The following is a 144,179-nucleotide window of genomic DNA, read 5'->3' as shown; positions in this document are numbered from 1 at the left end:
CAGTTCTCGAGATATGGCTGCTTAAATATCTAGAAATTTGCACTTTTTTCGGCCAATATCTGGGGAACGGTGGTCAGTTAGCCAGCAAACAGTTAATCAGTGGCCACCGGTTACTATTTGGTCCCAAAATATTCACAATCCTCTTAGGTATTGATCAACACCAATATGATCTCTCTATGACTTACGGTTCCCGAGATATGGCTCCTTAAATCTCTCGAAGTCGGCAATTTTTGGTCAATATCTCGGGAACGGTAAGACTGCCGCAAAAAAACTATCACTTTCTCTGATAGTTTTCGATGCATGTCGAATGCAGGGTTCAAAACTGAAAAAAATCGCAAAAAACAGACAGACGAACGGACAGACACACACACACACACACACAGACATAGAGAATTCAGTAACGAACTTTTTAAGTTTGTTGAACATGTGTATATCTGCTTCTTTAGAATTTTTCTGATTTGAATAAGTACAATGATTTTCATTCGTAGAAATATTGTCCATGATTGTTGTTTAATTTCTTCATTCAAATTTGATAAAATACCCAAGGAATTCTCAAGTTTCTTTGGGTGTAGCCCTTGCACCTTCTATATATCACTTCCAACTGTGTATTAATGGGATCTACTACTAAAAATAATAGACATTCCTTTTTACCTGACTTCGATCCGACATTTCGCTCTCTAGTTATGACTTTTTTTTTTTTTTTTTTTTTTTGCGTTTTACAGTAGCTTTTCGACTAGCCTAGCGCCGAAAGGAAACATTTCTACACACTGGTTAGTGTATACTTCTTGTCTTATCTTGGTGTCCGGAATCACCTCCCAAACGTTGTCAGTGTTGTTTTGAAACATCCTGTATAATCTTGCTTTAGTCCAGTCAAAATATGGTTTGACTTGGAACAAATTGTAACAGAAACTCTGTTTTAATTATATGGTAAAGAAAAGCAATCTAAACAACATATCAAACGTGTAGGCAAAATTTGAAGTGTATTTTCCCGCCATTTTGAGCCACCATATTGGAATTGGATCTGAACACCTTACTTTGAAACAGCAGGTACATCTTCTCACAGAATTAAGATAGGAACTTCCTTCTTCTGTCACAATGATGGCAATAGATCATAGAAGTGAGGAAAGCTGTTAAAGTTCTGCAATAATACAGTCATATTAAAATATGGTGTTTTTTCTCCCCAAAATTACGTTACATTCAGTTTGTTATTTATATTAATTGGCACATTAACTATGAAACCGTTATAGATACCAAAAGCTCACCCATAATAAAAGTTGTAGGGTAGAATCTGCTCTTTTCATTGATATTAAAATTGTTTTGTTGTCTTAGAAACTAAGCGAGCTAGATGATGTTATGTAGCGAGAGTGTCATTGTAATAAAAGATAGCGATAAATGTAGTAAAAATCGTAATGATTATATTTTTCACAGCATTACTCTGTACAACGTCTCAAATTAAATCAACAAATTAAGAATTTCACTAACTACACGCACGCACACACACACACACACACACACACACACACACACACACACACATATATATATATATATATATATATATATTATTTAATATGTCCTCATCCTTACTAGAAATCATCGTTAATTTGATCTTTATCTTCGAACTCATGCGGTATGTCGTACTCATGTGGTCTGTTCGAGCACGCTGAACCCCGACATTCTGCACATGCAGGTGAACAGTCCAGATTATGGATTTGGCAAGAGCGACCTGATTGACAACTTATCTGACAGTTACAGCGGACCATTTCCAACACATCCTTAGGCGCAGGAGATAAATCTGTTAGTATTGGGAGTAGTTTTTCCATCGTCATTAGACCATCCCAATTCTGTTGGTGGCAAACGATCATTTTCTCTCCACACTTGATTTTGATAGTAAGCTCTCATACTGTGGAACTTGGCTGCTGCTGACATTCGTGAAAGGGACTACGGCTTAATTGAAAAGGGATTCCTTACAACTTTTTCGCTGAATCGTTTAGATCTTAGCACATCAAGAGTGTCTGGTTCTGAACCGTTGTATATTGCAACTGTTGCTTTCTCACCTGCTGCTACAACATCTTTGGTAATTGCTAATGGAACATTAAAAACGTCTGCACATTTGCATAAAGCTGTCCCTTTCATTAGCAAGCTACTAGACTGCCAAGCTGCTTTGGATTGCTTGAACATGCCACTAATGTGGACTGCGCATTTCGTTTCTTATTCTGGGATGAAAAAAAAACTTACAGGCAGCATGTGTGTGGTGACAAAGAAGAATCAGTACGTCTGTATCATCAGCAACAACAATAACATCCTTCTCGCAAGCAACTTCCACCGCGGTCTGTGCAATTAATAAATCCACATCTCCTTTTGCATGTACACACTGACATCCAATTCCTTCAGGGTGAGAACTGAGCATATAAATGAGCAGTGGCAAAGGGTCGTAAGAGGCTCTGAGGCCCGGCCTACCCATTTACTTTCAGAAATTATAATTTATAATTAATTTATTCTCCTTACACAAAATGTATGATAGTGTTATAAATTGAACAAAAAATATTCTTCGATAAAGAAATCGTGGTTAGCACTACTGCTGGGAGGCTCACCGAGCAGTGTCTCAGGTGGTAGTAGAACTGCCGCCAAGCTACTCAGAAAATCCCGCCGGAGAACGTGTTGGTAATAACCTGCGAAATAGACCGGCCTCAGCGCTTATCGACTTCCGTTTCTACATAAAGCGTTTCTCTCGAGACCTACGATTTCGATTCGATGTGTTGAACAAATAAAGAACAAGATAACGTGAGGCCCCATTCTGTACCAACTTTGTTTAATTTTGCGGACTCTAACGCAACGCAAAAGCTGGAACAAGCAATTCTAAAGGTGAGTTCATTAGAATTGAGTAGATAGTGTGTGTTTTTGAGATACTGAGAGTGACGTTTTTTTTTTTTTTTTTTTTTTTTTTACATTTGCAAAAATGAATGAGAGAAAATTCCAGTAAGTGGAGATTATGAACATAATATAATTCCTATTAAAGAATCCTTTATGTCAGTGATCTTTTGAAAATTAATGTATTATTAAGGAACGAAGACCAACACCTGTGTTGAAAATAGAACAAACAGAGGTGTTGATGCAAAGAGCAGCGTATGAAAAAAATATATAAGTCTGATTCTGTTTTAAAGGAGAATTAAGTAAAATACAAAATGACTTTGAATGCTTGTTGTGTTTTGAACAATATAATTAAAGACTAAATTTTACAAACAGAATTTGTTTCAGTACAAGTAGACGAAACAGCATATATTTCTTGTGAAGCACAGATAATGCGATAGTCCATCGTTCCCACCCGATCACGCCCAATTGAAACAATTAATTGCATTACGGTGAATTAGATCAGCTCGGATTGAATAAGTGCTGTCGATGGTCTACAATTATGTGAAATTCATGAGAATTTGTCTTCTTGTGTTTCTGTAGTAAAATATTTATGTCCAGTAGCGTATTTACGATTTCATTTCGGGGGAGTCTTGGCTAACTTGGTACCTGGAAATGTGAAAATTTTGCAAGATATTTCATTTACTTTAATATATTAAATGCAATTTCGGGGGGTCTTAAGCCCAGAATCCCCCTTAAATACGCCACTGTTTATGTCTATCGATAATTTGCTTATTATTATTATTATTATTATTATTATTATTATTATTATTATTATTATTATTATTATTATTATTATTATTATTATTTTATATTTGGCCCACACTCTTAAAGTATCACCCTTCGCCACTGTGGACGAGCTGTTGTTTGTTCACTTTGTTTGCTAAGAAGTCTTTCTTTCTTTTTCTTTTTTTTTCTTTTTTTACGATGAGGTTACTGTTAAGAGATATTAAGACGTCATGGCTGGTATTATTTCCATATCTTCTGGTGTGGATTGCATCGTTTACAGATGGACCATTAGAATATCCATTGAAAACAATTATTGCAATGCCAAAATGATGTTGAATGTGCGCTGCATAATTCCTGAAGATGTCCAAAAACGTCATGCTCTAAGTCCATGGTACATGATGTAACAGAGCACTTTCATCCAGAATGTAAACGCTGCTGACAGGTTTGGTTTCCTGTACTTCTTTAGCAGTAGTCGACAAGGCACCCGCAAGAACTGATTTATTAGCCTGTCGTGGAAAATGTGTCGAATTAAAGAGTGCTGCTGGATAACTGCACAGTTTGTGCTTTAAGAGCTCTTCTGTTGGTATTTGTTTTACTAGTTACAACTACGGTCAGTTGTTGAAAAGAGAGACAGAGATCGATTTGCACAACTTCTTTATTAAGTATTACGAGCTTTTCCATTGTGATTGTCACGGAATATTTACTTCGTTTAAAGGTGTAAGATTGCATGTTTTTACCAACCATAGAACGAAATATGCTTTCTCCCATTTCTTCGGCTAGATCAACATTTACATTCTCAGATGCACAAACACATGATTTTATGCTGCGCAACGAGGAATCCGCTTGGAACGGGTTTCTGTCAGTTAGATATTCCAAGAACTTGTCTGTGTCTTCAACATCCCTTCAACTTCGGGCCTGAGAAGATTTACTGTGTTGCTCGCTAGTATTATACTTTACCGCAGTAAACTATTACATGGCACAGTTAACTTCAACATATGGTGTCATTGAATGCACCCATAGATTTACTTGAGAGTTTGTCATTCCCTTTCCTCTTGTCAGACCTCCGCTGGATTTTATGGTTCTTATCAGGATTTGTTTGATGAGAAGATCTAGTGGTAGTCCTGGCCAGTATTTTTCAGAACGTCGAACAACGTAAAATCCTTTCTGATGCGTGGAGTGTACATAGGGATTTGTGCTATGCAAGTTTTCCATATTTTGCACATGAATGCGGTTGGTCTTTGCATAAAAGTTATGTCCTGCGGCAGCCACGAATAGAAACATCTCTCTCAGGGATCTAATGCACAGATCCCAGTCACCTGTTCTTTCAGCAGTTATGAACTGTTTCATAATACTAACAATTTGCATGTACAGCATCTACAGTCTAGACCAGCGTTTCCCAACCTTTTTCAACTTGCGGCACACTTCAGGGTAACTTGAATTCTCGCGGCACATATATTATTATTATTATTATTATTATTATTTGAAAATATAAAATACTGTAGTATTTTTTTTTCTGATTACTGACATCCTTCTCCCAGAGAAGAAAGCTAGACCACTGTTTTTTCCCCGTGGTAAATCATTATGCTTATTTTTCATTTTAATTTAAAAATAGAAAACAATTACAATCAGATATAGGGCTCAAGTTGTTAAAAATACACTTTTTTTTCGAAAACTGTATCCAACCTTTCATTAAGAAGGAGGATCACTAAATAACGAACGAACAAACGAATCTCTTTTACTTTTAAAACACAAATATAGGTAATTCGTATGCATGTTTACTTTGCCGGAAGGATTGAATAATATTTTAAAATTTCAAGTTACGAAATAGTCTGCAACAATAAAGAAGCAATAATGGTCATAACAATGATAACAAATACTTTTTTTTCAAAATTAGAAATGTACAGAAAAATGTTCTACAGAAAAGTAACACAGTATGAAACTTTAAATTTTAGATTCATAGTAGTAATTTGAAATACAAATGTACCTTTTTCTGTATGTCTTGCAACTTGATTGCTATAGAATAATAATTTTGTTCCGATTTCCTCGCGGCACACCAGCGACCCATTCGCGGCACACCACTGTGCCGCGGCACACCGGTTGGGAAACGCTGGTCTAGACGTACTGCTTCATGAAGTTTTTTGTTTTCTGTCATGTTTCCGTCATCTTCCTTACCCGCAAAAAATTCTTCATTGGCATCAACTGTAGTCATGTCAACCTTATCCTGTTGGTCCACTGTCACGTTATTCTGCAGTATAATTTCTTATGTTACTCATACCTTGAATACTATGAATTAGATATCTTACTTGATAAGCAATCATATTGCAGTTTATTCAACCATTTAATTGCTTTTGAATTTCAGTGCCCGACAAACGCTTCTATATATCGTCATCTATAGGGTCCATATGAGGAAGTGACTCACAAACCATAGTTACAAGCATCAGCACAGGGACTACGCAAATAAAATACAATACAAGAGCACGTTTCATGCGGAATCGATGACTGTCACAAATTTAGGTAAACTTCTGCAATATGGATAAGGACTATTTGATCTACTGTAAAATGCAAACTCAGTCTTATTCGCTAGTGTTGCATTCCAGCGAATGTTTAATTTATTTTTTAATAAAGCTAACAACATTCTCACAAGGGATGTGATCAGTGGCGAAGGGTGATAGTTTTAAGAGGGTAGGCCCAATATAATAATAATAATAATAATAATAATAATAATAATAATAATAATAATAATAATAATAATAATAATAATAATAATAATAATAATAATAATAATAAGCAAATTATCGACAGACATAAAACAGTGGCGTATTTAAGGGGAATTCTGGGCTTAACACCTCCCGAAATTGTATTTAATATATTAAAGTAAATGAAATATCTTGCAAAAATTTCACATTTCCTGGTATCAAGTTAGCCAAGACTCCCCCGAAACAAAATCGTAAACACACTACTGAACATAAATATTTTACTACAGAAACACAAGAAGACAAATTCACATGAATTTTACGTAATTGTAGACCATCGACAGCACTTATTCAATCCGTGCTGATCTAATTCGCCGCAATGCAATTAATTGTTTCAATTGGGCGTGATCGGGTAGGAACGATGGACTATCGCATTATCTGTGCTTCACAAGAAATATATGCTGTTTCGTCTACTTGTACTGAAACAAACTGTTTGTAAAATTTAGTCTTTAATTATATTGTTCAAAACACAACAAGCATTCAAAGTCATTTTGTATTTTACCTAATTTTCCATTAAAACAGAATCAGACTTAAATATTTTTTCATACGCTGCTCTTTACGTCAAAACCTCTGTTTGTTCTACTTTCAACACAGGTGTTGGTCTTCGTTCCTTAATAATACATTAATTTTCAAAAGATCACTGACATAAAGGATTCTTTAATAGGAATTATATTATGTTCATAATCTCCACTTACTGGAATTTTCTCTCATTCATTTTTGCAAATGTAAGAAAAAAAGCCACTCGCAGTATCTCAAAAACACACAGGATCAGAGTCGTTTTGAAATCTGATTAATGACATACTACGAGTTTGACTAAAGGATGGTTTTCAAAATTGTATTCAGTGTCTCTGATTAGGACGTAGTATTTGACGAAGTTAATCACATGTGACTAGTTAATCTACAGCAGAAGCTAATCTTTTACCCATGGTTTAGCTTGCGACACAACATTTCGTATTTCGTAATTCATGTGTTTTCCTTTTTACAGACTACGCATGCGCTCATCTATTTTTCCGTAGTTGCCACATTTATTTTACTTACCGATGCATTGGGGTTCTATAAGTTAATCATACCCAAATCATCATTTTAGTTGTAGTCAAAGTAGACTCTGAGTACCAAAAAGTTAGTATGCTTACTAGCTAGTCTTTGACTAACTTTCGATTAACGAATTCTCTCTGAATACCGCTCACACTCTCTACTCAATTCTAATGAACTCAACAAGTCTGATTTCGTACAGGTTTGCCTCAACGTAACGGAATAAAGGGGCATTAGTTTGCGATAATAGGCGTAGCACCTTTAGAATTGCTTGTTCCAGCTTTTGCCTTGCGTTAGAGTCCGCAAAATTAAGCAAAGTTGGTACGGAATGGGGCCTCATGTTGGCCTGCTCTTTATTTGTTTAACATATCGAATCGAAATCGAAGGTCTCGAGAGAAACGCTTTATGTAGAAACGAAAGTCGATAAGCGCTGAGGCCGGTCTCTTTCGCAGGTTATTACCAACGCTTTCTCCCGCGGGATTTTCTGAGTAGCTTGGCGGCAGTTCTACTGCCACCTGAGACACTGCTCGGTGAGCCTCCCAGCAGTGGTGCTAACCACGATTTCTTTATCGAAAAATATTTTTGTTCAACTTATAACACTATCATACATTTTGTGTAAGGAGAATAAATTAATTATAAATTATAATTTCTGAAATTAAATGAGTAGGCAGGGCCTCAGAGCCTCATACGACCCTCCGCCACTGGATGTGTTCCAGTGATATACTTTACTAGTATTATTATTACTTTTCACTTGTAAGAATGGCATTATTGCAGGATATTACCAGCTTTCCTCACTTCTATGATCTATTGCCATCAATGTGACACAAGAACGAAGTCCCTATCTTAATTTTGTGAGAAAATGTACACTCATGTCCAAAATTGTCGCATGTCTATAAATATGTTGTTGTAGGAATATAATTTGATAACGAATTCGCCCGGTATTTCTTATGATGTTAGTATCTGTATAGTAGGCAAAGACATGGATGTGGCAAATTTCATGTCAAAAGAGCAGTAAATAAGAACAATAAAACGAAAATAAAACTCTCTTGTCCATTTAGCAATATTTTGTTTTACTCATTCTAATTTTCGTATTTATAATTCTTTTACTATGAAAGTTATTACAAATATGGATTTCTCGATTGTACACATAGCATCAGTATTAAAACTACCCTGTAAAATCATTATCAAATTATATTCTTACGAGAAAACAGTTATATAAATGCGACAATCATTTTGGACATAGGTGTACCTGCTGTTTCAAAGTCCAGTATAGCCGTTCCAATATCCAGTATAGCAGCTGAAAATGGTGGGGAAAAGCACGTCAAATTTTGTTACGCTTTTAATATGCTATGTAGATTGCTTTTCTTTACCATAAAATGGAAACAGAGTTTCTGTTACAATTTGTTCCGGGCAAGGTGCCTTTTTTCATTACTTTGACTGGTCTACTTACATCTCTTTCTCTGTTGGGAAACATTTTATTCTGAGCCTCAGAATGTTTAGTTTTCAAAATTAAAGCTATAGTATTATTTCAAGAATGATGTTAGTTTAACATCATAATTAAAAAAGAAATCTTTTTTTACTGTTATAACGTGTCATATACGTGGGCTAATCAATGAAGAATGATCATAAATGAATAAAACATAGTTATCTGTAGTAATATTCCAAATGTTGATTTTTTTAAAAAAATAGTTCCCATTACATGCCCAAAGATTTTGCCCAACGATGTTGCCAATTACCAAAGACATGCTGGAAATCTTTTTTGGAAATGTATTTTAAAATTGCCTCCGCAGCTTTCACCATTGTCTCTGAAGATACGAAACTCCGTGAACGGAGGTATTTCTTCATAGTTGTAAAAAGAAAGATATCTCAATGGGCTAAATCAGGGCTATATGGAGGATGGGGTATACACGGAACGTTGATCTTTGCAAGATAGTCAACAGAATTTCTGTACTGTTCTCCGCGTGTCACTTTCATGTTGTCTTATGCGAAAGAGAAACTACGTGTGCTTGAACGGATGCCAAGGTCACATTCCTGACGTCATGGCCTTCAAACTTGCTCCAGCTATTCGTCACTTCTCCCAATACACAGAAGTGTTTGGTCGTCTGCGCCTTGCTGTTGTATTCACCTCATAAACATTGATGAGTAGTCTTTATTGTTCAGCCTACGTATATCGTTATAATAAAATGTTAGTTTATCTATAAATAACTAACTGGTTCATATTAGCTTTGCTATCCTAAACCATTTAAACTAGAAATACAATTCACTGAGCAAACCAACGTTTACTTTTTTTTTTAAATAATAGCTGTGTGTCACATCGCCAACTAACTGAACATATTGGCTTCATAAGACACTGTAACAAACTAGAGGATGTTGCATCTAAATAAAACAAGATCCGAGAAACTGGTTCTGAACGCTGATTAGTTGGTGCACGATCCAGTGAACCACTCAATCTCTCAGCCGCGATGTTTGATTTATCGATTTGTTTTCTTGAAAATCTAACACATACGCAAGACGTCTTCTATAAAGCAGTATCTTTGACAAACTGGGAACTGTATGCAATCCGTAGATCATATGACTGACTTTTTTTGACACCATAGACATATTTTCATTTTCTCCGACACATTAAAGAAACAGCTTGTGTAAATAAAGAATTTATTATACTTTTTTGTACATGAGTTTTACAATTAGGATGTTTCAAGATTGTAGTGAGGCAAGTGTGATTGAAAAAAAAAAACAACAACAACTATTTAACTTAGTTTTCCATTATCTGTTAATTACTATGTTTACATATATTTACATATTGATTATACCACAGTAAAACAGTCGTTGTTTTTATGGTTCGTTCTCACATTCAAGATACAAGTTATAAAAAGTACCAGCACTTTCGATTGAGCTTCTACCGTGCTCACCCTTACTTGTACTTGTTTCCTTCAATCGAGTATTTGCAAGTTTACTACAATTTTAAACACATGACAAGTTAGATAAATTTGTACAATTCGTGAACTCCCATCTAGTCTCTCAGACAATCAAAACATTTTTTCCAATAGTTGGAGAAAATTTGTTTTGTAATAGATTTCAATAGTTCATGCCAATATTTTACTGACTGCATTTAGCAGCAGAAGCTTTACTAATGAGAAAAAACAAGAGATACAGTGTGGAAGTTCAACTATAGTCTGTCCGTATAATGGTTTACTTCAACAATTGTAATAATTCCGCTCTGACGATGACATGAATCAAGTATCCATAGAACAACTAGGCGACCAATCAGATTGTCTGTGCATACCGCGATATAAAATGATTTCTCTAACGTACAGAATGATCACAAAGTTCCGTTACACGCTATGTATCACACAGATTGTAATGAACTATTGCTTCTTATTGTTTCAGGTGCTGACCAACAATTTAATGATGGAAGAAAAAGGATTTTTGTAACTTATTGCGTAATACACAAGCCCCGCTCAGGATGACTGTCAACACCACTGGAAAAGTGTTTGAAGGCTACAGCGTCTGTCTAACATTCGCCAGAAAAGTCCATTCGTAAGCGGTCACAGGAATTGGGTGTTTCATGCATTACAAAAACATACGAAGAAGAATTTGCAGTTAAAGGAATTAAAATCTTCGTTTGTAAGCGAAATGAGTGATAGTAACATGCACAAACGTCAGCTACCTTGTGGGCGAATGCTTGATATATTTACAACTCTTCCATCAAGAGCAAGTGTCTTTCTCGGACAAATGTGCAATATATCGCAGTGAAAAATCCAGAAAGGTTTATTTCTGGAGTAAAGAAAACCCAGAACATGAACACAATCCCGCACATGTCATGATCTGGGCTGCAATGTCTGCAATCCACTTGGTAGGTTCATATTTCTTTGACAGTGCTGTGAATCACATTGAGAATCTAACCATGTTACGTGATGGGTTTATTCCATATCTGCAACATCGGGGACTGCTGGGTAGTGTATGATTCCAGGAGGATTGAGTATCAGCATATTATGCTCTTGCCGTTCAAGAAAATCTCAATGAGATATTTCCTGAAAAACGGACGTGGTTCTGTCCGTTTCCCTGCACATTTGGATTGGCCACTCCGAAGTCCTGATCTCTCAACTTGTGACAATGTATTATGGGGGTTTATAAAACAAAAGGTTGCTGCCACACGTTACGATACAGTAGACAAACTTAAAAATGCTGCTCGACGTGCATTTGCTGCCACCACGCCAGAATGTTGAGGATAATTTCATATGGTACATGGAGGAGAATCATATTCTGTTATGAAAACGACGACACTCTGGAATAAATGGTAAAGAATAGTCACACTACCACCAAGTTGTCCTTTGCCACCATTCCACATTAACATAATGCGACTATCTATGAACATGTGGACACGCAATAAGGGGTAACACGACTTTGTGATCACTCTGTAGTACTTTGAGGTCAACGCTTTGTAACCAAGTATCCAGAGAACAGGTGGGCAACCAATTAGGTTGCTCGTGCATGCTGTAGTAAGGAATGTTTGTCTCTGACATACATTGTTTGAGGTCAGTGCTTTTTTAAGCTAAGCGTCTAGTTAACAGATAGGCTACCAATCAGATTGCCTGTTCATGGCCCGCTAGGAACTATTTATTTCTCTCGCATGGAGAGTGAGGTGAACGTTCGTTAAGCCAAGTGTTCTGGGAACAGTTATCAATCAAAATCGCCGTGCATGCTAGGCTGGAGGAATCACAGGAATGTTCATCTCTGACTTGAGAAGTTAGAGATCAAGCTCCATTAAATAAGTGTCCAAGGAACAGGTAGGCGACCAATCATATTGTCTGTGCATGTTGTGGTAGAGGAAATGCTTATATCTGACATACAGTTTCAGATTAATGATCATTGAATCAAACGCGTTGTCCGTTTGTGCAGGAAGAAATTTGCCACAACTTCCATTACAAAGTGAGCTTGTAGCTAATGTTAAGAACTAACAGACTATAATTGATCTTCTATATTTGAATTAATAGTTTTGAAGCCACTTCACTTACTAGAAAATAGCAGAGTACATTCTTGTAAATATATTACCCATTATTGAAGTTATTTGCGGACATAAACAATTATTTCGAAGTATGGTATAAATGACCTATTGTATTTCTCAGTCACGGACTTGTCACCTGTAACAGTTCTGCCTGGATCACTCTATAATCGAGTCAGGTTTGGACTTTCTGTTATGAAAAGCAATTTTGAGATGGAAATAATGTTCAATAATGACTGAAGTGGGATACTAGTCAGAATAAATGTGACAAGGTCAAACAGTGATGTAATGCTATAGGGTGTCTAGTAAATAACTCCTTGTATTTAAATCATTGTAACTTCTTTATTTATGAACGGGTTTTTATTAATCTAGAATAATTAGAAAGAAGAGATTTTGCGATTTTTGATTGGTAACTCTCCTTTTCAGTTTTATTTCAAATACAATTTGTATCTAGCGTGAAAGGGCAGACCAGAATAGCAGCTTGATGTGAGGGGATCTGTTGTGCGGGTGCAAAGGTGGTGTAGGGAATAATAATAATATAAAAATGCAACATTGGATACATAAATAATTTTAATATTACCACCGAAAGTTAATAACAATATACGATGTTTCTGATGCAAGGAGATCGGGAAGACCATTAACTTCTATAACACAAGAGAACATTGTCAGAGTTAATGAAAGTTCGTGAAGATCCTAAAGAAATTAGGGCTTCAAGAAGCTCGTGAATATTGGTTTATATGATATGCATTTGACACCACTCGGAAGAAAGATGGAGCTCCCTCATCGTTAAGTGGTTAGCGTACGAGCCTTTGGCGTGCGACCGAGTTCGATTTCCGGCGGGAACTCATGTGGTTCAGATTCCACGTTAAATTCCACGTTCGGATTCCAAAATCCTATCGTATGTTGAGGAAAACACATAGCGGAACAATATCTTATGACTGTGACAGATAGATACAGTATGTAGTAATCTTTTGGGGTTGGTATGGTGACTGATTCAAACTGTTTAACATTATGTGGAGTGATGACACAGTGTTTTATGTAAGGGGATTTATGAAAAGACAACATTCATTTCTGAGTGCGTGATAATTCGAACTTGTGTATTAAAGAGCAAGGGGCTGCCCGAAGGTTACAGTATGGTGTGGTTTGACATCATCTGCAGTTGTTGGTCCTTTCTTCATGCAAAGTACAATGAAGGGCAAAATCTACTTGGATATGCTCATAACTTGTGTATTTCCCGTAATTTCGCAGTGGAACAAAGCAGATCTGTGAATTGCTACATGGTAAGTTCTCAGGTCGTTAAATTGGGGGCGAGTTGTGAATGTTAATGATTGGCCTGCAGCTCAAAACGTCCTGTGGTTTTTCTAGAAGTGGACTAAGGGGGAGATTTACAAAATAATGTCACGCACTTTTTTTTATGAACATGTAGCTACAGTAGCCGATGTGATCAACTAGAATAATTTTTGCGATCAGCAGTGGTAACTTTACCAGTTTGTTCAGGAAATGTGTTAAGAATGCTGGTGCTCATATGGAGTTGTAACAAGGTATCAAACAAAACATCAAATGTTATTCAGTCTACATATATAATAGTTTCATAAATCGTGCTAACAAAGAAAGAAGTTGCAATGATCTCAAAATAGAGGGGATTATCAGAGACCCTGTAAATCGTGCACGTAAGATAATGTATCTGGAGAGAATGTGGTAAACAGCATTGTATGTATCCTTGGATATTTTCGTTTCAACAATATTTTGACCATCGCTAACTTACAATTGTAACTCCGTTTCCTTTAGCCAGGAAGTCAACCTAAAGATTTTATTCTATTTTCAGAAGATTGATATGATATTGCCGTACAAAGGTCTATAAACTATTTTTCTTAAAAGGACATAACATTGAATTGCCTTGTTATTTTCTTTCAATCTTCAACTGTTACAAGAAAATGGTTTTACTTCCTTGTATAGATAATAATAATATTCTACTACTGATTAAGATTAACCAGATTGTTTTATTTAAAATTTCTTTATCGGATTTCCAAAATACTGGCTCCAAGATTAAAATCAATTACAACCTTACTCAATAACTTGTCCCTCAGTTTATCCTCAATCTTGCATCTTTGAGATCTCAAATCATGTTGATCCCCATACTACAAGCTGTGACCAAAAAGTACGACGAATATAGTTGTACACTGCCATCTATTGGTGTTTTATACATTTCAACTAGTAAGCCTGATAGCTTAAAGCTTTATACAGTCACGTTGAACAAGCTGTGACGTGTTAGTTGGCTTCCAGAGGCAAAAAATTGTGAGAACGTGTTAAGAGTGTCTGTTACGCCCCAACATTAAGTTTTGTTCTAAGCTGCAAAAAGTGCCAAAGAAGGTCACGAAATGTCAAAATCAGTGTATGGCGATAAAGCGGTGGCATTGAAGACTGTTCACAAGTGGTGTGAGCCATTAAAAGGTGGCAAGGAGTAGGTTGAAAGCGAGCAAATATCGAGGCGTTCTTCGACGTCAAAAACATGAAAACGTGCAATAAATGGTACAAAATGAATTAAACAAACAGGCGAATGACTATTTGGGAGTTTTGCAGAGAACTAAACATCTCGTATGGATCCATGGAAACCATTTTAACCACCTATTAAATGGGCAAATTGTTTTCTTCTTCACCACAAAAACGTGTTGTGCCACACTTTGCTTTTAATCCGGAAGATTTTGGCAGAAAAAATATTCCTGTCTGTCCACATTCGCTATGCTCTCCAGATATAGCACCATGCTACTTCTGGTTTTTCCCAAAAGTAAAACCGTGCTTAAAGAAAAAACGTTTTGACATCATTCCTAACATCGAGAGGGTCACGACAGGGGAGCTGTAGCTGGGTGATCTATACCAAAACGGACTAACTACATCTGTGATGAAATTGAGACAGAGTGACATTTTCTGAACTGAGAGTTTTATCATGCCAGAATAAACCAAGTTTGTAACTCTTTTAGTTTGCCAAGGGATGGTGTAAATTGTGATGAGTGGATTCTACGAAAGTGATGAACTTTTCAGTTCTCAACACGAATGTCAATTTCATCAAAAATGTAGTTAGTCTGTTTTATCATGGGACCACCCAACTGCTTTCTAAAAGAAGTCTTACAGAAATGATTCCAGTCATGGATTCAACGTTGGGATAAGTGAATTACTAGCCAAGGATAGTATTTTGAAGATTAAATCAAATTCCATGTAAGCTTATAACTTTGTTTCTAATGAAATTTTTCGCCATATTTTTGATCACTCCCACTGGGTGAGATAAGTTACTGCCAGTTTGTACACCAATAAAACCTAATTACCAGAAAAAAAGAAGGGCTGGAACTTGGAGAGGAAGATTTCTAACTGTTAGAAGATTCTGACACAACAACTTAAGTAACAAGGTATATGACATTTTCGTGCGATCTGTCCACAGTATATATGTGTACATTGATGTTTGTGAAAATAGCAACACGAAAAGAGAATGGTAGGAATATATAGAAACTCGCACCATTTCTATGGCAAGGTGAAACGTATGAAACGTTACAATTGCAAGAGAATGATGCATGCGTGGATCAGCAGTGTCCTTGTTTTCGGCTATGGAGTAGTAATTCGAGAGGGCAGTTTAAACAGCATCCAGATAGAGAAGCGTAAACAAGCACAGAGAAATAATGAGACAAAGGTCACTATGCCTTATCGATGCCAAAGGGCGGAACTCAAACGGAAAGGTGACTTATCGTACTGTAAAATTGGTGAGTGTATAAGATATTCCCCCACGACAGGGCTGAGTAAGTAGAACCATTGTAAAGAAAATAACTGTACACATGAACAAACCAACAAGAGACCACTCAATGTGACCATAGCTTGTGATGGGAGACTGCATGACTGTGACGGACTGTACAGTGCCATCTACAGTATTAAGTTGACTTTGGGGCATGATAGTTCTGAGGTCTTGTCTGCATCGACGATTTTATGGCGTCTTCTGTATGCTAGGCTGGGGACGCATATCATTATTTTGGTTTCCGTTGATACAAAAACCACAAATGACTTATTCTACAACAGGCTCGTAAACACAGTCAGTGGCACGCTGAACGGCAAGTGGTTTCGTTTCGGATAAGGACCGTGTCAACTTATACTACATTATTGACTGTATGCGCTTTGGAGTACAATCTACCAGCCTATTGTCGATGGACATACCGGCCAAACTGGAGGTATGGTAGTATGGGGCACCAATGGGTACAACAGAATTCTCCACTGCTGCTCATTGAGCAAACTTTCACCAGTGAACCTTACACCAGGGAAATTGTAGAGGTCAACGTCATGAATCACATGCCGGATCACATGAGTCCTGGAATGTGCAAGCCTTCTTCGAGGACAAACAGGTACCACTGTTTCTCAGGCCAGCCAGTACATCGAAAATGTGTGCAATTTGGCTGTCGGTGCCGTGTTCGTCACGGTACTTCAGTAGTTGATTTCGATGTCTTGTAGATTCTCATACAAACAACGTGACATGTGATTCTTCAGAAACACACACAACGCTTCTTTGATTAATATGTCAGATGTATAGAAGCTTTGATTACAGCAAGTGGAAGCTTTATGAATATTGATTTATCAACTTGAAAGTATTGTATAGCTCTGAAATTGAAACTATTCCTGTATATTTAGTAAGGAATCTGCTGTATAAACTTCATTCCACTTCCAGGTGTCTTTACAAACAACAGTATATTTGAGCGGCTCGGGCGAACACAATGATATAATTCATTTTTTAACTTTCGAGTCAACTGGAAAAAGAATTTTACCATTTCCATGCAGTTCAATACAATGACATACCAAACAATATTTCCTTACCATCTGCAAGTACATTTCCGAAATTAAACTACCTACATACTTTTACGTGGTTCGATCACAACCCATTCCATATAACTTAATTTCACCGTAAGTGGCGTTAAGCGTTATGTTCACCCTAGCCGGTCATATATGCACAAAGCTATACATAGATACAGTATATGGCATAAGTAAATAGACATCTTGCAATACAATGAATTGTAATGGTTTGAAGGTTATTAACGGTCGTAATTTGTTTTCTGTTCCAGGTATAGAGAGTGTGACAATTTCCCAAGAGAAACAACGATGCTGCGACCCAAAGTAGCCAAACAGTTGATTGATTTCGAACATGGTCAAATAGTGGGATAATACGACCTTGGAGCAAGCTAACCTTAACATTACATTGCTACCATCAATCTGGTTCTTACGCAGTTTAAAAGGCATCAAATGAAATGTGTGAATCCATGTTCTGTCCAATCAGGTCCTTCGCAACGCCGATTTAGGCCTAGATGCAGCACTGAATTCTCGAATTTTCAATAATAATAATAATAATAATAATAATAATAATAATAATAATAATAATAATAATAATAATAATAATAATAATAATAATAATAATAATAATAATAATATAAACAATAATAATAATAATAATAATAATAATAATAATAATAATAATAATAATAATAATAATAATAATAATAATAATGATAATGGTACGAGGCACATTCAAAAGGATAATTCTTTACGTGTAACTGGCAACACTGAAGAGGCTTTGCATGCAAGGAATCATGCTCTAGTATGCTGTGCCTGCACAAGAGATATAATTATCAGTGTGGACTTGCGTACCTGCTAGTGACTATATGTTGAAACGACTGCCATCATAGAAAATCCTGTCAAATGAGAAGCGAAGTCTGTGATCTGATATTTCAACACAAAAGAAGGGAACGAACCTGATATCAGAACAGTTATGTATTGGCAAATAGTATTTTGGCTGCGACGTGCCATCCAGAACTAACAAAGATGAATGTTACGGTCTGAAATTCTTCAGATTTATGACAACACCTGTCCATGCTCTTGAGCCAAAAATTGCGATGGGAATTTCTTAATCACTCCTGACATAGTCCCAGCTTTGTCCCTAACAGTTTCTTTTTGTTCTTTCAGCTGAAAACGTAGCTGGCTTCGCAATGTTTCAATAGCATAAAAATCTCAATCTATCAATTTCTGACTGGCTGAAGTCTCTAGCAATATAATTCTTCACAGATCAACGAAAGCTTGTGTAACTACCAAAAACGCTTGGAGCTTCATGGTGACTATTTACAAAAAAGTGCTTGCATATAATCAATTATCATGGAAGAGCTACAAGACTAACCCCTTGCTTACCACAGCCAATATTGCTGAGTAAAAAGAGTGGACAATGAATATGGTGCGTGCCAGGTATCTTTTTTTCTGATGAGTCTATGTTACCCTAATTTTCGTCCAGCTAGCGTATATAAGTCTCAAGAGAACCTCCCCTAAGAATTACACTTTGACTTCTTACAACCAACGTCAAACTTGAAGGCCTTTCATTGACGGTATTTGGAGCTCTAGACGTTTCGAGCTGCTAGAGTGTGTTGGCACGCTCAGAAGTGCTGGATACATTGGCAGGGGTTTGCTTCCGATATTTTCTGCTAGTTACTTCCAAAACCAACTCTGTTTATAGAAAACACATTGCCAAATATTCCCAAACATGACGTCCAGAACCTCCTATGGGTCAGTGGGTCTACAGATATGAACCCAACTGAACACTTCTGGGCTATTGTAGTACGTATCATCAAACAGTGTTCTGAAAAATCAGGTTTTCGTTGATAATTTCTCCAATATTTGCGTGAAGAATGGACGAAAAGCCCCCAGGAAAATCATGGAACTCATTAATTTCGTGCTTTAACTGGTTAATACTTCAAGCTAAAGATAGATAAACAATATGTTAATCTGCATCCTTTGGTTATCATTTGGGTCAGTGCAATAAATGGAAAAGTTTCTAATAGAAGTGTCTATTTACTTATGATATGTCTTTGTATAGACCCTTCACTTAATTTCACAATGCTTACTATTACTAGTAGTTCTACTTAATTCCTTTCCTGTATATTTACTGAAGCATGTATGTTTGTTTGTGTTTCAAGTTTTTCTGTTTTCCATCAACAGCAAAGTTATGAAAGGTGGGTCTTGGTATTAAGGTTGAATTTGAATCCTAATAATGTCTTTAATCCGTTGTAGTTGAAGGATGCACTGACCACTATGCAAGATAGTGGTCTGCATTAGTACGCAAGATAGTGGTCTGTGTTAGTATGCAAGATAGTGGTCTGTGTTAGTATGCAAAATAGTGGTCTGTGTTAGTATGCAAGATAGTGATCTGTGTTAGTATGCAAGATAGTGATCTGTGTTAGTATGCAAGATAGTGGTTTGTGTTAGTATGCAAGATAGTGGTTTGTGTTAGTATGCAAGATAATGCTAGGTCAACTTTAAAATATGCGATTGAGAACGAGGAAGGCTTTCTAAAACCAAAGTTGGATCTAAGCAGTGACTTCCTCCTATCTGATTTCTTCTTCAACACTAATGAATAAAGATCTGCTGATTGATTCAAAACAACGCCATGCGTTGAACAAAATGCTCACAGATTGAGAAAGAAATTAAGTTATATGACGTACCGGAGCTCGTTCGTAGCTGTCTGGATAGCGTACGTGCTTTTAGAGTGGCAGACCCGGGTTCGATTCCCATTGGGAGCTCATGTTTTCCCATGTTAAGTTGTAGATCCACGTCTATATAGCCTCGCTGCTGGAAGGCACGCTAAAATGAAATCTAACTAACTAACTTTCACTTACCAATGTGAAATACTGACAGACCGTAACAACGTGGAAGGTGTCCAGACGACAGCACCTCGCAGTTTCGGGAATCTGCCAATGTCGCACTTGGGATAAATAAATATATGTGTGCACAAAAGAATTGGAGTTTTCTCGTACTTTTTGTGTTTCGAAAATCCTATTCTATTGTTGACATCTTTTTATTTACATGATTTGACCGTTTTTTGTTTTCCATTTCAATGTACGGCAGGAATTGCTTTTAATTATTTTTTATATGACTATTTCCGCATGTTGCGTATAAGGAGACAAATAAATTCAGAAATACTGGAAACCAAAGCAAATGCTTTGTTTTGGGAGTATTAGCATCTGATAAATTCCTGTATGGTGGCAACAATCTTAGTTGAGTATTTGGAGGAATAGTAACATAATTCTGAAATGAATGAAAAGTGTTATTCAGAAAGAAACAAACACTGATAAGAAACTTCTTTCTTAAAGTACGCACGTAAGAAACTTTAGTGCTTTGACTTAGTAGAAGGATCTTCATTAATTAATCACACAAAATTTCTATCTATGGATAAGGACAGAGGGAGTTTCATAGAATAGGGGTTTACCTGACATTTTTTGAACAAAATTGTATATAACATGCAATTTACATTTTTTAAAAATGCATATTTACAGAGTAGAACGGAACATACTGTATTACTACATACTAATAGCATGGTTATGTGAAGAATGTCTGATTAGGTCACCGATTCATTTTTGAATTTTAGTGAAAAAGACAAAGAAGAACATCGACAGTTTAGAAACTGAAGCAAAGAGTGTCTGCAAAACGTTATTATATGAACCGAAATTTGTTTTGTAACTAGACACAAGATTTTTATGCAAATACATATTTTGTTTGCTTATATGCATGTATATATTAAAATGCTAGGTTTATATGTTTGTATTTAAAGAAAAGTTTATATGTTTGTCTCCAATCCTTTAGACAATTAGATATCGAAAACCACAAGTGCTAGAAACGTGCAGTTTTTGCTGGTTAACTCCAAATTTAGTGTATATTGTCCAGTTATAATCGAATATTTAAAAACATGGCCATTATTTCTTTATTACATCTTTTTAGGGGTACACTGGAAGTGTTGAAATTTTAAACAGTAAATCGTCAAATCCTATGAGTTATGTAATTCCACTCCACATAGTTGTATACAGGGGTTATACATCTCTTAGACGTTTGTTTCATGACCAAATGATGATGAAAAAGGAAGGATAACCATTTCTCCAGGCTAAGATGAATCTTTATTGTTTGGAGTGTTTCGCCCAATGAACACCATATATCACTGACATTATAATTAATTGTGTATGCAATATATTTGCTTATTGCATACTGCATGCAAGAAGAAAGAAAACATTGATCATATATAAATTAGGAACTCGAACCGGAAGTAGGCTCAATCTTCCAAACGATGCAAGATATTGAAAGAAATAATGGAAAAAAATCTTCCCTTTATGGTACCCCTTGCCGATTTTTATCAAGACGTCTTTCACTCGTGTCTGCAAAGGGATATGCATAGATGTTATGAGGAATGACAAGGAGATTCATGCTCATATGTGAATGATGCGCTGTGCAGAGTGTACAGGTTCAGCTAGTCTCTGTTAAACTTGGTAGGGGTTTCTACCAACAACAATTCAGTTCCAATGTGAAGTTTTATAGTGCACACACGTACATGCATATCTCAAAAGTTAATGCATAATTTTATGCTTAAGAGTATATTCAACATTTAAGATCCATGCTTATAGAATGCAGTAAATAAAGCTTTAGTTTGTATTTTCATTGCATTTAAATGTCTATGCAACATAATGAATTTTTGCATGGGAGGACAGAAGAATGTTTATTTTATGGATGCTAGCAATCGATCAGCACAGCAAGGATACTTTCAATTGCCCAGACGTTAAGTGAAATCTGATAATGATAAAGACTTATTGTAATATTGTGTCAAAGTCAGTTCAGAAACAAGAGACTCGAGGAATGATGCTCAGTATATGCTTATAGGTAGGTAATGAAGTTCAGCAGAGCTTCAGTGAGTTTTTGATAATGTCGGATGCGCTGTGGAAAAGAAATTGACGGATATTATTGCCAGAAACTCCGCCTAGAAAACAATTGAAGGTGTGGGAAAACGTTTTCAAGAGTTAGATTTTAGCTTGTCAGAAAATATAAATTCCAAACTTTCCCCTCTTTATGCATACTGTCCAATATACACGGTGTAAGTTGTTGATGTTTTGAGGTCATTTTTTTTTTTTTTTACTTCAAATGTCATAAACTGGCATCAAAAAATTTAGAAAAGCATTTCTTAATATACTGTAAAGGTAATTACGGGAAGGAGTAAACCCTTAAAAGCGAAAACTTTTTTGTGTGTATGTGTGTATAGTAGAAACATGTAGAAAACTGAGGCTTCTATTATTCCGTATAAGGCAAAATGTACTCTAAACTACAAATATGAAGAAAATCTAGAGGTCGTGTTTTCATATCTCTGTGTTTACTTTAATCTCGTAATTTGTGTCTTTTAAAAAGCTAGGAATATATATATAAACTGTTACTATCATAAAAATAGATTCTGAAGAGAATTCCCTGAAAGGTGACAGTTAAAGTACACTTTCGAATTTGTTTCACCTATCAAACTTTGTCACAACTTTGCTGCATGTTTGAAAATGTTCTCTTTTATTGCATTCTTAGTGCATATTAAATACACATTTGAAAACCCATTTAGCAGCACAGTTGCAGGCATATTTCATACATTTTAAGTGCATAAAAATCCTATGTCTGTTCATAACCGTACAGTGTACAGAAATTTGAGTGCGAAACAATTTTAACGTTATAAATTGCACGTCCGGGCTATAAGGGAACGATTGGAAACCAATATTATTTTAATTTACACAATAACGTTTTCGAGGCTTGTTTTCTAAACTTCTGATGTTCTTCTGTAAGTTACAGTATTCATTAAAATGAAAAAAAAAGTAGGAGTGAGTACAGCAAAGTACTTGAACAATATCATATTAACTTATAATATTGGAAGAATATGTATGTACATAGAAAAGCTTCTAAATTAAACACCTGTCTCAATTTAGATGTGAACGTGGATTAACTCTAATATATTTCATTGAGTTATTGTGAGTTTTTACATCAGAGAAATCTCCAAAATTAGAAATGAATTATTTACAAAGTATACAAACACACCTGTGTGGCGATACATTTTTGTTTACAAGTACGCATGGGTCTTATTGTAAAATAAGACACTAGAATATATTGCAGAAGAAAATTCTATTTAAGTACTATTTTTATGCCAGTTGAAAGTAAAAGAACTGACATTACATCTCACATCTATAGCAACTGACAAATCAAAGAAGTGTCGGACACCCATAGAAATGTGACGCTCATGAATGTTAATTTGCAAACTGGCCATTACTTATGTGGTTTAAGGTGATTGTTTACAAAGAACAAAGGTGTTTAACATTCTTTAACATTTTTGGTCAAATGGATCAATTTTCTTACATCTAATGCATTAAAATAAGCAAAATCGAACTCTTTATGTTTTAATCACATAGTGTAAGTTGCTTAAAAATTATCCTGAATTCTATTGAAGTATGCAAAATTTTCACATAGGTTTTGGAAAAAAGAACATATTCGTGAATCTTACGAAAATAGAATTTAAGAATTATTCATTAATTATGGTTCAAGTACGGACAGGTTTTCTGGCAGGATTCACGTTAGAGGTTTTATTAAGTCCTAGCATTCGTTTAAAAGCTCTTTTAAAATTGGCATTGCACAAAGGGTACAGAATAGGGTTTAGGGTAGAGTTCATGTATCCTAGCCAGATCGTAGCTGTATGGATTTTGGGATCAACACAGTTTCCGCAAAAGGCAATCACCATGAAAAGAATAAAATAGGGCAACCAACACAGTACAAATGCTCCCATGATGACACCTAGTTGCCTTGCGGCTTTTTTCTCTTTTTGTAATGCAACGGATTCCGAGCCACGTTTTCGTGTTGTTCCAACACTTCGACGTAGAAAGGGTTGTAAAACTCCTTTTTTAGTTTTATCTTTGGCAAAGGTAAATGAAAGGTTACGGCGTAGTCCAGCAGATGTCGATTGTCGTTCTAAAGTCTTGCGGTTACTTTGAAAACAATGAATATGCTTCGAATGTCCGGATGAGGTTTTCTCCTCACCTCTTGTTTTCGTACGTAGTGAATCATTACTAGAAGAGGCAGAGGGTTTAAGACAAAGTTCAGGGGGATCGGGTGGAACAACATATTCAACATTGACTGTGACTCCTTCGAAATGAGAAAGATTCTTTCCATCTCTCTGGAGGTCGTCTTTCGTACCCTTTGGACTAATTTCAGGTTCTACAGTATCTACAAGCCCTTCTTCACGATACGATAACACTGTAAGGTTCTTGAACTGATGAAGCTGTCTCATTTCACCGTTCACTGTTGTACTTTCTTGACGCCATTCATTGAGTAAAGAGGCGGGTGATTTGACACTCACACGCGTGGACGTCATTTCAAAATGTGGCGGAGACAAAGTCTGTTGCACAGCTTGGTGATGACGATCATCACCAATTGAGTCGTCATTTTCGCCACTACCCTGACCACCATGATTACAATGTCCTATTTCAAACTGGCTTCTTTTTTTAATTTCAAAAAATATTCGTCCATACAAATACACCATTAAGACAGTCGGGAAGTAAAAATTAATTATCGCAGCTGTTACTTTGAAAACTACATTTCCTGCGAATTCAGTTTCACAAACTGTCGGTGGATAAAGTCTTTTGCCACCATTTTCAATGTGATGCCAACTGATGATGGGAACTATCCAAAGCGCTGAAACAGCCCAAACTAAACCGATCATAATCAGAGCGCGTCGTTTTGTCCGTTTCCTTAGATATCTTAATGGCGATGTAACTGACCAATATCTGTCGACACTGAGAATAAACAAATTGAAGATGGAAGCGGTGCTAGCAGTGTAGTCCGCTGATAACCAAAACTGACACACGACAATTCCAAGCACCCATTGACCTGAAAAGACAAAGAAGTTATTTTAAAAACTGAACAAATATATGAGAACATTCAAAATGCACAATACAATTGATATATTGTTTTAATCGCGAGCTTTTCGCTCCAAAATTCAAATATTTCGTTCATGGGTGTGACCGATTGGCAGTGAATCATGGAAAGGCATGAAACTTAAAACTCTCACATCAGCAGGAAGCTAAATCATTCATGTTTTATTGACACTACGTAATTTCTTCATGTACTTCTGCAACTGTGTACTGTCTGCGAAGAATATAAATGTACCCTGTTTGTGAGCCTGGCATTCCTGCACCGACTAGAGTGAAGAACATGATAATTAAATTTGCCGAAACTATAGTTTGATGGGGAGAGGCATTGCAAGTCTCAAGCACAGTTAAAAGGAACAGAATAATAATATAAATGACTGACAACATAAAAGAAATACGAAAAAATAATGAAACAAAGAAAGTCGGCATAGAAGATTAGGGGAGGTAGCACAAAATAGAATTGCCAGTAAAAATATCAGTGACAAGACAGACATTCAGAGCGGAATGGTCGTGGCCTAATGGTTATGGCAACAAATTACCAATCAAAAGAGCAGCACTTCGAGTTCACGAAAATAACTTTCCGATTTTATAATTTTTGCTGCGCTTGATACGCAATACTAAACATTGCAATAATTTATATTAAAGTAAGGTAAAGATCCTATTGTTTTTGACGGTAGAACTATGAGGATGAAAGTGAAGTTTGTATGTTTAATTTAGTATCTTCTCTCATAAAACTCTCGTAACATTTCGAATTGATGGCTCGAAACTTCGGCATAGTTGGACTTTCTAAGTTTCTTTTTCGACACAGAAGCTATGTAAGGACTACACCTACAGTTTAATATGAGTTCCACACTACGGGGCTCCAGCGGATATCAAACTCGGTATCATGCGTACCAATTATGTCATGGTAACGAGTTACAATATTGAATTTTCTCAAATTTCAAGGAACAATTTGTATAAACAATTTGATAGATCGAAAAGTGTTTTACAACACTTGAAAGCTCACAAGAAATTGTGATAACTCCCCGAATTTCATTTCAAAAGTTTCCTAAATATCTGTTAGGCTTTGTATTTCACAGAGACTTATACAGTTAAATTAAAGTGAATTTCAAATTACCTGCAGACACGAGGCAAATATATGATAGAATATTATCTATTGTTCGTTGATTCATGCGTGTAGAGATTTCCAGTTTTTCTGTGTAATTTTCTTTTAAGAAATACACGTAATAAGATGTCTATGAGGCTATTTGAGAATGAAAACAGAGCAGTTACAATTTTGATTCAAGTCGAAGAAATTAGCGGTTACGGTTTCAAACTGACACACACTCATATTCAACGTCTTGCGAATAAAATCAGAAAAATAAACACACTGCTGAACAAGACTGCATTTATTTAATATAAAAACACATTTACAGGTGACGTTTCGATCTTCTAGCCAAGATCCTTATCAGACGTACACTCCTATATAATAGTCCTAAGTGAGTGTACGTCTGATGAGGATCTTGGCTAGAAGATCGAAACGTCACAAGTAAATGTGTTTTTATATTAAATAAGTGCAGTCTTGTTCAGCAGTGTGTTTATTTTTCTGGTTACGGTTTCATTCATTTTTTTTTTTTTTACCAAAATTCAGAATGTCGTTATCTTGGAATATTTTCAAAAAAGTGGCTCTGATGTGGCCAAACAGTTAGTGATTTGTGGTTATGCCCATTGAGACTTTTTCTCAGGAGCATCGTATGTACAACATCACGGTTTTAAGCAATTAAAACGAAATCCAATTTCCGTAAGGATTGTGCAGGGTCCTTTGTCATTTCGAGGGAGGCATTACCCCTGCAACCATTTTCTAGCGAAAACGACAAAACTTGTATTTCCTACTTTGAAGTCATCCTTGCATCTGCCGAGTTTCGTTTCTTTATAGTGGCCCTTTTAAACAAGGGACCCTTTTTTTTGAGAAGGGGCCCTTTACCCCTTAACCTATTTTCCGAAAGAAAAAAAATACGTGTCGATTTACCTTTAGTCTAGTATGTAGGTGCAAAGTTTGAAGAAAATCGGATGACGAGAAACCTTTGTGAAGCTGTTTGCTTTACACTTTAACTTTTTGGACTTCACGAGTTTTTGTCCCAAAGTCTTCATTTCTTTGTAGACAGAAGTAGTAGTCCCCCCCGTATGGCCGAATGACTCATCCTCACTCTCTTTTACGACCGGGATTTTTGAACTTCGTTCCCTTTTACGGCTAAGATGAGTGCTTTGGTACCTCGATTCTGATTGGCTGAGAGAAGTCACGTGACGTTAGGCCCCGCCCACGCGGGAAATTCAAACTTTCAGGTCACGTGGTATGACGTCATGAGTCACCCTGCGGGGAAATCCCTCATTCTCTTTTATGACCGGGATTTTTGAAATTTGTTCCCTTTTACGGGTAAGATGTGTGTTTTGATTGGTTGACAAATGTCACGTGATCTTAGACCCTGCGATATTTGAAATTCGTTCCCTTTTACGGGTAAGATGTGTGTTTTGATTGGTTGATAGCTGTCACGTGATTTTAGACCCTGCGATATTTGAAATTCGTTCCCTTTTACGGGTAAGATGAATTCTTTGGTACCACGATGCTAGAGGTCACGTGATCTTAAGCCCTGGGATTTTTAAAATTCGTTCCCTTTTTATGGGTAAGATGAGTCCTTTGGTACCTCGATGCTGATTGGCCGACAGAGGTCACATGATCTTAGACCCGCCACACGGTGAACAGAATACGTGGGAAAACCCCTCACTCATTTGTTTCCTTTTATGGGTAAGATCAATGTTTTGGTACATCAATTTTGATTGGTTGATAGAAGTCACATGATCTTAGCACCCCCACACCCCATGAGTGAAATATAGAGCGATATGTCGGTGATCCTGGATTTTAGAATTTTGTTCCCTTTTATGGTTATCCTTAAAGTTCCCATGGAGGGTTCAACCTCCTCCTTAAATAACCCTTTTTTTTTTTTGGTATCATGATATTGTACTGAAGTTTACCTTAAATATTATCGTTCTCTTTGACAGATAAGATGATTACCAGCTTTCTTACCTTGATGGAGATCCTGTCCTTGAATTAGTAGTCTATGTCTCTGGAAGTAACAATGGTGAAAGAGAGGTGTCGCTTGTAGATTTCTTATAACACATTGTTGTGAGTTTAAGCGATTTATTGCTCAGTAAGCGCTTCATTAATGGAAACAGCGTTGCCAGATTTTTCTTACCTAAACTGCTCCGATTCTTTTCGAAACGGTTCCGCAGAGTACAAGAAATTTTAAACTAAAAAATTTTTCGAACTAAAAAAATTTTGTAACTAAAAAAAATTTTAAACAAAAAATTTTCAAACAAAAAATTTGAAACAAAAATTTCAAAAAAATTCGAACTAAAAAATTTAAACTAAAAACTTTCGAACTAAATTTTCAAATCAAAAAATTTTCGAACTAAAAATTTTCGAACCCAAAAAAATCGAACTAAAAAAATTAAAAATTTTTCGAAAAATATTTTAAACTGAAAACTTTCGAACTAAATTTTAAAATCAAAATTTTTCGAACTAAAAATTTTAAAAAAATTTCGAACCAATTTTAAAAACAAGTTTCGAACTAAAGATGTAAACCACATTTGAAAATTTTCAAATTAAAAATTTTTCGAACTAAATTAAAAATCAAATTTTGGACACTAAAAAAATTCTTTAATTATTTTTTCGAACAAAATCGTGTAAACCAAATCTTGAATATATTTTCCACCTTAAATTTTCAAGATTACCATGATTTGAAAACAAGTGTTCAGGGTTTCAAGAAATAATAAAACATATTTTTTTTCAACTTGTTGTATTTTAACGAAAGGTATGTGGTCTTCCTATACATGTTTATTAACATAATAAATACAGGATCTAGTTTAATGAATATATTGGACGTATCATCATCTTCGAATGTTGTAGCCGTGTCCTGTAAAGAAAAAAGAAGAAACGACGGATTACTTTAAGAATTTCTTTTTTTCTGAAACAATAAAAATGAGTCAATATTGATAAGAGAGAAATAAAACTTACTCGTAAATGATGGATCTGCTTAGGCTCATCTTCCTCCTCGGGTACAGGATCACTGCATTTTTTTTCACCGATGGATGTTTATGAACTCTTCTGGGTACTGCATTTTTCTTGGTGTTGCTCCTTTATGGTCAAGGTTCCTCCTTCGGTACGAGATGACTACATTTCTTCCACTGATGGTTGTGTTGATGGTTTATGAACTCTTGTGGGTACTTCATTTTCTTCTTGGTGTTGCTGCTTTGTGGTTAAGGAAGGGAAAGAAGAAAAGGAAAAGGAAAAAGAAATGGCGGCCTTATTGGGTATTTACAGTTTTTTCTTCTTCATCTTCTTTTTCCAGTTCCATCTTCTGTTTTTTAACGTACCCGTACGGAACCGTATCATAAGAATTGAATTCTTTAAATCGACGTTTTGTGTATTGGATACTGTACATTTTTTCTTCCTTTCGTGTGACGATGGTATGGTCTTTAGTCCTGCATATCTTATGGGGGATAGTGATGGTGACTTGTCCACGGCATTGATTTGTAATCATTTCTTTTAGCGTGTTGAAATTTAATTGTTGTCCTGCATTGTAATTTAATGTAAATCCTCTAATTTTGCATATGTAACTGGTGACGTTGGTATCCGGATTGTATATTTCTAGGCTGTAATTTTTTGGTCCTCCACTGACAAATGTCTTGATGTATGCTCGTGGTCCATAAGACTCCATCTCGTCCGATAAGCATCCCAAGTACGTTGAAGGTTCAATGGTTGGCTCCCCGGGCTTCTCCGTAAATATTACAGAATCCGTGTCGAAATATAAAACACGTTCCTGCAACATTTCCAGGTACTTGTACAGTTCCAGACGTGCCTGACATGTTGTAAATGCACCTAACACGACATTGGTGTTTCGGTTTTGAACAGGCACATGTTCATTGTACTCCCAGAACGCATACAACATCGTATCATTGATGGGTACAATTTGATGGAGTTTAATGTCGGGGGAAGTGAGTTTTTCATAAAATTCTTCCGGCCGATCAATAATTGTGGTCTGGCTAAAGTTTGATCTTTGCGAAAGTTTTCCCCAAAGAGCATTAAGACAAAGCTTAGATAAACTTCTTCGTGTAGGATTATTTTCAATTTTGGACGGATCCAATGCAATACCTTCACGCTCCAGGACGGTTTGTATGAATTTTGATTTGTCTTCTTCGGTCACACAGGAACTGGGCCAGCCAGATGCTTCCATTTTTGATTTTAAAAATGTATTGATATATTCCGTGAACAAGCCACCTGTTTTCGTGATGGGATCATATTGTTCAATGTCATAATCCCAAATTTCAAAAATTTCCACTGGTTGATATCCCAATTCTATTGCTTTCTGGATTTCATATGATACCCATGTTCCAGTGAGGCATCGCTCCTGATCGTTGTGCGTACACGTTGCTGTAGGGTCTGGGTTCATTTCTTCGGCACACGCAGCACACAGTGGAAAGAGTAGTTTCTTGTTACATCGGTAAGGCAGGAGACCATGATAAAGATGGCGACTTGGTAATATCGTCATTTTGATTAGACCATTGACTTTATTTATTGGTGGTATATTTTCATCACCCTGTAGATAAATTCTAGGATGGCCTACCGGGTATTTAGCACACTTATTTACATAAGGATAAAGCGAGACAATATCGTAATATTTTATTACTTCCCCCGCTTTTTCATCGACTTGGTGGTACAATTTCACGCAATTGGTCCTTCCTCCAAAAAAGCTATCTCTTGGATTTAATGGTCTGCGGTTCATGTACGGGTGATTCTTCAGATACGTCGCCATTGCAGGATTTTGTTTTAAGAACTGATTAAATTCGCACTCCCACATTTCATGTACAATGTACCCCAATTCACGCAGTCTTGCATTTTTTCTTTGCGTTCGTTCATAACGGAATTCCATGGTGTCTTCTGGATTGCTGTAGATGGGCTGATTACGGCCTGTAGTAAAACATACTTTACACCCGTGGTAAAAGCAACCGGCATGCTCGTAGACGTGCTCCTCTAACGTCTCAGGATCTTGGTAGTAACCATCAACATGGAATCCCGCAATAAATACTTCTTTTTGTCGGGCCGCATGTAAGATTTGTTTTTCTTCGGTTTTTTCAATGTAGGCCAGCCATTGCATTGCAGCGATCGATTGGGTACTTCTCCATCGATAGCCATGTGCTGGTAGAATTCCAATGGTGTTGGGTTTAAGGAAATTCCGGCGGAATACTAAATTAGAAGCACTGGCAATCGTGATCGTCTCCAAGAAGGGATTCACTTTGGTTTCTGTTTCAAATGACGTCATAAACGAAACACATGCTTGTCGCAGTACATTGACATCTTGAATACAATACTTGAGAATTTCTTTCTGGAAATCAAACGTATCATTACGATGATCGTTGTACCACTGCATGAACTTGTTCCTGTCTTCGACGGCCATTTCATCTGCACCATAATACTTCGTTTCTGGAAGTGGTCCAATATACGATTGATTCTCCTTGGTGTTGAAGAAATGCGGGAAGTAGCCTTTGGTTGCGGGTAAATTGAACGCTTTTGACAATTTACTTAATGCCATAGGTAGGAAGTTCAACGAGTCAATGAACGTCAGATTATTCAACGTTAAACTCAGTATCTTGGTCCCATTTAATATGACGTCAGGTCTCCATTGGCATTGTTCTACCATAGCCTTTAGGATGAAATGTCCATCGTATCCCTTCGAGTTGTGCGCGACACAGAAAATCCTATTTATATTGGGACGCCGTTCCCGCAAGTACTGGAGAAAATCATAAACTGGATCCTCTCCTTGGAAAATATGCTGGCGCTGACCACACGTACTGCAAGACTGCTGGATATTATTGTTTTCAACACATGCATAACATACTTGTTCTGCAACCAATAAATTTGGAATGTGTACATACGTATTATCGCCAATATTCGTGTCCTGCATAGATTCTATATCATAGAATATCAACAAGGCTTTCTTTGCGTGCATGAGTGAAGGAACACCAGGTTTCAAGCATTGTCGATCAGGAAGCATAAAACATTGATGCGATCCCGGAACAATCTTCTTACAAACATTGCAAAAGATCTCATTACAATCATGAAGTCGTTGTCCTGTATGCACAAAGGAATATACTCTGTAACATCTAGTACATTGCTTCACCATTTTGCATATAGGTTCCCCTTGATGATATACAATATTACGATGATTATTAAAACATTGTTCGCCATAAAATTGCCGATTGCAGTCTTTGCATAATATTGGCGTTTGGTTCTTGTCGCATAGAGGTCTCTGTAAACATTTGGAGCATGTTACAGGACAATTTTTTACATGTTCATTGCGTTTACTATACTTTTTATGGCACGCCTCACAGTAGAACTTGGTTGCAAAACAAGCAGTTAAGGATTGGATGATGTCAAAATGACCAGCCAAACAAATCAAATTTATGGGAGTGCGATTTTCGTCGTTGGGCCCCTCGTACATGATATCACGGCCTGTGAAACTGGTATACACAGTAATTTTATATTCTTTAAGGTATGCCTGGAATTGTCGTATTTCATTTACACTGGCACCATGATCCAAATTGACTCTTGCATTTGCACATAACGCATCGACTTCTTGATCCACAACATATTTCGATTGACGCTTATACTGCTTATAACGTTGCACATCTACATTCTTGTATGCCTTCAGACCAATAGCAATAACAATGGCGTACGCCAGACACCTTGAGTCTTGATTTTGTACACGTACAATCCCTCGTTTGCAACGTAACAATTCTTCATTTTGAAGTACTCCTTGCCGCAAACCACCATAGCCACGTGGAATATCGACACGATGAAAATGCACGGTGAATGGCTCGTGCAGGAGAAATGCATTGTTACTTTGTAACACTCTTTCAAAGGAGGCCCACATCGTTTCCAGTGTCAAGTTTCGGGCTTGGCGAAAACTCACCCAAAATGGTTTATTCGTGTTGCGTGGCGATATTACTGATAAACCAACCATCGCCTCATCGTCGACATTGGCTAACAAATGGTCCAGCATTGCTTGGAAACTGTTATGTACATACTGTATGATATCGGTTCCTACGGGCGGTGCGTTGAATTGAACTTCGAGCATTCTGCCCTCGATGTTAAATCGTCTATAATGACGAGTGATTTCATTGCGAACAGTAAAACCCGATTCGGCCATGGTTAATGAAAGGAGAAAACAAACAAACAGGTACAATTACGGTAAAACAAATATGTAATGGGAAAAAGGAATTGAGCAGCGTGAATTTACTACAAAAGAAAAGAAGAAAGAAAATTCTTAATCACCTGATAAACAGGAAATCATAACGTTTATGATAAATTCTTAACTAAACAATTCATGTAAAGGTCCTGAGTTTGATTCCTGGCGGTGACGTTCAGAATCTCATTATGAAAGCATATGTACTAGAAATCAAAGTTTTTTTAAAAAATAATTATGTTACTGAAATGAGTGTTTTATTGCTGTCAAACTCGAGAGCACTACATCGGCATTTAACTGACCTACCATTCTATAGTGATAAAAAGAATGCATGAAATGAATGAATGTTTCATCAGTGCTGAGATGTGACAAAGCACGCGTCAGCATTTTTTTTTTTTCACTCACAACGACCTTTAAATGATGCGTTTGCAAGTTGAAGAGATTCATCGAGCATTAACGATACACATACGTAATTGTCGAAACAAAATCTGTATAGCGTATTTTTTTATTATTATTGTGACTAAGCGGTTAGCGTACATGGTTCGGACGTGGAAGGTCCTGGTTCAAGCCTCGGTGGGTTTGCTTTCCACGTCAGGGGCATGTCAAGCCTTTTCTGTAATTTAATATTCTCACGCGTTATCATACATTCTTTTCAAAACTAAGCTAAATGGTTGACGTACACCTCATAATACATAAACGTACATAAATCGTCTATAATGACGAGTGATTTCATTGCGAATAGTAAAACCCGATTGGCCCATGATTAAAAAATGAAAACAACAAACAGGTACGGTAAAACAAATATGTAATGGGAAAAAAGGAATTGAGCAGTGTGAATTTGAGTTGATTTTTTGATTTTTAGTTTAGCGTCCCTTTCAGCAGCGAGGCTATATGAGACGTGGACCTACTGATTAACGTGAAATCCGAACCACATGAGCTCCCGCCGGGAATCGAACCCTGGTCTCCCACGCCAAAGGTACGTATGCTAACCGCTTAGCCCAGGAAATCATAACATTCATGATAAATAATTAACTAAGCAATTCATGTAAAGGTCCTGAGTTTGATTCCCCTGGCGGTGACGTTCAGAATCTCATTATGAAAGCACATGTACTAGAAATCAAAGTTTTTTTAAAAATAATTATGTTACTGAAATGTGTGTTTTATTGCTGTAGCATGTAACTGACCTACCATTCTATAGTGATAAAAAAGAATGCATGAATGAATGAATGTTTCAACAGTACTGAGATGTGATAAAGTACGCGTAAGCATTTTTTCTACTCACAACGACCTTTAAATGATGCGTTTGCAAGTTGAAGAGATTCACCAACCGTTAACGTAACACATACGTAATTGTCAAAACAAAATCTGTATAGCGTAAATCTTTTTAACCACATATTCATGCACTCGTGGCTAAGTGGTTAGCGTACATGCTTCTAACGTGGAAGGTCCTGGTTCAATCCTCGGTGGGTTTGCTTTCCCACATCGGATCGCTGTCAAGTCTTTTCTGAAATTTAATATTCTCACGCGTTATCATACATTCTTTTCAAAACTAAGCTAAATGGTTGACGTACACGCCTCTGGCCTTGGTTCAATCCCGGGGCGGTTGCTCGAATATCACGTTAAGCTGAAGGGGTCGCTAATGCTTTTAAAGGGAATCGAACCATATTATTCTCAGACATAGTTTCTAAAATTTTCTAATGCATTCTTTTCAAAACTAAGCGCACACATTTTTCTGGCCATGGTTCAATTCCCGACGGGCGCTCGCTGAAGGGTCGCTAAACCATATCATTTCTCGTGCTTACTTCTAATGTGTGGGGGGGGTTCCTGATTCGTACTTCCACTTTCCCATTCCACTAATTCCTCATAGTCTAAATATTTCGTACTAAAAGTAAAACACTGTATTCGTGATCCGCCCACAAATGATTTTCGAATCTTGTGTGACAAATAAAATCTCACTGAACTTACCTCAATTCAATGAATAAAAAATCGGTGCAATGAAGCTTAAATGAAAACACTTTTAAAAGGAGATCTTCTTCACTCGATAGTTGAGAGCGATGTAGGATTTGAAAAATGAAATTTAGATTTTTATTTAGGTCGCTGCGAAAACGATGTCACCGTCAGCCAATCAGAAACGAGGAAATTTATAAAATGACATCACAACGAACCAATCAAAACGCTCGCTTTTCGTCATGAATCACGAACGAAAACGATGTGTAACAATCGATCGTGACGTCATTCAAGTTTCTCAATAGTTACATCATATAGTATCACAGTTCTGAACCCAAATGCTTTCTGTCAGGATCATGTCACTACCTGTCGTAACTGTGACGACATTTCATTTTCCTCACGAGAATGTCAATGTTTGCTTTTTTTCCATGAATCATGCTGACACGTTCGTAGTAAAACAAAAAGTAATGCGATCCGCTGACGTTTGCATTTTTTCAATCATATGTGCTTCTATGTCGTCACACAAAGAAGTCTATCAGCATTTTATTTTAATCCACGTTACACTGTCAGATTTATTTTCTTAAAGTATATGTGTATCCTTTTCAAGAACCATGGTTCGAAACCCACCAAGCATAATTAAATCCGAATTCATTCATAGCTAAGCGGTTAGCATACACATCTTTGGTTTGAAAGACCTGAGTTCGATTCCTGGAGAAACATTTCTTAGGATTTTTCTAAAACTTGTTTCAATTTCTAGTTCGAAAATTTTAAAAGTTTAGTTCGATAAAAAGTTTGATTTGAGAAGCGTTACACTGTCAGATTTATTTTCTTAAAGTATATGTGTATCCTTTTCAAGGACCATGGTTCGAAACCCACCAAGCATGATTAAAACCGAATTCATTCATAGCTAATCGGTTAGGATACACGTCTTTGGTTTGAAAGACCTGAGTTCGATTCCTGGAGAAACATTTCTTAGGATTTTTCTAAAACTTGGTTTAAATTTCTAGTTCGAAAATTTTAAAAGTTTAGTTCGAAAAAAAAGTTTGATTTGAAAATTTTTAGATGTGATTTACATCTTTAGTTCGAAACTTTTGTTTTAAAAAATGTTTTACTTCGACAAAATTTTGTTTCAATTTTTTTAGTTCGAAATTTTTTTGAAATTTTTTAGTTCGAAAATTTTTTGGGTTCGAAAATTTTAGTTCGAAAGTTTTTAGTTTAAAATATTTTTCGAAAAATTTGTGTTTAAATTTTTTAGTTCGATTTTTTTTTGAAATTTTTGTTTCAAAATTTTTAGTTCGAAAATTTTTTGTTTCAATTTTTTTAGTTCGAAAATTTTTTGTTTGAAAATTTTTGTTTAAAATTTTTTAGTTCGAAAAAATTTTAGTTTAAAATTTCTTGCACTCTGCGGAACCGTTTCGAAAAGAATCGGAGCAGTTTCGGTAAGAAAAATCTGGCAACACTGTTTCCATTAATGAAGCGCTTACTGAGCAATAAATCGCTTAAACTCACAACAATGTGTTATAAGAAATCTACAAGCGACACCCCTCTTTCACCATTGTTACTTCCAGAGACATAGGCTACTAATTCAAGGACAGGATCTCCATCAAGGTAAGAAAGCTGGTAATCATCTTATCTGTCAAAGAGAACGATAATATTTAAGGTAAACTTCAGTACAATATCATGATACCAAAAAAGGGTTATTTAAGGAGGAGGTTGAACCCTTCATGGGAACTTTAAGGATAACCATTAAAAAAATCCAGGTCTAGGGTGATCACCGACATATTGCTCTATATTTCACTCATGGGGTGTGTGGCGGGTCTAAGATCACGTGACCTCTGTCGGCCAATCAGCATCGAGGTACCAAAGGACTCATCTTACCCATAAAAAGGGAACGAATTTTAAAAATCCCAGGGCTTAAGATCACGTGACCTCTAGCATCGTGGTACCAAAGAATTCATCTTACCCGTAAAAGGGAACGAATTTCAAATATCGCAGGGTCTAAAATCACGTGACAGCTATCAACCAATCAAAACACACATCTTACCCGTAAAAGGGAACGAATTTCAAATATCGCAGGGTCTAAGATCACGTGACATTTGTCAACCAATCAAAACACACATCTTACCCGTAAAAGGGAACAAATTTCAAAAATCCCGGTCATAAAAGAGAATGAGGGATTTCCCCGCAGGGTGACTCATGACGTCATACCACGTGACCTGAAAGTTTGAATTTCCCGCGTGGGCGGGGCCTAACGTCACGTGACTTCTCTCAGCCAATCAGAATCGAGGTACCAAAGCACTCATCTTAGCCGTAAAAGGGAACGAAGTTCAAAAATCCCGGTCGTAAAAGAGAGTGAGGATGAGTCATTCGGCCATACGGGGGGGACTACTACTACAGATCTGAGGAAATCTGGAATGATATAAGCTCATTTCTGAGATTTAATGTTAGTCTCTAGAAGCGTTTGCACGTAATATCTCTAGAAGCGAACGTTTCAAATGAATATGAGTTTCATGATACAAATGACTAGCGAAGCGCGGATGAAGCAGAACCAACAATAAATGATATAACCATACCAATCTTTGGTTATTGGTATAATGCGAGACAAAGTATATTATATAAATGTGAAATGAAATGAAATCTTTGAGTTTTAAGTCCCACGAATATGCCGGTTAAGCTAAAGGAGACGGTGATTATGAGAAATGAATGAAATGGTGGAATGAAGAAAGCGGGAGGAAACGGGAGAATCCCGAGGAGACCCACGCACACGGTATATAAAAGTGAGTATCAAATTCTGTCTGACTGCATCATGCAAGAGCTGCTGAAATATTAAAATTGACAACCTTAGGTCTTCCAAGGATTTTATCATTTAAAATCGATTAGAATATGTATCCTAAAATGGAGTGGGGGCGACATTTTATAGAGAAAACTGAGTGGTGACATGTAAAAAGTAATCAAAAAACGAGCGATGTTACTGTCCAATCCATACTTTTGGGATTCTTGTGACGAATAGTGACATTCTCGATGCCATTTAATTCAAAATTCAGCCCCATCAGCATGAAGATGATGGGTGTTGAGTGAAACGAGATTACATTACGAATTTTTATACTTACACTTTCATTGTGAAGGGTATCATAAGGGGTGAAGGGTCTCAAATGCTTTAAATAGACCTATTCTGCCCGTTCGAAAAGGGTCATTTTAGCTAGTTAGAAATGGAACCCCACAGTATTCTGGAAAATAAACGATGAGAAATAAAATGAATAAAATGATCGAAGAGAACACATCATAATCATTTCTCTCTCTGCAAGGAATGAATAGAATATGAAAATAAAATGTCGCTTTCAACAGCGGGAAGAGAACTTCTTGTTCACATATCCAGTGTTATTACACCAATAATTCTAACTAACAAAAAAAAAAAAAAAAAAAAAAAAAAAAAAAAAAAAAAAAAACCTGCAAACGATTGTGCAATGAAAAGTAAAGTGAATCATTTAGTTTAAATTTCAATGGTAACTCGATTAAGGTTAACCCTTAAACGGCCAACATGAATCCATTGGACTCATCACGTATAATTTTTATTCGTCTGGAATTTATTAGTTGCTCAATAGATGCCACATTATAGATATGCTATCGGTGGGTAATGCAAAGTGTGAGTACAGTTTCGAACTGAAAAACTATACACTAGGATAATTTTAGAAAATATTTTTTCTTATTTCATAACACATAAACCCAAGATAAGTTCATTGAACTCGTGATATATATCTGAGTTCCCGGTGGTAAGAAATTTAGAATTTCCTTTAAGATATTAATTATATGGCATGTTATTATGAGCTGATTCTTGTGCTGCTGCTGGTGGAACTGTTAGTGTTTGTGAGTTCTGGTGAAAGTTCAAAAATAACAGCTTGATCTAATATTTTGAGGTATGTTCAAGTAATTCGCCAGTTGTTGGAGGATGAGGATATTATATGCAGTGAACTTAGCGGAAGTTATTGAGAAAGTGAACCGTCAGATGTTTCTGCTATGATTAGTGATTCTAAGAATGAAGATGTTGGGAATCAGTGCAGACCTAATGAATAGATTTTCCATGCAAAAGACGGAACTTCCTCGACCATAGAAGACGAGATCTCAAATTATCATGAGGAGAAAAGACAATAAGGTTATCCTTCCTCCTAATAAAACAATCGAAGATCCCATGGACGCTTTCATATTATTTATTCAAGACGATGTGTTGAGGACTATGGTTCGATATACCAATGAATAAGCAGTACGTAAACACAGAAGACGCAACTTGTAGAATCAGTGGGAGCCGGTCGATGAGGGAGAAATGAAGCGTTTCCATCAACTTTTGTATACTGTGGTTCATCTCAAAGCCAAAGATCTGAATATACAAATCATTTATGACAAAAAGTATGGACCACCAATATTTCGTGCTACGTGAGTAACAATAGGTTCAAGTATTTGGGCACATACATCCAATTCGATGACAAAACAACAAAAAGTGACAGAAGAAGCAAAGATAAACTGGCGCCTATACATTTCGTTTGGGAAAGAATAAACCAATGTTTGAAAAAGCGCTATGAGTCGGGGGTAAATTTGTTGACGAACAGCTTGTCCCATTCCGAAGTAGGTTCCATTTACGCAATATATGGCGTTCAAGCCTAACCTAAGCCAAGCCTAAGTATGGGATGAAGATATGGTGGGTTGCAGATTCGGAAAAATACCTCCCTTTGTATGGTATGCCTTATATTGGGAAAGAAAATAACACAACCAACAACTTGGGCAAATATGGTCTTGCGTTTGGCTGTGCCTTATTTTTGGAGTAGAAGAATTATTTAATATGATAATTATTTTACAAATTTTGATCTCGCCAGCAATCTGTTTGCAATGGTCTTACACTGGTGGGAACAGTGCGAAAACAGATCTTCGTTCCACCTGAACTTTTACGAAACAAAAAGAAACAAGAGAAGTCAGCAATGGTTGGTTTCCAAACGATTTTACACTTGTGTCTTATTTCCCTAAGAGGAACAGATCTGTACTTCTTCTGTCAAGCATGCACCATTTTGGAGATATTGACCTAACTGAAACAAGAAAAAAACAGAGATAGTGTTGTATTATAATGAGACTAAAAAAAGGTGTAGACACGTTGGATCAATTGATCCCTGAATATTCATGCAAAAGAGAGTCCAACAGATGGCAGTTTGATGCTTGACGTATGCGCTGTTGCAGCCTGGGTCGTCTGGAGTACCTTCTATCCTGATCGGAATATTTCCAGAAAGGACTATTTTACTATAATAGTAGAAAGTCTCATCCAGCCACATATTGACAATAGAAGTTCTGTAGGTATTCACAAATCAATCCAGTCTGCTGTTGCTGAGTTCAAAAATAATGATAAAATGCGTGTTAGCTACGTAGTTGGAGAAAGAATGAAGAAAAGATGTTACTTGTGTGATGCTCAGAAAGGACGACTGGAAAGGCAAACTAGCACGACCTCCGAAGGCATGTGTGTTCTGAACATTCAGATAAATTAGATAAATACATTACTGTGTTTAGATATTGCAAAAAATTCAAATCAACGAACATGTGAAATGAAGAATGCCCTCCTGTAGTTCCAGAATATTACGAGAACTTTCCAAATCAGCAATTATATTACTTATATTTTTTTCTAAAATCTTATGGTACTTTCTGAAAAATGTTTCTTAATAATCGTGTACTTTGAACAGTTGTTTCCTATTAAAATTTTGGATTAAACTATCTTCCTCTTTTCAAATAATAATTTGAATTCTCGCCAAACATTTTACTTCAAATGGCAACACTGATGACTTTTAAATACCTTAGGAATATGTGGTTGTAATATTTACATGCTCTGTAAGAAACACTTAAAAATATTATACGAAATTACACTTTGCAACACAATGTAAGGTCTGATAATATGTTATGAACAGTGTGACTCCATTGGACTCACCTCGCATGTTTATCTTTGGAAAATAGGCTGGCCGTTGTAGGGTTAAAGGAGACGATGATAAAAGCAGTGACTTACGATCCATGAAAGTGATGGAATTATGAAGTGGAAGAAATGGGAGAACCACCAGAAAACCCATAGTCACGATGTTGGACCAGCACAAAGCTCACATGAATGCTCACTGTACATCCTAATAATGATCAGGTCCACTGAGATGCAGACAACAAAACACCTCCCTTAAAATTTGGTGTAATCATAGCGTGCTGTAATTACGACACGCATTCGCTCCTGCATGTTTGCAGTAAGTACAGAAATTTGACTGAGGTTATGGCGATAGTGCTGCTATACGTACAGAACATGAGCTCCTATGGTCACTTGTAATCTATCCTCTCCCTTTCTTCTCATTTCTGCAGATGAAATCCCAAAGATGTTTAATTGGGTTGAGATCAGGAGACAGTGCAGTCCAGTTTATGGATATGAGTTTTAGGTATTCTTTCAGCCATGCCTGAGTATGTCTTGATGTATCTATTGCACTGTTGTTGTGCATGAATACAAAATCCTCTTCGTCTGGACAATTTGAACCAAAAGGTGGTAGCGAGGTGTTCTCCACAACGTCATCAATCTACACCTGTCTAGTCATTCGACCCGGTACTAGAATCGTTTCTTCTGGGCCAGCAGCTGTTATGTTGCTCCAGAAATGTATCGGAAGCCGTCTGGAATGTTCTGCCTATGCTACATGTTGAGACACCTCCTTGTCTCTCGTTACCTATAGAGAATGAGCCTTCCATATTTGATCGAACAGTAATACCTCCTCATCACTTCATATAGTTAGATCCCAGTACCCCTTGTGTGAGTTCAATGCTCCGCTGTTCCCATTCTAATAGCTTCGCCTTGTGCGCCTCTGTGAGGAAGATCTTGGTGGCAGGACCACAGTTCCTGAGGCAGGCTGCTTTTAGTGTTTGCCGTATGGTTTCGTGGGAACAGCCATACTCTACACCTTTGCTCCAGAAAATGAGTGTATGTTGTACTGGATTACTCATGATTATCTATCATCGCTTCATGCTGAGTTGCAGTTGTCGTCTTAGGTCTACTTGATGTGGGTGAAGATTTGCCTTATTTCACTCCATCATGGTGTGGATCTAAACTTTTGCGGAAAGTTCGTCGTCACAACAAAACACTCTTGAGATTTGAAATGCATTCTAACCTTGTGATGCACGAGCCACAATTTCATCACGCTGATCTAATGTGAACTCTTGACGAGCACACAGACGAGGCATGCTATGTGGCCTTGTTTATCAGAATGAATGTTTTGGACGATATGCTGTAAACAACAAGCATGGCATAACTGCACACACCTTACTTTTGTCCTCTAAGTAAACATTTCTATCTTCATCATCATACAAACTTGGCTTTCATCGTCAAAATTATATCATCGACGACAATGGCATTTCTACCTTACTTTAGAATAAAGTGCTAAAGAAGGGAAAATAAAGAAGGGTTCTGAAATTAAGAAAGCGGAAAAGAATACTTTCAGTGGGTTCGAACCCAGTGGATTCATTAGTGTCTTTACGTTAATTGTATTACGTGTCCCAACTTCGAATGATCTGTGATATTTTCTTATGTTGTGGTTACTTATTTACACTATGCATTATTTGTATTTGCTACTTCGGCCCTAGTACGTAAGGTATTTCAAACTTTCATTGTCTTTCCCTACGAAACTATAGCTTTGACTAATTTAATTCTCATATTCTTGACACTAGTCGGTATAGGAATTCTAGACTCACATTTATTTCATTGACAGATAGTACTCACATTAAAAATGGAGTGAAAAGCTCAACCTTAAAACTCAGATAATACAATTATTGCTTTTTTATTACTAAAGTTGTATTCGAGATTAAGTCATTTTGATTTGTTGTTCATAATTCATATTTTAGAAATTTCTTGTAGTAAGTCTTTTAGACTTAAGGCAGTACCAAAGAGGAATAAAACAATTTATTAACCACAGTTCATCAGTATCAGGAATAAAAAACGTCAAATTTCATAAAATGAGCTACTTTCCCTAAATGTTCTGTAATGTCTAAACATGCAAATTGCACTGTAAATTTTAATCGTAGGTTTGGCAATGATCCCAACGTTGGCGATCATATGCAAACTTCTGTTTTCTTTCACAATATCGGAGTCGATATTCAAATTTGTGCACATGAGTGGTGTTGTCGCATTACGTCTAATTAGGAAACAATCATATTCTGAATCTCATGAATTTCTGTCGAACAGAACCCTCTCTCCTAATGCGTTTGCCGAAATGATTCGACACCTCTTCCTTCCTTGTTTTTTACATAAAATTTTTACAATTCGTATAACTGAATGTGATGCATGTTTACTGTAAATCTATAAAAAGAGCCTTCATGTGTTTTAATTTCTAATAGTTAAAAAAAAATACACTATCACTCTCCTTTCGCCATATTAAATTTATATTACTGGATGATTTATTTGTATTATGTTTCTGCCCCCCAAGTGATAAATTTTGGACACCCAGCTGTCATTCAATGTATATAAATACAATGAAAATGACTATGTTTGTGATTTAATAACTTTTGAACAACCCGTGCAATCTTGATAAAATTTTCAACATAGATAAGGTTTGGGCCTGGAATGCTTTCTATCATTTCACTTTGACAGTACAATGCAGGGATAGGGTAGGGGAAGATATATACAGATAAATAAAACTTTACTTTTGAACCACGCGACCGATTTCTATCAAATTTGCCACATAGATGAGTTTCGGGCCTACAATGGCTTTCATTATTTCACTTTGACGGTGCAACTTAGGAGAGAAAAATGAAATCTTTAAGTTTTACGTTCCAAGGTTATGCCGGTTAGGCTAAAAGAGACGGTGATGATGAGAGATGAGTGAAATTGTGGACTGAAGAAAGTGGGAGGAAACGGGAGAACCCCGTGAAAACCCACGAACACGGTGTTTGTCCACCACGATGTCCACACGGCAACTTAGGAGAGAGGCAGGGAGAAATATATAAAATGATCGAAAATGACCAATATTAGTGTCGAATTGATAGTTTTCGGGGTCGCTGAGATGAACAGTGACACTTCCGATGCGGTTTAAATCCAAATTACCCGCTAATCTTTTCTTATTGACACCAGAACTTGTTAAACAAGGGATGAAGAGAATGGAAATAGATATTGGTATTATGAAAATATAGTGGGAAACTCGGCTTTTTCAACTGTTTCGAAGTGGGTATCAAAGTTTAAATTCGGCCGGTCAAGTATGAAAGCGTGGATCACCAAAATCTGTCACAACACCAGACATTATTAAAATGCACACAATAAAATATTCCAAGGTCAGATATTAAAAGAATGAGTGATATTGCGAAACTTTAGGCATTTTGAGTGGTCGAATGTTTCAAATTTTGACAAAAGAATCGTACATCACGAAACTGTCAAAAAATGATTGGCACGAATGCTGTCAATGGAGCAAAAAAAAAAAAATAAAAAAATAAAAAAAATAAATAAAAAATCAGGATACGAATCTCAAGGACAAAACAAGTTTTAGGTAAACAAATAAAAATGAAACTTGGTTACACCATACACTTTAGAATGAAAACCAGTAGAAAATGCTCCAAGAGCATTGCAAGAACAAACTTAAAAAGAATGGAGAGATGGAGCGGGAGGGATAACTGTGATTGTTCCTACATGTAAAAGCAAATCTTTTTTATCCGAACCTTCTTCTGTTTCCCGCAAAAATTCGCAAACTATCATCTCTCTATGACTTACGGTTTGCGAGACATGGCTCCTTAAATGTCCCGAAGTCGCAACTATTTTTTGGCCAATATCACGGGAACGGTAAGTCATCGAGAGATGATGTTGGTGTTGGTCAATACCGAATAGGATAGTAAAAATTTTGGTACCGATATTAACTGGTGGCCACTGGCCAAACCAGTGGCCAGTTGGTCAGAGGCCACCGGTTACTATTTGGTACCAAAATATTCACCATCCTCTTAGGTATTGATCAGTACCAATACCATCTTTCTATGACTTATGGCTCCAGAGATATGGCTCCTTAAATCTCCGGAAATCAGCCATTTTTTGGCCAACTTCTCGGGAACGGCAAAAGTGACGCGAAAGATTCTATCACTCTCTCTGATAGTTTTTGATGTTCTATCGAATGGAGGGTTCAAGATTGAAAAAAAAAATCGCAAATAACAGACAGACAGACAGACAGGCATGGAGAATTCAGTAACGAACTTTTTTTTTTTTAAAAAAAAAATTTTGTTTAAAATGAGTTGAGAAATTAATCACGAATTATCAATCTCCAAAGAAGGACATGTGTAGAAAATCATGATTTCTGTTTCCTGAGGGATATAAAAGGTATCTTTTTCATTCACTGTCTTCCACTTGGTGAAACCATAACCGCAGGATTCAAACAATCACCGTCCTATGCAAAACTATAAAACCAACTATAGTACATTATATACAAAACTCAATTCATTAAAGAAGAAACTTTACGACAATGTTCGCACCCCCTATAATGGTACCGCCACAATTGTCAAAATCAATGAGTTAGTTGTTATTTTCCATAACATCTCTCTTACTCACCAGATTTGACTACACTAGACTCCCTACCTTCCTGAAACTGAAAAATTCATTGGTGAACTTTGATTTTTTTTCAGGGAAAGATCTTAAAGTATGAGTGCAGAAGTATTTTGGAGGAACTGGGATTCACGAAGGCATAAAGCTTTGAAATACCGAGAGGCTAAATGCATTATTGTCAAGACAGACAATGACTTCCCTATAGTATTATATATCATGACCATGGTATATGTGAGAAATTGCTTGTCAGGGATAAAATCAGGTTGAATAATATAAAATGAGAAAAATAACTTGGAGTTAAGTTCATGCTATGTAACTGCATAATACATTACGTGTACTATGGTACAATATTTCTGGGGCGTGGTGGCTCAGTGGTAGAGCGTTCACCTCCGGTGCTTGGGGTCCCTGGTTCGATGGGGGCTGTGTGGACTTTGTGGTGGACAAACACAGTGTTCATGGGTTTTCTCGAGGTTCTCCCGTTTCCTTCCACTTTCTTCATTCCACCATTTCATTCATTTCTCATAATCATCGTCTCCTTTAGCCTAACAGGCACAATCGTGTGACGTAAAAACTGAAAAGATACAATATTTAATTCCAATTCTAGAAATGTTACGTTCGAGTAACTGTTATGTAGAGATGACGTGGGCCAAGAAATGTGTGGTCCGTGATCTAGAAGACCCAGAGACATCCATTCCCATGACCCAAATTGACCCGAAGAGATACATGATCCGGAGTGACCCGGAGACCCGGAATGACCCGGTAAGTCGGAGACGAAACGTCGTTATACACATGAGGAATATGTGAGGCCACTAAGGCAATTCCAACAAACATGATTCTCTCGTCTCTCAATGTCTTTTCATTAAATATAATTTTATTTTCTGCCTGTGATTTACGTATGTGTGTGTCAAACATTGCACTGAAATATAACTACAAAGTTGATCAGAGGACAGACGCGTCAGAATCACAGAAAATATAAAGTATATGTTTCTTTTATGAGAGATTGTCAAAGTTTAATCAACCTGTAATAACTTGTCGTTTAGAATATAATGGTTCATCCAGACTTGTAACAAATGCCCATAATAAAACATCGAAAAATACTAAAAGATTATCAACTGACGTGAGCCCAGTGTTTTGTGAATTCTTTCTGTATAGCCTATGCAGCCCCGCAACTAGGGATTTTTATCAGCCGAGGCAAATACTAAATTTGCAAATTCGGCGCCCGTTCAATATACGACGTGTGTTCAAAAAAAAAAAAAAAAAAAAAAAAACTTTTGAAATAGCTCGCTAACCAGCAGAGGAAGCGCACTGTGGCTAATCGACAGTTTTAGATAACAAATCACCATTTGCCTCGTTTCGTTATGATCGTTAGTCACCGAGCTGCAGCCGTTGAAGTCAGCACCTGCACATACTGTTCGTCAAATTAGTGACAAAATGACAATGAAAGAGTTTGAAGAACAAGATGTGTGTGTGTGCGAAATTTTGCTACAATCTTCCAACACATTTACGAGACATTTCAATTGTTTTTCAATTTATTTGGAATCTTCTCGTCCGAAAAAAGCACGCATGAGTCAGCTAAAGATCACAGTGATGTTGGTTGGTTTTTTGATTGCAAAAGCATTGTTCATGATGAATTTGTATCACGTGGTCAGATAGTACATAAACATTTGTACCAGGACATTTTAGCGCCTTTGAGGGATGTTTTGCGCATTAAGAGTCCTGGATATGTGGGAAAACCACACTTGGATGAGGCACAGTGTTAATGCACCTACTCGTTCTTCCCTCTTCATCCACAGTTATCTGGCAAAACATCAGACTTTCGCTGTGTACCAACCATCCTATTCTTCGGACCTAGCTCCAGCATTTTTTTCCTGTTTCCCAAACGTAAAGTCACTTTGAAATGAGGTCGTCTCCAAACCATAGAGACATTTCAGGACAACGCGACAAGAGACCTGCGCGCCATCTCAGAAAGTGCGTTACAGGATTCTTTCTAAAAAATGGAAGAAACGTTGGGATTGTGTGTTGATATTAGACGGGATTACTTTGACGGGAACAGTTGTGCTTAAAATGCAATGAAATGAATAAGACAGATTTTACAGCAAAAGCTCGTTTTTTTTTCTTGAACACGCCTCGTACGCATATTTTCCTTTTAGGCGCCCCACTGATCACGCACTTGGAACATGTGGCCCGCTTGCTCCCCTCTAGTTGCGGCCCTGAAGCTTGTTCATAAACCACGTATGGGAAAAACGGATAGACATGAAATATTCAAGAAATAGTATCTTGAAAAAAAAAAAAAAAACACTCCGAGAATCAAACAGATGAATGTTCGGGCTTAAGCAATGAACATTAATAACCAACTATTAAATTCTGCAGTAATACCGCGAAAATATTTCGGCTGTTTCTAGGTCGCCGGGTTTGTTAGGGTCACCAGTGATCCATAACCTATTTTATCCCTGCTGTTATGACGGAGAGAAGGATAAAAAAAATTGGATAAAATTGCAAGGGTTGTTGTGGCGTCATCGCTATGATAGAAGCTACAATTTACATTTTGAGACAAGATTACGTTCTTAAAAATAAATCCCTCTAACTTTTGGTCTGTCAGTAATATTACAGAAAGGGAAAGTAAAGTCAGAAACTAGTTGGTTCAGTAGAGGGTAGTTTCCGTTGAAGAAGGGAACGCGGAAAGAAACTGAAAATAATTTGTAAGAGAGCCACATGAGCTGACTTTCTTATCTGTATTCTAGACGATTGCTGTCATGGATAACAGTTGACGGAGGCATAAAAGACGAAATCAAGATGCGGAAGGAATATGGCCAATCTCAAAGGAAATATCACAAAGTGTCCGTCCACTCTGTGCTTCACTAGAATTTGGGAACCGGATGTTCTACACCGAACACATGACTGGAATAACGAAAAAGAACTTCCACAAGTCATCCTTTCTTCCTGGAGTCAACGCAATTTCTCGTTTCGTCTATATATGCTTTAGAAGGAGTGTGTGAGATGCGGTCGTGTTGAAGAAACATGACAACTAAGAAACTGTACATTTCACGTTAATTGGAGACCAGATCACAAGTATTCAAAAGCATCTTTGTGAAGGAAAGGTTTAAGAGTTAAAGAGCTTGTCGTCTATAATCATCAGGAATTGTTGGAGTACCATTTCACCTTTTCATTTTACAAATATTATAATAGGTTTCAAAACTTCGCAAAACACGAAGTGTGATGAAAAAATACTATGCATAATTTTACTAGAAACAAAGTAAATGCTTACATGGAACTTGATTTGATCTCCTTGAAAGTACTGTCCTTGGCTTAGCCCAACGATAAATCCATGACTGAAAGCATTTCTGTAAGACTTCTTTTGGAAGGGCGTTCAGCTGCTCGGCCATGGCCCTCTCAATATCAGGAACGGTGTCAAAACGTGTCAATTTTGGGAACAGCCAGAAGTCGCATGGTGCTATATCTGGAGAGCACAGCGACAGCGAATATAGACAGACAGGAATATTTTTTCGGCCGAAAACTCCTGGATCACAAGGAAGGTGTGGCACAGCTAGTTTTTGTAGTGAAGCAGGAAGCCATTTGTCCATTTAATCGGTTGTTAAAATGTTTTTCACGGACCCATACGAGATTTTCAGTTCTTTCTAAAGCTCTCGAGTAGTCATTTGCCTGTTTGAACTAATCATTTGTGTCACTTTTTGCACGTTTTCATTTGTTTTTGACGTCTAAGGACGTCAGTAGTAAGTGCGTCACCCTACCGCACTCTTCATTATCCAATTTGGGGGCCACCATGGACCATAGTGAATGAATCAGGGATGCTTTGGCCCGGGATTGCGTCACCTATTGAAATTTTGCTTATGCTTATTCAGGGGCCATGCACGCTGGTGCGAATGAATCAGATACCTTGGCCCTGCTATGACGTCATTGAATTGGGAGTTTTGTATCAGAGGTCATGATGATTCCCTCAAATTACTAAAAATATGGTCTTGATGATTCATTACGTTAGGAAATAGTACAGTTTTTCGTTCCCTTTTATGGCATAAAATTTAGAGATTGTTATCACTTTGATGAGATGGACTAACACTGGTGCAAATGAAATCTTTAGTTTTACGTCCCACGCATATGCCGGTTAGGCTAAAGGAGACGGTGACGATGAGAAATGAATGAAAGTGTGGGAGAAAATTGGAGTATCCTGAGCATAATGTTGCCCATCACAAAACTATTTTCGCGGGATTTGAACCAGGGACTACGTACAGCAAAGATGAACGCTCTACCACTGAGCCACCGCACCTCTACTGGTATGAATGAATTAGAAGTATTTTGTTCGAGCTAATATGTTCGTTTGACGTCACTGAACTGGGATTTTTAGCTTGGAGCTTATGATGGTTTTTCGTTCCCTTTTATGGGTATAAAATTACTAACAAGGTTTGATCTCTTTCTTGATGACCTATTACATTATGAATTAGTAGACCCAGTAATAGTATAAATTAGTATTAGTATTAATATGAAACTCGAAAACTTTGGAGTTCCTTCGTGACTAACCGGTTAGCGTATGCGTCTTTAACGTGGAAGACCAGGGTTCGATTCCCGGAGGGATCTCATGCGGTTCGGATTTCACGTTAATTAGTAGATTCTATTTTTGCTGCTGAACGGGACGTTAAACTCAAAATCAACTTAACTCGAAAACTTTGGGGATTAGCCTAACCGGCATAATCGTGGGACGTAAAACTCAAAGATTTCATTTTTTTCTTGGTGAGAGCTCATGTGCTTCGGGTTCCAATTTAAACTCGAAGTCTACGTCTTATCTAGCCTCGGTGCTGAACGGAATGCTAAATTCCAAATGACAACCAACCAAAAAATAAGACACTGATGTTTCATTGGAATCAACGATTAGCCGCATTCTTCATGTTCCATTTTTCTTTAAATATTTGATTGTTGACAATAAATGATGTCGACTGTCTTTTGGAAGTCCTTAATGTTAATAATGCCTTGTAAACCAAACTGCTCGTATTCTTTGTGCAACGAAGGCTTTTTATGTTTGTCTTCTTTGCTAATGTTCGATCCCGAAAATGGAGTTCTGAAATCTGGCTGTTCTTTTTCCTTTGTCGTTGCCAAGAGTCGCCTCCTTAGATTCTGGAAGTAATTAAAAAGATGAGATATATCGGAAGAAAGCAGAAAGGGAGACCAATATTTTGCTCCGTTCTATTCAACAATCACACAAAGAATAAGCGACGTGTTTGCTTGAATGTGCATCAGAAACACTCTTTGTTCTCTGCAAACAAGAAATGATTTCTTCCTTATTGTAATATTTTTTTTTCTTTTAGTCTATGTTGAAAATATGATACACAATTCACAGTTTTCTCTTTTTGCAAAAAAAGAAATTTCTGTCATTGTAGGCACACAGACGTGTTAGGCAAATCACATTGAATTTTTGTACTCTGTACGTTTGGAAAATTATTTTCTAGAAACTAATACATATATTTTTACGTATCCAGAACTATAGTTGCCAAATTATCTGCTGTTACTGTGTAACACTCGCCCTTGAGACCCTTTTTTGTCTTGCTTTTAATTATCGTTAAAACGCTCAAAATCACCTTTCTTTCTAATTGCAACACAAACCCTTGTTTTTCATCAACGTGAACAAACAAGAATTAAGAAATATACTCTTTGCTTGTAATGCACAGTTCATTTTAACTGTTTTTCGTTTCTATTTATTCTTCCTGACTTTCGGATATTTCCATGTGTAATCATAAGACTAGTACATTGCTAAACATACCAACTCTTCTTGGTATAAATACAAGGTGTCTATTAAGCCATTTAACACTAAGTCGTTTAACTTATTTCCACCTTCAATGATAAAGAAGTTGTTTGTGACAAAGACAAGACCAGTTTTCTTATCAAAATTGTGATAACTAACTAAATGGAACAGATGTTCGCTACTGTTCAAGAATTAAGTTCTTGTATTTCACGACAATCAAATGCTGGGATTGGTTTGACTATTTGCTTTAGCACTGTCCATGCGACTTTAACTATTGCATCCTAAACATGATTTATGAATGTAGTATTCAAATAGGTCAGCTTATTAAATTCAATTACCATAATCATGAAGTCTGTTCCCAACAAGAAATATTTGTTTTAAATATTATAATTATGTCAGATTTTCTGCCCGTAGAAACCTGCCGCTCCATGCAAATGCACGTGTTGCACAAATGGTAGGGCCGGCCCTGCTTCTCTACCACATACTAGTAGTCTTTGAACATGATTTAATGCGCTTTACAGCACAGTTTTAGCTTATCTCTTGTCAAATATAATGTTAACATATAAGTACTCGTTTTTTTTATTATTGTCCCCTTAATGATGACAGCTATACACCTGTACTTTACCCTCTTAATGGTGTCAGGTATTGATATTTTCTGTTGTATATCTAGGGTTTTTATAATCTCTGTATTTTAAGGATTATACTTTATTGCGAGATCGTGTCCAGGAATTATGACAAATTTCTTTGAGATGCAGAGTTATCCCGTAATTTGTGAATTTGTGTTTAATATCGTCATTCTTAAATTTAAGAGTCTTCATCCCGGCGAAATTAAAATACCGCTAATTTTAGAGTAATTATGTGATATCTTCAAATAGATAAAAGATAATTGAAATATGGAACAAGAGCACCGTAGACAATGTTATTTTACGTGAGGTACCGTTATCACAAGTCACCTAGTGGCTTTCCGTTTTCAGCTGTTTAGAAACGCGAAATAAATGCTGATTTTCAAAACGGCTCGATATCGGAAGCAGATAAGTGAGTCGTGATAACGGTTTCTCATGTAAAATAATATTGTCTAGGGTGCTCTTGTTCCACATTTCGATTATATTTTATCTATTTGAAGATATCACATAATTACTGTAAAATTAGCGGTATTTTAATTTCGCCGGGATGAAGAAAATGAAATGAAATGAAATTTTGAGTTTTACGTCCCACGGTTATGCCGGTTAGGCTAAAGGAGACGGTGATAATGAATAATGAATGAAATGGTGGAATGAAGAAAGTGAGAGGAAACGGGAGAACCCCGAGAAAACCCACGCACACGGTGTTTGTCCACCACAAAGTTCACTTGGCGGGAGCAGGGTTTGAGTGTTGTTGTGCACCAATTATTCTAAATGTTGAGGAGAATCTCAATGATCCACAACGTACTATTACAATCATTTCCAATTAGTCTATATGTGACGTAGTAGTACGCTTTTACAATCAGAAAAATAGCAGAGAGAAACAGAATGAGAAAAGAAGATGGTTGAGGTAGGAAAATGGAATTGTTAAGCGTTGCCATCCTCGCGTGGTCAAATATTCACGAGTAGTGTGCCTAGAAAACAGTTTACAACACAATCTATGAGTTTGTTTGTTGCCATGCTATCTTCCTGTTTGCTCTTTCTCCTCTGCCTATGACGACGTCTAAGAGCATTCAGTTGGATTTTGCTTTGCTTTGATTTGAAATAACGATAAGAGAGCTAGTTGCACTGGAATTGCAAACTGATATATTGAGATTGAAGCTTGATACTGAATTCTATATATAAAAAAATATGTACATCTTTTCTCTGCAGATGTGTTTGCTTTATGTTTCCCTAACATAATAGATTATTATTTAAATAAAAAAAGACAGACATAACGAGATTGTATTTGTAACGATTAGGCCTTTCTGATTGTTAGTGTTCTCTGTGCACTTTGTTGTTCATGAGTATACTTAAAATCATGGCTTTCAAGATTCATTCTTTCTGAAGAAAGGAGGTCGGCAAGGTCTCAGAATATTGAGCTGATGTTTGATGTTTGTTGCTCACTGCATTCCATATTTCACACTTTATAAATCACTTGTTTCAAACTTTATAAATCTGATATCCCAGATGTATGAAAATATGTACAAGGTGTGGCTATTAGCATCCAGGACTGACGTAACAGCACGAAACCGATCACTCGTCCGAAAGAGGCGCTGCCGGTATCCGGAATGTAGTACATCTGTACATGCTCTCCGAAGCGCGTGACAGTTTGAAACAAGAGCTTGGCTGGGAAAGACGCATGGAAACATATTTGGTGCAGTGTTGTCGAAGTGGTAAAGTGGTGTTGTGGAAGTGCAGAAATGGAGCAAACATTAATTTCTGCCTCAAACTGGGCAAGAGTGCGACAGAAATACATGCAATGTTGAAGAAAGTGTATGGTGAGCAAAGATTATCCCGTTCCCGCACATTTGAATGGTATGGACGTTTTCGGGACTGGCGCGAAAGTGTTGAAGATGACGCCCACACCGGAAGGCCGATTTCCGTGCATACGCCTGAAACAATTGAGAAAGTTTGCGAGCTTGTAACATCGGATCGGCGACTGACTATTCGAATATTGGCCAGTGAACTGCATATCGACAAAGAAATGGTTCGCCAAATTTTGACGCAAGGCCTAAGGAAACGAAAGGCGTTTTCAGATTTGTTCCGCACTGTTTATCGGACGAACAAAAAAACTTAGAATGGACGCGTGTGATGAGCTCATCGGCAACGCTGACGCTGACCCTGCTTTCCTGGATTCGATAGTAACGAGTGACGAATCTTGGTGCTACCAATACGACCCTGAAGCCAAGAGACAGAACACAGAATTGTTGTATCCCAGCTGCCCTAATCAGGAAATGTTTCGATTTCAAAAATCAAAGGTCAAAGTCATGTTAATCGCTTTCTTCGATAGTGAAGGATTTATTCATCATGAATTTGTTCCACCTGGCACGACTGTTATAGGACAGCATTACGCAGAAATTCTTGACCGACTCCGACAAAGAATTCGCAGAGAACGTCCCCGTTTTCGACAGAATGGGAGTTGGTTTCTGTTGCGCGACAACACCCGCTCCACATTGCGTTGCCAATGAAGCGGATTTTGGCCAAGCATGAGGTTGTGAAGCTGCATCATCATTCATACTCTCCTGACTTGGCGCCCTCAGACTTTTTTGGTTCCACAACTCAAAACTGTGATGAAAGGAACACGGTTTGTGGATGTTGAAGACATCAAGAAGCAAGTGACGTCGACATTGAAGGTCCTTCCGAAAGAGGACTTTAAAAGTTGTTTCCACAACTTATGCAGCCGAGCACAGAAGTGTATTACGGCAGGTGGGGAATACTTCGAAATATACTAAAAGGGTACGTTTTTCATATCATCTGTTCTGGTGTTATTTAGAGCAGTCCTGGAAATTAATTGCCACACCTTGTATTTCCTTTTTTCTTCATTTTTTCCCTTCTTAAATTCTGCATTAGCACTCAAGCCAGAGCATATTCTTCAAAATCCATCGTACTGTGCGCAATCCTGCCAAACTATTATATCAAATGCCCGGCAATTTTTTTGTTGCCTTCGCCAGTGAGTATGTGGCAACAAAAATGTTTCGTCTCCATGAAGTTACTGTCTGTAGGCGACAGCGGTGAGGTAATTGTGCAACTGTTCTGTCGCCAGTGAGCAGTAGGTCTTACTGATAACTTGTGGACTGCTTTACACACAGTCCTGTTGGACGTTTGACAGCTTGCGCAAGCGCGTTCTTCTCATTTTGAGTCCGTCTGCTTTATTCAACGATGAATACGTATAGTCAGGTTTGCCAACTCGAGGGAACTCTCCCCTGGTCAACCCTATACTAAAACTTTAGTTTGTGATTTTAGCTGTGAGTGACATAATGTATCTTTCTTTGATTAACAACGCTGAATATACTTGTGTTGTTTGGAGTTCGTATGTGGCTAAAGTGCATTTACGTGGGACGTTAAATGGATAATGTCCGTTATCTCTCTTCCGATCTTCGATAGCAAAGTTATTATATTATATTTTGCCGTCTCTTCTTCTAACTCTTATTGCTTGACTTATATATTTATTTATTTATTTCGAAAAAAAAAACAACAGGAAATGTCTAATTACAGTTTACCATTGCATAGTAATACACTTTAAAATAATATTATATAATAACATAAGAGTATGATTGCAAGATACATGTTCTATACATTAAAATGAACATAGCATGATATACAGCTAATTAATTCGGAATGAAAATTTTGTTTAACAAAATATCTATATCTGAGTTCCCTTATGGCATCTTATTATACAATAAACACATTTTTTCTGACGGGCGATACATCCAATGCATTAGTTCCTTGCGCTGAGACATGGAATATGCCATTATGGAGTCTCGTTTCTCCATGTGGGGCATGAAGTTTGATTTCTGATAACAAATATTCTGAATCTATTGTATTATGGACTATTTTATGGAAGAAAGATAAAATGAAATTAGTTTTCCTGCTTTCAAGTGACTATAATGAATGTTTGTTTCGAAGAGCTTCGTACTTCTCAAATTTTGGATATATCCCTGTATGTCAAAAAGGGCATAAATTTATTTTGAATGTTTTTGATTTTGCTTATAAGTTCCTTAGAATCAGTACCCCATATTATCGATGCATACTCCATCTTCGACCGTACATAGGTAGTGTATAATGTTTTTAGGACATTAGTGTTAGAAAAATCACCTCTACTGCAGGGGCCACCTATAGGTCCTGTTGGATCGAAAAGGTCGAGAGCAAATTATCACTGGACTTTATCTAATGGAACCAGTGGTTGATTTCTGTCTTGGCTACATGTTCTGAAAACCTCGAGTTGCTTGGCAATGTGGCTGCCAAGGTCAAAGGTCACCGAAAAAATACTCTAAATCAGAAATATTTACATATATTTAAAACGGTTGAGGTGTTCAGTAAATAGCCTTCTACAAAAGTTGTTCAGAATTAAGTTTCAGCAAATTCACTATTTTTACCCTTTTGTCCAGCGGCGTAGCGATATCAAAAATTTAGGGGGAGGCACTATCTCCTAAACTATCTTACAAATATATGAACCATACAAATATCCATATGATAAAAATGTAAATAGTGCAAGCAATCAAAGAAATGCGAAGAAGAAAGGCCACTGGAGACGACGACAAACCAGTAGATTTGCTCAAGGAATTACTAGACAATGCAATGAAAGTACTGACCTCACTTATTAACAAGATCTACCTGAGTGGAGAATGGCCAAAGAACTTTCTTGATGTTACAATGATTGCATTGTCCAAGAAAAATCAAGCAAAGAAGTGCAGCGATCACAGAACCATTAGCCTGATTCCGCACACTGGAAAGATCATTGCACGCATACTGAACAGGCGGCTGCGAAGCAAGAAAGATAAGAGATTAGAAGATCTATTTAGATTCCGGAAAGGAAAAGGCACCAGAGATGTATTGGATTGATGAGAATTATATCAGAAAGAATTCTTGATGTAAAGGAAGAGTTGTGTTTGTGCTTCATCGACTGGCTGTAAGCTTTCGACGGAGTCAATTGGTCGAAACTTCTAAAAATACTTAAAGAAATCGGAGTCAACTGGAGAGATCCACAACTCATTCAGAACCTGTACATAGGATGAAGCATGAAGTCAAATGCAGCTGAAGTTGCTAAAGAAAACGCAGAGAAATAGTTGAACTATTCATTTCAGGCAATTCTTTTTCCAGTTCCTGTATCATTTCAAATTTGCTTGATTTAGGCAGGAAACTGTCTTTTGTTCCGAAGAACGAAGTTGAAGTTATTTCGTAGCACAATAAGCGATCGAGTGGGTATTTTCTCCCCCTAACTATGCCAATAATCCTCATACTTTCAGATGTTTTCCTTATGATGTCAAATTTCTTGTTTTCTTGTTGAGTCTTCGGATGTTTTTATTCGCGCCAGAGGACTGAGCAACTTACTGTATTTTTAAATAAATCTATCATTGCGATATTTAAGGTATTCTCTATTGCCAGTGCTCATGCGTCAAGCTTCAAGTTCTCGTCGGTGACCGTATAATGTCCTCCAGTTATTACATTGTGCAAACAACAATCATTTACAGTGGTGCCCACCCCCCTTATGTCTATGACGCACCCCCCCAATTGTCTATCCGTAGGTGTTCTTCCATGAAAAAATCTTTTCGATTAATTTTACCCCCCTCATCAAACATATTTATATAGATTTTAACCCCCCAGATATTTCAATGACGCAGTTTGCGTCATAGCCCCCCCCTTGTGGGCACCCCTGCATTTAAATCAAACGGGTTCTGTCATTCACGGATAAAATTCTCAATTTTCTCATAGAATCGGCACCTGATTGCGTGACACTTAATGAGAATTCGTGGTGAATCGTGTACTAGTCATTTTTTTCTGGAACCCGCACATCCTACGATGGAAGTGTTCGATGCTGGTCTTCTCATATTGAATTAAATTGTGTTAGGCAACAGCTTCCTTCCGTCTTGTGATCCCAGTGATTTCTCCTAGACATTTTGCAGGTTTGTTGTACAGTTGCTTCAATGCCTGGTCCATTGCAACTTCACTAAAGTTTCGATCTGTTTGTTGGACAACAATATGACTTTTCATGAATTCCTCATGGATGCTTTTGTATATTTCTTAAAGTTTCAAGCAAGCTTCCAAATAAACTGAGCCCCAACTAGAATAATTATTTTTTTTTTCGAGAACAGTAGAAGGGCCCGTCGTAGAGCAGACACATGAAGCTCCTATTGCCCTCTCTGTCAGTTTGAATCATATCTTTTACGATTGGAAACACAATTCTGATTAATGTATTCGAATAACGGAACGTTTTTGAGTTATTGCATTCGTCTACCACAAACAATGGACGTCTTGCTTACATTTAACTAAATACCGTACAAGTAAATAAAATAAAATATAGCGTACACATTTACGTTATATACCAACATTTGCGATTTAAAGGTAGGTTTTATGCAAGGACGTCGCGTCGTGGGAGGGTGAAGTGAGACAAGGAAACCCCCAACTTTCTCCTCTGAAATATCTATTTACGTCTTTATTGTATGGATATTTGTATGGTCCAGATATTTGTAAAATAGTTTAGGAAATAGTTCCCCCTAAACTTTTGATCTCTACGCTACTGGACAAACAATTAGTAAACTTGCCGCAAATTTAATTCTGATCAACTTTTGTACAAGGCTATTTTTCAGAAAACTCAACCGTTTTAAATATATTTAAAGATTTCTGATATAGAGTAATTTTTAGGCGACCGTTATCCTTGGCGGCCATATTGCCACAAAACTCACGGTTTTCAGAATATGTGACAAAGCCAGAAGTTATCCACTTTTTAATATTTAGCAGCAACTTGCTTGATTCATACCATTGGGAAATAGCATTAACGTTCTTTTACAAATAAATAGTGTCTAATTCCGTGAAGATTTTTTAGACAATAGTATGTGGGAGGATATTATTACAGGTGGTAAATCGTTAACAAATACTATAAGTAATAGTATATAAAGTGTTGAGGGTATACAGTCATTTATACTAGCAGTATTTGTATTTCAATCAATAACATACATTTTTATAGTTTGTGAGAAACACATTCAGTGAACGAGGTGACTTTCTTCTAAGATGGGAGATTTTGTAAGTAGACGTATCCTATATAAGATTCATAGTTTTTCGGTTGCGATGAAAGAAGCTGCTAAAAGATGGTTGTCTTTTCTTCAAATATAAAATTCGCTGATTAAAAATCTCGTAAGCTACGAAAAATGTAACTTTCATTTTTAAAGAAGCCATTTAGTGTAGGGACTTACATCATTCATTTTTTTTCCCTCTCCCACCAAAATCTATTGTCTTCGTGAACTTCATCACGGGACGAGTTTCTTGTGCCATCATGATAGCACGATCGATGCAGCTATTTCCATCGCCTTACCGAGCTTAATTTGCAAACAATAGAAGAACGAAAAAGAAAGTCAATTTGGTGTTTCTTAGATGAGAAGAAAAGAAGAAGAAGAAGAGAGAAGACAGACCATGATCTCAAGAATTTTAGACTTCAATCTTTACCTTCCACCCCAAAAAAGCTCGTGGGGGAATATAGGTAAATAAAAGTTTTTTTTTTTTTTTTTTTTTTTTTTTTTTTTTTTTACAGCAAAAGACAGGACAAAAATTAATTATAAATGTCTTGGATTTTGTGAAGTCTTTTCTCTGAAAAAGATATATATATCACATTTCTATAGGTATAGCAGAAACTATATATATACTTACTAGTGATTTAGCTTCTAATTGCATTGCAAATGAAAGTAGAAAATCTAATGAAAAATGTACTACAATTTTCTGAGAAGTTGATTTTGTCACATCTGTCGACATGCAACATCATCATCATACCAATTTGATGACACACGAGGACTATATATTAATTTATTTTACATTTATTTTTACATTAATATCAAATTTTAATCAGTTACGTTTTGGAATGTTCAGTTTCTGAGAAAATACATTTACTAATAACAATATCAACATTAACCATACCGGTTGTTCTGTACGGTTGCGAAACATGGTCGCCTACTGTGAGGGAAGAAGGTAGACTGAAAGTATTTAAGAACAAGATCCTTAGACGAATATTGGGACCCAACGGGAGGAAAGGGAATGGGGACTAGCGGAAACTACATAACGAGGAACTACATAATTTACACAATTTACCAAACATTGTTAGGGTCATCAAATGTAGAAGGCTCAGCTGGGCAGGTGATATAGGCAGAATGGAAGAAAGTAGGAATGCTTTCAAAGTCTTAATTGGAAGACTAATCGGAAAAAAGGCCATTAGGGAGACCTTGGCGCAGATGGGAGAACAATATTAAGATGGACCTCGCAGGAATGGGAACATAAAGTAGAAACTGGTTCCAGTTGGCAAAGGTCAGAAGCCAGTGGAGTGCTTTAGTGAACACGGCATTGAACCTTCGGGTTCCATAGGCCATAGAGTTAGTTAGTTGGTTAGTATGGACTCATTTTAGTTCGTTCGTTTGGTTGGAACTCACTTTTTAGTAGGATATTATTTATTTAATGTGTAGTATTATGTAAAGTTATCAGTTAGTTATGTGTAAATTGAACGTCAAATGTATCCAAATAGGTGTACAGTATAATGTGGAACCACCTAACAAAGGATCATTCAGTCATGCTTCTTTGGAAAGTACGGAGACACAGTTAGCTTGAACGGCCTGAATGCTCGTCGATAATCGATATATATATATATTTTTTTTTTAAGACGAGAAGTTGAAAATAATCCAGGTACAGCCACTGCTTACACCGCTCAACAAACCATGGCACTTTTGAGGTAAATTTTTAGCGAAAGAACAACTTCACTATTTTCAAATTCAGCTGACCACCACGTTCGCCAGATCTAACGGGAGCAAACTTCTTTTTCTCTTTTCGGCTATTTGAGAGACAGAGTATATGCTGATATCCCAGAACTATACACAAGCTTAAGGTCAATATTCGACTTGAAACTCAGCCTTTAGGAACCGAAATTTGGACGAGTCATGGAAAATGCCTTAATAGAGCACGTCAGGTTTGAAGATAAGAATGACAAGGATTTTTCCGGATCCTATCTTTAAAACATAATATAAACATATGTTCATATTGTGTTGTAAACAGTAATAATAACCAATATTAACAATCTTTCAAAATAACAACAAAAAGAGAGATTCATTATTGAAAATATAACGTTAATTATTCGCTACTCTTTCCTCGTGTCTTTTGTTAATTATCCCTTTATTACGATCTATATTAGCTTTTGCTTCAAAACATATTTATTTTCTTTAAGTTAGTGAACTGTCTACATTGTTGTGCAAAATTAACTAGTATCTATCTATCTATCTATCTATCTATCTATCTATCTATCTATCTATAATGTTTCAAATAACACCGACAACGTTTGGGAGGTAATTCCTAACACCAAGATAAGACAAAAAGTATAGACTAACCTGGGTGCACAAATGCTTGCTTTTGGAGTTATAGGCTGCCGAAAACATGAAGAAATGGACTTCAAAGATCCATAGCTACAAAACTATGGGACCTACCGTAGTCGGGTCAAGACTTCAGTTGGGAATTAATATATGCCCTATCCAAAAATTCATATTTCAGAATCCTAAGGTATTCGCACAACAATTTTTATCGAGGGAGTTTGCCTACGGGCATAAAATTCGAAGTACTCAGCAACTACCTCTATAAAAATTGTTGCGGAAGTACCGCAGTATTCTGAAATATGGATATTTGGATAGGGCACATACTAATTCCTCAATGAAGTCTTCACCCAACTACGATAGAGCCTATAGTTTACGAGTTATGGACCTTTAAAGTTCAATTTTTCATGTATTTGGCAGCCTATAACTCCGAAAGGAAGCATTTGTACACCAAGGTTCGTTTATACTTATACTTTAATATATTTTGCTTATACTTATATATTTATACTTTAATATCCCACGATTATGGCTCTGAGGCTGAAGGACACGGTGATGATGATAACGGATGGTGGAGTGAAGAAAGTGGGAGGAAACGGAGAAACTCAAGAAAATGCATGCGCACAATATTTCTCCATTACAAATCTACTTTGGGGATAGCGAGCGAACAAGACGTACCATGGCACACTCTCCCACACCAAGGATGGGAATGGTAAGGACCTAAGAGAAAACTGTCTTAAAAGATAGATTTGGAACTCTTTCTGAAATCTTAGAAATACTATAATTGATTCTGGCTTCACTACGTGGGAGGAAACTAAGGTTACATATTTCTGGAGTTTCGCCTGTTATAGAGGAATGAGGAGTGTGTGGTAATTTTAACACATGGAGTTGGCAACTGTGCAGAGTTTCAATCACTCGCCACCAACGGCGCTAGTTGCAGGTAAACACAAATGGCGACTCGTTTGGAAAACTGGTCTCGCGAAAAAGTTCGCTCAGTTATTCGATTTCTGTCGGCGACAAATGTAACCGCGGCTGAAATTCACTGACAGCTAGTAGAGGTTTACGGAGAGACTGTAATGTCTCATCAGCATGTCACAGAACAGCGTCGGAAGTTTGCAGCTGTTAGAGAAAACGTCACCGACGAGGAATGCAGGTGGCCGACCAAGCACAGCATAAACATATTTGAACACAGTTCGCGTGGAGGAGCTGATTCAAGATAACAGCAGGATGACGTTACATTATCTCAGGGCACAATTGAAAAGGGGGACACCAAGGAGGCAGTCACTTCGCTTCGGAGCAGGTGAAACACTTTGTGATAACGTAGCTGAACACGCAAAGACAAGATTTTTACCAGGAGGAAATGTTCAAACTCATCCCACGATCCGAAATGTGCCTCAATCGATATGAAGACTATGTCGAAAAATAACCTCATGTATGTACTATCTGTTGGTTGTATTGGTTGTATGAAATAATATATACACGTTTCACTGTAGGCTTTGTAACCTTACTTTCAGATCACTCCTCGTATGTACTATCTGTTGGTTGTATTGGTTGTATGAAATAATATATACACGTTTCACTGCAGGCTTTGTAACCTTACTTTCTGATCACTCCTCGTATGTACTATCTGTTGGTTGTATTGGTTGTATGAAATAATATATACACGTTTCACTGCAGGCTTTGTAACCTTACTTTCTGATCACTCCTCGTACTTAGATCATTAAACTGTTCAAACCGTATGCAGAGTCGTTTTTAGCGTCGTATTAAGAATTTGACTAAAAGGCGTGATGCTAACTTGCGTACTTAGAAACACGTTATTAGAGTTAGGAACCTTTTACATCGAGAAAGGCCAGCAACGATTTTCCCGCAGGGTTGTAAAAACACATTACAATTCTCGCTTTGATTTCTCCTAATATGTTCTTAACACGACGTAAAAAAGACTGCGTATAGCCCGTTAAGTTTATTTGTATCGGGTTGGATATGCTGCAGTGTGTGGAGCGGTAAATATATAAACTAGTACTAACAGGGGAAAACCAATTAAAATATACAAAAAGATAAATGTAGCAATATATTTACAAACAATCTTTGTTATGAATTAATTTTCTTATACGCTTGTCATTCAATTAAAAGCAAACAGTCTGTGAAAATAAACGAAACAGAACCGAGAAAAAAAAATCTAATTGTAATACATAACCATAAGGTTTAAAATGTTTGGTTAGAATATGATGGCTCTTTGAAGTATTCTTTGCATGTTTTCTTTGGAAACCAAATTAATACAAGCTTTTCATGAAACCTTCAACTGAAACTCACGGTGATAATGAGTCATCCTATGTTCAGACTTTCATGCTGAGTTACTAATTGCACTTCTCAGTTTTTAACGCTTGGTTTAGAATTATGGGGCCACGCCTTCAACCAACTTTGACACAACAAAAGAAAAAAAGCAGCTTACGATTTTAATAACACTTATATAGTTTTAAATAAAAAATGAAATAAAAAAGAACACAATTTACATCCAGTTTCTCTCAATTCGACTTATTTACAATATCAAATTTGGTCTGTTGTGTTTGAAATAAGTATCTCCTATGCGTTTGCTCCCGGATCAAGGACCTCGTTGATGTGGTAAAAAAGAATGAAAATGAAATTTTTGAGTTTTATGTCCCACCGTTACGCCGGCTATCCTAAAAAACACAGTGATGATGAGAAATAAATGAAATGGCGGAATGAAGAAACTGGGAGGACGCCGAGGAAACCCACTCACACGGTTCTGTGTTCGCCCGCCACAAAGTTTACTTGACGTGAGCTGAGATCGAACCAGGGACCTCATGCAGCAGAGGTGAACGCTCTACCACTTTTTTTTCTAAAGTTAACTGTTTCACCGAACGTGCATCATTAACTTGCTTATCTACTTATTACTAGTTTCTACACTCGCTGTTTAATTGTTTAACTGACTTTAACAGTAACCTAGAACGACAGGGACACGAACACAGAATCATTGAGGACAGTTGAAATTCCAAAGGCTCTCCCACCGGGAATCGAAACCGGAACCCTGTACACCAAATGCGCACGTACTAGCCACTAGGTCAGCGAGGAGGGCACCACTAAGCCACCCGTCTGAGTTAGAATACTTTCAGCATAGATACCCCTCAGATACATCATCGTATATATTCTGCCATTATTGGCGGATCACTTGCAGCAATTGAGAATCTTCTATGCTCCACAGTCTTCCGTCAACCTCTTCGTCTTCACGTAAGATTTCTCTGTTCTGATATCATCCATTAATTGTAGACTGCTTCGTCCCTTCCCTCTCTTTCCTACCACCATACACTCTATCACGTCCTTCAAGATACAGTTCCTTTTTGGCCAATGTTCGAACCAGTTTTTCTTTCTATTTTCGATCATATCTTAAACTGTTCTGTTCTCTCTCATTCGTTTCCTTTTCGACCCAGCTAATTCTCTCCATTCTTCTCTACACCCGCATTTTGAAAGCTTCCAGTCGTTTTTCATAATTTTTGCGTAAAGTTCATTTTTCTGGGCACTACTCATACACTACAATACTGCATAAAGCATTTTACCGGTCTTTTTATCAACTCTTTATTATTCAAAATCCCACAAAATTGTATTTTCTTCCTTCTCAAGGCTTCTTTCGCCCTTCAGTTAGTTGGAGACTGCACCCCCAGACCCTCACATTTGCTGAGTCTCGCAGTTCTCATATCCCCAATTTGTCTCTGCTCTTAAGGAATTTCGAGTACAAACCCTACTAGTTTTTCTTCCGCCTTTTTCTTTCTTTTTGAGGAAAGGTTCAAAAAACGCCGAAAAGCGTCTTTAATTATTTTAAATTAAAAACCTAAACACCAATTTCATGCCTCTAACTTTAAGTGATTTCAAGATACGGCCATCTTATTTTAACAATTGCAACACCAACTCATTGTTTCTTCCCGAGCTCCTCCGTGGCTAAGCGGTTAGCGTACGCGCCTTTGGCGTGGGAGAGCCGGGTTCGATTCCCGGCGGGTGCTCATGTGGTTCGGATTCCACGTTAATCAGTGGAAACATGTCTCATATAGCCTCGCTGCTGAACGGGACGTTAAACTCAAAATCAACTCAACTCATTGTTTCTTCCCTTCCAGGGCAAATATAAGAAAACTGCTGAAACGCGTATCTAATTATTTTAAATGAGAAGTCTAAATACGAATTTAATGTCTTTAACATTAAAAAAAAATTACAAAATAGGAACATTTTATTATAATAATCATGGACGGCGATTAGGGGGGGGGGGGCAAGAGAGGTCAGTTGCCTTTCCACTTTTTTTGAAGTGTCCCTTAATGTATATAGTTTCATTTGGAAATGTAAAGTTTTTGTATGTATTACCGATTCACAGAAGAAAAATTTAGCCGTATAGTATAACAATGATGTACAAACATTCAGATCATGTCTTGCTACACCCACTTTTAACGTCCAATCGCCGCCACTGACAATAATTATAATTCCTACCCTGTTTTCCTTCTAACACCCTTTCGTTTCCTCTAGGTCAAATATCAAAAGAAATTAGAAGAAATTAAATGTCGACTAAAAGCAGTTAATTTGTGTTATTATGCAATCCAATATCTTTTGTTGTTGCGAATTCTGTGGAAGAATTTGAAGCTTAAAATAAAACGATAATCATGTCTGTTGTTCTGTATGATTGCGAAACATGGTCGTCTACTCTGAGGGAAGAACGTAGACAGAAACTATTTGAGAAGAAGATCCTGAGACGAATATTCGGACCCAAAAGGAACGAGAATGGGGAATGGCGGAAACTTCATAACGAGGAACTACATAATTTATACGGTTTACCCAACATTGTTAGGGTCGTCAAGTCTAGGAGGCTCAGATGGGCAGGTCATGTAGCTAGAATGGAAGAAAGTAGAAACGCTTTCAAAGTCTTGACTGGTAGACCCATAGGAAAACGACCATTAGGAAGACCTAGGCGCAGATGTGAGGAGAATATTAAGATGGATCTCGCAGAGATTGGAATACAAAGTAGAAACTGGATGCAATTAGCAAAGGATAGAAGTCAGTGGAGAGCTTTTGTGAACGCGGCATTGAACCTCCGGGTTCCATAGGCCATATTTAGAGAGAGATTTTACTAATAAATGTTTCAGTTATTACTGCTGTATAAGCTGATTTAGTTTCAGAATAAGAAAAAGAGCGTTTCGTGCAGTGGCTCGTACCTTTTATTTTTGTCTTTCTCTAAATTGATGAATGTGGAATAGTGAATAAACTGAATCAAATTTCTGTTTAGACCAAATGTGACTTCCTTATCAACGTTCTTTTAATCTAGGAAAAATAAATGAAAAATAAATGACGATAATTTGTCCGGTGGACATCTCCGATAGTACTTCTTTCAAGAAACAACGGCTGTACCAACCTTTGCAGCAAAGCTTGTGATTAGTTGTGAAGATTATGTTCTTCAATTGCAATTTTAGCTATAAAATATTGTGTTGGTCTTCTACAGTGACTACCTATATACCAAGGAACAAAACAAGACTTTCATGTGTCCAAGTAGCCTATACATGAGGTTGGCATTGTATGTGACCTTTTCACGATAAAATGGCTGAACTGTTTGAAATGAATTTTTGAACACAATTACACTTGAATAGAGTTGTTTTTTAATGTCATAAGATATATCTATTGAAACATATTAGGGAGTTGAAGATATTGCCGAAAAATAGAGTATATAATTAATTTCTGAAATTTAGGAGATAAAACTAGATGTGTAAACAATTGAACATTAGCTCCCAGTGTAATGTACAGAAGCTTAGAGTTTCATTCCAAGTATCTATCTATTCATTCATTCATTAATCTACTTATCTACACTGAGTGTTCAGTGAAATGCGACCACCTCTCTACACAAGGAAGTGTGGCCAGCAGCCAAGCTGATTACATGACACCCGGACAGGTAATGTTGGAGAGAAGGAACACACTGGAGGTTACATGTTGGCAGAAAGCACACTGTTATAATGGGAGGTGGGCATGATTTATCCACAATTTTAATAGTGTATGATTGTAGGTATCCGAGCAATAGATGAGTTAGTAACTCAGACAACAATACTTGTCAGATGCGCCCGTTCTTGAGTAGTGGAAATGTACAAGGAGTGGGAAGAAAATGGGGTAACGGGATCCAAGAGACGAAACTTCAAAGGCGTACAGAAGTTCAAAACGTGGGGCGAGAGTCGCGCCAAACAGCTCGTGACAGCCAAACGAACCACCAGTATCCGGGAACTACGTAACCAATACAATGGTGGATGCACAATACCCTATCCAACGCAACTATACGGCGTACACTGGCACGCATACAGTTCCACAGCAGATGACATACTCGTCGTTCACTCCTTAGGATTCTTCACCGCCGATTTCGTCACGCTCGGGCAAAGGACCATATATGATATGTTGGTTCCTTAAATTACGGTTTGTGCTACTACTCCCGGATGGGCGTGTGCATGTGTGGCGCCAACACGAAGTTACACCCTCGTGCATAGTGCTCACTGTACAACCAGGTGAGGGCGGCTGTATGGTTTGAGGATGCTTCCGTTGGCATGAATTGGGACCGTTGGTGTGTATGGACCACACTGAGACCCGTTGTATAAATGCAGGTGTTAGAGAATCATTTACACCTAACGATGCAACACTTCTACCCACACGAAGACGGCATTTTCAAGGAGGACAATGCACGGACCACTTAAGGGACATTCTACGGAATTGCAGCGTGTGAATTGGACCCCTAGTTCACTGGATCTTAATCTTATAGAACATTTATGGTATGTTGTGGAGAGAGCTCTTCGCACCATGACTCCTCCACCAATATATGTGGGTTAATTGCAGTGTTGGGCAAATTTCAATTGAATTAACAATTAACAATTAATCTGTAAATTTAATTGTTAATTGCAATTAACAATTGAAATAAGTAATGGTTAATTGTTAATTGCAGTTGGCCATTAATAATGGAGAATCAATTGCAATTAATCAATTGATTGAAAGTAATTGCAGTGGAAAGTAATTGCAATTGAATTCAGTCATTCAATTGCAATTGAAATTAATTGGCAATTGATTCAATTGCAATTGATTTCCACAGCAATTACTTTCAATTGATTGATCAATTGCAATTGATTTTCACTGATTAATTTTCAACACTGTAGTTCAGAGAGGGCGTGGTGCAATAAAAACTTTAGCCACGACCAATTGACACCATCCATCGTGACCCACGACCCACTGTGACCCAATGTGACCCACTGTGACCCACCACCCACCATGAACCACTCTCACCCACTGTGACTCACAGACCCAATAAAACCCATTGTCATCAACTCTGACCCATGATTCACGCCCTCTTCTCTACTGACTAAAGAGTTTAAACTTATAATAAAACAAGCCTATGAAATTATCAATCATCGAAGTTTGAATTTCTACGATCAATCGCTCAAGCACAGCTCTATAAAAATAACGGCGGATCTCACCTTTCTAATATAAATAAAATAGAGAGTTTGTTTGTGTCTGTCCATCTATCTTTGTGGGGCCTGTGGACCAGACTCGTGGACCGAAACTTTTCAAAATTTGATCACGGATAGCTTGGTCTAGGCCCCAGATCAAGACGAAGAGATATTTTTTTAATTTTGAACTAGGGGGTCTCAGGGGACGTTTACCGGGTCCGGCCTGGGGACCAGACAAGTTGACCGAGAGTAACCAAATTTTGGTCACGGGTACCTTGGTCCAGGTCCCAGAACTTTGGCAAAATAAGAACTAGGGGGGCGTTTCTCGGGACATGTAAAAGTAGTAGAAAATGACCGATATTCGTGTCGATTTCATAGTTTTCGCGGTCGCTGAGATCAATGGTGAAACTCCGATCGCATTAACTTACAAATTTACAATATTCGGCTGCGGGCCGAGGGTCAACGGGGGGGATACCGAAGCGTAAAAATAATCCAAAATGACCGATATTAGTGTCAAATCCATATTTTTCGCGGTAGCTGAGATCAATGGTGACACTAACATTAGCGATGACTTTCAAATTCATCCACCACTGTATGCGGGCCTTGGGTCACCAGAGGAAGGAATTCCGAGACATGTAAAAATTATCGAAAATGGCCTATATTAATGTCAAATTCATAGTTTTCAGGGTCGCTGAGCTCAATGGTGAAACTCAAGACCGCGTTTACTTTCACATTTAGCTCCCATCAGTTAATGAACGGGGGCATTATAAAGGAGATCACGAGAATTGTAAAACTAGTCCACAATGTCCGATATTAGTGTCAAATCCGGAGTTTTCTCGGTCGCTGAGATCAATGGTGATACTTTCATTAGAGATGATTTTCAAATTTAACCACTATTGTATGCGGGCCGGGAGTCACCGGTGTGGAGAATTGCGAGACATGCAAACATAATGGAAAATGACCAATATTAGTGTCAAATCCATACTTTTCGCTGTCGCTGAGATTAATGGTGATACTTCCACAGGCGTTGACTTCCTAATATAGCCCCCATCGGCTGCGGGCCAAAGGCGTTGTTTTTTTTTTCAAAATTGGAACCAGGGGATCATAGGGGCTTTTACCGGAATGTGTAAAAAGTAGTAGAAAATGGCAGATGTTAGTCACATTCATAGTCCTCACGGTATCGGCTGGGGGCCAGAGTAGATTTTTTTTTCACAATTCGAACCAAGGGAGTCTGAGAGGGCGTTCATCGGGACATGTAGAAAATGACCAATATTTGTGTCGAATCCATATTTAACGGGGTTGATCAGATGTATAGTGACACCCCCGATAGTGTTTACGTTCAAATTCAGCCCCCATCGGCCTTCCCAATGAAAACATATATATGTTGTTAGATATATATTCACACAAAATTTATCCAATTTTAGAAATGTTTCTTAATTGTTCTCCCGTTGTTCAGTTTCTTTACATTGATATTTTATCTGATCCGTGCGAAGAACGGCCATAACAAATAGTACGAAATGGTAAAGTGTTTGTCATGGACAAAATTACAATGAATTCAATTATATAGATAATTATTTCGTGTTGACTTATAGATACTTTTCAGTGGAAAAAGGAATAAAATTTGAAAGTCCCAAATCAACGTAAAGTAGACAACGTAAAGGAAAAATGTATAAATTTTCCATATAATTAAGCTTACAAACTTAAACGGAAATTTAGCTTAATTACATGGAAATTTTTGTGTCGTTTTGTGCGCCTATTTCCTCGTTTTGTGCGTCACCGGAAATGGGTCAATGATATCCTACAAATATGGCGGAACATGTTAATGTTGTTCCGTCAGGAATGATTTAGAGGTCGTTTTCTTCACATACTCTTGTGCGTGTTTTCTACCGTTTTGTAAGCCTATTTCCACGTTTTGTGATTCAATGGTAGTGGGTCAAAATGGGCATTCAATGTGGGAAGAAAAATGGCTCACAGTCCCACCAGTATCGAATTTCGAGGTCGCTCTTTTCGTATTGTTTAGTGCATTTTTTTGTACCGTTTCTGCGCATATTTTCTCGTTTTGTGCGCCACCGAAAGTGGGTCAAAGAGGACCTACAAATATGGCAGAAAAAGACATATTCATCCTACTTTCAAGGCCCATTTTGACTCACTTTTACTGATTCACAAAGCGACACAAATCATGCATAAAAATGTGAAGGAAACGACCTCAACATTCGATGGTGACGGAATAGCATTAAGTTATTCCGCTATACTTGTAGGCCATTTTGACCCATTTTCGTTGTCGCACTAAAGTGGAAATAGAAGCACACAACTGTACAAAACAGGTATTATACGATGCGAAAGAAACGACCTTCAAATTCGATAGTGGCGGAACAATGGGTAATTTTCGTCACACCTTGGAGGCTCATCTTGGCACACTTCTGGTGACACACGAAACGTAGAAATAGGGACACAAAACGGCACAAAACAAGCACTCAATGCGAAAGGAAGGACCTCGAAATTTGGTAGTGATGGAGCAGTGAGTCATTTAACTCCCACTTTGAAGGCCCATTTAACTCTCTTCTGGTGACGCACAAGACGAAGAAGTAGGCACAGAAAACTTTTTTTTTTTTTTAAAAAAATAGGCATTAACGATGCAAAAGAAACGAACTAGAAATCCGATAGTGGCGGAAAAATGGGTCATTTTCGTCACACTTTGGAGGCCCATTTTGACACACTTCTGGTGACGCACAAAACGTGGAAATAAAGGCACGAAACGGCACGAAACATTCACTAGTCGATGCGAAAAGGACCACGAAATTCGGTAGTGGCGAAGCAATTGGTCATTTTCGTCACATCTTCGAGGCCCATTTTGACCGTCTTCCAGTGACGCACAAAACGTCGAAATAGGCTCACAAAAGGTTAGGCGATGTGAAATTAACGACCTCGAAATTCGATAGTAGCGGAACTCTTGGTCATTTTCGTCCCATCTTGGAAGTCCATTTTGACCCACTTCCGGTGACGCACAAAACGTGGAAATAGAGGCACGAAACGGCACGAAAATTCACTATTCGATGCGAAAGGAAGTACCTCGAAATTCGGTAGTGGCGGAACGGTGGGCCATTTTCATCCCACCTTCGAGGCCCATTTTGACCGTCTTCCACTGACGCACAAAACGTCGAAGTAGGCGCACAAAAGGGTACACGATGTGAAATTAACGACGTCGAAATTCGATGTGGAGGAACTCTTGGTCATTTTTGTCTCATCTTGGAAGCCCATTTTGACCTACTTCTGGTGACGAACAAAACGTGGAAATACGCGCTCAAAACGGCAAGAAACTGGCACTAAACGATGCGAAAGAAGCGACCTCAAAATTCGTTGGTGACGGAACAGTGATTCATTCTCGTCCCACCTTGAGAACCCATTTTAACCCACTTCCCATGACTCACAAAACGTGGAAGTAGACGCACAAAACGGCACAAAACGATGTGAAGGAAACGACGTCGAAATTCATTGGTGGTGGAACAGCAATAACTTGTTCCGCCATATTTGTAGGTCCATTTTGACCCACTTCCGGTGACGCACAAAATGTGAGAATAGACGCACAAAGCGACACAAAACACGCACAAAAGATGCAAAACAAAGTACCTCGAAAATCGTTGGTGGCGGAAAAAGTTGATGCCGTGAGCACCAATATATGTATATACCGTAGTTCTTACCATCAAGGCTGAAAACTGCACGGTCCAATTTTTTAGCCAAAGTAGAAGCCCAACCGGGATAGTGATGTCAACTTGTTCGGCTCGGTTTAACTGAGCGAACAGCTTGAGCTGGCAGGTTGGGATGACCCATCGACTGGGCTCAATTGAGCCGGTGGCTTGAGCCGGCTCGGTAGGGACGAGTCATCGACTCGGCTCGATTGATGCCAATGGTTCGAGCCAGCTCCGTTAAAACGAGTCCATAGGCTGGGTTCGAGTCAGCTCAACTGAGCCGATGGCTCGAACCGGCTCGATTGGGGTAAGCAATCAACTCGGTTCGGTTCGGATCGTGTGAGCCATCGGCTAGAGTTGGCTCGGCTGGATAAGCTGTTGGCTCGGTCCACTTCTCGGTTCGGCTCGATAAGTTAATGAGCTGTGAGAGAGCCGCTTGAGTCGTTGACAACCCTAAATCCGGGTTGAGCAGTTTTGAACATGTTTGGCTGGAGTTCTATAACTTTTAACAATTTTTGGCTCGAGTCCGAATACTTGCTCCTCCCGAACTCAAACTTAGAACCTCGTGACCAATGTCCCTGCCTCCTGAAGATTTCTTGACGACCGAGATCGACAGTCAACTAATTTTTAGTATTCAGATACAAACTGCCTATATTTCGTGTTTATACACGGTGTTATAATAATAATTAGTTATAGTAGTAGTAGTAATAGTAGTAGTAGCATTGATAATTATATTGTCTATGTAGGATACTTGAAGAGAGTAGTACTTGGAACTACACAAAGGATTTAGCTTAAATTGGCTCGTTTTGGCTCGACTCGACTGAAAATTCGATCCGAATTCGAGTCGACTTGGGGAAAATTTTTCGACCCGAGTTCTCGAGCCGAGCTCAAAGATGTCTGCTTCGATTCGAGTCGAGTTTTAAAGAAAACTCGCTCGAACTCCTCGTGTCCATCCCTATTGTATGCATGACGGGCATATAGAGTTCTTTCGAGGGGGATAGAACCATAAACATAATATATTTAAAAAATACTTAGTTTCACGACTTTCGTCCCAGGGGGGCAAAGGGATGGTACTTATCCAGCATTTCTTATAAGTACCTTATTTGAAATATGTAAAACAGTAACAAGTGAACAACACAATATACACACATCTTATCTTCAGTTTTAATTGCTGATTTCAATTGCAATTAACAATTACAATTAACAATTACAAGTTTCAATTGTCAATTGCAATTAACAATTAAATGTTTCAATTGCACCTTTTGCAATTAACAATTAACAATTAAAAGTTTCAATTGCCTGGTGACTAGCTAACAATTAACAATTGACGAAAATTTAATTGAAAATTTTATGATTGAATTCAATTGCAATTGAAATTAATTGTCAATTACAAATTGAAATCAATTGCAATTAATTTTGAGAGGAATTACTTTCAATTTATTGATCAATTGCAATTGATTTCAATTGATTTTGCCCCACACTGGTTAATTGTGGGATGCCATCAGGAATATATGGTGTCAGATCCCCGCGGAAATATATCAGCGATTACCAGAATCCATGCCACGTCGTATCCAGGGCGTCCTTTGAGCCAAAGGTGGATCGACAATGTATTAGGTAGGTGGTCACAATTCAGTGAACACTCAATATATGTATCTTCTTGTTCCCCTCGGCCATAGGTTGGTGGGCAACATGAAAATTTTATTTTTTTCTTTCCCTTGGGAGAGCTGTTTTATACTCTGATAAGGCCTCTTCTTCTTAACTGCATCTAGATAATCTATCCTTGGTCTTCCTCTTCCTAGTTTTCCTTCCGCCTTTCCCTCCATCAACACGGAGATTCAATCTAAGTGTCGAATATGATTGGCCAAGCATGCTGTTACTTGTTTTTTCTATTATCTTCGTGATCTGTCGTCTTTCATTAGATTCCTTTAGTACATCTTCGTTCCTTGTGTATGTGTTTTTTTCTTTGTGTGTGTGTGTCTGTAGTAGTGTATTTTTAAACAACTATCTACCGGATTGGAACAAAAGTTGGTAGGCAAGCAGCCCATCGTCTAGGAAATGAAGAATTCTATTATAATGGTCGAAGTTGGTACGGCTTTGCTTGCATGTGGTATTTTATTTGTCGGTAAGTAGTGGCTGGATCTGAAAGAAAATTGGCATTGAAAATTGGCATCTCGATAAGGGACATTGTTTTCCACAGTTTTGCAAGCCTAGAGCGTCTGAGTTGGGTTCATCGACTGTGTTCTGTTTGCTAAAACAAGTAGACGCGTGTCTCAGCATTTTAGAAAATTCCACAATTTTAAATTTACTTTTATTTCTGATTCTGTATTCATAAAATTATGAAGGATATATTAATCGGAATCGGAGATTTCAAGATTGGAGGGCAGATCATTAACAAGATCAGATATGCAGATGATACGGTTATAATAGCTAAAACCGAAGGAGGACTACAGGAGATGATTGACAAAATAGTTGACACTGGAAAACTGTATGGAATGGAAATTAACATCGAAAAGTGCGAAAGTCATGAAAGTATCCCGTGGAAACATGCCCTTACGGATGAAGAACAAAGAGAACTTGAAGAGATCGAGAATTTCAAGTATCTTGGAAGTATGTTAATGCTTACTGCATCAAAGAGATCAGGTCAAGAATTGCCATAGGTAGGTCCACTTCTCATAGCCTATCTGCTGAACGGGACGTTAAACTCAAAATCAACTCAACTCAATACGCATTATACATTCCAACACCACAGTGTTTTATATAGGGGCTGTATATGTGTCAGGCGTTTGTTTGATGGCCAAATACAGTAATAATGAAACAGAAAGGATAACCATTTTTCCAGTCTAATATGAATCTTCGTTTTTGGAGTGTTTAACCAATGAACACCATATACAACTGACATTATAGTTAATTGTGTATATAATTTATTTGCTTGTGTATATAATTGTACTACATACTGTATACAAGAAGAAAGAAACCACTGGTCACACATGAATTAGAAACAACAAACGGAAGTAGTCTCAAATTTTGCAAACGATGTAAGATATTGAGAAAAATAATCGAAAAAATCTCCCATTTATGATACGCCTTACCGATGTTTTATCAAGACGTCTTTCACTTGTGTCTCTAAAGGGACATGTAGAGACGATGTGAGGAATGAGAAAGAGATTTATGCTCATATGCGAATGATGTGCTGTGTGGAGAGCGCAAGTTCAGCTAGTCTATATATTAAAATGCTAGGATTATATGTTTGTCTTCAAAGAAAAGTTTATATGTTTGTCCCCAATCCTTTCGACAATGAGATCTCGAAAACCACAAGTGCTAGAAACATGCCGTTTAAACTGGTCGATTCCAAATTTTGTGTAGAGTGTCCAGTTATCATTCAAAGTTTCAAAAATTGTTATCGTTTGTTCTATTTAACATTTTATGGGCTATTTTCAGCCCATAAGATTAACATTGTTAAAGGCCGAACTACAGTGTTAGGCAACCAGTAGAGAAGATACGTATGGCGGATTATCGGACATGGCAGCGGCTTTGCTTAAATCTAAATGGCAAAGCCTATTACATGCTCGCAACTTCAAAGGTCTTAAGAGACGCAATGAGACGTACAAGATTTATTAGTAGAAATAACTTCGATTTAACTTCGTGTTATTTTTATTAATTTGCTACAACCATTTCAACATCTATACATAGCAATTCAGTTCCTTTGTGAGTCTCCTATCCTTTACCTGTGTGAGTCAAGAGACATGTACAGTGGGAAGGAGTTTCGTCTTCACAACAGAACGACGCGCTGAATATATAGCTCAGGTTCAGCTAATATTTACTACTACTACTACTACTACTACTACTACTACTACTACTACTACTACTACTACTACTACTACTACTACTACTACTAATAATAATAATAATAATAATAATAATAAATAAAATGTGCTCCGCTGCAAAAACCGACACTTATGATTGTGACAAACAAAAGAAATGTGACATCACAAGACTAAAGGTTATAACTTAAAATGAAGTTACTCAGCAACAATTTGTAATGACCGCAAATCATTTGATGTATTTTATTTGGTATATTTTATGGTGTGAAATGCATCTTGATATGCTCAACAGATAATATGTAAACGACAAAAAAGTTGGTTGTTTATCAGATAAGATAGCTGCTGTGTTGATTTGAGATTTCGTCCGGGGAGTCTTTCAATACATGAGGGGTCAGTTGTAGTTCTCCAGAAATACTGTTAACTCACACTGAAAATACTCACTGAACTCACAATTTTTCCCTGAGCTACCCGTGGAATTTCAGCTGATAGTACTTGAATACCGTGGGAGGCAATTTCTGAGGAGTAGACTGGAAGTGAGTAACAAATAGAGATTTTGTAAAGGCTGATTAGCAAAACTTCTACATTTTGGACAGAAATGGAAATCCATTTTTTTCTCAGGTAGACTATTAGCAAGCGCTTAGAAATTAACTTCCGTATTCCAAGATAGGAAAAACAGACCCGACTTGATCAGAGCATGGAGTGGCCCCGCGTAGCATAGTCGCTAATGCTCCCGCTTTCGGTGCGAGTGGTCCCGGGTTCGATTCCCGGTGGGGGCACTCGGTCGAAAAAGTGTAAAATGCTTTTTGAGGCCAGCCACCCTGAATGAGATTTTCCTGGGTTTTCGTCATTCACACGAGGCAAATGCCGGGGTGGTACCTAACTTATAGGGTCCAAACCGCTTCCTTCCTTCCCCAATCCTTTCTTCCTTCCGTTTCCCCCGGATAGTGTGCTCGCCGAGGGACGTCATCCATCAAAACGTGAAGGGCTAAATGACCTTAGATTCCGAAAGCCCAGATATCTAAATCCTAAATCCCTTGATTAGATCATGGGGCCATGGTGGCTCAGTGTAGAGTAGTTATCTCTGCTATGTGGGGTCCATGGTTAGATCCACTGGCAAATAAGTTTGTGGTGGACAATACCGTTTACTTTGGTTTTCTCGGGTACTTCCGTTTCCTCCCACAAGCGCATTCCACCAATTCTTCCATCATCATTCGATGCCTTAATTATCTGTCTCCCTTAGCCTAAAGGACAAACGTGAGACGTTAAACTGAAAGATTCAATTTCATTTAATTTTCATTTGATTCGATCATAACAATAGTATTTAGTCACTTATCATTTCCTTCTACCATTACAGATAAATTATTTACGTGTCTGCGGCCAATTGCATGGAACATTAGTTGAGGTCTCTTGAAAGCTAAAGTTTTTCGTGGGGTTCACCCAATAGTGTGAGATTTGATACTGTACGATGGTCTGTGCAGCTTCAAACTGCACCAAATTCTAGTCGCGGTTCTAATTGGAAGCCGGAGTTAATACTAAAACCTGTGACAAACATCTTGGCATTTCAGCTAAACGAATAAAACGCAAGCTCTGACGCGACGTTGCCAAGTGGTAAAAGAGTGTGGCTATGGCTAAGCAGACAAACTACAGCGGATCACGGGAGAGGGAATAAACGTGGATGTGTGCAGAATAAACGTGGCAATACCGCTGGCCTCTCATTTGCTAGCAGCATTTAAACAAAACTTGGTGGTAGTTGGTGAGTACTTCAAAGTATATGACCGTAGCCAAACTTCCTCTACAAAAATTGTTCCATGAGTATCGCAGGATTTTGAAACATGGATTTTTGGATATTGCATATACTTGTTCCATAAGTGAAGTATGGGCCCAACAACTGTAGGCCCCATAGTTTTGGAGCCATGGACCTTTAAAGTTCATTTTGTCATGTTTTCGGCACCCTATAACTCAGAAAGCAAGCATTTGTGCACCCGGGTTGGTCTATACTTTTTGTGTTATCTTGGTGTCAGGAATCACCTCCCAAACATTCTTGGCGATGTTTTGGAACACCCTGTATAAAACTACATTAACTGACAAATTAAAAGGGTACTTCCGGTTGACGGTGAAAGTTGAAATTTGGCACGATTCTAGCTTTCCGGAACTAACGGACAGGAAAATTGCCAAAACTGAATATTTTTAATTTTTACGGGGTCTAAATTGAAGATGAAGAAATTCCCCATGTTATTTAAATGGGAGTTTTCTTGTGTTACAAAATCTTATCTTTTAGATAGTTGAAATACGAAAAGAAACTTGAAATTTTGTAGAATTATAGGTTTAAGAGGTGCGAGGACGTAGGCCGAGCAAATGCGGGGATGTGGGGGGAAAGACCCCAGCTGGGCAAATTCAGGAAATATGAAGAGAAAAATCACAAAATTCACTCTTGATGCGAAGGTGATACATAAGAGATGCGAGGCCGTAGGACGAGTAAACGCAGAAGTCTTGGGGAGGAGTCCCTAGGTAGTTGATATTATAAAATTGAAAGTGACTATGTTTGTGACTCATAATCTCTTGGACCGCTGGACCGATCTCAATGAAATTTTCAACATTGATAACGTTTGGGCCTGGGAATGTCCTTATTATTTCATTTTTACGGTAAAACGTAGGGGAGTTGAATAAGGGGAGTTATAAAAAATAAATAAAACTTAATAGCTCTTGAACAAAACGACCGATCTCGATGAAATTTTAAACATAGATGAGGTTCGAGCCTGTTTTTTTTTTTTTTTGTGTGTGTGTGTGTATGTCATTTCACTTTCACGGAACAACGTAGGGGAGGAAGGGAGAGATATACAAAAATTAATATAAATAAAAATAAAAGTGATTAGATTTGTGATTTAATAACTCTTGAACCACTCAACCGATATTAAACAAATTTTCATCATAGATTAGATTTTGACCTGAGATGGTTTTTGTCATATCGCTTTGACGATGCAACTCAGGGGAAGGGAAGGAGAAGAGACAGTTAAAATGATCGAAAATGACGGATATTAGTTTCGAATCTATAGTTTTCTGGGTCGCTGAAATGAATAGTGATACTTCCGATCCCGTTTAGTCCATATTCAGTCCCGAGCTTGGAGGAGGGGAGGAGAGATACATAAAAATGATAAATAATGACCAATATTAAAGTCGAATTCATAGTTTTCGGGGTCGCTGAGATGAAAAATGACACTTCCAATGCCTTGCCTCTTAACATGAGGGAGTTAAAGGGGGATACAGAAAATCATCAAAAATGACTAATATTAGTGCCGAATCCATAGTTTCCGTGTGATGAACAGTGAAACTTCCGTTGCCGTTTAAATCTAAATCCAGTCACGCAACATACGGGAGAAGGAGGGGAGAGAAATATAACATTCATCGAAAGTGGAGAGCTTTTTTTAGTAATAGTAAAAAAGTAACTGACTAACGGAACTTGTTACTATTTTTTCTTAATTCAAACCCAACAAAGCGGGTAATTGATGCTAGTATTGTAATAAACAAAAATCAGGCTCATATTCAGTATTGTCATTGTCCGCTCTAAAGTAATTATTTTTTTTTAATAGTTGCAATTAGATAGCCACAAATCGTCTGCACACAAACAATCATGAGGCATCAGGTAGCGACATCTATTAGGGATAATTTACTGAAATATTTCCCTTTTATAATCCACATTCATAATTTATCAACATTACGGATAGTTTTATCATATAGTCTGTAACGTATTGAGCGTTTTGTACACGAGATTACGTTAGTGTTCCATCTCTCGCGATATATGAGTCACAGTGAGTCACGCGAGAGTAAAAAGCAACAGTCAAAATGTGCTTCAGTCGAATTAGTTTGGGAAATTTCGATATCCTAGTTGCTGTTTGCTGTAGGGGAGTAATCAGACCCAAATTGTATGATATTATGACAAAAATCGAACAAGTCCGGCATATAAAGAGTCATGAGACCATGGCCGGATTAACCCGTCTGGAGGCCCGGGGCTCGAAGAAAATCATCAAAAATGGTGGCCCATGGCTTCGCCTAATACATTTCTGTGAAAGTACTGTAGGAACGTTAAGAAACTATGTTTCATATTTTTCGTATGTTTTATCTTACGATGATGATTGTATCTTGTATGATTCTTTCTAGACAGCCGGCTGAAATTTTGATCAGAGTGGAGGTCACCGTCCACCTGAAGGCCCGGAGCTACAGTCCCCCTACGTCCCTCCCTTAATCTAGCCATGCATGACACCACCAGTGACCGAAACATCCATCACTAAACAGTGTTAAACCATTTGGTAAGGTTGGCTACAGAAACTACCTCGACGTTTGACCGCCACATGATCTGACTCCAAAATATTTACTCGATTGAAACGAAACGAAATCGAGTCGTTTCTGAAACTGTTGATCGTAAGTGATGAAGGGTGGATAACCTACGACAAAAAGATGTGCTCAAGATGAAGAGAAGCTCCATACTTTATGTAAAAGGCCACTCTGACACCCCAAATGGTTATATTGTGCGTTTGGTGGGATTGGAAAAGCTTCGTGCATCCTAGTTGCTGCTGCCGGGCAGAACGATAAACTCGAATCTGTACTGTTGACTATTAACACAATGGCAGCTAGGAATCCAAAAGAAATGACCGAAACTGGTCAACATAAGTGTGTCGTATCCCACGCTGAGAACGCCAGAATGTTCACATTTTAAACGGCCCGTCCAAAATTGTAAGAATAGGGTTGGGAGGTCTTAATATATCCGACGCACAGCCCAGATCTAAAACCATCAAACTATCATTTCTGTCTGTCTCTGCATAACTCGCTGAATGATGCTAACTTAGTTTCAAAATAGGCCTATGAAATCTGGCTGTAAAGTTTTTTTTTCCTTTATTATTCAGTTTAAAATCTCTTGTCATCGCGAATTCTATCGAAGAATTTGAAGCTTAGAATATATAAAGCAATAATCATGTCTGTTGTTCTATATGGTTGCGAAACATGGTCTCTTACTCTGAGGGAAGAACGTAGATTGAAAATATTTAAGAACAAGATTCTGAGACGAATATTCGGACCCAAGAGCAACGGGAATGGGGAATGGCGGAAACTTCATAACGAGAAACTACATACCTATGTAACTTATACCGTTTACCAAACGTTGTTAGGGTGATCAAATGTAGGAGGCTCAAGTGGGCAGGTCATGTAGCCAGAATGGAATAAAGTAGGAACGCTTTTTAAGTTTTAAGTAGAAATCCAATTGGAAAACGACCATTAGGAAGACCTAGGCGCAGATGGGAGGACAATATTAAGATGGATCTCGCAGAAAGAGGAATACAAAGCAGAAACTGGATTCATTTGGCTAAAGATAGAAGTCGGTGGAGAGCTCTTGTGAACGTGGCATGGAAGTTCCAGGTTACATAGGCCATACAGTTAGTTAGATAATTACTTTTCTTCTTTTTTTAAAAAAAAACACTACGTAAAAATGTTGTATAGTGACAGGACTATGATATTGCCGAAAAATGGCAGAAAGGTAATTGAATATGGTTTAATAACGTTATTTTGAAATCATATTAGATGTAGTCTCAATTTTCAGCTCAAAATGCTCAATACCTTTTATACAACCTAATATTTTATCTTTCAAACCTTTTAACTAAAAAAAAGAAAAAAAAGTATGTTCCTCTTAAGATAAAATTTATACGTTAAAGAATCTGCTTAAATGAACAAGCCTTCTTGTTTTCTTTTGTGATTTGATGGTAAATTCATGCAAATGAAGCATCCACAGCTTTAGTGATCATTTTGTGATGCAAACCCAAGAAACCTCTCAGTGAAGTTATCTTCCGAAGCAAAATCCGGGTTCAGCCATTGCAAATGGAATGCATTACGTTTGAGAATCGTCTTAGCCAATTTCATAGGATGAATGGTGGCAACTTTGAAAGTATTTATCGAATGGACAATTTGAATTCTTACTGCAGCAAAGGATTTAAAATATGGTCACTGTTTACGTTGGTTTTTAAGCCTGATATACGCAAGAGTAGAATCTAGCTCAAGTGATTTTTATGATAGTTAAAAGAATGAAAAAAATGAGTGGGAATTTATGAGTACTAAAACAATTTTAAAAAGTCAAACAACAGATGCAAATTAAAGATAATTTTTTACACACATTTTCTCTTATCTTTCACCCACTTTAAAGCTCAGTGTGAATTATTATGACGATGATGTTTAATGACATATCTTGATATAAAGATAACCAACTAAGTTCTGTCACTTTTCACCCATCACTTTTGAACATCGATATGTCACCTAAGACGTACCTGAAAGATTAAAAATAGTCCATATCAGCATCGACCACTTTCAGCCAACGTTCTGGAAGACCACTGATTCCATCGCGGTAGAAATTAGTGGGAAGTGAAGCGAAGAAGGTATTAAGTGAATTTTCAACCTCTACTAGGGATTTGATCTGGCGTCCTCGAAGGTTATTCTCCAAGGAATGGAACAGGTGATAATCGGACGGTGCAATGTTCGAGGAGTATTTTGGATGCAATAATGTTTACCTCCAAGGCACAGAATGGTGTCCCGGATCATCCTATCCACGTGGAGCTTAGCGTTGTGCTGTAACAGGAGGTCCCCTTTGAGATTCAGAAGTGCTGTCTCCACAGTTTTGAGTTTTTCTTGAAAACGGCTCAACTGCTGACAGTACACAGTTGTATTGATGCTCTGACCAGCTGCTAGCAATTTCTGATGCACGATGCCGCGACCAGACCACCAAACACACAGGAGGACTTTCTTCTGGCGCAGTGCTCGTTTCGGCTGTTTTGGAACTGGTTCTTGGGATATTAATCAATGATGACGGATATTAATCAGTTGAGCTTCGTATAGAACCCACTTCTCATCACATGTCAACACCCTGTCCAGAAATGGCTCCTTCCTCAGACGAGACAGCAAAGAAACACATGTGTCTACTCGCGTTGCCTTCTGGCGTGGACTCAAATCATGTGGAACTCATTGACGCAGTTGATGGAGGTGCTGCCGAATGGTTTCCTCCCTCACACTGAATTGTAGTCCCAGCTCTTCACATGTGTGGACACTGTTCGTCTTAATTGCTGCCTGAAGATCTTCATTTTGTACATATTGGTCTTCCGGCACTTGGCGCGTCTTCGAGTGTTTCGTTACCGTCCTTAAACTTGTTTAACCACCGCTGCACTGTCCGTGTAGTCACGACACCCTCATCAAAGGACTGGCATATATTCCACCCCGCTGCAGAGGCGTTTTACCTCAGTTCGAACTCGTACAGCATACATGGCCTTATGACGCTCTATGGAGGTCTCATGTTCACTCTGTTCTTAGACAAGTAGACAGTGTAACTGCCATAACCAGTTGGATATACGCGCACCAACAACTGATTTTAAAAAGTAGGCTACATGAGTAATTCTTGTAGTTTTTGTACTTAATGTACAGCAGACGTATAACATAAAACACTAGTTTTGTAATACTTTCCGTTCCATTGTTTCCATTGTTTTGTAGTGGTGTGTTTACGATTTAGGATTTTAGATTTCTGGGCTTTCGGCATCTAAGGCCATTTAGCCCTTCACGTTTTGAGGGATGACGTCCCTCGGCGAACACACAATCCGGGGAAAGGGAAGGAAGAAGGGATTGGGGAAGGAAGGAAGCGGCCTGGGACCTATAAGTTAGGTACCATCCCGGCATTTGCCTGGTGTGAATGAGGAAAACCCAGGTAAACCTCATTCAGGGCGGCTGGCCGAAAATGCCTATTATACATTTTCGACCGAGTGATCCCACCGGGAATCGAACCAAGGACCGCTCGCACCGAAGGCGAGAGCGTTAGCGACTACGCTACGCGGGGCCACAATGTAATACTTTCTGTATAAGTGTTCCATCTATACGTACCTTCCGTGTGAAACAATGTAGGCAGTCAGGATCTGACATACAAATGGACGAATATAACATATAGCTGACAAAGGTAACATAAGTATGCATGTGATATACGGAAAACTGTTAGATGTCAGACATCCTACAACGGCATGATATAACATCTAAGGGCAGTGCCTATGTAGCATACGAATAACGTATGCTCCATATTGATTTTTGCAGTAAGCAAGAGGATCCCGTATATTTGTACAATATACCACTGTCCGGAGAACGGATTTTTCTCAATATAGCCGGGCTAGGAACAGGCCGGTTTGACTTGGGTCACCCTGTATGTCGTAGTTTCTTTCTCAGTAACTAGAAGAGGGATCTGAAACATATTTGATGAGCAAATAACTCGAGATCTAGGAATTTAAAATTTCTACCAATTAAAGTATAATTTCCAATATAACTCTTAGGAAGTAAGATTTCGAATCTCGTATCAGGTTTACGTCTCTATTCAGTCGGGGTTCGAACCCAGCATCTAAGAACTTACGAAGAAGAGCAATATGCTTTTTTTTTAAAAGAGAACTCAATATTATGGTTTAGTGAATAGTCCAAAGATAATTGAATACTTTTGGTGAGACACTGAAAAGAATTCTCACCAACACACAATTGTATTTATTACAAAGTGATTGACGTGAGGTAAACACAGATACTATTAATGTTTGGTTAGTGAACATTTAATGACAAATTATTCATAACAGGAATGATTAATTGGAATTCGAATTACACACACACACAGGAGTGGATGGCGGAAAATTGCAAGCAATTAAATGCATATATGTGAGCCAGAGCTAATTGTATTTCTCGTGGAACTACCACACAATATACAGAAAGAGGAGAACCTCAGAATCAGCATTCATTAACATTAACCTGAAGTTATTTGTGTTTGAAAAGTCAATCAAAATTAAGGTAAAAACATTAAATTCGTTGATCGTTTGATCTAATGCAGATAACTTGTGAGGAAATTATCGTCAGAACTTGATTTTTCAATAATAAAAAAAAATATATATATAGTTTCTAGCTCTCTCGTGGATAAGTAGTAAGTGTACGTGCCTTTAATGTGGGAGGCCCGGGTTCAATTCCCGGCGCGAGCTCATGTGGTTCGGATTTCAAGTTAATCAATAGGTCCATGTCTCATATAGCCTCACTGAAAGGGACGCTAAAATCAAAATCAAATCAATCAAAAATATAGTTTAGTTAAAGAAAATAAAAAAAAATGTAGAGTGGTGGGGTCTGGCTCCACGCGCCTGGTACGATAACATCGTGTCGGTGAGTTTTTCGGACTTCATTCATTTCCTTTCGCATTTTCATTTTACCAATTCTTTCACTGTCACTAGTTACCTCTGTTCTTTAGTCTGTTGAACTGTCCAACTAGGTGCTTCGAGACGGCACAGTTTCGTACTTGAATTCTCAGTAAAACCCTCAGAGGGCAAGGAGAAGGTACCAAACCTAGCGTTGACAGTAGCCATGGAAAGTATACGAAAGAGAAAACAAAGGTTGGAAAGATACTTATTTAACAAGAACTTTTGGAGTAATCAAAAAAAAAAAAAAAAAAAAAGATCAAAAGATTCCGATCTTGGCCAATAATTAGATTTTGGGTCAGGGGCCACAAACCTTTTGAACTGCCCCTAAGTCGAGTTTTCTTGTTTTTTTTTTCTTTCAACGAAATGAACACATCATACTGAGTTAAGTGTTGGTTTAGGTTTGGCTACACTATTTGCAGCTCTCGAGATATAAAACTTACAAGAAAATTTGTGATTGAATGAATTATATTGGATATTTTTGGACAAGAGACCACAAAAATTGTGCAAGGCCTCTAAATCAAGTTTTCGTATTTTTTTGCGGAATAAGCACATAATACTGAGTAAATTGTTAGTTATAGTTTGATTACAATATATGTAGTTCTCAAAAAAAAAAAAAAAAAAAAGTGGGGCTTAAAAGGAAATGTTTGATTGTATGAAATATATTGAACTTTGAGGATCAGTGGCCACAAAATTTTTGAATTGTCCCTAAATCGAGTTTTCGTACTTTTACGGAATAAGCACATAATACTGAGTAAATTGTTAGTTTTGGTTTGGCTACATCACACTGTATGTAGTTCTCAAAATATGGGGCGTACAAGAAAATGTTTGATTGTATGAAATATATTCAATTTTGTGGATCAGGGGCAATAAAAATTTTGGAACAGTCTCTAATTCAAGTTTTCATATGTTTTACGGAGTAAGTACATCATACTGAGTAAGTTGTTAGTTTTGGTTTGGCTATACTATATGTAGTTCTCAAAATACGGGTCGTACAAGAAAATGTTTGATTCTATGAAATATATAGAATTTTGTGGATCAGGTGCCATAAAATTTTGGATCGGTCATTAAATCTAGTTTTCATAGTTTTTACGGAATAAGCACATAATAATGAGTAAATGGTTAGTTTTGGTTTGGCAACACTGTATGCATTTCTCGAGATATAAGGCCTACAAGAAAATTTTTGCCTGAAATATATTGGAACTTTTGATCCAAAAAGAAATTTTGCAGACCATTGATCTGAAGTAAGTGGTGTCTGGATCGATCCGGGCCATGTGCCTTTGTGTAGGTCAGCATCCTATCAGTGGGTTTTTTTGGGGTTTTCCCGTTTCTCCTCACACTATTAATTCACCATTTTTCAAAATCTTTCATTTTCATTAACTATCCCTTACGTTAGCTTGAAAGGCATAACCCTGATATGAAAAAGTAGAAATGCTCTTTCTCTTTCAATTTCAATTATCGGACTTTCAAACTATGCTACGTATAAGTGTCGGAAGTCATATATTACAGTTTTGTCCGTGCGTTTGTTGACAGGTACCACAGCGAAAACGGTGAGAGGTATCGAGAGGTGTTTTGTTATAATTGATTTATTACCCTGGAAGAGGTTCCATGTCCTCCCGTAATCCTATATTCGAACAAGTGGTAAAAATTAGACATTTCCGGTTTCAAAGTTTAACGCCACAGAACACAAACCGTAACAGATAGCGAGAAGCAGTTTCAGCGTCTCAAGACAACGCAACACGGCTATCAAGCAAGCTTTACCAAAACAGGAAGTGGCTGAAATTTACTATTATTTCCAGTTATAATACTGAATTCTGTACAGCAAAAGTGGTAGAAGATATAAATAAGTGATTTTTGTAATTAATTCAAGGTCCCAAGAGTAGAATTGACCTTCTCCATTGATGCTCTATTCAAACCGGAAGTGGTTTAAGTCAAATACTTCCTGTTACAAAAGTTATTGCCAACAGATAGCGATAAAAACAGTAGCAGATAGCGAGAAGTATTTAAAAAAAAGATTTAAAACGACTCAATACTACATAACATAATCATTCACAACAGAACCGAAACCCAAAATTTTTCAAATTTACTATTGCTTCTGATTTCAATGCTGATTTTTATTGAGCAATAACGCTAAGAGATATTGATATGTGTTCTTTTACAATCGATTCAGCTTCCCAGAAATAGGCTTTATCTCCACAATTAACCATTTATTCATACTAGAAATGGTTCCAGTTAGCCATTTCCGGTTTTAACATTTATCACTAAAGAACAGAAGAAGTAATAGACAGGGGCAAACCGCTTTCTGCAATCGATTCAGGATCTGAACAAAACATAATCACAACCTGCAACACTATACCAAAACTGGCAGTAGTTCAAATTTACTACTACGTCCTGTTTCAATATTAATTTCCCACACAGAAAAAAAAACAGTAAGAGATATCTATCTATCTATCTATCTATATATCTATCTATCTATCTATATATATATATATATATATATATATATATATATATATATATGTATATATATATATATATATATTGGTAATCGAATCCGCTTGCCCAGAGTAAGTTCCCTACTTTCCATTAACTCTCTATTCAAGAGGAAATAGTTCACAATTTCTGGTTTCAAAATTTATCCCAATAGAAAAACGGTGTCATAAAAGTAACCAAGAAAGTTCTGCCGCTTTCTGTGAAAGTTTGTGTTCAATTGGCCCTCACACCGTGAGTTGAATGCGATCGGAGATAAGGCGAAGGTCAGTTTGGTGTGGCTATATCCAACATACTACCTGGTTGTGGCAGTTCAGTTACACCGTGAACTTGCGCAAGGATGGATTGAACATGGGACCTCCACAGAGTCATAAGGGCGTTTATGCTGTACGCGTTCAAACTGGAATCAAACGCTTCTGCAGCAGGGAGGAAGATATGAAAGTCCTTTGATGAGGGTGTCGTGACTAGGAGGACAGTGCAGAAGTGGTTTTCCAACGGTAGGGACGGTGATGAAACACTCGAAGATGCACCACATGTCGGAAGAACAACACATGCATAAAATGAAGATCTTCGGTCAGCAATTGAGGCATACAGTGTCCACACATGTGAAGAACTGAGACTACAATTCAGTGTGAGTGGAGAAACCATTCGCCAGCACCTCCAACAACTAGAGAAGCACTACCAGTTGGGTCGATGGGTCCCACATGATTTGACTCCGGGCCAGAGGGCATCGCGAGTAGACACCAGTGTTTCTTTGCTGTCTCGTCTAAGAAAGGAGCCATTTCTGGAAAGGGTGTTGATATGTGATGAGAAGTGAGTCCTGTACGAAGCTCCACTGTGCCGTCAACATTGATTAATGTCTCAAAACCCGGTTCCAAAACAGCCGAAACCACCTTCTCCAGAAGAAGGTCCTGTGTGTTTGGTGGACTACTTGTGGCATCGTGAATCGAGAACTGCTACCAGCTGGTCAGAGCATCAATGCATCTGTGTACTGTCAGCAGTTCAGCCGTGCTCAAGAGAAATTTAAACTCTGAAGCCAGCACTTCTGAATCGCAAAAGGGTCTTCTTGTTACATGACAACGCTAAGACTCAAGTGGCTAGGATGACCCGGAACTCTTCCACCTTGGCTGGAAAACACTTTTTCACCCGCCATACTCCCGGGACATTGTACCGTTTGATATCTTCTGTTTCACTCCTTGAACTATCACCTTAGAGGACGCCAGTTATGCAAAATGCTCTTGATACCTTCTCCGCTTTACGACCCACCAAGTCCTACCGCGTTGGAATCCATGCCCTACCAGAATATTGGCGGAAGATCGTCGATGCTGATGGGGACTACTTTTGATCCTCTAGGTACATATTAGGTGACATATTGATGTTCGAAGGTGATGGGTGAAAAAGCGACAGAACTTTCTTGATTATCTTTATAGAGAACGGCAAATAGTTTTCTGTGATTCTTCAGGGTTTAAGGAGAATACTAAATAACAACCCACAACAGTCAACCAAAAGAGGAAATCGTTTAAATTTACTACTATGTCCGATTTCGATTCTGATTTCTATAAAGCCAAAACGGTAAGAGATTTTTTTCAATCTGTTCAACTTGTCAAGAATTGGCTCCATCTTCTCTTTTAACCCTCTATTAAAACTATAAAGTGGATCTCGCGGTGGCTCAGTTGTAGAGCGTTCACCTCTGGTGCATGGTGTCCTTGGTTCGATTCCAGCTCGCGCCAAGTGAGATTTGTGGTTGACAAACACCGAGTGCGTGGGTTTTCTCGGTATTCTCCCGTTTCCTCCGACTTTCTTCATTCCACCATTTTATTCATTACTCATCATCACTGTCTCCTTTACCCTAGGCGGCGGAAGTGTGAGACGTAAAATTCAAAGTTTACATTTCATTTCGTGGCTGTTTTCAAACATGTTTTAACCTATGTATGTATGTATATATTAGCTTGTTGACGATAAATATTGAAAAACAAATATTTTTGTTGCTTACGTATTTGTTTTTCTGGGTTTGATTTCAATATATACACAAAGAGAAAAATTGGAAAAAGACTATCATTTATTTAAAAGTAGCTGAATATACCCATTCTTCGCATGGGCCAGATAAACTATCTATGTAAACAAACTGAACAGCGAAAAAAAATATCCGTCATTTCTACTACTTTTACATTACATGTGGCGGTAAACGCCCTCCTGAGACCCCCTGGCTTGATTTTTTTTTTTTTTTTTTTTTTTTGAAAAAAGTGTTTGTCGGTTTGGGACCTGGACCAAGGAACTCCTGACCAAAATTTGGTAACTCTTGGTCGACTTGTCTTTTTCCCAGGCCGCACACAGACAGACAAACACACTAACAAATCCTTAATTTTATTTGTATTAGATAGTTTCAGAATAGCCTTAGCATGACTATTTTGTAACCTAAACTTCTACCAGCAACTTAATCCAACTCGCTGGCTGTTTTACATGAAAGAACTGGTTGTATTCTGCAGCCTTAACAAATACGTCCATTGTTTTGCAGCGCGTTTTCTCCGGTTTGCTCGAACAGAGCCACATGAATCTGCATCACGACTATTTATAGATAGAGGAGAGGCTTTACGAATAGAATATTCTCCCTTGAATGTGCGCTACGAAGATTAGTTCAACTGTTTACAACAGTAATGGTCAATTTCAACCCATCGCGGGTAAGATCAAAATAAGAATCAAATTTCAGGGCCATTTTCTACTTTCCCCCCTCCCCTGCCCTCCCGCCTAGGCGAGGGTTTGCTGAATGTAATACATTTTCTGACTCTTTGTTGTGTTATCCGCATCGTGCTTTTGTTTCATTTGCCTACACTAATTAGAGCGTTAAAATTAGAGAATGAGGATTAATCAGCTCCTAAGCGTCACAAACTCGAATACTTTCAACAGTAAACAAGTAAGTACTGTTTCGTAGTGTGAAACTAAGACTTCCAAACTATGTAATTCAATACTCGAACTCCGTCCGTCCGTCTGTCCACAGAGATCAGAGCAAAAGCGGTAGAAGATATCGAGAGGAGTTTTTTTGCAATCGATTGCGGTTCCAACGATACATTGAATTTCTTCTATTAACTCTTTATTCAAAACGGAAGTGGTTTAACTTAGCCATTTCCGGTTTCAAAGTTTATCACCGCAGAACGAAACCGGTAACAGATAACAAGAAGCCTTTTTTTTGCAAACGATTCAGCATTTTAAGACAATATACCATGATAATCTACAACACTTTATTAATAACGGAAGTAGTTCAAATTTACAATTACTTCCGGTTTCAATACTGATTTTCCGAGAAAAAGCGGCAAATTCTATCAAGATGAGGTTTTTACAATCGATTCAGTATCCTAAGAAAATGTTCTATCTTCTCGTTTAACTATCTATTCAAACCGAAAGTGGTTCAAATTACATATTTCCGGTTTCAACGCTTATTATCATAGAACGAAAACGGTAAAAAATAATACAGAGAGGCGTCTTGTTGCAAACGAGTCAGCCTCTCACGACGACACATTTGACTATCAAGATTTTATCATAATAAATATTTATCTCACTAACTCTATGGTCTATGGAACCCGGAGGTTCAACGCCGTGTTTACAAAACCTCTCCATTGACTTCCGTCCTTAGCCAATTGCATCCAGTTTCTACTTTTTATTCCTATTTCTACGAAATCCACCTTAATATTGTCCTCCCATCTGCGCCTAGGTCTTCCTAATAGTCGTTTTCCGATTAGATTTCCAGTCAAAGCTTCGGAAGTGTTCCTACTTTCTTCCATTCTGGCTAAATGAGTTCCTTATCTGAGCCTCCTAGAGTTGATGACCCTAAGATTGTAGACTACCTATGGTAAATGGTGTAAATGATGCAGTTTCTCGTTATGAAGTATCCGCCATTTTCCATTCCCGTTCCTCTTGGATCTGAATATTCGTCTCAGGATCTTGTTCTCAAGTACTTTCAATCTTTGTTCTTCCCTCAAAGTAAGGGACCATGTTTTGCAACCTTATAGCACAGCTGATATGATGATCGTTCTATAAATGTTAACCTTCAAAATCATCGACAGATTCCCGAAAACAAAAGATTTTGAACTGAATTATAACAGGAATTTCTTGCTTTCATTCGACATTTAATTTCTTCGTGGAAATATTTTTGATCTGTTAATATTGATCGTTTTGATCATTTATATATATATATACCTAGTTATATCATAATTACTGTCACAAGTTTGATTGAGAATAACACAAAGCGTATTAACACCACGGCAATTTATTTAGGTCATGTTTTACATAAATATGTTCTACAACTGATGCACGAATCATTTTTCGAAATGTACCCCGTTGGCCTTGATGCAGGCACGAAGTCTGTCCGGCCACAGCTCAATGGCATTACGCACCACGTAAATGGGAAAATTGTTCACTGCTCGGATCAAGGATTTTTTTCAGACTGTCGAAAGATGGATGACGTTTATGGCAGACCCTTGCCTGAAGGACTGCCCAAAGTATGTAGTCCAACGGGTTAAGGTCCGAGCTGCTAGAATGCCAATCAGCGGTAGAAATGAAGTCGGGGACGTTGAGTGCAAGCAACAACTCGGTTATGTTTGCTTTGTGGCCTGGAGCGGAATCCCGCTGGAAGGTCAGCCTTTCTCTAGCGAACATGTAGCAAACAGTGGTTTCACTATAGGTGCTATCACTGTGTCCTGGTACACCTTGGCAGATGTTTTATCACCTTGTTGTGCAGGAGAGTTGTGCCTGAGTAAGTCACTCCGCACCAAACCATCACTGAGGCAGGATGATGTGCCCTCTGAACCCGGAGTAGATGAAGTGGCATACACATGGTCATTTTGGGCGTTGTAGACCTGATCAATTGCAAACACCTTTTCGTCAGTGAACAGAATCTTTCTGTGCAGATTGTTGGCGTAACGCCGCAACCGTCTCTTTGATTTAAAGACCCTCTGCGACATAAATGTTCGGGTCAGAAAGTGACCAGTCTGCCTCTTATACGCTCGTAGATGTAGGTCACTCCTGAGTACACGAGACACGGAATTTTGGTGATGTTCATTTCAGAAGCCATCACACTTTGTGTTCGAACAGGATTTCTTCAAATTCCTGCTGCGACTTCTTTCTGGACCTGTTGGGATTCGTACAGTTCGTGGTCTGCCACTCCTTGGGCGATCAGCTGCCGTTCCAGCCTCGCTGTATCGCTGTATGACGCGATACACGAATCTCTTGCAGATTTGTAGGGGTTTCAGGAGATTGAAAATCTCACCTGCTGTCTTCCCGACCTTGTGTAGTGCAATCATTGCTACACGATTTTCGTAATCGCTCCACTCCATCAGAAGTCAATATAATATCAACGTATGTCATGAACAGTCAAACACACACTACTGTGTTAGATGTGTCGCGTGGGATAGTGTCGAAAGTGATGACGGCCTACACAACACACGGGAAAACCACATCGGGGAAGCAGAACAGTGGGCGGAAGAAAATCATGAGTGACAGGTTACGCCGGGTATTAAAGCGCATTGTCACGCAGAACCGTCATGCCACTGCGGAACAAGTGACGGAGGAACTCAATCAGCACCTCACTCACCCTGTTTCGACAATCACAGTCCGCCACGAATTACATGACATGAACTTACGGGGTCGTGTTGCACGGGCCAAATCGCTCATCAGGGACCATAACGCTTTCGCACGCCGCAAATGGTGCCGCGATCATGCAACTAGGACCGTTAAGAACTGGAAACGTGTGATATGGTCGGATGAGTCATCCTTCATCCTATTCCCAACCACGGGCAGTGTTTATGTGTGGAGAACGCCCAAAGAAGCTTATGATCTGCAGTGTCTCCGCCCAACTCTGAAACATGGCGGCGGCTCGGTGATGCTGTGGGCCGCCATATCATGGTTTTCATTGGGTCCTGTGGTCACACTTAGCGGACGAATCACTGCCAACGATTATGTCGCAATCTTAGGAGACCACTTGCATCCTATGATCCGGATGTTGTTCCCGGACAATGACGCCATCTTCCAGGATGATAATGCACCCATTCATACAGCTGGCGTTGTTGCAGCGTGGTTTGAGGAACATCGGGATGAAGTTCAACACCTCCCCTGGCCCGCCCAATCCCCAGATCTCATCATAATTGAACATCTGTGGTCTGTCTTGGAAACACGACTCCGGCGACGATTTCCATCTCCATCCTCTCTCACAGAACTGGCCGATGCCCTGCACGAGGAATGGTGTAAAATTCCACTTGCTACCATTCACGACCTCTATGCCTCCCTCCCACGTCGCATCAAGGCTATTCTGAAGGCGAAAGGTGGCCCGACACCATATTAATCTGGTAAGTTGCAATTTCATGCAGGTGTTTCCATTTTTCTGACCACCATCTGTATATATACACAGTGGCGGATCCACGATATGATCAAGGGAGGGGCTAAACCAAAATTTGCCGTTTTATCCAGCGTAAAGCTGAATTGAAGCCCATTTTATCCAGTGTAAACCTGAGCGTCAAGGGGCTATAGCCCCTTACCTCCCTTGGATACGGCCCTTGTATACATATATATATATATATAGTAAGTATATATAGTATATATATAGTATATATATAGTAAGTTTGGGTGATTCCGGACAGTCGCTGAATCCGGACATTCTAAGCTTATGATAATATTGTTCTTCGCATGTGTAATATGGAGACTTGTTGTGACGCCTATTTGATGCACCGTACTTTCCTACAGTTCAGTGCTCAGTAGGAACTGCAAACAGTTTTGTACATAGTTTAGACGGTGGGGGAAAGAAGAAGAAACGTTAAGTTCATTTACATTGTTTGATCTGATGTAAATTTTTAGTGGAATATATTAAGGTTTTACACAGAAGTGGTAGTCAGCAAATGGTTAAGTAAGATATATATCGAAAAGAAGTCCCTACTTTACTCTTTGCATATTGGAAGAATTCTATTGCTTTGCGCGCGCCTGCTCTACGCGTGCACAAGTTTACAGTGCTCAAAATGGGAGAATCCGGACGCTTAGGTAAGGGTGAATTCGGACACGTTAATTACGTTAAGGTGAATCCGGACAATGTAATTAATGAACTAAGAGGATTCAAAAGACTCTCTTTTCTCGCTTTTCACTTTATGAGTATGAAATAGTACATGAGGTATATGCTTATTTCTAGCGTCTATTCATTTTTGCCATAAATGGACTCCGAGTGATCACCAGAAAAAGCTTTAAAATTATCTTAGGATCTACCAGCACAACTAAATTACAAAATGCTAATCATAAGATGCTCACAAATTCTACACTACTGAATGGTTACATCATCTGGTTCCCATTTGATCCGCAACAAATTCGGGAACATGAATTTCTTTTGTTGAATGACCTCTGGTGCTAGGGGTCTCGGGTTCAAACCCTGCTCCCGCCAAGTGAACTTTGTGGTGGACAAACACCGTGTGCGTGGGTTTTCTCGGGGTTCTCCCGTTTCCTCCCACTTCCTTCATTCCACCATTTCATTCATCTCTCATCATCACCGTCTCCTTTAGCCTAACCGACATAACCGTGGGACGTAAAACGCAAAAATTTCATTTTTTTTCTTTTGTTGAATGAACATGAGCCGCCAGCAATTGGAAACAATTTTTCTTGTGTGTCGTCAGACTCATTCAAAAACACGTCTCAATCGCCTTGAGAGTCCTCAGTTAAACAGTTCCTATCTTTTCCTGCTGTTGCTTCTCACAAACTCATATCCCTAAGGTCAGGCATTGCTAAAAGATGAAGTATCAAGAAACGCAGTTTGTTTCAAACTGTCTCCTCAAACACAATCGAAGGTATGGATGAAAACAACTGTGGGATTTGTGGGAAGAATTATTATGCACCATCATCAAGCATATACCGTTCCTGGGTTTTCTGTAGTGTGTGTAAAAGCTGGTTTCATGAAAGATGCGTGGGAAGTGATAAGGAACTGTATTTTGTCTTTGCACGATGTTTCTGAAATATGACTATTGCTTCACGAAACTGGCCGACGTCATTAACGCAAGAAAAATAAATGCTGGTCTCAGTGCACACACATTTTACATTTCACTAATAATCTGGTTGTTACAACAACAACAACAACAAAAATAAAAAATAAAATAAAATAGTAATAATAGTGCAATGTAGTTCTAATAGAAACAAATGTGATTACTATGTTTAATAATTAAGCGTTACAGTGGTATTTACACTATTGTGCATTTAGCTTACAATTTCAACAGTAATTAATATAGAAATTGCTATATTAGTAATTTGTATGTATTTATCGTGTATTTGTCTTTACATTTTGTACTCATCATGTTAGAATGTTACTGTAGCAAAATAGTGAGCTAAAATATACCTATCATGTACGTATATATATATATATATATATATATATATATATATATATATATATATATATATATATATATATACACCTTCCTTTAAAGTTCAATGTCCGGAATCGCCAACCTACTGCCCGGATTCACCATTTCAAATTTGCAAATCAAAGATTTTGTCAATTTTCAGAAAATTATTATTTTTTATTTCTTAACATGCCACTCCTGGAAAACTACACGCAAAAAAGGAAGGTTACTAGTAAACTAGAAAAAGGTGGGCACAAACAAAGTTAGTTTGTCAATATAGGGACAAAAAAGCCATGTGTCCCAGCAACCAAACCAGAAAGGTAAACGAGAAAAGGTGATTGCAAGCTTGCGTTACAGGTTAATATTGCTAGGTTACAGTGTAATAACTCATAGGGGTACGCTAACCGATCACGTAGTTACCACTATCAATCATAGCCTATAACCCATCACCTTGTTAGCATGTTGGAACAGCCGACTACTCGGTTAATGATAGGTGCGTCAACTACAGTAATCGAGTATTCTGCTTAATATAACAAATTCAATTGGTTAAAATCATTGGAATTGCTCCTTGAAACACAACTTTGACGGTTGTGAATACACATAAAAAATGCAATATGAAAATAAATGACAACTCCTTAAGGTTATCATTCAGTTGTACGTTACACTATCACGGTCACGGTAATTATGTGATTATGTATAGAGTATCGGGCCGGAGCCCCTGACTCCATGAGTAATATGGTACAAAGAATATATCAAGATATGCTGGTGGTTTGTTGGATGTTATTATTGTTTTGTTATGTATGGGAGACTACATCTGCAACTGTCGCAGAGTAGTTGGTAATTACTTCCTTACCAGTTCTGGAAAGATGTTAAATCCGTGGTGTTCGATAGACGTTCCGCAGAGCGCATTCGGTGCCGATGTTAGTTATATAGCTGGATTTATATGTCTGGGTAAAGTACGCCAGAACTTATTGTGGAGATGCCGTAGAAGGTCTCTGCCAGTGGGTAGCTCTAAATCAGGCCAGTCCATGAAGTGGCTCCCGGAGCCGAAGCGTGAGCGAGCACGAGCGGAGATAAGAACAGGTGAGCACAGGTGGCTGGTAGCTTCGCCCCTTCCACTGCATCCGATAAGTGTTGCCAACCACACATGATGGCAAAAAACCTCCGGCCAAGCCTGGTAAGAAATTCACACGATGTTGAAGCATTCAGCAGATGCAAGCGTGAAATGTGCAGGTGTGCTCTCCCCCTCCCCATTTCGAAAGCAGTGACGCGAAAACACTGCAGGAAATAAAATTGGTACGTTTTTTGATCGAGGAAGACGCATGACAGAGGTTACAGTTAGCGTTGAAGTAATTAACAAATGAACAAGAAAGAAAGAAAGAAACTAATATTAAACATGTCAGCTTACAGACATAAAAACGACTGCAAAAATCGGAAACGAATTGTTTCAGGCCTTTTTAGCTTGCTTACACAATTCGTGACGTTGTATTACATTAGCACTCGGTCTGTAACTTGTCACTCGCTTCACGTTTGCTAAGTTGTAAACGCCTTTCGTTGCTAGATTGGTAACAGAACGACGGGAGGTTGATAATAATAATAATAATAATAATAATAATAATAATAATAATAATAATAATAATAATAATAATAATAATAATAATAATGCGTATTATTATTATTATTATTATTATTATTATTATTATTAGTAGTAGTAGTAGTAGTAGTAGTAGTAGTAGTAGTAGTAGTATTCGGACCAAAGAGGGATGAAAATGGGGATTGGAGGAAATTCATAACGAGGAATTGCATAGTTTATACCGCTCACCTAACATTGTTAGGGTCATTAAATGTAGAAGGTTCAGGAGGGCAGGCCATGTAGCCAGAACGGAAGAAATTAGAAACGTTTTCATAATTTTAACTGAAAACCCAATTGGAAGAAGACCACTAGGAAGACCTAGGCGTAGATGGGAAGGCAATATTAAGATGGATCTTGCAGAAATAAGAGTACAGAGTAGAAACTGGATGCAGTTGGCTCAGGACAGAAATTAGTGGAAATATTTTGTAAACGCGGCATTGAACCTTCGGGTTCCATAGGCCATAGAGTTAGTTAGTTATTATTATCTAAAAGAAATGTTCAAATGTTGTTAAGAGACAATTACACAGAAGAACTGAGTTAAGACCAAACACTAATTTGGCGGAAGGAAATTCCAGTGCAGTCCAGCCCACTTTAAGCGTTATCCGTGCAACCCACGTTTCATCTTCAAGACATTGGGAATAATTGTTCGTATCATTCAGTTGGAATGTTTCCTTTCGAGTTTACGCTGTTACAGTAGGCCTACAACATTGTGACTTTCAAAATCAGTCAGTAACTATCGAAGAAAGACAAGCGTGTAGCTTCAGTCGTCGATATGATTTAACATTCTTTTTCACTTTTAACAAGCCACCGGCAAGCAACCAGGAACAATATATTTTTCCTTATTAAAAAGACACTCCTTGTTAAAAAGCACACTAATGGTAGTCACTAATGGTCACTCTTAAAAATGGAAAATCTCTTTGGCTCTCTTAATATTTTGTTTGATTCTTTGCGATCAAAGTGACTTTAAAAGTGGAGTAAGAAATACTATTCTTCCTATTGATACTGTAATAATGGTTTCTAATCTCCACAACCAACCCCTTGCTAAGCCTATTCGTACACACATACATGCATAAGCTAATTTTCTGGAGATAATACTTAGAGACTTACAAACAAGTGCTACAGTTTTTTTTCTTATCAACAGATTATCTCTTTTCCTAAAAAGCGAAACAACATAATATAACAAACCCACACTCGGATTAAGAACTTGATTATATATATATATATATATATATTGAAAACTGGTTTTCCATTGGGCAAGCTAGAAAATTTTTATAAATGTAAGCGATGGTTTGGTTCCACCACATCCTTCTTTAACAAAAGGAAAGAAAAAATAAGAAGAGAAACGTACATAGTTTATCATTTGATTGCTGTTACAAGTTTGTGTTGTCTATAGTTAACGGTTACCACATTGTAAAAAAAAACACTTTACACTAAATGGCAATCAGTTACCATACATACTTTTTTTATTTGGTAAGCTAGTGATTACCGCCAAGGTTGACAACACTTCCGCTCCTCTAAGGACGAAACCCGAAGATGCACGAAGTACGAACAATGGTATTTGCACGTAGAATGCTCGTGAGCGTTCACGAGGAGAGTTTCCACTATCTGCTCGCCGTGGCCAGGGCTGCTCTAAATCTTCCGGGATCTGGCTGTCTCGTCTATATTTGTCGTGACCAGTGATTATACGACCATCTCGAGTTTGCACACTTTCGCGACTTTGTAAGTGACTATGTGAAGCATGTTGTCAGGCAGGGCATGCATAAGAGATTGCAGCCAGGACTATCATCTTGAAGATGCGAACTCGGACCTCGTGAGAAAGGGAGCTACAGCGCAAGATTTGGTACAACGCTGATATTTTTCGTAATTCTCTCTGTTTTGTGTCTCTGATGTGTGCGGCGAACGTTAGACACGGTCTAAAGTTACACCCAAGTATTTGGCGTGCATAGCATGAAAAAATTGAAAAATGAAATGGAATCTTTAAGTTTAACGTCCCACGGTTATGCCGGTTAGGCTAAAGGAGGCGGTGATAATGAGAGATGAGTGAAATTGTAGAATGAAGAAAGTGGGAGGAAACAGAATAACCCCTAGAAAACCCACGAGCACGGTGTTTGTCCACCACAAAGTCCGCACGGCGCGAGCTGGGATCGAACCAGGGACCCCAAGCACCGGAGGTGAACGCTCTACCACTGAGCCACGGCATGCGTAGCGTGAGGAATGCGTGCATTCTCATCCTTTAGATTTCGAGGGGCACGGATGCGTCTTCGACTGTGGATGACAGCACAGCTTTTGTCTGCATTGATTTTCATTCTGCAACGTCTTGCCCATTCCTGAAAACCTATGAGTTGACGTTGCATGTAGATGTAACACTGTGTAAGTAAGCTACTTGTTGTTAAAAAGGCAGTATCGTCTGTGTATTTGCAACAACGGTGTGCAAATTATATAAAAGCGGTGAAAGTACAGCGCCTTGTGGAACACCTGCTTAATAGATCCAGACGTTGATTTAGCACCGTCAACAAACACATGAAATTTTCTGCCAATGAGGTAGGAACGCAGTAAATGCAGAAGACGATCTGAAAAAAAAAACTTGCTTGTATAGTTTATACTATAATAGTCCAGCTAACCACACTTTATCAAAGGCTTTTGAGACATCCAGGTAGACTCCAAGGGTGGGTTGTTTTCTGTTGAAAGCCACTGTTAAATGATCCACTACTCGCACGAATTGTGTAGTAGTGCTATGTTGGGCACGAAACCGAAACTGATGGAATGGTAGAAGGTCTCTAGTAACTACATGCTGTTCCAGCCTCCAGAGAGACACACGCTCAAAGAGTTTACTTAGGTGTGACAGGAGACTTATCGGCATATAGTTTTCCGGGAGTAGTGAATTCTTCCGGGCTTGGGGATGACGATATTACAATGTCTTAATAAATGTATATGTGTTGGTAATTCCGTAGATGAAAATCGGAGGAGGCTTGAAACTGGGTGGCTGATTTGTCGTAGCACTTTTAGTGCTAGTACTAGCATTACCTGAATGTGCTGGGGACAAAACCTTGAACTTATTACTGAGTGGGAGAGGTGGATATTCTGAGGGACTGTTAGTGAGGTGTTCGGCCTTGTTGATGTTTGCTAAAGAAGGCCTACTTCGCTTTAGCGTTCCTACTACCCTGAAATCCATATATTCGGGCTTACTCGAAGTGGATGGTTGTGAAGCACTGGACTGCTTAAGTGTAGCGGTTTTCAATTTTGCCTGGGCAGCTGTTTGCTTCTTGCTGCCTAAAGGCACTAGAAAAGCTTCTGGTTTGTACGTAGATTTTATTATTTTCCCCCTGAGACCTGGAATCCGAGATGATTGTACTTTTTTTATCTGATTTTGCTGATGTCTTCTGAGAAGCCATATTCATAACTAAACTGGGAGATGGCGCCAGCTTACCACAAAAGAGGGTACTGACGGTCACTGGATATGGTGTATAGTGGAGTTTAATTAGGTACCTACTCCTCTCTGGAGGAAGCACTAATATAAATCGTTAGCCGGTGAAGGTGCCAAAGTCGTCAACTAGTTTCGATGATATCAGCCCTCGAAGTGGAGAATATCACAAACAAATCGTTAACCCAAAAGAATAGCAAGTTTGTCAACAGTAAAGATCAATTAGGTGTGTTAGCCTGGGTGGAGGCTTAAAATCAACTCGACGATTGTTTCCTTAATCCTCAGAGAGGTAAGTAATCCAACCGTATTTAAGAAGTTCACGATTAAAACCAATGGGGATGGAAATTCTTAGTGAATCGCTTACTTTTCTCCGCCAGCTACGGATACCCTATTTTTTAAACTTGGTTAGAGCTCCAGGTGGCCAGTTCAATTGTACGTTTTTTTTCGCAAGTGACTAGCCGTTCCGGCTAAAAACCTGTTAGAGGGTTACGCCCTCTCTTAGGGAACTGAAGTATTGGAATAGTAGATGTGGGTGACTTTGAGAGGGTCTCAGAGTTCTTTATTATATCTTGTTACAATCTTGTTACAAACATCGGCCGTGTTTGTTCATCTCAGCGACCCCGAAAATAATGGATTCGACACTTAATATCGGTTATTTTCGATGTATGTCCCCCTCACCGTCCCTGAAATTGCACCTTAAGTTACATAGTCAGTTTAATTATAAAATTGTCGCACTAGAAAACAGACATTTGTTTACATAAAGGATTTTGTACCTAAAGTTTATATAAGTGTCTATATTAAAATATTAAATAATAGTAATCATATGTTTCAGTGCATGAGTGTTAGTGAAATTTGCCTACTGTCTTTTCTTTCAAGAAGTAGTTTGGTTAAAGGTAACAAAACTTCACCAGATCAGAGAACATATTAAGAACTCAGTTTCATTCAAATTACTTGTTTGTTGCATGAGCATGTTTAATGCACATCCACGAATAAACTACTATAAAGCACACGACGAAATAATATTAATTTTCAAGAATAATTGCAACAGTTTTCTTTTCGAGTGCTTTTTTAATATTCGCTATATTGAAATTTCTCAACTTGCATTTTTCACACGTTCCGAAAAAAAAATCGGTTTCGTTAGTAAAACTAACCTAATACAAATTATTTTCTTTTACATTTTTTCCAAACTTTACAGAAAGTAACCTGAAAAAATCTCTTTTTTACCAACTAACTAACTCACACTATGGAATGTGGAACCCGGAGCTTCAATGCCGCGTTCACAAAAGCTCTCCACTGACTTCTATCCTTAGCTAACTGCATCCAGTTTCTACTTTGTATTCCTATCTCTGCGAGATCCATCTTAATATTGTCCTCTCATCTGCGCCTAGGTCTTCCTGATGGTCGTTTTCCGATTGGTCTTCCAGTCAAGACTTTGAAAGCGTTTCTACTTTCTTCCATTTTAGCTACATGACCCGCCCACCTAAGCCTCCTAGGCTTGACGACTCTCACAATGTTGGGTAAACTATATAAATTATGTAGTTCCTCGTTATGAATTTTCCGCCATTCCCCATTCCCGTTCCTCTTGGGTCCGAATATTCGTCTCAGGATTTTGTTCTCAAATACTTTCAGTCTATGTTCTTCCCTCAGAGTAAGTGACCATGTTTCGTAGCCATACAAAACAACAGACATGATTATCGTTTTGTATATTTTAAGCTTCAAATTCCTTGACAGAATTCGCGACGACAAGAGATTTTGAACCGAATAGTAACACGAATTCCCTGCTTTTAGTCGACATTTAGTTTCTCCGTGAATATGAGTTTCCTCTGTTAATATTGATCCTAGATATTTGAAACTATCCAGTTTATCAAAAGTATTATTTAATATTTTAACGCATCCATAATTTGTTGTATTCCGATCTCGACGCACTTCCATGTATTTAGTTTTCTCTGCATTTACTTCTAAACCCATGTCCCTGCAAGCGTTTAATAAGATCTCTGCATTTCTTTCTATTGTTCTCCTATCATAACCTATTAAATTTACATCATCAGCATATGCCATAACCTGGTAAATACCGTTCAACTGTAGGCCCTGGTTGCTATCTTTGATTTTTCTTATAGCGTATTCCAGAACGAAGTTAAATAATAATGGCGACAACGCATCTCCTTGTTTCAGGCCATTTTCGACGTGAAAGCACCTGTACAAAAATTTCCCTACCCGGACTTTACTTTGGGATTCATTTAAACATATCTTAATTAATCTAATTAGCTTTCTCGGTATTCCAAGTTCTGTAAGAACGTTGTATAATGTTTTTCTCCTAACCGAGTCGTACGCCTTTCTAAAATCAATAAATAGTTGATGTAGCGGTGTATTGTATTCCCACTTTTTTTCGAGTATTTGGCGAATGGTAAATATTTGGTCGATAGTTGATCAATTTCGTCTAAATCCGCACTTATAATCTCCAATAATTTCATCTGCGTAGGGGGTCAATCTTGCTAATAAAATTTTTTGAAAGGATTTTATAGGATGTTGACAGAAGAGAAATGCCTCGATAATTATTACAGTCAGTTTTGTCGCCTTTCTTGCGAATTGGAACAATGATTGATTCTTTCCACTCTTGTGGCAATTCTTCCTTGTTCCAGATAAGGAGAATGAGTTTGTGTACCTTGTTCCACAATTTTTCGCCTCCAGCTAAAATTAACTCAGCCGGAATTTCATCTGCACCCGGAGATTTGTGTTCCTTTAATTTCTTTAGAGCGGTTTCTACTTCTATTCGGTTGGGTTCTGGAATGTACGGTTCTGCGGTGTTTATCTCCTTTTTTCCACGCACACTAGTTTTTCATTGAGTGTTAGGCAAATCGTCAAAGAAATCTTTTTATTTATTTTATTTATTTATTTATTTATTTATTTATTTAACAATCACCAGATACAGCTCAGAGGCCATTTTACACTGGATATTCAACAACAACAATAACAATGGAAAGGATTTGGGAAGGTATCGGCCAGGGCCTGTTTAGTAGGTACCATCCCGGCATTTGCCTGGTAGGACTGAGGGAAACCCTGGAAAACCTCAGTCAGGATGGTCGGCAGCGGGATTCGAACCCACGACCTCCCGAATGCGAAGCCAACGCTCTACCACTTGAGCTACTTCCATCTATTTAAGATGATATCCGTGTCAGTGAGAACTGTACCGTCAAATTTCTTTAATATACAGGGTTTGTCCGGGAAGTAATAGGACTGATTTTATTCCGCCATGACTGTACTTCGGAGCGTGCGCACACCGACTGGATCCGGTAGAGGGTGTTCCTAGCTAAAGAACGAGCGGCTGGTCAGTTGTCTCCGAGCACACGGAGAGTCAGGACAGGCTTTTTCGCGCGACGTGTTTCTGTGAGTGGTGCAAGCCGAAAATGCAGCATTCGTTAGAGCAGAGGTACGCGATTAAATTCTGTGTTAAACTCGGTAAATCTGCGACAGAGACGTTTGATATGATCAAGGAGGCTTACCCAGATGATGCTTTAGCAAGAAGTGGTGTGTTTCGGTGGCACAAGGCCTATTCGAAGGGCCGGGAAGAGGTCGCCGATGAAGACCGTGCTGGAAGACCTTCGACTTCTACAAACACCGACAATGTGACTTGTGTGCGCGAAGTTTTGAACTCAGACCGTCGACTAAGTATTCGTTTAATTGCCCAGATGTTAAATTTACCAAAAACTGTGGTTCATGAAATTGTGACGGAGCATTTGAACATGCGCAAGTTGTGCGCGAAGATTGTCCCAAAAGTGCTCACTGACGACCAGAAATTGCGGCGAGTGGAATTGTGCCAAGAAAATTTGAACATGTGTGAAAGTGACCCCCAATTTTTGAATAACGTAATCACAGGTGAAGAATCATGGATCTTTGAGTATGATCCCGAGACAAAGAGGCAATCTTCCGAGTGGCACACGCCGGCGTCTCCTCGCCCAAAAAAGGGAAGAATGAGCAAATCCAAAGTGAAAACGATGCTCATTGTCTTTTTTGACATCAAAGGCATCGTCCACCATGAATTTGTTCCTTCTGGACAAACCGTCAACGCCAAGTTTTACATGGAAGTGCTCAAGATACTCAAATAAAGGGTCAATTGGGTCCGACCACACATCGGAGCCGACTGGAAGCTGCACCACAACAACGCCCCATCTCACACCACCTTTCTTGTGAACAGGTACCTGACCAAGGCCGGCATCCCAACGCTTCCGCAGCCGCCCTACAACCCAGATGTGCCCCCCAGACTTCTTTTTGTTTCCTCGCCTGAAACGCCCGATGAAAGGCAAGCATTTCGAGACGACAGAGGGGATCCAAGCAGCTTGCACCGCGGCTCTCAAGGCTATTCCGGAGAATGAATTCCGTGACGCCTTCAATGCTTGGAAATCGCGCTGGCAGCGCTGCATCGACGCAGAAGGAGCCTATTTTGAAAGTTTTTAAAGAATTGTAACGATTGGCTCAATATTTTTTTTTTAAAAAAATCGACTCAGTCCTATTACTTTCCGGACAAAGCCTGTACAAGCACGAGGTTGATAGCCGTTCTTAAATTCGTTGATTCCCTTATACATGTCCCGGATGTTTTTATTTTTACTATTATCTTCAAGTTCCCTAATTATAGCTTTCAGAAAATCGCGTTTCTTTGTTCTAAAAGTTTTGGAAGTTTTCCGCCTGATATCTGCGAAATTTTGTGTAGTTATTTCATTAGGATTTTGTAGCCAGCGTAATTTTGCCTGTTCTCTCTTCTCTGCTAGTTTAATGCATTCCTGGTCGAGCCATGGTTTGTTCCTACGTATTTCCGCTTGTCCCAATTTTTCTTTTGCTGAAATTTTAATGCTATCTCTAATTTCAATCCAGGTATCCTCGACACTAGTGCACTCCGAATCTTCTAAAGCTGAGAATCTATTTGAAACTTCAATCTGGTATTTCTCTCTTACCAAAAGGTTCAAAATTCCCGAAAATTTTATCCCTTGATTCCCTAAGAAAATCATTCAAAAAATTGTCTTTAAGAATAATCCATCCCTCGTAGATTTTCCCCAGAGAAATGAATTATTTACTACGGCACGGACAGGGCTGGATCCAGGATTGTCTGTGGGGGTGCACCAATAATTCCCAAAATAGCCAAACACACTGAAACTCTTCAAAGTGACGTTTCACAATATTCTTTACCCCTGACAACGCTGATGCGTAGAACGGAGGAGAGATTTTAAAGAGAGTCGCAAGTGTTATGCAGGAAAAATTGTTCTTCTTTCTTCCTGGCTTCTGTTTTCTTCCATACTTGATAAATGTTATATTGTTTTGCTTGGTGAATCCTTTTCCTTCAACCTTTTGAAAATCGACTGAAACTATTGCTTTTGAAAAGCTCTGCTTTCTTTCAAGCCTCAAATGGAGACATAATGGCGGAAAGTTTCGGAAAGTTTTCCTATTTTCACTACTGGCTCTTCGTTTTAGATAGTGTATATTTACAACGAGGGGAGGTGCACGTGGACCGGTGCACTCCCCCTAAATTCGGTCCTGACCATGGGGTTGTTAATGAAATATTGGTTTATGAAATATAAACAAAATTGTTAGAGTCATTTTTGAGAAAATCATATATTTTTTAGTATTCAACTTTCGGTAAACTACCCTTACATACTGGGGTAGGAAGAAAATCCGAAACTCTCCCGAAAACGTTGACCGATATGGTCTGTGGGCGAGTGTACATAAATCTAATGGAGTGAACAGACGAACGGATAAAGAGATGAACGGACGGACAGTTATTCTAAAATCATTTATTCTAATCTGTGAATTGACCCCAGTGATCAAGCAGTAGCAATTTTAAACCATCAGGCTTCGCCATGGAAGAGGATACATCAGTTATATACAGTACTTCTGGCATTTAACGTTGAAAGTTCTCAACTGTACAGAAGTTTTATTAGTTTGTTGTAACCAGCATGAATCGGTTTTTCAAACGATATGCTTAGTTTCTCTGCAGGCGAGTGCTTTCTCCCGAACTTCCCTTCTGAGCATGACACTAGAACATGATCGCTATACAAGCATGTGAAAAGTGTTCTGATGCTAAGCCTTTCGGTTCTTAAGTTATCCATAATCAAAGTTCTTAATATATTAATTTAACGCGAGAATTAATAACATGAGAAATGTTATTTAGGTAGTAGTTAAAATCAATTGTGAACAGAGAAAGAAAGTCAAACGAATTCACGTGTAAGGAGAAAACATTTAATAACATTTAATGTATTTTTTTTAAAGTTGCAATTTTAAAAGGTTTTAAAATTAAAAAATTATTAATTTAAATTGTGCATTTTTCATTTACAAAAAGGAAAATTAAGTTCTGTTCAGAATTCTATGACTGTGACCGAAGGTTACAAGCTTGTCAAATAAAATGATAAAATTATTACAAGAAATTGCATTTGATATATATCTAACGAATGTTAAGAAAACATGAAAACGAGACATCTTTACGAATAATTCTTCAAAGTGTTTTGCAACTTGTGTCAACACCAACGAGAAGTCTTATATTGCAAACTGAAATCAAACATCAAGATTTGAAGCCTTTAAGGCTATACCATTTTTCTTTTCTTTTCTTTTTTCCCCTAAACTTGTACTTTATACATTTTGCACTTACGGATTATAAGTGTTGCAAAAATATTGATTCCAAAATATTTGAGAACATCAGCGAGTCAAAGTTTCATTTTAGAGCAAATATTTCCAAAGTAAAACTTGCTTTCCTCTAGTTTTATGTTGTATTTACATGTGAGTGTAAGTTAGTAAATAGTCTTGCACTAGTTCCTCCACAAGCTGTTTATACATGATACACACTTTGATCACACAAAAAAGTCTTGAGTTTATGACGTAAAATATAATTACTGTCATATTTAAGTCAATAGAACTTGAGACTATTCTTCTCTAGGCAACTTTTTCAAGGTTTTCTTTTCAAATGAAATTTCATTATTAATATATATATATATATATATATATATATATATATATATATATATATATATATATATATATATATATATATATATATATATATATTGTATTTATACGATTGGCATTGCAAATTAGTTCAAAATACTTCACTTTATAGTGCGTTTATTGTGGGTTAGTTACAAAAAAAATATACACGTTTTTAATTTTGATAAACAATAAACAAAACACATGAAACAATAAGAACAACTTAAGCCTAGACAGATCATTAATGCTTTGTAGAACAACGGAGAGAAGAAAAGAAGCGGACACACTTATCATTAGAGACCGGATGTTAGGCAAAATGCCTATTCTTTAATATTAAAGATATGATCAGAAATAACGTTTTAAACTTTGTATGGGGAGTCATAGTTTCAATTTAAACCAATTTTATTTGGCCTATTTTGCCTATTTCACCCATTCCTGCCTAAATAACTATTTTAGTGCCTAATGTTGCCTATTATATGCATTTTTTTCAAAATTTCACTTTATTGTGGGAAATATATAATTTAGTATTTCAAGAAAGGTTTCTGCCTCTTCCAAGAAATGTAAGTGCTGTTTGTAGTGATAAGATGTTGTAAGAGTTTGGAATGCAATGTGTATTGACAAAGTGCTGTAAAACTTTGGACTGGTGTATGTACTGATAAAGTATATAAAATTTGGACTGTTATATGTAGTGATAAAGTGCTGTAGAAAATGTATTTACGAAATATACATGGAATACATGTCAAGCATCGTTTTTACACATACAATAAAAGAAGATATTAGGAAGCAGGTGTGTTTCTATATTTTTTGAACATTATCTATGACTTGAATTTATTTATTGTCTTGAGTATTTATCTTCATTATTTCGAGTTACATTTTAGTGCCTATTTTACTGCCTATTTTTTAAATTTTAAGTGCCTTTTTGCCTGCCTATTTTCCAGGTTTTTAATGCCTAAATATCCGGTCTCTACTTATCATATTGTAAACACACACACACACTTATATATATATATATATATATATATATATATATATATATATATATATATATATATATATATATATATATATATAATTTTAAACTATTGATGATTTTGTCTATATTGCTGAGGGATAATATAGATAATATATGTAAATTTGTTGAAAGAGCTACATCCTCTTTGTAATATGATAAGTTATATATTATTTTATGTATTGCGAAAGGAAAACAAGTCAGAGAAGGAATAAGATAGGAATTAGAGCACAATATTTGAGGACTCTTCATAGTACATGGGAGCGGTTCAACATACTTGTACGTTGACTTGGCAACGATTGTGTAATTCTTTGGATGATAAGCATAATTATTTATGATGGGGCGTCACGTGAAATTTTAAAATTTAAAAGCTAACTTTACGTTATCCTGAAGGCGTACAAATCAAGACTCTACACCAGCGTTTCCCAACCGGTGTGCCGCGAGGAAATCGAAACAAAATTATTAATTCGATAGCAACCAAATTGTAAGACATACGGAAAGAATGTATATTTTTGTATTTCACATTACTATGAATTTCTACCATGGAAAAAAATATTGTAATTGTAATATATTATTCTACATCTATTACTGTGTAGCAGACAGTATATTTGCTCGTATACATTTCCACGGTTAGCTGCTATGTTGCGTTTCAATTGAGAGTTATACTAACACCGAGAAATGGAAGCACTTGTACAGTACGCGTCAAGTTAACGTTCGTAGAACACTCATTCGGACGTGAATGACAGAACAACACTTTGTTCAACAGCTGTGTTTTGACTTCGACGCATCGCAAGCTATGCGATTGTAATAATATGCACCGGTTTTGATTAAAACAGCAAAGTTAAAAGTACAAGACATTTGTTTGTTCGTTCGTTATTTAGTGATCTTCGTTCTTAATGAAAGGTTGGATACAGTTTTCGAAAAAGAAAGCGTATTTTTAACAATCTGAGTCCTATATTTCATTGCAATTGTTTTCTATGTTAAAATTAGAATAAAAAATAAGCATAATGAATTAACACAGGGTAAAACCAGTGATCAAACATTCATGTCAGTGAGAAAGAGATCAGTAATCACAGAAAAAAATTACCATGGTATTTTATATTTGCAAATAATAATAATAATAATAATAATAATAATAATAATAATAATAATAATAATAATATCTATGAGTGTGCCGCGACAATTCAAGTTACACCCGTAGTGTGCCGCAAGTTGAAAAAGGTTGGGAAACGCTGCTCTACACGATATATTTTATTTATGGCACGAAGCCTTTAATAACAAGTTAGGATCAATTTTGAGACCTACTAGGCATAACAGTCAACCTCTATAACGTCACCAAGAATGTTCAATTCTAATCTATTCTATCATATGTGTATCGTGTTGTCATGACTGTTTATTAAACTGTGTCCTCATCAAGAGAAGGTTTGAAATCAGTTATTTACGCTATTGTAATATTAAGTAGACAAATTATTGAGAAAGAATTTAAGATAAAAGATTACTTTCTAGAGTTTCCCAGCTGTCTGTCTTAGTTTCTGTCTTTGTTGTATTTGTTGTGTTTTTTGTCTTCCTTGTTATCTTCTTTGCCTTTGTTTCTGCATTATTCTGACCAATTAAACAGTCTTGGATGCAGTCTTACGTTATACGTTTGTTAGTAAAGGCTGCGAGAGATTTAGTTACCTGTAATAGCATACACAGAACTAATGGGCATCACAATTCCTCCAACGGTAAGATCCGCTGCTGCCAAACTCATAATGAACATATTCGAAACCTGAAATAAAAAGAACAAAACGCGTTAGCGATTGGATGCTATAAGAATTACATTTACAAAATATATAGAAGTAGAAAATTCCCTATATCAGGGGAAAAAATCACCTTGTATTGATATTTAGCAAATTTTGATTATAAATACACATTGTACTTACATATCTAACAGGTTTCTTAGAGAAAGGAATCGCCATTCATTGATATTTAGCAAATCTTGATTATAAATACCCACTCCACTTACTTATCTAACAGGTTTCTTACAGGAAGAAATCGCCAGTTATTTATATTTATCCAAACTTGATTATAAATACACACTGCACTTACATAACTAACAGGTTTCTTGGAGAAAGAAATAGCCATTCATTGATATTTAGCAAATTTTGATTATAAATACCCACTCCACTTACTTATCTAACAGGTTTCTTAGAGGAAGGAGTCGCCTTTCATTGATATTTAGCAAATCCTAATTATATATAAAACTATATGAACTGACATAAATTAAAGGGGTATTTCCGTTTGACGTGGAAAGCTGAAATTGTCAAAAGAGAATATTTTTTTTTAATTTTTAGGAGGTCTAAAGGGGGGGGGGATAATAATTTCCCCATCTCATTTAAATGGGTCTTTTTTGGACCTATAATCTCATGTTTATGAACTTGGATTTATAACAATTTTTTCTCCCTGATCCTTAAAATGTTATTAAGCCAATATGAATGAATCAAATAATTCACTCACTTTTCATACAATATATCGTTTATTCCAAATATTTCAAATCTTTAACGTGGAACAATTTTATAACAGTATAACTTATGTTTTTGTCAGAATAATCAACAAGTAATCCGTTGCCATGCTTACCAAAAACATTCCATTACATATATTCAAAAAAAAGTGTCTATATCTTCTTCTTCTTCTATCGGAATAGCAAGCTAGTGCATATAAAAATCAAGTATCGCCCAGACAAAATTACAAGCTTATTACAAGAAAATGATACAACATGTGGTTGTAGATTTATAATAGAACCTTGGAATTTGGGATGCGTGCACGTTTTCATTAGCATTACCTAAGTAAATCAGTAAACATAAAAATTTCCAAATTTAGAGTGGTTTAATGGGAAGCTGAAAAATCTCTCCCATGTTATTTATATGGGATACCTTTTACACCTCAAAAGTATTGGGCACTTCCTGTAGGACTACAATGATTAAATTTGACATGATAATAGCTTTCCAGGACTAACCGACAGAAAAAAAAAATTGCCAAAAGAGAATATTTTTAATTTTCCGGGGTCTACAGCAGAGATAAAGTAATTCCCCATGTTATTTAAATGGGCTTTATTTGGACCTATTATCTAGTATTTTAGGTATTGGAATTTGAATGCAAACTTGAAATTTGATATGCTTGTACGTTTTAGTTAGCGTTACCAAAGTGAATCTGTTAAAGTATTTTTTTTTTTTTTAACTTTATAGTAGTTTTATGGGGAACTGGAAAAATTCCGCATGTTATTTATATGGGACGTCTTCCCCACCCCAAAATGTTTATACACTTCCAGCAGGTGTGTGATGAAATTTGAATGATGAAATGATGAATGATGAAATTTGGCATGAATATAAACTTCAAGGACTAACCCACAGAAAAATTGCCAAAAGTGAATATTTTTAGTTTTTAAAGGGTCTTAATGAGGGACAAAGAAATTCGTATGTTATTTAAATGGGTGTTTTCTTGGGAAACAAAACCTTATATTTTAAATAGTTGTAATACGGAAGGAAACTTGAAATTTGGTAGATTTATGAGCTTAAGAGGTGCGAGGCCGTAGGCCGAGTAAACGCGGGTGTTAGGGGGAGAAGCCTCCAGCTGTTCCGAATTCAGGAAATTTAAGAGCAAATGCACGAAATTTACTCTTAATACAAAGGCTAATACATAAGAGGCGAGGCCGTAGGCCGAGAAAAGGAGGGAGACAGGGGGCGGAGCCCAGAGTTGGCCAAAGGCTAGTCTTGATTATAAACACACCCTGATTATAAACGGCTTATGTAACTGTTTTTTAAATCAAAGCCCGAAATTTCGTGCCCAATAACTCGGATATTTAAAGGCGTCCATTTGACAAAATTTGAAACTTCAGTTGATTTTAACAAGGTTAATGTGTACATGAATTGCCATGGTATTCAGATTTTTGTTTTTTAGTTATTGGCTAAAAACCTTGGAGTTAGGATTCAAGTAAGCCAAAATTCCAATTCTGATGGTAAATAAGTCAAAAACCAAAGGCTTGCGCACCATGGTATTTCATACGTATCCTAAGCTTATGAAGGTTTATCATCACACGAAGTTTGGCCAAAAAAGGGATAAATTTCGTCGATCCGATACGATATATACTGCCCTGCTATTATTTCTTACAAAAGAAAAAAATGAAAGACGATAATTAAACCATTTAGGTGCAAGAATGTTCATCATACAATGAAGAGGAAACTTCTCGTGAGATGTAGTTATTGGGCACGGTGGTTCAGTGATTTCAATCTCATATTGTGCTCTAATACTGACGATAGTACTTTTACAGTACGATATACTCGGGAATCTCCAGTTTCCTCCCACTTTCCTCATTCCACCATTTCATTCATTTATCATCATCACCGCCTGCTTTAGCCTAGCATGCATAATCGTAAAAAAATAAAACTTACAGATTTAAAAATGTGAGTATTTTACCGTCTTTAAAAATGATGACATCAAGTGATGTCAGAATAAAACCAGTTGAGAATGCTCCAAGAGCATTGCCAGAACGAACTTAAAAAGATTATTATTATTATCATTATTATTAACTTCTACAGTTTTTGCACCAAGTGTTCTATGTACTTTACTATTATACACATTAAACAATTCTTGTAATATATCTATCCATTTATAATTTCTTTCAGTACTAAATTTTATTTCCACATGTTTTAAGAATTCTGTTAAAAACGTTCTACGATATGTTCGTTTACGAAGACACATGCTGAAAATGGAGGGCTCAAAATTGAAAACTTTGCAAAATATCATCTCTCTATGACTTATGGTTCCCGAGATGTGGCTTCTCAAATTCCTGAAATTGAAACTTTTTGGGCCAATATCTGAGGAACGGTGGCCAGTTGGCGAGTGGCTACCGGTTACTATTTGTTACCGAAAGGTTCATAATCCTCTTAGGTATTGATCAATGCCAATATAATCTCTCTATGACTTATGGTTCCCGAGATATTGCTCCTTAAATATCCCGGTATCGGAATTTTTGGCCAATATCTCGGGAACATTAAGAGTGACGTTAAAAATCCAATCACTTTCTGAAATAGTTTCTGATGCTCTATCGAATGGAGGACTCAAAATTGAAAAAAAAAGTCGCAAATAACAGACAGATACACAGACATAGAGAATTCAGTAACTAACTTTCTAAGTTCGTTGAAAATATTCAGTAATCCTTGATTGAAAAAAAATCTGTTTGTTTCTGAACGAAAAAGACAACATTAGGTGCAGGAATAACTTTTAGATTCTTGGAAGTTTAGTGCTTTTGTTTCTGTGTAAGTTGTCTTGAGGCTCTATGTTTTACGTTGCGTTATAGGCCACTCAAGGAAGAATTCATGCAAGAAACGATAAAATTATATTTAAGAATGATTCGTCACAATTGCTTTATAATTAGCAAAATTGTGAAGAGATTATACTTTCAATCTCTGGACATCATGTGTTATAATTGCCAAACAGAAGTGCAATTTTTGAGGATTAGTTTCATTTTACTAAATTACTTAGCGTCTTGGAAGTCTAGAACAATACAGTGCTATTTTTTGAACGACAATATCTAAACGAAAGAAATTTTCTGCTATACCCGGATGGTTTTAGGGCAGTATTTACTACATGTGGTTCTGGGTTCTATTTCCATGTGATACTTTTTTTTTAATTATTAACACAATATTGTGATGCAATTTGAAAGCTATCTGAATTAAGAGTTAGTGGACAATGAGCTTAAAAGCCGTAAGTAACGGTAATGGGTGCCTACATGTTAAGCACACATCACCGCACTATACTAAACAGTTCGCCCAACCATATACGTTGTGCACTGTAATTCCAGGAAATTTTGTTTTACACTCTTTTTGTTTTATACCCACTTGCAGTACATTCATGAATACCTAAGATTCAAACTAAGTACCCTTGGATGGATCTAAGACGCCTGAGTGATGATCGACTGATTAAACTTGCTGGTTTATGTAGGATACTGAAACTTTTAATAACTATTGTAAAGAAACTTCCAAACTTGTTTTCTGGAAAAGAGAGATCTTTACAGTTTTCAGTGGCTGGCAGCATTATTTAAGGAATCATAAATACGCAAAGAAACTTCTATCTGACATAGAAAGACATTTTTTACAAACGCACTTAAGTTCTCAACGTGAGGGGACTGAAAATAGTCCCTGACCTCGGGGGCGATAACGAAAGGAAACCAGCAACGAATACCAAAGAGAAAGCTGAAGATATTTTACGAGAAAGAAATGTGAGTTGCAAGGAAAATGAGACGAACTCAATGCATTCTCAGTTATTCCGCGAAATCTTGTTCTACAACAAAATTGATCACGTTTAATTGGCGCATGCCAGACAGTAGCTAAGGTGCAGACGTTGTTGTCTTGGATTTTGCAATTTGGAGCAAAACTCCAGGTATTCAATACATTCTCTGGAATGTTAGTTAAAACAGGAGACTGACAGCTTTCAAGACAGTTTGCTCATTTGCTAAAGTGATGTATGTTCTGTAGTTTAGAGAAACCCATGCTTGCTATTTGCTTAGTAGACATAAAGCATTGCAATTGTTGAGTTCTATCTTCCTAAGTTTATAGGCCACTTCTGTGAACAATATGGGCTACATTTTATGAATCTTTCAATCCTTGCAAGATTTAAAAGTAATGAGAGCGTCACAGTTAGGAGCATATGCAGTGGCGGTTTTCGAGGAAACCCATATCCGTAAAAGAAATCAAATTTTGTGCCTTTAAACTAAGAAGAGAAATCTTATGTAATGCAGCAATTCTTGTAGGCATATATGTGTCACGAATAGGAGAACACGAAGATGAATAAACACAGGGTAATTGAAGTGTATTCGCATTCCGCATGATGTCTTCTCCTTACTCAAATCGAGTCCCTTTCAGTGGCATTTTCAGCTTGGGAAATAAATAACCAAAAGTCACATGTAGCCATGTCAGGTGAGTAGGGACCCTGACGTCACATATGAATATTTAGCCATGAAAGCTTGAATCAAATTTCGCGGACACGCTCTTCATGCCCAAATTCTGGTTCGAAATTGAATGTACCGATCCGATTGAATAGTTTCCACTTTGGTGCAGCCAAGTCCTTTTTTGGGGGGGCAAAATTTGATGCAATATCGCTGCTCAAGTTTTTCTGCTATTTTACAAAAAAAAAAAAAAAAACTGAAATTCAAAAACCGCTCACTACACGTCTGCACTCGTCGACCAACTGCCAGCGACTGCCGTTTTCACAGGAAAATTCACAACTGAGCATAACTGTCCCCTCTACATTTACACTGAAGAAGTCTTCTGCGCTTTATTGGTTTACACGGGGGAAAATAAGGCTTAAAACTTTTTGAGCACACTTCGTATGTAAAAAAAAAAAAAAAAAAAAAAAAATGCCGATTTTCTCGAGATTTTCTCATGAGGATTTTTTACACCTTAATAAGAAGATCTTTGTATATCGCATCTTTGGATATTTGTCACATTAATAATTTCTCTTACTCTCTCTCTCTTTCTCAAATTACCTACGCGCAAGTCCGAGAATGGAACATTTTAAATGGGCTGAACAGCCAGTTTATACACTGCTCGCCATTAAAACATTCAGAGTCAAGGAGAAAACATTCTAGGAAGTTGAAAGTTTCAGAATATGTAGAGATAAATAGTAGATAACCAAGATGGCGCCATGGATTAGCAGAGGCGCCAGATATGCCTGTTAGTTAAGAATGGTCTTTTTATTTTAATGTCTCTTTGGCTACGTCAATTCTTGACCGGACTTTTTTGGTGCAGTAAGCCTCTCTCATCAAAAGACTTCCCAGATATTTAAAATGATCTACTTCTTCAAGTTCTCTTCGTTCCATTCTAACCCATAAGGGCGTGTTTACACAGGATATTTTCATGACTTTCGATTTTTCGAAGTTGATCTTCATTCCATATTGTTTCTCAATGTCAATTATTTTGTCCATCATCTTTTGCAATCCTTCTTTGGTTCTAGCTACAATAGCCGTACCATCTGCATACCTGACCTTGTTAATGATATCTCCAAACTTGAAACCTTCTAATATAATTTATGCTTCTTTCATTGAACATTCACTATAAATGTTGAATAGTTGCGGTGACATACTACTACATCCATTCTGGATGCATGACCTGCCCACTTGAGTCACCTAGACTTAATGACCAGAACAGTGTTTGGTAAACCGTATAAATTATGTAATTCATCGTTACGCAGTTTTCGCCATTCCCCATTCCCGTTCTTCTTGGGTCCGTATATTATTCTCAGGATGAGGGTCTCAAATACTTTCACTCTACGTTATTCTATTAGAGTAAGCGACCATGTTTCGCAACCATACACAACAACAGGCATGATTATCGTCTTATTTTTTTTAAGCTTCAAATTCCTCGACATAATTCGCGATGACAAGGGATTTTCAATTGAATAACAACCTGAGTTTCCTGCTTTGAATCGACATTTAATTTCTTCGTGAATATGATTTTGGCCTGTTAATATTGATTCTAGATATTTGAAAATATCCACTGTGTTGAAATTATTGTTTGATATTTTAACGCATCCATAATTTGCAGTACTACGATCCTGGGGAACTTTCATGTATTTAGTTTTCTTTTTTTTTTCTTTACTTCCAAATCCATATCTCTGTAAGCGTTTAATAAGATCTAAGTATTTCTTTATATTATTCTCGTATCATTTTTTATTAAATTTGCATCATCAGCATACACCATAACCTAGTGAATACCATTTAGCACTAGTCTTCAGTTGCTGTGTTTGATTTTACTTGTAGTGTACTCCAGAACAAAGTTGAATAATAATGGGAGATGTTAAAATAATAATAACAAGAAATGCAGCAGTCTTTAGGCTGGAGAGGAGAAGATCTTGCTTGTCACAGAGAGTATGCATTGAAATTGAAATTGTAACATTTGAAAAAAAGTTTGAACTTGACGGGGATTTGAACCGTGGTCTCCCGAATAGATGTTCAATGCGCTAGCCACTTACGTACCACGTCATTTCACCTTGTAGCCAAACTAACTTATTAGCTTGTTAAAATCGTTTCATGGAAAATTACACACAAGATACTAATAATCGTATAAGGAGACGTTGCTTATGTAAGTGTCACAATGACTTATTCGAGGTTTCCTTGTTTAACTCAAAAGCAAATTCTATGGACATTCCTCAATGAGGAAAATATCACGAAACGTTCTTCAAGTTGAGGCAATGTCTTCGTTTTGAACAATGATCCCGATTTACATTACAATTCCTCTTTACCTTCTAGTTTCCAAAGAAGAAAAGACGGTACAAACTATTTTTACATTCTTTTCATTGTATCAACACGTGTAGAATACAAAAGTTCTATGTTTATCTTCCGTAACTACTAGTTTATTTTCTTATCTTCGTAGGAGAAAATTGTAGCGAAAAGAAAAAGTTCTGTGCTGCGGGTGAAATTTATGAGTACGTATATGTTCAGTGAACCATAATTAGTGAATGTGAGTTAGTCAACTTAACCGGTTTTATTGTCGTGCAGGTTGTATAACTTTCAGACATTTTTTTTTGCATTAACCTTATCCTATCTGTGCGAGGAATGGGCATTTATCATTGCACATTTAACGCATTTCTTCACTTTCAAAGATTTTGCATCCGTGGTAAGAACAGGCACTTCTACTTCTTATGAAAAAAGAAAGTAAAGATATTTTAATGATTGTGACTTGAATCACCTCACTACGAGAATATGACTAAACCAAGGCAAAATACGAACATTATGATTGACTTTAAAGTGGGTACGGTCTAATAACCTTTATCTTAAATATAAGTCAGGTTATTGGACGGCAGAAGAAATCCATCTTAGAGAATATGCCATTGAACTTGACTACAATATAAGAATTTCTCTTCGATAAAACGTCATAGAATGCTGGAACATTGCCTCATGCTGTGCGTTGTGGAGTCGTGATAATGCAAAAGTAATTACTTGTGGGGTAGAAAGCTGGTATTTGAACTGAATACTTTATGATCTTTTATTAAAGACAATATGAAAGACACTTAAACAACGTCTTTAATATCCTTCGTGGCGTCGTTTTCCTCAGAGCCATCTTTATATCTTGCTTACAAAAAGAGAAAACCTCTTTCTAACCTAGCGTCCATTTTTTCTCTACCTGTAACTGTTTTTGAGCTTACCAGATGAGAACAGGACGAGAGTAGGCAACCAATTCTACAGATTCTGATTAAAACCGAAAGAGTTTTGAAGCGTTTCTTGATAACGTATTCAAATGTCAAAGTTCACATATCTCCACTAATGCTTTGCAAGTGGAAAAGAAGCTCATTTGGAGAGTTCTGCGACAAGAATCAGCAAACACAAAAAGAAAGGACAAGAAATTTGTAGTTAGCAACAAAAGAAGATTTTTATCTCTTTGTGCTTCAGTAAAAATCTAAAATCGAAATGCATGTAACCTCTCTCTTTATGAAAGATAGCGGAGGTAAATCTATGGACATAAACATCTTCCGAAGTTATACCTTCCAGCTGAATTGTGTGTCTAGTTTTTATATTCTCCGGCAATCCTCACAAAAATTCTCTTTAATGAGCAGGACCAATATCATGTAACGTGACAAAATGAATTCCTTAGATATATTATTTTTATTTATTTATTTAACAATCACCAGATACAGCTCAGAGGCCATTTTGTACTGGCTATTTAACAACAACAATAATAACAATGGAAAGGATTTGGGAAGGTATCGGCCAGGGCCTGTTTAGCCGGTATCATCCCGGCATTTGCCTGGTAGGACTGAGGAAAATCCTGGAAAAACCTCAGTCAGGATGGTAGGCAGCGGGAATCGAACCCACGACGTACCGAATACAAAGCCAACGCTCTACCACTTGAGCTATTACAAAAAAAGCTTCATATATACGATTTTATACGAACATTGTTTTTATAATACAGAAACACTACTTTTCACACACATAATCACAGATATATCAAAGTTACTGCTAGAACAAGTCAAGCCTTAACAAATTTATCAAAGGCTCCATTTTATTGAAATTGCTTTGTTACGTTAACAATAAGGCATAGATTAAGGAAAATATACAGAGGTCTTCTGTCCTTATAATTGACTCATATACAACTGTATATTCATATACTCTGAAGCAGAAACATTGGTGGCTAGGTAGTAGAGCGCTTACCTCTGAAGCGTGGAGTCTCTGGTTCGATTTTTGGACCAGGGGCGGATCCAGGGGGGGGGGGATCGGGGCGATCGCCCGCCCATAAGAGGAAGCTTTCTTATTTTACATATATAAATACAACCCATCCCAAAGTTTGGAGTCCTTTAAAGTAGCAGTATGACAACCCACCGCCCCCAAGAAGTCGGTCCTGGATCCGCCCCTGTCTTGGGCAAGTAAGTTTATTGGTAAACAACATCGTATCCATGTTTTTTTCAGGAAACTTCCATTTCCTCCCGTATTCTTATTCCACCCATTATTCCATTATCATTCACTTGCCTTAATCAGTAATTTCCGTTAGCCTAAAGGACATACTCATCGGATGTTAAACACAAAGATTAAATTTCGTTGTTTTTGAAGTAGGAACAATCGCCAAATATTTCAAATGAAAACCTCGATCCTAATTGACAGCAAGGTTTCAACATAGTGAGTATATTATACAAATTTTCCATTCGTGATAATTCAGTCGGTAAGGGGTCTTTCTACCTCGGGGAAGGCGGGAAACATTTCTGATTCTATCCTCATTCCAACACGATTCAGAAATTCACCAAACCTCTTTAAAATGGGTTAGTTAAAGGGGGTGGTTATGGCACTATCACCTCCTGAAGTTCCAAAGTCAAGGGTGTGTTGAGTCTTACTTAACCCCATAGTATGTTCCAAATAGGAGTTCGTCTTAACTTTATGACATCACACTATCAGCATCAATTTCATCAGCTTTTATAAAATGTCTCCGTCTCTTCTCGGTTGTTCTAGATTGATTTCTCGTCCAGTGTTGGAAAATTTCGGAATTTTTTTCTTCTATAGTCTTCAAAATTATTCATTCGTTTTGTAAAAGTTTGTACTAATTTTATTGGCTGATCTGTATTTTCTTAGTGTCATCTAGAAGAAGCCTTCCGCCTAATGAGATATCCAGGAAACATTCTTGCAATATCCTGTAATATTAGTAAGGAAAAAAAACATGCTTCAGAGCAAGCACCACCAAAGCAGCCGACCGATGCCATCACCGATAAAATACGAGGAGGACATGAGGTAATACGAGGACACGAAGAGTCACGAAGAGGACCCCTACAGCTTTTCCACGGGCTTCGCCTCCAAAACTGGCTATAAAAGAGCGTGTCAAGAGGCAGAAGATAACAGTTTCAGCTGATCACTTCCTTCTTTTCTCTTCAAGCTGCTCTGGGCGGGAAATACTCCCTAAACCGGTTCCTTTCCAAATCTCCACGCTGCTCTGGGCAAAAAGTCCAAACTCATAGAAAAATGATTATTAAAAACATTTACTCATTTGTAATTCAGTATACATAAACTTGTATAAAAAATATAATAAAAAGGTGAGAAAAAACATGTAACTCTTCTCTACAATACATTACAATATTTATTCCATTTTTTAAAATTGTGTAATGACTTGTTTATCTTTAAACAATGATAAATGCTCTTCATGCTGTTTCTACAGTCACTCTGTCAATTTATAGTTTTTATACTGTGAATCATGGGACACTAAAACAGTCTTCGAGGTCTAAGACTTGGGTGAACTAGTGTTGATCACGTGACGCGTGAGTGTTCTCACCTCGTATCGAAAACGAGACGAGAATTGTTGTTTCTCATCCCGTCTCGAATTTACATAAATTATCCAATTTACGAGACAAGACGAGGAATTCGATGATTCACATAGGCAACAGTACTAATGAATTAGACAGCCTGACTATAATATTTAGCGCTACATTTAGTAGTTGTTTGTTATTTAGAATTTCAACTTTTCACCAACGAGGCTAGCTCAAATGTGAACCTAAAGCTTAAAGTGGGATTCCAAATACACGAGCTCTCACCGATAAATTGTTAGAAGATCAATCACTACGTATGTATAAGGGTGCAACTCTAAAGTTGTGAAAACAACTGTTACTCAAATTTTAACCATTTTCTCAAAAATTTGAGCTTTTTTAACATATGGTGTTTTACATATCAAATTTGAGTTTCCACACTATAAGCGTCTTAACACAGTAAACTGTATAAGAAATTTTTGTATATGATGATTGATGACACATTGTCGCTGGACAATGTACACACATCCCACAGAAATGTCAGGGCATTGACATGAGTCAGGGCGTAGAGCTGAAAGATAGTCACCAGGTTATGGCGTATGCTGATGATGTAAATATACTAGGGGTAAAGGAGAAAAACAATGTATAGGTATTGTTAAACGCTTGCAGACCTTAGGGTTTACAAGTAAATGTAGAGAAAACTAAATACATGTAAGTTTGCCAGGATCGTAATACTGCAAATTATGGATATGTCAAAATATCAAACAATACTTTGGATAAAGTAGATACTCTCAAATATCTAGGATCAATATTAACAGACCAAAACAATAGCCACAAAGGAATTAAATGTGAATTGAAAACAGGAAATGCAAGTTATTATTCAGTTCTAAACCCCGCGAATTCTGTCGAGGAATTTGGAGCTTAAAATATAAAACAATAATCATGCCTGTTGCTCTCTATGGTTGCGAAACATGGTCGCTTACATTGAGAGAAGAACATAGCCTGAAAGTATTTGAGAACAAGATCCGAAGACGAATATTCTAACCCAAGAGGAAGAGAAATGGAGAATGGCGGAAACTTCCTAACGAAAACCAGCATAGTTTATAAAACATTATTAGGGTTATCAAGTCTCGGAGGCTCAGGTGGGCAGGTCATGTAGCCAGAATGAAAAAAAAGGAACGTTATCAAAGTTTTAACTGGAAATCCAGTCAGAAGACGACCATTAGGAAGGCCTAGGGACAGATTGGATGTGAAATATTAAGATGGATCTCGCACAAATAAGAGTACAAAGTAGAAACTGGATCCGGTTGGGTAAAAATAGAAGTCAATGGAGGGCTTTTGTAAACGCGGCATTGAACCTCCGGGTTTCATAGGCCATGGAATTAGTTAGTTAGTTATTAAGATACTGGTTGGCAAAATAGTAAAATGAACAATTTCTTCATTAAACGCACGTATAAGTCTCAGAGTAACGCTACCTTAATAGTATTAAAATTACATACATGCCTATTGTGTTTTACGGCAAAACAACCCGTTCTCCAAAATATGTATCGTATTATGCTAAATTGTTCTCCTAAAATGAAAATTTATTGGCAGTAAATGTTGGTTAACTTCATTACCTTTTGGGAAATTTTTACTAAGAAGAGGATTTAATATATAGAATATGTGATTTGTATCTCAATAAAATGCAATTTGACCATAGTTATTAAGTTTTCTTCTAACTATATCGCAGCATTAAATATAGAAATGAGATATTAATTATTACTGAAACAAAGCAAAGACTATAATAAATTCACAATATTTCCCGAATGTCGTCACGAAGACTCTCCGCTTTCATATTGTTGATGTTTGAGAAATGTCTAAATTGTCTGATAAAGCCTGAAGGTAATGCAAACAATTGGAATTTGGGGAAGAAAATGGAAACAAGCATCTTCCGAAATGAGGTTGAGATGATGAGAAGGAAAGAGAACCGATTTCCCTTCAATTATTCAGAACTTGTTCAGTGGGAGCGAGGCACCTGCAACCTTGAGGTCTTCAGGGCACGTTAAGAAATGTCTCCAAAGCCTGAAAAGCTAATTAGGTATTTTATGTATCTCCAATGACTTAATTACTTGTGACTGTCTTTGAAACAATGCAAGAGTACTCTCAGCTAGAAGAGACTTTGCTTATTCAATTCTTTGTGATTTTTACTTCGTTTTTCGCAGATTCCAACAACAAAACATCTTAAAGCTTTTTGGGCTCCAATCTTCGGACGAGTTTGCAAACTTAATCTTGCAACTAATATAAAATGCAATTTGATCCTTCTTGTGCTCAAACAGATATTTAAAATGTATCTTTTCATAAAAGTTAATCTCTTTTATTTCACCGCAGTCAACACTATTCCCCTTTCCATCATTGTTATCGTTATTAAATTTCTGCAAACGGATGAAAAACTAATATTTCTGAAACATAAGATACACTCCAATAGAAGTATTCTGTGCTTTTATCTTTGCTAGAAGCTTGCAAATTCCATCTCGTACTGTCTCTGGCCTGGATTCTGTTGAGAAGTGACACGGATATATGAAGCACCGTGATACAAATTGCAACATATTTTGCTGTGCTGCGTAAAAGGCCCCCTTTTCGCTTTGAATTCAATAAAACAAATACAAAAAAGTACGGGCAATCACACTAAACTTTCGTGCTATCATTTCTTTAACTGAGTCATATTATGCTGTGGTTATTAGGAAAATGTATCATGGCAAAATGGTAATTAAATTCCAGTAGGCGTTTTCGGATAATTGTATCAAAGAAAACACCTCCAAAAGCAAAGGATCTCTCACTAATATTTTGGTAAGAAATTATTCATGTTATATTATAGGGTTTTTACAGAAATATTTATTTATTAAGTACTAGCAGAAATACTCGTTCTTCACAAGGGAAGAATACGTTCCATTTCGGACATAAAGGAATGAATTTGGATTTAAACGGAGGAAGTGTCACTGTTCGCGTCTTCTACCCCAAAAACTATTGTTTCGACACTAATATCCGAATTCATTTTACATCATTCTTAAATATATCCCCCTCCCCTAAGTTGCACCATCAAAGCGAAATGTTAAAAACCATGCCAAGCACTAACCAAATCTATGTTGAAAATTTGATCAACATTGGTTCGGGTGGTTCAACCGGTATGAAGTAAAAAAAAAGTCACTTTCATTTCTATATATAGATTAACAAAAATTAGTGAGTGAGTCGTTTTTAAGAAAACCGTCCGGGAAGAACTCACTTCCCAGAGTAAAATATGTCTTATAGAAAAATAGATTTTAGAATGGAAAATGACTTATTGGGTTTCTTAATGAAACATATATTTATGAAATTAGAACAAAATTATCTGTACTTTTTTTTTTTTTTGAATCTCCAGAGAAACTGACCCTCAAGAGTAAACTACCCCTTTTGGAGTTTTTTCCGAAAAAAGAACTATTACTGTAATATAGGGTTGTTAATTAAATATTGATTTATGGAAAATAAACAAAATTATTACAGCCATTTTGAAGAAAATACCATTTTCTATGTTTTCACCCTTCAGTAAGCTATCCTTATTTTGAGAAGTACGAAGCAAATTAAAAGAAGTAACAAACTGGAGAATCATATAAAAACCTTAAGTTTTAAATTTGGTCTCAATACGTTGAATGGTACACAAAGAGAAACAAAAGGAATAAATGAACAAGTGAAACTAGTGCCCATGCGCGGAACACTAGCTCTGCGGTGGTGTTCAAACGAAGCGGTGTGTACTTGCCGAGCACTAGCGGGATGTTTCGTTGAAGAAGTTTGGGCAACTTGCTCACCCGCTCTGGAACATGTTTGAACATTGGTAGAAACTATGTCGAAAAATAGCTTAAGTTTCCTCTTTCATGTAAAAATACATTTGGCTTAAACAAACCTGTTTTAGTATTATTTTTTTTTCAAAACAATACTTATTTTCCGCACACGCCTCCTACCTTTGTCCTTTAACATTTCTACACAATGCATAAGTGTAGAAACTTTAGCTTACACAAAGTACAATAACATATCCCTTCCTTAGATTGTTTCAATCAGAAAAGTGAGGCAATCGTTGATTAGAACGTGTGAGCGAATTACATTAGAAGTTCTTTACTCAACATTACCAGTTACAATCAAAAGTTATTCACACAAATATAGAATTCGCTTCTGAACAATTTTAAAAGGCTGTGCAAGGAATTACATTTTAAATAGCATTCTACTTTCACGTCTAACTGGGCGACTATTGGAAGCGTTCGAAAAGCGTTTTTTATTGATCATGCCTACGCTTGAAATACGCTGACAATGTATTTAAGTGTGGATGGCTAATCACAATGGGCTGGACATGTGAAAGCAATATAAACGCGCAGAAAATGTCGGTTTGAGCGTATTTGATGCGTTTCGGAACAATAGACCACCTGCTGTTTAAAAGATGTCTAAAGGAAGGAAAAAAAAGAAAGATGTGTTGCCAGATAAGGGGATTTTAGCAAGAAACAGCTGCTTGCAACATGCTTTGTACAGAGTATTAGAACTCTGCTATTATAGACCTAGACCTGGCAAAAAGAAAGAAAAAGAACTGGAAACCCTGACTGGCTCACAGTATGATTTATAACTGTGGCGAAAGTAAAATTAGTGACTAGCCACCTAGGTAGCTTTCGCTGCGGGAGTTAAAGCAGCAAAAATGCTTTCTCGAATAGTCTACCCCTATGATCCTCAGTTAAATTTCTTGTCCTCTGTGTCTTTAATCTGAGATTTCTGTATTCCTCACAGTCAGTACCTACCGAAATTTTACCTTCAGTTACACAATGAAGTCATGTTAAAACATATCAATTTCTCTCTCTCTCCAGCCGGGAAAGACATGACTGAAATTCAGTTCAGTCATGCGAATGGAATGCTTGCTAAATATGGTATTTCTTCTAGGGATTGTAGTCTGATTTCTCTACTTCTTTATTGAGTTAGATCTTTAAGTAGGCCTACCTCCGAAGTCTAAGTTACAATTAGTGATGTGCTATTAGCATTTTTGGCAGATATACGCTCGACTATTTTCTAAAGTACAACGTACGAGGTGTGTTCATACATCTTTATTGCTCATCGTACAACACTTTAAGCGCTGTATTTCTCAAAGTAGTTCCCACTACTGACAATATAGTTTTATTCATTTTCAGAAAACGTCGTAGAATGCACTTTCTAGGATGGCGTGCAAGGCTCTCGTCGCATTTTCCTAAATCTCCTCTTTGGTTTGTAATCGACGTCCTTTCAAGGTGGTTTTAAGTTTGGGAAACAGAAGGAAGTCCGGTGAAGAAGGAAGCCGATTGTCCACGTCTTAAGTAACGTTTCGTCCCAGTAACGTTTCGTCCCAATGCCACCACGTGTCTTATCATTTCGTCCCAAGTAGCATTTCTTCTCAGCAGTGTTTCTTCCCAATTCCACGAATACGAAGCTTAGGTTTCGGCCCGCCACCTGATCGAGTAGCGTTTCGTCCAGTAGTCACACACACACACACAACTACACACACACACACACACACATTGACTATGTTTACAGTGCGAAAAGGTCCATTGATAGCACCAGTCAGGACTGCGTGTCCTCTTATGGGACATCTCTGAGAGAGGTGGGACTACCATGTAAGCTGTCAGCACTCACGATATACGAGAGAAGGTAGTAAGCACTGGCGCATTCAGGGGGTGGCTATCGGTATCAAAGTCTCAAATAAAATTGTTATATGCACAACTTCACTAAAATTTGTCGGCATCCAAAAGGAAAACAAATATAAGTACTTATTCAAATGTTGTGCATATCCCCCCGAAACAAAATCCTAAATACGCCACTGGTAGTAAGTAACAAATGGGTGTCATGGATCCGAGCGGTTAATTCATGGATTATTTTTTTTTAATTATAAACTAAAAATTCCATGCTGTTTCAATCTCCACAAATTATTACATAATCGTGTTCACTTCCATTAATTGTCTGTCTCCTTCGCCCCGTCCATCTCTTTCCTTACATCATACCTTCTGATAAGTCTCCCCCATTTTCATTCCACCAATTCTTCCATCATCATTCACTTGCGTTAATCATTATCTCCCTTAGCCTAAAGGGCGTAATCTGTGTCTCTTCTTAAACAAATTTTCTGTTGTTTGGTAAACACTTTTCCTTTATATGACCGTGCAACACAATGCCGAACAATTTCGCCACACTTCCTTTCCGTTCTCTTTGTATATCCATATCCGTTAAATATCAACCTGGGTTGACCTCTTATAGTTTCAGAAAACTCCATTGGAGAGCGCTTATGCAAATAACGTTAGCAAGGGTTCGGAGTGTCTAGTAGACCTATATGACTATGCTGCCACCTAGTTTAAGTTTCACGAACTACCGGTTGATCGACGTGTGTGTTATCATTCGCTCACACTCATCACCAGTGTGTGCCTGGGATGAAACTCTACTCATCAGCCTCTATGCTAATCAATAAAAATAGCTCGAGACGAACTGGCACGGATTTGTATTGGGACAAAACGCTATTGGGACGAAACACTGCTCTTCCGGGACGAAATGTTTGCCTTGAGACGAAACGCTATTTGGACGAAACACTACCAAACCCATTTGCCTATTTATGGTTGTTAAAATGCTTTTCATGGACCCATACGAGATGTTTGTTTTTTCGGGAGACTCTCGAATAGTCACTTGTCTGTTTGAACACTTTGCTTGTGCCAGTTTTAGCACGTTTTCATCTGTTTTTGACGTCGAAAGACGTCTCAATTGTTGTTTGTTTTCAGCCGAATCCTTGAATCACTGGTACCACTTGTAAACAGTCTTCAATGTCACCGCTTCATCACTATACAATAATTTTGACATTTCGTGAGCTTCTTTGGCACTGTTTTTGCAGCTTAGAACAAAACTTAATGTTGGCGCGTGACAGACATGTCCTCACTCTTCTGCCTCTGGAAGCCAACTAACATGTCACAACTTGTTTAAACTCGACACTGACTGTACCAAAGGTTTCGGCTACCGAGCTTACTAGTTGAAATGGATACAACATCTTTAGATGGCATTCTACAACTTTATTCATCGTACTTTTTCATCACATCTTGTATCGAAGTAATGCGTCTTAATCAATTCAACACACTTAAACATAATTATATAAAGTTAAGAGAGTAAATTGAAATAATACTGAGATTTTCTCCAATGCTTATTCAATCAAACCTTGAAAATTTTAAAGTAAATAAAAAAAATATATTAATATTGTATAGCGGTATTTCATCTATTACTTGAAAGTTCATTATACAAAATGTTTCCTTTTTATACAGCTGGTTGTATAGAATTGGAATAGGATAGCGAACTCGTAAGCTATGTGACTTCATGGAATCACAAATTGTTAGTGTGCGATGTTATCTTTGTAGGTGGATTAAATGAACACAATTCTTGCCAAAAGGAAATTTTCTCTCAGAGGTGTAATAATATCTAGTAGCTATTGAAAACAAATTTATTTGACAGAGATACAATTAAACCAAAATCGTGTTGTTTCGTATTGATTTTAAAACGATCGTGTATTCATGTTCTAACAATTATACAGTATATACTTTTTATGTACACTCCTTTCTCGTTGACAGTATGTCACTCTTTAGTAGGGATGGGCAATACCGGTTTTTATAAAAACCGGAAACATTTCGGTTTTCTCCAAACCCTTTTCGGGTTTTCACCAAAACATATTTCTGTTTTCTCCAAAAGTCGGTTCGGTTTTTCACCGAAACTGGTTGTGGTGAAAACTGTTGAAAAACACATAAAACTATTTCCGTGGAAACTAAATCGGAACCGGTTTTGAAGAAAATGAAACTAGATCCAATGAAAAACCGGGTTTGGAGAAAACCGAAAACAGTTTCGGTAAAAGCTGGTTTCGGTAAAAAAAAAAAAACGATTTTTTGATTATTAAAAAAACTGTTTCGTTTTCTCAAAAAATCGGAAACCGAAGAAAAGCTTTTTGGGCCCAACACTATTTTTTAGTCATAGTGAGAAGATATTGTGTTTGACACGACAAATGATGTGATTTCGAATAATAATAATAATAATAATAATAATAATAATAATAATAATAATAATAATAATAATAATAATAATAACTAAACTAACTAACTCCATGGCCTATGGAACCCGGAGGATCAATGCCGCGTTCACAAAAGCTCTCCACTGACTTTTTCAACTTTGTATTCCTATCTCTGCGAAATCCATCCTAATATTGTCCTCCTATCTGCGCCTAGGTCTTCCAAAGGGTTGTTTTCCGACTGGTTTTCCAGTCAAGACTTTGAAAGCGTTTCTAATTTCTTCAATTCTAGCTACATGACCTGCCCACGTAAGCCTCCTAGACTTGGCGACCCTCACAATGTTGGGTAAACTTTATAAATTATGTAGTTCCTCGTTATAAAGTTTCCGACATTCCATATTTCCGTTCCTCTTGAGTCCGAATATTCGTCTCGATTTTGTTCTCAAATACCTTCAGTCTGTGTTCTTCCCTTAGAGTAAGCGACCATGTTTTGCAACCATACAGAACAACAGGCATGATTATCGTTTTAAGCGTATATTTTAAGTTTCAAATTCTTCGACAGAATTCGCGACGACAAGAGATTTTGAACCGAATAGTAACTCGAATTCCCTGCTTTTAGTCGACATTTAATTTCTTCGTGAATACGATTTTCGCCTGTTAATATTGATCCTAGATATTTGAAAATATTCACTTTATCAAAAGTATTATTTAATATTTTAACGCATCCATAATTTGCCATATTACGGTTCCGATGCACTTCGATGTATTTAGTTTTCTCTGCATTTACTTCTAAACCCAAGTCTGGGGGCCGCGGTGGCTCAGTGGTAGAGCGTTCACCTCTGGTGCTTGGGGTCCCGAGTTCGATCCCCGCCCCCGCCAAGTGAACTTTGTGGTGGACAAGCACCGTGTGCGTGGGTTTTCTCGGGGTTCTCCCGTTTCCTCCCACTTTCTTCATTCCACCATTTCATTCATTTCTCATAATCACCGTCTCCTTTAGCCTAACCGGCATAAACGTGGGACGTAAAACTCAAAGATTTCATTTCATTTTTCTAAACCCAAGTCTCTACAAGCGTTTAATAAGTTCTCTGCCCTTCTTTCTATTGTTCTCCTATCATCCCCTATTAAATTTACATCATCAGCATATGCCATAATACCGTTCAACTCTAGGCCCTGGTTGCTATCTTTGATTTTCCTTATAGCGTATTCCAGAACAAAGTTAAATAATAATGGTGACAACGCATCTCCTTGTTTCAGACCATTTTTGACGTGAAAGCTTGTGGACAAAAAAAAATAAATAAATAAATAAATAAATAAATAAATAAATAAATAAATAAATAAAAAAATAAAAAAAATCCTACCCGTATTTTAGGATTCATTTAAACATATCTTAATTAATCTAATTAGCTTTCTTGGTATTCCAAGTTCTGAAAGATCGTTGTATAATGTTTTTCTGCTAACCGAGTCGTACGCCTTTCTAAAATCAATAAATAGTTGATGTAGCGGTGTATTGTATTCTCACTTTTTTTCGAGTATTTGGCGAATGGTAAATATTTGGTCGATAGTTGATCGACTTCCTCTAAATCCGCACTGATAATCTCCAATAATTTCATCTGCGTAGGGGGTCAATCTTGCTAATAAAATATTTGAAAGGATTTTATAGGATGTTGACAGAAGAGAAATGCCTCGATAATTATTACAGTCAGTTTTGTCGCCTTTCTTGTGAATTGGAACAATGATTGATTCTTTCCACTCTTGTGGCAATTCTTCCTTGTTCCAGATAAGGAGAATGAGTTTGTGATAATAATAATAATAATAATAATAATAATAATAATAATAATAATAATAATAATAATAATAATAATAATAATAATAATAATAATAATAATGTTTGAACTATGTCAGATTGTACTGAAATTCTTTGTAAACGACTAACATAATTTATTTAATATTATGGGCAGTGAACATCTTAATTTCTTAATATCATTTTCTTACAGTACAAATTACATTTCACTTACACTCTCAGACATAAAAAAGCCTATATTACGTTGAGTGTTTTCCGTGTATTTCTTAGTGTATAAATACAGGGTGTATAGGAAAAGACTTGTATTTATTGATTCATTTATCTTACAAACATGGTTTGGGTGTCATTTTATATCTAAATATATCAATTTTTGACTCACGTAGCACATTCACTCAGAAACAAGCCACAGCAAGCGCTGGCGGCGGTTTCAACAAAGATGGCTGCCTTATTAACATATACCAAATCAAAAACAGGGTAAAAGCCTTTTATGCTTTCTACACATATTATGACATATATCACTATTTTAATATTGGCTCATACATAAATTTAAATTTCTTGTAATGTTCATATTCTACAACTCACATTTCACTACCCGGCGGGAACTCACGTAGTTCGTATTCCACGTTAATCAGTAGGTCCTGTCTCATATAGCCTCGCTGCTGAAAGGAACTTTAAATTCAAAATCAACTCAACTCATATTTCACTAGTTATAATTAAACACAAATATTATAAAACCGCAATCAATCCATCTTTCTGCTGCCACTAAGCATGCTTCTGTGCCGAAAATCAAAATGAGAAGGTAATCAAGTGTAAATAGTTGTGGGCATTAATTTTCTAAACACCTGCAAACAACACTTCAAATTAAAATAAAACTACCCATTAAACGCTACTTGTTCCACTGATATTTATTTGCTATGAAGATATGCGCAATAATAAGTAATATTATTGTGGAACAGAACTGATCCGACTAATTCTGTCAATTCTATAAATGTTAGATCACTGAATTAGAATATATGTAACTCACCAATACTCTTTCATTCTGCCAAAATATTAATAAGTTAAATATGTAATAAAACATCGGAAGTACAGCCATCTTCCCTGTGGAGCGAGGGTCTAAAATAAAATTACCTTGAATCTCCAAGAGCATTGTCAGAACAAACTTAAAAAAGAATGAAAGTATGGAGCGGGATGGACAACTGTGATTTTATATAAATATAAAAGTAAACACATTTATTCGCACCTTCTTTTGTTTCTAGCAAAAATTCGCAAGATGTCACCTCTCTATGACTTATAGTTCCGAAGATATGGCTCCTTATATCTCCCGAAATTCGAACTTTTTGGGGGAATATCTAGGGAACGGTGGCCAGTTGGCCAGTGGCCACCGGTGGTGTCACGTTAGAAGAGTCTGGACAAAGGGGCGAGGAGAGAAAGGTCCGAGTCAAAATGGCCCCGCGTCAAAAGGACCCCGGTCATAAGGCCCCCGCATCGAAAGGACCAGGTCAAAGAGTCCTATGTCAAAAGGGCCCCGCGACAAAAAGGCCAGGTCAAAAGGGCGCCGCAACAAAGTGGCCCGACGTCAAAAGAAGCCTGATATATAGCCTAAAATTATGACAAGTATAAAAATGTTTAGATAAAGAATATTCTGTGGACAGTACCTGATTTATTTGTGTTGAAATAACACATTTGTGGAAAAAAATATAGGGTTAGTCAAAAATGTTACGACAGACTAGCAATAACGATACGCGTGAACGGAGGAAAAGTAAATCTTGCAGGTGGGTATTGATGCAAAAACTGTATTGAATGGGGTATGACATATACCTTGGATACCGTGACATTGGATATTACAGAATATTTTTTGAATGGGATAAGGTAGATTTGACACATCAATGTAGGCTAGAATCTTTTCACAAATGAGAATATGAACTTATTGGATCAAAAGATCCAATATATTTCAGTCATTTTTTTTTCATGTAAGCCTTATATCTAGAGGACAACATACAGTGTAGCCAAACTTAAACTTTCATTTAATTCAGTATGATATTCCGTAAAAAATACGAAAGTTCGATTTAGGGCCCGTTCTAAAATTTTGTGGCCCTTGATCCCAAAACTAATTATTGGGGAAGATCGCAATCTTTTGATCCATTTTTTTGATCATTTCTAAAATACTTATTTTTAAAATCTATTTTCATTCATTTCTGAGGTAGGGTACTAAGTTTGACATTTGTATCTTGTAGATAAAGTATCTGAACAGCAGTTAATAGCAAGACATGAGGACGGAGGAAAGGGAAAGGATACAAATGTGTGTTGATGCGAGAATTGCATTGATTAAGGGTGTGGGCATCATGGCATCTATCTTTGATTCCGCCGTATTGGATATCACTTTCAAATGGAAAGGACTGTATTCGACACATCAATTTAGGCATGAATCTTCCCACAAACGAGGAACTGACTTTTTTTTTACCTATCATCATTCTTTTACAAGGTAGATGTGCTATGTTTAACAATTGTATATAGTAGGCAAAAGTATCAGGACAATTCAGTAATAATGTGGCATAGGGAAAGCAAATGTTGTAAGTGAGTGTTGGTGCAAAAGCTGCATTGAATAGGGATGTGGGTATCGTGGCAGCCAACATTGATTTCGGCACATTGGATATCACACAACATTCTTTAAATGGAAAGGATATGTGCGACACATCAATATTGTCTAGGATGTATCCCGAAACGAAAACTTGAACTCACTTTTCACCTATCGCTAATTATTTACGGAACAGAGTGTACTACGTTTGACATTAAAAATTCAAATGCATCTGAAAGGTTTACTATATTCCTGTGGGTAGCTGTACACTGCATATCTCGAAAAATAAAATACTTGTATTTATCTGCATTTTCTAGATTGTGTAACAACAGACCAACTGATCGTAAAAACTAGAAAGTGCATGCTGTAGCATATCACGAGGACGACTTTTTTTATTTCACAAGACGATCCATAAGTCATTCAGGGTGTGTGGTCAGGTGTGATGCATTATTGTCCATAATGAACCCGAATAGAGGGTAACCTAGAAGTGATAGGAAAATCTTGCAGCCATTCTATCATACTCGTCTTCCAATCCATCGTTGCAGGGAGGTTTTACTTTTTATATAAGTATTGTCAAAAGTTCAGTCCATAGTGTGGCGGCGCTTGGTCCTGTTGGAACCACACGTGATCCAAGTTATATGTGGAGACTGGGCGGCAGGGAGAATATGTTCTCCCTCAAAGTTAATACGGTTAGTATTTAGTAGCAAACACACCACGACTTATGACTTCCTTTAAGCATTTCGGCATGGTTGTTATAATTTTCCTGGTATTGTGTGGAGAAATATTGCTCCACGCTGTGCGCAATGCTTTTTCTTAAACCTTCTTTCTTCGAACTCGTACACTGACCTTACGTTCAATTTGTTCCGAAGGTTCTCAGTGAGGTTAAAGTCGGTACTTTCACGTTGGGTTTCGCGCATTTTTGGACAGTTTTATATCAACCGTTTCCTTACAATATACCCTTTGTTTGGAATAAAATTAGAAGTCCTAGTCATTTTGCTGAAGATTTGCCCTAAGAACGTTAATATATAAATACTTCCTCCTTCGTGGTTTACAGTAGGCTTAAGTTCTTGACATTTAGATCAGTATTTACTTGCCAAAGCTATTATTCTACCATCATATCCATGCAAGTTTAATTTATATTCGTTGTAAAACAACACGTATTACCACCAATTTTGTTCTTATCTACGAAAGCTCTAGAAAATTTAAGTATATATTTTTCCTTAATTTTGATATTTTTGGTTTCTTTCTAGCTATTCTACCACCATACTCTTACCATATTAAGCCCACACAGCACAATACACTGACAAGATAAAACATTGTTAATGCCTGCTACTATTTGAACGAAGTCGTTGAGCTCTATTGAATATTCGAAACTTTGCACATTAATAGCATGCTATTGCTTTATATTCATAAAGTAACAATTAACAACAAATATACTTACTTTTTTTTAAAAAAAAAAAACGTTACACTTACCATTAGTACATGTGGTAATTCTACAATATTTTTTAAACGCAACAATACGAACAAAAACATAAGGAACACGACGAACGTTCTATTTATTACTTGCCTGTAACGATACTTTTTCCAACAGAAAAATGTCAAACGTAGCATAGGCTATCTCGTAAACAAATGGCAGTCTGTCAAAAATCAATTTAGATTATCGTTTATAGGAAGATTGTAGCCGAAATTTTTGTGACACACATACCTCTTTCTATTTAAAAATATTGTGTGGTATCCAATATGCGGAATTCAAAATGGTTTCTACGGTGACCACACTCCAAATCAATGCAGTGTTTGCAATAATACCAACTGCATCATTTATTTTAAATCCGCCCACACATGTCGTTATTATTGTTCTGTCCCAACACTTTTGACTAATTCTGTATGCAGATCCACATATGTCTTCTCATAGCAAAATTAAACTAATCTTTTCCACATAATATTTTTCATAATAATATGTATTTTTATACTCTGATCCAGGGGTAGAAATGGAGTTTTAGAACTAACGGAAAAGGCATTAATTACAAACTAAGAAAGACGGGAGTGCAAGAAAACTTTCATGGAGAACCGACTTAAGCGATAGCGATTGTTGCAGAACAAACAACAAACAAACAAAATCAATATCGCCATTTAAATTTCCTATTTCAAATAACCACTGATATTCTTCCTTCTATTGGACAAACACTTCAACTTACTAAGGGGACATACCCCATTTGTGCATACCTGATTTCCACTCCTGCTTTGATCTCAGGCTTTTTGGCCGTCGAGCCGTTTTTACCGGGCCCTTTTGACGCGAAGCCTTTTTGACTTGGGCCCTTTTCACGCGAAACCTTTTTGACTTGGGCTCTTTTGACGAGGGGCCGTCTTTTTAATCAGACCTTTTCGCCGGGGTTCTTTTGACGACGGGCCGTTTTGACTCGGCCCTTTTTGTCCTAGCCCTTTAATCTGGGACCTTCTGACATGGAACCGCCACCGGTTACTATTTGGTACCAAATCTTCACCATCATCTTAGGTATTTATGAACATCAATGTGATTTCTCAATATGATTTCAATATGTGACTTACGGTTCTCGAGATATCGCTCCTTAAATCTCCTGAAATCGGAACTATTTTTGGCCAATATCTTGGAAACAGCAAATCATGGAGAGATGATATTGGTGTTAATCAATACCAAAAGAGAATGATAAACATTTTGGTACCGATATTTACTAAGGGCCACTGGCCAACTGGACTACTATTTGGTACAAAATTTTTTACCATTCTTTTAGGTATTGATCAACAGTAATATCATCTCTCTATAACGTATAGTTCCTGAGATATGACTCCTTAAGTCTCCGGAAATCAATCATTTTTTGGCCAATATCTCGGGAACGGTAAGACAGATGCAAAAGATTTCATCACTTTCTCAGATAGTTTTTGATGCTTTATCGAATTGAAGGTTCAAAATTAAAAAAAAAAAGAAATCGCAAATAACAGACAGGCACACAGACACACAGACATAGAGAATTCAGTAACGAACTTTTTAAGTTCGTTGATTACCCCGGATCTTGTTCCTTGCTCAAAAAATTAAATTTTTACTCAGAGAAGGTAATTTGAACTGCACTACTAAAACCTTTAAAACGTTATATGTAATTTTATCTTAATTTTGAAAAAAATCTCTCAACCAACATCATATTTCAGCTTACGATCTTGCTCAAGAGTTACTGATCAGCAAGCATAGGAAAAAAAAAGTATGTTACTGATGAAATCCTAGCCTATTTTCTCACTTACGTATGGCAAGATAGCCCCCCCACTTTAGAAAATTGAAACAATGACTAGGTCATTCGTTTGTACTACGTTTGTACCGTTTGTACCGAAAATATTTTCGTTTGTACCATTTTCCTTATAGGGTTACTTGAGAGGTCAACTGGGGGGGGCTATCTTGGTATACCCGTATCACAGCACAAAAGATTGGAATACACCATTCGAAAGCAAATCGTTTGTACCGTTTGTACCGAAAAAAGTTTTGTTTGTACCCTGATAGTTTTCGAGAAACAGGGGATGACATTTGGGGGGCTATCTTGGCGCCAAGATAGCTCCCCCGTATGACAGCACAAAAAATTGGAATACACAATTCGAAAGTAAATCGTTTGTACCGTTTGTACCGAAAAAAGTTTTGTTTGTACCCTGATAGTTTTCGAGAAACAGGGGATGACATTCGGGGGGGCTATCTTGGCGCCAAGATAGCCCCCCCGTATCACAGCACAAAAAATTGGAATACACCATTCGAAAGCAAATCGTTTGTACCGTTTGTACCGAAAAAAGTTTTGTTTGTACCATGATAGTTTTCGGGAAACAGGGGATGATATTTTGGGCGGGGGGCTATCTTGGCGCCAAGATAGCCCCCCGTATCACAGCACAAAAAATTGGAATACACCATTCGAAAGCAAATCGTTTGTACCGCTTGTACCGAAAAAAGTTTTGTTTGTACCATGATAGTTTTCGAGAAACAGGGGATGATATTTTGGGCGGGGGGCTATCTTGGCGCCAAGATAGCCCCCCGTATCACAGCACAAAAAATTGGAATACACCATTCGAAAGCAAATCGTTTGTACCGTTTGTACCGAAAAAAAAATTGTTTGTACCATGATAGTTTTCAAGAAACAGGGGATGATATTTTGGGCGGGGTCTATCTTGGCGCCAAGATAGCCCCCCATATGACAGCACAAAAAATTGGAATACACCATTCGAAAGCAAATCGTTTGTACCGCTTGTACCGAAAAAAGTTTTGTTTGTACCCTGATAGTTTTCGAGAAACAGGGGATGATATTTTGGGCGGGGGGCTATCTTGGCGCCAAGATAGCCCCCCATATGACAGCACAAAAAATTGGAATACACCATTCGAAAGCAAATCGTTTGTACCGCTTGTACCGAAAAAAGTTTTGTTTGTACCATGATAGTTTTCGGGAAACATGGGATGATATTTTGGGCGGGTGGCTATCTTGGCGCCAAGATAGCCCCCCGTATCACAGCACAAAAATTTGAAATACACCATTCGAAAGCAAATCGTTTGTACCGTTTGTACCGAAAAAAGTTTTGTTTGTACCCTGATAGTTTTCGAGAAACAGGGGATGACATTTTTGGGGGCTATCTTGGCGCCAAGATAGCCCCCCCGTATCACAGCACAAAATTTGAAATACACCATTCGAAAGCAAATCGTTTGTACCGTTTGTACCGAAAAAAGTTTTATTTGTACCCTGATAGTTTTCAAGAAAGAGTGGATAGCATTTGGGAGGCAATCTTGTACAAGATAGGCCCCCTAATATGTACTTTTTCCATGCCCATTAATAAGTATTATGTGCCTATTCATGTGAATTTATGTGTATTTAGAACTCTTGTTGTACATATCCAAATAAAAAAAGGACTTTCTGGGAATAACGCAACGTTAAAATTGAATCGGCGAGTGGGAAAACAGTGTGAGTTCAAAATAAGCCATTTTGAGTTAAAGGCGAAGATAACACTAAAGATGTAGAACTACACGTTGTAATGAAGAGCAGTACAATTTGGAAGACCTCACATCTTATAGCAGATTGCTATAATGTCGACTGTGCATTTGTGGCATTAACAAACGAAAGTTCTTTCTTCAAATATCTCAAAATGCGTTTTGTGGACTAGTACTGTTTTTCCGCTCAACGATTCAATTAAATTTTCTCTATTTGTGCCCTTTTCCGTAAATAAATACCGTAAAAAGAATAACAAAGTGTGTACAAATTCAGAAAGAAACTGGATTTACAGAAATAATCTTAAACAAAGAAAAACTAAAAGATGAAATGTCTGCTCACCTAAACTGCGTCCTTCCACGATTTAGCTTTACACCAACTGAAGAAATTAACTGTTTACATCTGTCACATTAACGGCTCGAGAAGTTTGCCGCTTTCATAGACAATAGACGAAAGCAAATAGGCCATTGGTGAATAATACGTATTTACGGAAAAGGGCAGAAATAGAGAAAATTTAATTGAATCGGTGAGTGGAAAACCACTACTAGTTCACAAAACGCATTTTGAGATATTTGAAAAAATAACTTTCTTTTGTTAATGCCACAAATGTACAGTCAAAATTATAGCATTCTGTTATAACGCGCAAGGGCTTGCAAATTGCACTGCTCTTCATTACAACTTGTAGTTCTATATCTTTAGTGTTATTTTTGCCTTTACTTAAAAATGGTTTAATTTGGACTCACACTGTTTTTCCACTCGCGGATTCAATTCTAACGTTGAGTTATTACTGAAAAACTCATTTTTTTATTTTGATATGCACAACCAGAATTCTAAACACATCAATTGACATGGATAAACATATAATACTTATTAATAGACATGGAAAAAGTACACATTAGGGGGCCTATCTTGCGTACAAGATAGCCCTCAAATTGCATCCCCTGCTTCTCGAAAACTATCAGGGTACAAAGAAAACTTTTTTCGGTACAAACGGTACAAGCGATTAGCTTTCGAATGGTGCATTTCAATTTTTTGTGCTGTGATACCTGGGGGGCTATCTTGGCGCCAAGATAGCCTCCCGCCCCAACATATCATCCCCAGTTTCTCGGAAACTATCAGGGTACAAACAAAACTTTTTTCGGTACAAACGGTACAAACGATTTGCTTTCGAATGGTGTATTCCAAATTTTTGTGCTGTGATACGGGGAAGCTATCTTGGCGCCAAGATAGTCCCCCGCTCCAAATATCATCCCATGTTTCTCGAAAACTATCAGGGTACAAACAAATTTTTTTTCGGTACAAACGGTACAAACGATTTGCTTTCGAATGGTGTATTCCAATTTTTTATGCTGCGATATCTGGGTGGGCTATCTTGGCGCCAAGATAGCCTCTCGCCCCAACATATCATCCCCTGTTTCTCGAAAACTATCAGGGTACAAACAAAACTTTTTTCGGTACAAACGGTACAAAGGATTTGCTTTCGAATGGTGTATTTCAAATTTTTGTGCTGTGATACGGGGGGGCTATCTTGGCGCCAAGATAGCCCCCCGAATGTCATCCCCTGTTTCTCGAAAACTATCAGGATACAAACAAAACTTTTTTCGGTACAAACGGTACAAACGATTTACTTTCGAATGGTGTATTCCAATTTTTTGTGCTGTGATACGGGGGGGCTATCTTGGCGCCAAGATAGCCCCCCCAGTCGACTTTTCAAGTAACCCTATAAGGAAAATGGTACAAACGAAAATATTTTCGGTACAAACGGTACAAACGTAGTACAAACGAATGAGCTAAGCATTTTTTTTCAATTTTCTAAAGTGGGGGGGCTATCTTGCCATACGTTATTTCAGCTTACGATCTTGCTCAAGAGTTACTGATCAGCAAGCATAGGAAAAAAAAAAGTATGTTACTGATGAAATCCTAGCCTATTTTCTCACAAGAATTTAGAGGTATTTTAGCACTTGACATACTATTACAATTATTTTGTTTAGTGGATTTTGTTCCACAATTTCAGTTCGACACTTCTTTCCTAGCTTCAATAATTACACTTCAAGTGTATAACGTACCTTACGTCTGCTAACAGCAGCAAAATTTCAAAATAAATAACAAAAAATCTTTACGACTGACTTCCATCAAGAATCCTCATTAGATATCTGGTCTCAATCCCAGTCGTTCAGAAAATCAGAGGTTTACACCATTGTTTCCATGGCAACGCTACATTAAAACAAATGGGAACGTAAACATGCAAGACTATGAATTTAAGCATTAATTTTTAATAATGATTGCAGTTTCTGAGTGAATAATTTTGAAAATGTTTATCACAATTAACGAAACCAAATATTTAGAATACGACAATATTAAAATAACTTAGAATAACTTTCTAACCTAACTATATGCATTTAAATAGGTAACAAACCTGACCATTAGTATCACTATGCCCACATATACGTTAATTACATAACAAAATGACTAATTAACGTAAACAAAAACTTGGAAAAATTAAATAAATATTATTAACTTAGAAACTTTGCAACAAAATGTGATCGTATTATTATTATTATTATTATTATTATTATTATTATTATTATTATTATTATTATTATTATTATTGTTTTAAATAATGCTTTAAGAAAAATTAAAAACGAGGTTTCTGCAAACGCTTGTTATCCATTTAACTTTTAAAATCTGTAACACTCTCTAACCTCTACGCAACCTGCACAGTAGCAAAGACATGTTGGTTGCCTATAATATAAGTATATGCAGCTTCGTTACTGCAGTTACCTAGGTCGAGGTCGTTCATGGAGGCAATTCGTTAATATTATACGTGTAACGTTGACTTAAACGGTATTATCCCCTTCAAAGTCTATGGAATTCCCTAGCTCATATGCAACCTAAATAGTAGCAGAGTCATGGTGGTTGCCTATAACAAAGGGGTATTCAGCTTTTCTTACTGCAATTATCTCATAGAATTCGTTAATGGAAGGAATCCGTTACAGTCTTCGCGCATAACGTTGACTTAAATGATGCGTATCCATATCGTATGCATGATCCTCTTTGCTATCGTTAACAGAGTTTATTTGTTCGTGTAGCGGGACATTAATACGAATTGCAATGTGTGTTCACGACAACTGTAAAATATTCAGCAAGTGAATTTGAGTATAAATAATGCCCACATTGGAATCCTGAGCTTTTATTGAGTTACGCTTATAACTTTATCGAATCGATAAACGCATTTGGCGAGGGAACTTCTTACTTTCCGTCTCCGTCCGAATCTACTAAAAGAAAGAATGTAAGCTATTTATAGGAGAAACGGTTGTGCAACTAATTGGAAATTCTAGCTGAGGAAAATCAATTCAGTTTGATTTGTGTTTAGGGTAAGAAACCGCCAATCACGTTAATGACGGCGCATTGAATTCTAAGTGGTTTCGTTTGATAGAGTGGAGTTGCGAGTTCATTATAAGCTATACACAACGTGGAAATTATGTAGGAAATATTCTCTGTTGGTGATCTCCATTTAGTTCTTGTGGTGGGTGTTTCTACTTCAACTCTTTGTCATCAACAGGAACAAGATGGCTTTTGTTTCGAATCTCCTTCATCCGCACCTCAAAGCTTGTTTCGATTCCTTTTTCATTGTATTTGGAAAGCCCATTTTGCGTTGGAATGAATGAAATGTTTCTTCTTGTAAACCAGTAACCTGATTTCATCCCAAGCCTTTTGCTTACGAAGCTATTTTAGAATATACTGAACATAAATAATATTTTAATCTTTCATCACTTTGATTATGGTATTCATTTTTAAATGTATTTGTTTTCTATTTCCAACAAGTAGCAGTGTCACGTGTACACAACTTAAAATGACTGTGATTTCCTAAACTAGTTTTGAGACCTTACAGTATTTTGTGTCATTTACGGTTTTAGTACAAAGTTGAGGCAGAACGTGAAAGAGTTTTCACTTTACAACAATCAACGTTAAAACCAGAAGTGGTTGATTTCTGCCATTTTCGGTTCAAGTACAGAGATTAGAATAAAATGGAGAATATTAATGAGACGATTAATCGCCTTTAGTAAAACGCTTCTCGTTATTAATTACTGTTAATATTATGTGGCGATCAACGTTAAAACCGTAAATGGCTGATTTATGCCACTTTCAATTTGAACATCGGGTTAAGAGGGAGAAGGCCGGTTACATTTTCGCTGTATGAATATTGATCAATATTGAAACTGGAAGTTGTAGTTCA

General features: G+C 37.4%; 1 protein-coding gene across 1 annotated transcript; it reads right to left on the bottom strand.

The window, feature by feature from the left end:
- Window positions 1–22,716: 22,716 nt before the first annotated feature.
- Window positions 22,717–111,556, bottom strand: LOC145687632 (histamine H1 receptor-like). The gene is made up of 2 exons (XM_081761096.1): window positions 111,471–111,556; window positions 22,717–25,155 (listed from the first exon to the last, which is right to left on the bottom strand). Exons 1-2 carry the CDS (start codon window positions 111,550–111,552, stop codon window positions 23,813–23,815), a joined length of 1,425 nt encoding a protein of 474 aa, XP_081617222.1. The 5' UTR covers window positions 111,553–111,556; the 3' UTR covers window positions 22,717–23,812.
- Window positions 111,557–144,179: the final 32,623 nt, after the last annotated feature.

This window comes from Thermobia domestica, chromosome 6 (assembly GCF_964235325.1).
Source record: "Thermobia domestica chromosome 6, izTheDome1.hap1.1, whole genome shotgun sequence".
NCBI classification, from domain to species: Eukaryota; Metazoa; Arthropoda; class Insecta; order Zygentoma; family Lepismatidae; genus Thermobia; species Thermobia domestica.
The sequence above is the reverse complement of the archived record's forward strand: the minus strand, read 5'-3'. Positions and strand labels throughout refer to the sequence as shown.

Excerpts from the sequence above, each read along its gene's own strand:
- LOC145687632 (XM_081761096.1), bottom strand. The coding sequence starts at position 111,552 with ATGTTCATTATGAGTTTGGCAGCAGCGGATCTTACCGTTGGAGGAATT. Across the intron at positions 25,156-111,470 it reads TTCTGTGTATGCTATTACAG|GTCAATGGGTGCTTGGAATT; the intron begins GTAACTAAATCT and ends TTGTCTTTTCAG.